Here is a 121,896-nt window from a genome sequence, read left to right as displayed (position 1 = left end):
TGAAACTTCCATTTTTGAAGATTTAACACGTACCCCTTTTCTGCATACATGAACTCGTTCTGATCCAGTATGACTTACTTGCACATATCATAGATTTAATTTCGACAACAGCCCCATGAGACTGTTTTATTACGCTCCCCATTTTCACCTGAGAAATAAAGAGGCACTGAGTGGTAAGGACCTGGCCTGGGTCTACCCAGCTAGAAACTGGCAGATTCAGGCATATTCTGTAGGGATTCAATAAAGGGCTGGCTCCAAGGGGTCTTGACTTTCTGATCATCCTCACAGATCCTTTCCACATTTCTCAATTTTTCTCCTCTAGAATTAAATTCCATTCTGACTGTGATCCCAGCCTCCAGGCTAGTCAGCCTCAATCAAGTAGAAAGAAACACACATCAATACTTCTGAAAATCAGCCTTTTAATCTATTTGAGCCCAACGAGTGGGGAAAGAACTAAATCATTTTCCCCCCTTGAGATTGTTTATAAGAATAATGGGTCAGAGGTGTCTCTTCCATAGGAAACTGACATCCCCATGTCCTCAAGAGTTTGTTTGGTTTTGTTTTTTTTAAAAGCATAAAAGTGGAATTTCAACTCATGTGCATGCCACACATTTCCCCACCCCACCCTGCCCACCCTCTACAGGTGCAGGTATTCACACACCAAAGAGACTCCTTTCGGTAACTGGGGAACAGAATATGGAAAAAAAAAAAATCCATCCAAGTGGCCACAGATACCAGAGATAACCAAATGCAGTTTACACTCACAACATCAGTCAACTCATATGCAGAAGGGGACACTTTTCTAATTGGAATCCAGAGCCAAAAGTTACAAATGGCACAGACTTGAGCTATCCATATAGATAATTTAAAAACATCCACTGGACACTCCCCTTAATTACAAAAGTATGCAAACAATCTTGATATAAATGGAAAACAGGCAGGCAGCTTTCTCCCTGGGACACAAGGGCATACCTAAAATTCCCTGGATGGAATCCAGGCCTGGACCATTGCCGCTCCCTTTCGGGACTAAAGGGGAAGGAAGAGGGTGAGCAGCAGGGGAGGGACCCAGCTTAGGAGCAAGTGGGGAGACCATGGAGCTGCCCTAGGGACCAGAAACATATTGTGTTGGTGTGTGGCCCCTGATGGGGGAACTCAGTGGCGAGTGGGCCACTAGTGAGCTGCAGAGAAGTCTGAATGCTGTGCACCCCTCGGGAGCCTGGAAGATAGCTGTCCAAAGACAGGAGAAGGACTGCTCTGCTTTGCTTCCCCCACCAAAGGCCTTGGGACTGATGGCAACTGTGTGGGAGGCGGTGAGACATGATTATTTTAGTGCTGCGGAGAAGGATGCTTTCTGTCTGGACCTAAGTGCACAAAGCACGTCTGGTGTTCAAAGGATGACTCCCCAGTTAAAACCAGAGCCTCCACCAAGAGATGCTGTTGCCACACAGCACAGGGGCTGAGGCACGTTGGTGGGGGGTTCAGAGAAACAAGGGGGAAGAGAGGAAGGGGAACTCGCCACCTGCCCAGTTTCCAAGGGGCAGACCTGAGTCCACCACTGCTACCCAACAACCGGGCATCTGCTTCTCAGGAGAAAAAGAAATGGGTGGGGGTGAGGGACTTGAGCCCGGTCTCTGGGATGGGCGAGGAGGGATAGAGCAAAAGCGAGGGTTCCATCTACGGCGCCACATCTCAGGGGCTCGCCTGGGAAGTACCATCCTTTGTTGAAGGCGCCGAGTGGAGGCACCTTTGGGCAGTGTGACCCACAGCGGAGAGCCCTGGTCTGTGGGCTGGTTGCCCAGGGGAGAAACCAAGTGATTGGTGCCTCTAAATGGTGGGAGCTTCAAGATTGTCAAAGCCTGGCTGAGAGCTGGTCGACGTGGATCCTGGGCTGTTCCCCTAAGAAGGAAGGGACTGCAGCCCTTCCGGGAGTGGTCCCTGATATCCCCGAACCCACCCTGCCTGACTCTGGTCTTGGGGCTCCCCAGGAAAAGGGCACCACAACTTCAGGCAGTGTAATTCACCTAAAATTAAAGATGGAGAAAAGAGGTAGCTGCAAAACCGTGAGCCACCCCCTACCACCCCCAACCCCCACTTTGGGACGCAGCCAGATCCTGGACCAGATAAGAGGGCAGGAGGAGACAGGGTGCTGGAAGCAGGGCTGGCGGTCTCCCTGGGTCCTCGGCCATTGGGCCGGGTGGGTTGTCAATGCATCTTGCCCAGCTGGATCTTCTTCCAGGCCTCCGAGGCTGTGAAGATACAGGAGTCCAGAATGCCGGCCACAGTGAAGGTCCCACCGATGATGGCACAGATCTGAAAGGGACGGTGGTCAGAGGTCAGTGCTAGATGGAGCCAGGTCAGACCCCTCCCAGATCACGAGACGATGAGCTGTGCAAGTACAGACACTCTAGCAGGGTCTGGAACATATGCAGCTCAAAAAAACCCCACTTATTGGATGATGAATTTAATAATAATAAAAGTAATCATTATCAGCTCCTTTAAATCCCTTAATCACCTTCTGAATGAGGAAGGGGATTATTAGACCCATTTCATAGGTGAGGAAGCCAAGGTTTAGTTAGGTAAGTAAGTTCACACAGTAAATAGCAGAGCTGTGACTTAAACTCAGCTATGTCTTCACCCTCGAGCCTGTGGTTTTAACTTCCACTCTAAACTTACCAGATTTTTACAATCCTGTTTACAGATGAACAAATGGAGGTTCAGAAAGGCGGTGGCACTGGCCCAAGGCCACACAGCCAGGAAGTGGCAATCCTGGGACTTGAACCCAGATCAGACAGGTCCAGGCCTCGTGCTGCCTGTGACGGGGATCTGGGAGGGGCTGAATAGGCAGCACTGGCCTGGATGGACTGGAGTGAGAAATCCCTCACTCTCAGAAGCTTGCACTGTAGCAGGGGGATGGGTAGTAATCACATAATCATAACAACAAATGCAAAATTACAAGCAAGGCAAGTGCTACAGAGCACAGGGGGCCTATGCTGCTACCAGAAAGCTTATGTTAGGGCAGAGTTTCTTATGGCAGTATCTACTTTGGGGACCAGAAAATTCGTTGTCGTGGGAGGGCCGTCCTGTGTGCCGGGGCATGTTGATTAGCAGCCTCTTGGGCCTCCACCCAGGAGGTGCCAGGAGTACCCTTTCCCTCCTGCCGTGACAACCAAAATGTCTCCAAATGCTGTCACATGTCCCCTGGAGGTGAAAACTGCCCCCTAGTGAAGAACTGCTGGAGTAGGGGGGACGATAAGGAATGTCACCTGCTGCATGTCTGTAGCTCATGACTTCCTACATGACGAAACAGAGCTCACATAGCACTTTCTCTGTGCCAGGCAGGGCTTGAGAATCCTCCTCTCTCCCGAATCCCCAGGCCAACCTTAGGAAGTCCTACTCTTATACATATGTGACAGCCAAGGAAACTGAGGCACAGAGACACTGAACCACTTGAATAATGCCACAGTCCTTGGTGGTCGAACCGAGAGTTCAAAACTCTGGAGTCTGTACTCTTAACACGACACTCTGCTGCTTCTCAAGCATGAAGCTTCGCCACCGAACTGAACGACTAACTTCGCTTCGAAGTTGTCGGGACTCCACTTGTGACATACCGAAGTCATGCTATGTTTTACTCAAAATTTTCTGGCCTACCTATCGGTTGCTTTCTGGTTCCATAAAAGAATCAAAGTATAGATGATGGCAGATCAAAGAAGTTCACAGAAGGTTTGAAGGGCAACTTTAAATGTATTCTGCCTCTCGAGTGCATACGTTATGCCGTCCACAAGAACCCCTACGACCTGTCACCCGTGTGCCATGCCTCAGTCATGCACCCGTGTGAGGCCCAGACAAGGAAATCACTTTTCCAAGGTCACACAGCAAGTGCGTGGCAGAGCGACGTCTGTCTGCCTCCAGGGCTCTCACTTCTTCCCCCCCTGCTACAGTGAAGGAGCACTTAGATGACCACAGGATGCAGAGGAAGCCCAGTTGAGCAGTCCCAGAGGGCTCCCGAGACCGCCCCGGAGGCACCACTGGGTGGCCGGCCAGCCGCTGACACTCGACCACTGGAGGACTCTGAGAGACGGCGGTGCCTTAATGGATCCTCGGTGCCCAGCGGAGGAGGCCAGGAGACATAGCGGAGGTGAGAGGGAAGTGCAAATCGAACCAGGGTTTATTTTTAAAATGATATTTCCACGAGATGAGCTAAGCAGAGGCCTGTGAGGCCCGCGACAGACAGAGCAGGGCTGTACGGACGGGCTGTAAGTGAGGCAGCTGACATTCCAGTAATAACAGCCCCCCAGGGAGTGAAGAGGATGGGGGGCACTGGGGGGATTATCATGAAGTGTTCTCAGCAGGCAAGGCCTCTCCCTGCCAGCCTCAGAGCATGACGCAGGGGCACTTCTCAAGGACGATGACGGCAGGGGAGCTGGTTTATTTCGGCAAAGTGGATCAGATGATGGGAGATTTTACACCACAAAATGCTTTTAGAGCTTGGATCAGAGAAGAGGAAATTGTGACTTAAGTGCAATGGAGCAAAAAAAAAAAAAAAAACAACCCACATAGAGACACGCACACCCCACCTCCTATATCTACACACACACACACACACACACACACACACACACACTTTGGAATCCGAGCGTGCCTATGATTCACAAACACCTGGCGCCTAGTCTGAAGCCTCCGTTTCCTGGGCCGGCCAGGAGCCGGAGGAGACAACACATGCATTGAGGTACACAAGAAACACAGCTGCGGGGAAGCGGGGGCCCTGGGGCATGCAAGCCACTAAGCCACTGACCCCATCCGAGTGAGCTGCTGTCAGCCTGAGCCCAAGGAGGCCCTGTAGTGAGCTCCCATGTGCATCTCCAGATACCACCCAGCTCAGCAGCACATCTCCCATTATCCGACATCTGTCGAAGGTGCTGGTCACCGGTCAAATGAGGGGAATTTCCGGCACATTCTGGGGTGGGGCGAGGCACCTCAAAAGCTGAAAGAAACCTAGCAGCCTGCTTGATGCTGCTACGGCCCCTGCTTTCATCATTTTGCCGTCAGCCTGCTCGGCCTTCCTGACACACTCATAATCATAGGTGGTGACTGATGTGAGGTGAAGCAGGGGTCATGAGGATAGGGGTCCTGGGGTGCTCTCAGGCGGTAGTGCTCCCTGGATTCTGACATGTGGGGGGCCACAGAAACCTCCAACACCAGGAGGCGACCACATCCGCACTCTCTAAGGCAGTGCCTGTCATGGCCGCCTTGGGTCCTGAGAAGGCCACAGTTCCTACATCTGAGACAGGGAAATACATGAAGCTACGAGACTGCACCAGGTGGGGTGTCTGTCTTTGGACGTAGGCTGTACACTGGTGATGGCAAGGTAACAGGCTTCACCACATCTGTAGAGCAGATCTCAAGAACAGACTAAGGAAAGGGCTGCTGAAAGGGAGGATGGTGGCCTGGCACCTCGCTGACCCATGGGGATGTGCCAACATGAATACAAATGAATAAAAGTGAAGATAAAGCCAATCATACACCTCCTCACTGGACGTGGCGCAGGGGGCCCTGAGCAGAGTGGTGAGTGAGTGGAGGTGAGTGCTGGGAGGTCTGCCTGGCAGAAAGGGCTCAGCCTTGGGAAGCCGAGTCGTGGTTGTCACTCACTCACTTACTCTAGCCAGGGAGAGACTTTCTGGGTCTCAGCTTTTTTCATCTATGACATGGGGAAACCACCCCTACCCCTGCCAATTGTCCTACTGCGGGAAATGCCTCTGGAGCTCCCAGCACTTAGTAGGTGTTCAGTAAATGATACCTAATCTAATCTTGCAGTTGACCAGAAGGCTCTGACCTTGTTGCTAAGATCTGAGATGTTTCTAAGATCTGAGACCCACTCTAAGAAGAACAATGGGTAAAATACCACTTATTTCCCAGAGCCAGCCTCTGGGTCTCAATTTTCCTTTTTCCACCTGGCTCTTTTAGCTGAGAACAAGCCAATTCATAGAAAGACAGGACAGCAAAGTTGTCCTAGGCACCACATGCAGATTCTTTGCAGCGGCCCAGGTCCCAAGCACTGCAAGGGCCCATTCGGGATAGCTGAGACCTCAACAGGGTATTTCCTCAGCTAAGTGCCAAGAAGTGTTTGTGATGAAGCATATCCCTCGGGGGCAGAGTACCTAGGCCAGAGGTTGTTTCCATTCTTTGGCCAGTCAGGGAGCTCTTCAGTCTCCCCAAGACTCTACCTCAACCCTGAACGCCAAGAAGATATCAGAAGTTCCTGATACAAAGGTACTTCTGGCTGGGACCCCTCCTGTCATGTGCCCTTGTGTCATCCTTACTTCCCATACCTCTGTTTCTTTACTTTAAAAAATGGGAAGGCTAATCCTCAGCCCTCAGGACTGCTGTCAGATTGAATGAGTGTGTCACACACACCGCCGTGAATGCCTGTTCCCTTGCTCCCTCACCCCTGCCATGGTCTTGTATCCTGACCAGGCCCTGAAGCAGGGGGACAAGCTCAGGGGAGGGTGGTGAAGGAGCAGGGCCACTGAGTCAGAAAGGGCCGCCACAGCCAGCACATGCAACCCTACTCTGGTCAGCAGCCCTGGCTCTGGAAATGGAAACAAGGACAATTCGATATCCGGGCCCCGGTGGGCCTGAGAGGAGCGCATTACTTTGCTTTCATCAGAAGTCATCAATAATGCCCCTTTGTTCTTTAGCAGAGACTTCCTGCGGTTCTACCAGCTTCCCAACCTCCTACTATGGCTAGAATGAAGTCAGCTTCTCTACCTACCTTGAAAAGAAGGTGTGTATGTGTGTACATGTGTGTGTGTTTCCCTTACAGTTTAATTGCGACTCTTAATTCCTTATAATATGGAAAGGATGTGTTCCAGCCGCACTGGCTGGAGAGCTGAATCCCTCTGTTGTTCCACCAACACGAATGCTTTCCCAATCCATCGCCCCCCCCGCCCCGTTTACTTTTCCACAGTGGGCAGTGGAGAAGCACGACACACACACACCAACACGGGGGTGGGGGTGAAGCCTGTGGACTCTGGAGTAAACATTCCTGTGGTCAGATCCCAGCCCTGCCACTGTGGCCAGGAAAGCCAGGTCACCCCTCCGAGCCTCAGTTTCTCTCATCTGTAAAATGGGGCCCCCCCTGTGAGGTCCACGATGACCTGTGTCTGGCTGACCGCTGTACCACAAATGCCTGGGAACTGTTCATTCACTGTCCTCAGCCAGGCAGCACTGCTTGAAAAGCTTATGGAAAAGGCACAGTATGAGGAAATAAATAATGAATCGGAGTCCCATCAGATGCCGGTGGCGGCAGACAGACTGGAGCCGCGGATGAGAACACCGAAGCTGTGGCTTCGCAGGGGTGGGGGCTGTTGTGGGAGGGAAGCTGATGATGCCCGGGCCCTGGAAAAGTGGGGGAGGACAGGGTGTGGTGGTCTCCATCCAGTGGCATCACGCCTGCCAGACCCCCCACTCCCACCCTCCGGACAGGAGCCTGCTGGGAGAACTGAGTCCTCTCCCCACCACTCTTACAATGGCTGCAGCTGCAAGACACCCGCTCCCCTCCCCCAAAACCCACCCCGGGTGAGCACCTACTATGTGTCAGGCCTGAGCTGGCACTTTCTTTGGCCTTCTCACTCCATCTGTGCGAGTACTAGGGAAATGGGGTGACCCCCATTTCACAGATGGGGAAGCAGAGGCTCAGAGAGGGACAGACTTATTCAAGGTCACACAGCTACCTAAGACGAGGGTGAGGAGAATCCGGGTCTGGAAGGCTACAAAGGGCCTGCTTTTTTCTGTTAGAGTGCCTGCTTCACCCCCAACCTGAAGGCTCCCCTCAGTCCCTGTCTTCATACACAGATGGCTTCTTTATATTTACTTTCTCAATTCTGTTAGGTTTTACATATCAAATGTCCTGAAGTAAGAGGACCCCATCAACAAAGTTGTGTGGTTGTAAAAATAAGTGTAGTTTGTAAAGGGAGCTCTCTCCATTCATTCCAGTATTCCTTGTATGTCTCAGAATCTGTCTTCGAAAAGCAAGCACTGGGAGTTTCCATTGCAACTGAGAGATCTGTGTGCAGACCCAATTGGAGCAATCTGTCCCTGGTACACAACCTTCTAGAAGATCTAGCTCTGCTCAAACGTCTGGAAAGATTGGAACCAAAGTTTTTTACACATGTCCAGCCCTGAATAACTGAGCTGCTAATGTGGGCTCTGTGTTATAACTCACGTAATAGAAACTGTTGTGGTATGGGGGTGGACGGAGGCGTATACCCCACCATCCATCTGCTCAGTGTTTGATGCCTACTTATCACCTACCTGTGCTGCCCCAGGTCTGGAGACCAGAGATGACTAAGGCCCTGCCCTGTTTTCCTGGAGCTCATGGTCCAGGAAAGAGAGACACACCAAGGGAAGTCTGAGTAGGGGAGATTCGGGTCCAGCTACAAAGCTGGTCTCTTCCCTACTCATACAGCCTTAATGGGGCAAAACCTCCCCAGTTTTGTCTCTTCTCAGTTGTTTTTACTATCTCCCCCACACCCCACCTCCCACCCGAGTACCTGATGCCTTTTGTCTATGGCAAACCCTTGCAGGTGCCCAAATAGATGAGTGAAAGGTAATCAGATCTGGGCAGGAAAATTTGCAAACGACCAGACAACCAGTCTTAGATGGACAGCTGACGTGGGCTGGTTTTTTGTCGTTGCTTTGGTTTTTTTATGGTTTGTGTGTGTGACAGTCATTTTATCACTCATGCTCACAATGTCACCTGGTTTCCTGCTATAACATTTCCTCCCGACTCCCAGCAGGGAGTCACTGTAGCAAATCATCCTGGCGTCCCACCAAGGGCTCCATGGTTTCTGGGGACTCTGTTGCTGGGACATCTTCAAGAGCCTTTATTTTGGAGGATGGAGGCTCCCAAGCTAAGTGGTGGGAATGGGAGTGGGGTGGGGGATGTGACAGAAGCAGGCTCTGGGGTCAAGTCCCAGCCTCGCCATTTAGTCGCTGTGTGACCTTGGATGAGTTTCTTTGCCTCTCTGGACCTCAGTTAATTCATATATAAAACAGGACTGATATCATCTACCTTGGAGGGTTCCTGGAACAGTTAAAGGAGATAATTATAAGATTAATGCTTAATAAGTGTAGCTATACGATCACTTCTTCAAGCAGCTGTCTCTTGTATATTTCGGTGTACCTACATCCAGGCTAGGCCTTGTGCTGGATGCTGGGGACACACAGGGGCATCAGACCTGGAGCTCATCATAATCAGGCCTGGCAATTATCAAGTGCAATCTAAAGTTTGGGGGATTATTTCACGGCAAGGAGCACCTGGAGGGCAGGGATTATGTCTAGTTCAGCTATCCCTGCTGCCCAATGGAAGCATGCCATTACCAGCTGGTACTTTTTGGTGGGCAAAAAGTGTCACTGCCAAACTGGCCCAATGTGGTACTTTCTGACTTCTGGCTGTTCCTCCCTTATGGAATAAAACACACAAGGAGAGTGATGTGACACCGCTGAAGTCATCCAATCTGTCACCACAACCCACTTGAAGGCAATCCCAAAAAAGGGGCTCTGGCAAGTGGCAGGGGCAGGGGACAAATGTGTGTGTGTGGGAGGGGGCACTTTGAAAGGGATCACTTGCATGTTGTTAAATACCATCTGTTTATTCCTTTAGTGGTGGAATTTTCTGGAATAGCACAGAGCGGAAGTCTGAGCAACATGCCCCGGGTGCCTAGAGAGAGAAGCCCCATGCAGCCTGGTGGAGACTTCCGGGAGGAGGGATCCTCCTCTGTTCAGACTCGGGATGTCCAAGTCCTTTGCAGACCATGAGACCCTAGAGGGGCAACCTCGAATAAGCCAGGTACTTGATAGGTACAAATGCGTCAGGGAGGCCCCACCCGCCTCTCCCCTCCACACCCACACCCCCTTGAACGGCACCCCACCTCATTCCAGCCCACCCACAGCTGCCTCCGAAGCCCTGCAGCCGCCACATGACGACATCCTGGCCTCTGGCCTAAGCCCTCTCTTAAACAGCCCCCGTGAGGAGCTATTTGCAGAGGTCCCCATTTGGGTTTGGGGGCTTTGCACACAAGTGTTTGATTTTAAAAAGAGAGAAAGAGAAGTCACAGCAGGTGCCTCCACTTCCATCCTGGCCCCACCCCGCGCTGCCAGGGCTCCTGGGGCTCTTTGTGCTGTGTGTGTCTGCATGCGAGCGTCATCCCCACATCTGCTGTCTCGTCTCGTGACAAGGGCCTTTGAAGCTCCACAATGACGCCATCTGCCAGGGACAGCCGGTTGGCTCACTTGGGGCTGACCCCCACGGTTGCCATGGCAACCATGATGGTGGCCCGGGGCCTTCAGAAACACCACCAGGCTCATGCTGTCAGGAGGTTCCCTCAGCATGGCCCGTGCTCAGGCAGAGGTGGACGGGGCTGAGATGGGGGTGAGGCTGATGCCCAAAGGCAGGAGGAGAAGGAAATGGAGTCATGGAGGTATCTGGCCTCTGGGTTACGAAGGACAGGCTCTTCCCCTGTGACTTCTTGGGACCTCCGGCTCTCAGAAGTCCACCCCCATCAAAAGAGGCCACGTGGCCTTCACAAACATGCCATTGTCGGGCACCTCTGCACATACTATTCCCTGTGCTAAGACCCTCTCTGCTTCACTCACCAGTCTAGAAAATGTCTCTGCATCCTTCAAGACTCATCTCTGGGTTTCCTTCTCCAAATGTGCCAAACCAAAGGCAGCTGTTGCTTACAGTGCCCGGTGCACAGCTCCAGTGGAAGCCCTGCTGGACGGGACTCAGGTCTCTGCGTGCTCACACCTCTTCCCCACCAGCTGAGACCAAATTCAGCTACCTCTGCTGCCCAGCACGGGGCCTGGCACGTGGTAGATTCTCGCAAAAGTTTAGCGAATAAATGAAGTTGCTTCATTTCTCAGCCACTTGCCAAGGGGTTTTCACACTCAGAGCCTCAGCTATGTGGCATATGGGAGCAAATAAGAAGGGGACATGAAGAGCCTTCTCAACCCTACAATGAGACACGGACAAAGGCGGTTTCTCTCTCACTGCCAATGCCGCAGACCCCAGGGCCTCTGAGAAGCGAACACACGGCACAAACACACCGACTTGTGTCTTAGTCTCTGTCTTACTCCGGGTATGTGGTAGGAGCGCTGGGGTAAAACAAACAAACAAACAAACAAAAACCAAAAAGCCCAAACCATTTGGGGTGCTACCCTGTACGGCCTTGGGTAAAATTACTTGCTCACAAGTCCCCTGGCTTTTGGGTCAAAGGGTTTTTGCGTCACCCCCCCAGCGGCTGACCCAATCTACCTGTGTACCAGATAGTGGATAGAGGTCCCCTTGCTGTGCGTCCTCCCGATCTCTATGGTGGCAGGTCTGTAATTTCTGCCAGCCTGATAGGAACAAACTGGGTCTTGTATTTTGAATCAAATTCCTCCAATTTCTAGGGAACTCGGGCATCTTTTCACGGCCAGTATGGTCTCTCCGATGGTCAAGTCCTCACCCATTTTTCTTTTTGGTCGTTTAACTTTTTCTTACTGGTTTGTAGGAATTCTCTCAATATAAATTCTGAAGATTATTCCTTTCTTGTACATGTGACAAATACCTTTTCCCAATCTGTGTCCGGTGTCTTAGCTTTATGGTAGGTGCCCTCTGTTGACCAAAAGTTTCAAATTTGTATGGAGTCAGAGAGTAGCGTAAGTCTGTTGTGAGGCTCATATAAGCACTAGGGTTCTGACACCCTTTGCACCCACATGGCTTTCTATCAGGCAAAGAGCTTCCCTTTGATGATGTCCTTTGAGTCCCATGAGGCCTGTGAGGCAGGCGGAGTAGGGCCTGTTATTGCTATGTAGTGGATCATAAGATGGAGACATTGTTGCGGACATCTGAACTTTTTGCCTCTTAATATCCACCCCTCTGTGTTCTAGTAACTGACCCCTGATTTTTCTCTTGAGGAACCCCACCCCTCACCCCTCACAGTCTTTGTCCTTGTGATCCAGCTGGGGCTGGTCAACTGGGATGCTCCTTTCATTCTCTAGGCCGCGAGGTTGGAATGGGAGCTCAGTGAGGCCAGTGACAGTACTATCCTATCCAGGACTCAGGTCAAATTACTGAGAAGGAGGCACTTTCTCTTAGTAAATTCTTTTTGAAAATGAAGCCAGTATAGAGGAAAACAGGACTAAAAAAATGTCTATTCTGGACAACATTTGTGCCTGGATCTAGCCATGCCTGAGGCTTACCTATATCAAGCCAGCTGGATGTGGGGTTCTGTCTTTTCTGTAACAGAGTTGTGACTAATACAAATCTAGTGAGAGCCAGAAATGAGAGATCCGGGACTAGACCCCCAATCTTGAATCATTTTTAAAAGTATGAAGAGGTACAAAAGCATAAGGACCTTTAAGGCCTCAGTTTCCAAATCTTTGAGGTAGGGATAATCACCCCATCTCCTCCACCTCAGCTGACTCTGGCTTATGAAACATCTCTGGGCCTCCTGGCTGAAGCAGGGTGCTGTAAGCCTGCTGTTCTGCCCCCAAGGACACTTTGAACGGGAGGCCAGGAAATAGCATCCTTGACAGAAATACTCAGCATCAAAGAAAAATGACATCAGCTTGAAGCTGCCCCAAAGAAAATCAGACTTGATGGAGACAATAGCAAAAAAAAAAAAAAAAAAAAAGGAAAAATAAAAAATCAAAGAAAAAAAGAAAAGAGAACAAGCAGGCAGGAAAGAAAGAAGAAACCTGACAGTACCAGTAGCTATAGTTGGAAAATAGACATGGGGAAAAAATGAGTTAAATCTTCACTGTAAAATTTCCACAGAAAAGGATAAACCCTGCTAAACCCATAAAAATAAGACACTGGAGAGAATCACAAACATCTCATTAAGCCCTACAAATATCTGCTTAACAAATTAAATTCATTTAGTGACATTCCTCTTTGGAAAGTATTTTCTTGATGACACGCCGTTGATGTTGACATGATTCTGGTAACATTTCTCAGCATCCTAGGGATCACGACCTCCGTGTACAGCCCGAGATCCTAGCCCTGCGGGCTGCCTCCCCCTCCTTCAAGAACCAGCAGGGGTGCCAGGAGAAGGGGCGCATGGCGGGTGCCCCCCGACTCACCGTGGTGATGAACCTGTACAGAGGCTGCCGTCTCTCTGTGTACTTGACCGTGATGGGGCTAAGGTCATAGCGGAACCAGATGGCAGGGATGATGCGGCCTGTGTGGCTGTAGGCTACGTACTCCTGGGGTGGAGGAGGGGAGAAGGGGGACGTGAGAACCAGACACACAAACCATGGCTCATGGTGGGTGGGGGGTGGATTGCAGAGGGTCCTCTGGCGACCCACAACAAGGGGCCTTCTTCTCTCTCTTGCCTGGAGCCGGACTCCCCCAGTTCCTCTCACCCCTTCCCCTGAAGGCTCTGCTGTCCGCGGCTGGATGGGCAGCATTGCCGGGGACATTTTCAACTCTTTTGGCTGCTTGAACATTGACCATATGACCTGGAAGCAGCACCAGAATTGGAGAGCAGAGATGTAAAAGGACTGGTGTGATCTGGGCTACACCGGAGTAAAGGTCTATTTCCCCCTCTAATTCCTGGCCATGCAAAATCCATTCATTTACTCATTGTTTGCTGAGCACCTCTTGTGGGTGCTGGCTGCTGGGGACCCTGAGGGGAGGGATCTCTGCCCCATCCCCAGAGGGGGGTCACAGTCTGCAGAAGGAAGCAGATGTAGAAGACTATCCACAATACCGCCACATTGTCCATGCCGTGCCACAGAAGCCTGGAGTGCTGTGGGGGCCGGTGACGAATGCCCAACTCTCCCCAGGCTGGCTGGAAGGCTTAGTGAGGAGGGGGCATTCTAGGCCACATGTGACATCCTGAGGGGTGTGTGTGGGGGGGTGTGTGTGTAAGAGAGATGAGTATAAAGGCCATGTGGGGAGTGGGCATCTTCAAAGAAGGAACACACAGAACTGGAAAGACCAAGGGACCCTACCACAAGGCTTCCTGAGACAGCACTTGGCTGGCTGGGATTAAAAGGATGCTAATGAGCTGAATTAACATGTGTCCTCTCTGGTCTGGGCATTTGCTGTCTGGGCTATTCTCACTCATCCACAATAACTGTAGACCAGACTAAACCACAGGGGGTGCCCCCAGTCCCGAATGCTAGGGCCCACGCTCCAATGCTTCTCCAGGGATGATCCAAGACCTACCCGCCCTGATGGACTGCAGCTGGCTCTGACAGGCACGGCCCACTTTTTCCCAGGGCAGGCTGGGGCCAAGGCCGCAGAGAGAGCTGAGCAAGCTGTTCTGGCTGCTGGGTCTTTGCCAAAGCCTCAGGGGAAGGAGCCTTGGGCAAAACAAGATTAGCTTTCTCCAGGGAGACCTGATGGGGCAGGGTGACTGTCTGGGTCAAAGCCCAGAGCGGAGGGATAGAGGAAAATAATGAAAAATAGCAGCGGTAGGTATTTACCCAAAGCCTCCTTTGTGAACAAAGCAGTTTTTAAAACATTGCCTCATTTGATAGTAATCTTATGAGGTGGGAACCATCCTTTTTACCAATGAGTAAACAGAGGCACAAAGTGGTTATGTGACTTGTCCCAGGCCACACAGCTAGCGAGTGCCTGAGCCGGGTCTGCACCAGCAGTCTGCTCCAGCCCCACCTCTTCTGCTTGGATTAAACCCATATCCCAGCCCTTAGATGCAATCAGCACCTGACAGTTACACTGAGATGCCCTTCAAGAGACGGTGAGTAAAAGACACAGCACTCCCTTTGGAAAGTTACACCAGAGCATCAATCAGCACAGGGAGATCTAGGCAGAGGGACCTCAAGTCACCTGAGAGAGAGCAGCTCCCAGCCTGACAGACTCAACGGCCCCAGCTCAGGCTGAGTGGGTGATGTGAGCAAGAGGCCAGGCTCTGGAACCAGAGAAGAACTCGGTTCTAACCCCCACTTGGCCACTTCGTAGCTCTATGACCACCCCTCAGTGCCAAGACAGTGTCACTGTCCCCAAATCTGTAAAATGGGGACAATGACATTCCCAGTCAGAGCTGTCATGACTGAAAAGATGGTAGAGGTAGAGAGCTTAGTATAATATCCAACCCATAGTAAGTGCTCAATTAATGGTATCTACTCTATTATTATTATCAACTGTGCTAAACAACATATCACCTATCAGGGGTTCGGGCAGCTCTAGAACAGGAGGAAAAGGACAGTCCTGGTGATAAAGGGATCCACTGGGGTGTGCCTCAACTAGCGTGTTGCAAGCATTCGTGTCCATTGGCAGGGTCATCTCCCGGGAAGCCAGAGGCCGTCTCAGCTTGAAAGGACTGTTAGTCATCCCATTCCGCGGGCTCTGACCATGCTCTGCTTCCCATCGAGGCCTACCTGCTTCTCCAGGACTTTGAGTATTGGGGTCCTAGGACATTCCTATTAACCAATGGCCATCTGGTGATTTTGGATACAGTGCTTGTACCCCAGGAGCGAGAACATCTGTTGTGTGTTGACGAATCAGGGTCCTGAGTCTGAAGGACTGGGGCCAGATGCAAGGCTCTTTCTCAACAGATCACAACCCATCTCCTGGTTAGACTTCCTCCCCTTGATGCTGAGACTAGCCTCTCATCTTTACCCAGGGACAGAGCCTGGCCAGAGCAGCACCCCAGGAAAGGCTCCCTAAAGAGAACCAGCAGGAATGGCGCTCAGATACTTGTCACTTCTCCTTAGAGCCAGCAGAGGGCGCAATTGCACACAACTGGGCCCACGGACCGCGTACCTTGTTGGCCACCGTGTACTGGTAAGAGTACCGCTGCTTGCCGCTCTTGTCCTCATAAACCGTGGGCACGATCTTCAAGATGTAGTCGTGGGAGGCGAGAGCTGCAGGAAGGACACAGCAGGATGAAGCAGGGGGACAGGCACTGCCCAGCTGGCAGCTCTATGTCATTTCAACCCTAAACCTGCTCGGCGTTGTTGGGAGGCTGTTTCCAAATTTTCATCACCAAACAACCCCTCTTCATTTTCTCTCTTTGGACACCAGGAATTGAGTGACTCTGTCTATCAGGATCTTTATTCCTGCACTGTATAGGATAATAAAATTCTGGAAATGACCCAAATGTCCATCAATAGGGCAAACATTGAAGAGTGGGTACTGGGAGAAGCCACTGTCCAAGCGGTGTTGTTAAGTGAAAAGAACCAAGTTACAGAACGGCGTTAACATGTTTCCATGTACTGGGGGCAGGGAAGACTCACTCTCTCTATATGCATGAATATATAGAATTTTCTGGAAAGATACCCAAGAAACTATTAGCAGTTTTAGCCTCTGGGGAAGAAGGCAGGATTTGATAAAGATCACATTTCATGGTGCACTCCCGGTCCTGTATGAATACTGCTGCTTTTGAAACAAGCTGGGTTTTAAGTTTTAAAAAGAAAGAGCCCACGATGGGGTGCCTGACTGGCTCAGTCGTTAGAACATGCAACTCTTGATCTCCGGGTTGTAAGTTTGAGCCCCACATTGGGTGTAGAACTTACTTAAAAAAAAAAAAATTTTTTTTATTGAAAAAAAAAGAGCCAATGAACCAGAGAAACTGCATTTATGAAGAACTGTTTAATTTCTTTCCTCATTTTCAATTAATGGGAGATCAGTTTTCCCTCCACCTGGCCCTGTCATATTGCACTGTAACTCTTACCCACCATCGCTGGACGGGGGGAGGCTGCAGAGAGCAGGGACCGAGCCTTACTCATCTCTTGTCCCAGAACCTTGCATAGGGCCTGGCACAGAGTGGAAAGTAGCAAGTGCTTACTGAATGAATGAACGGATGGAAGGATGGCTGGTCAGAGGCATGAATGGAAGAATAGATGAATCAGCTTCTGATAAGCATGAGGTAACCGGAATCAGATACTAGGCTGACAGAATGCTGGCCCAAAGCTGCCAAATAGCACCCAGGAAAGGTATGAATTCCCTTGGATCATGCTTCTGGGATGCTAAGAGAAGCTCAGTTATACTTGCCTTCTAAAATGTTGGGTCAGGGATCATGGAGTGAAAACAACACAGAAATTTAGTCTTTTGTGTTCTAATCCTGGTCTACTGGCTGAATCAGTTCTGAGTCCTTGGACTTGCTTGCTGTAAGAGGTTAGGGGATGCAGATGGCATTCATGGCCTCTTCCTGCTAATACTACATCTTTGTAAGGAAAGGGCAGTGCTTCCTGAACTGTCTTGAGACCTGACTCCTCTGAAAACCTCAGAAAAGCCCTGCAGCCTCAGGGAGAAGCCCATGAAGACCCCAACACCCCTCTGCTCAAGCCCGCAGTGGTCTTCGGGTGTCAGGAGCAGGAGAGTCACCCAGGATTTAAAAGGCAGACACTTGGGCCTCACCCCCACTCAATGGTTCCAGAGTGGGGCTCAGAATCTGCATTTTAAACCAGGAGCCCGAAGACCATACTTGAGATACAGTGCTCCAAATGCCCATCGCCCTAGGTTAAACACTTGAGGGAATGAAAGAGTGAAAGCCTTATGAAAATCACACCTGTAGTAGTTCTGTTAAAATTTGTACAAAATACAGATGATCATAAAGAGAAAAAAATAAAAACCACCCACAAATCCACCATCCACAGAAAACCATGGATTCACATTCTTGTGTGTAAACTGCTAGACTTATATTTATACATATATTTATGTTTTCTTAAAATGGCATCATACTGAACCCTTTTCTAAGAACTAAACACCACAGATACCATTTTAGGTCCAAGACACAGAAAGTAATAAGTTCCACTCTGTCTGTTTTATTTGCTGCAGTATCCCCTAGCACAGCGCCTGGCACACAGTAGGTGCTCAATAGATGTCTGCTGCCCGAATGCCAGCGAAGTTCTGACCCATCTGCACGTATCCCACAGCGCAGCCACATAAATGCACTCGACCCACCCCCCGTGGCTAGACACACTGACACTGTTCCTCATTTTCACTGTTATAAACAATGACCTAATGGACATTATTTTCCTAAATCTTTGCACACTCTCTTAATTATTTCCTTAGCTTACTCTTCTATGAGTAGAAACGATGACTCAAAGGCAATGACCATTTTTAAGGCCTTTGATACAATTTGCCAAATGCCCACTAGAGACACCGCGCCTAATTCCACCCACGTGGACTCCTTGTCAGTGGATCCCTCCTCGGGGCTGCTGGCTCCGACCTGATCCAGGCAGGCCCACATACACTTTATGCTCGCAGCCTCCCTCCCTCCTAACATCTTGTTATGGAAAAATTCAAACACATGAAAAAATGGGGACTCCCATAACGAACCCCCCTCCCCACGCCGGTCTCCCATTCCCCAGTTTCAGCCATTAACAACACACGGTCGATTTTGCTTCCTCCCTACCCCATCATTCACCCTACTCTGTTTTATCTGGAAGCAAATCCCAGACATCACATCAATTCATCCAAAAATATTTTAGTTATGTCTCTATAAAAGATAAAGACTCTCAAAAAAAATCAAAACACAACAACCACAATGTCATCATCACCACGGCTAAAACATCCACAGTTACTCCTCAGTATCTGCAAAGAAAGTGGTCTGTGCTGGAAGAAAAATCGGTTACTAGAAGTGGGAGTTCCTTTAGATAAGGTGGTCAGGGAGGGCCTCTTGGAGGTGGTGGCATTTGCACTGAGACCTACATGACAAGCAGCAGCCCTCACTGGGAAGGTCTGGGAGCAGAGGGGGCAGCAAAGGCAAAAAGGCCCAGCAGGGAGGCCAAGCTGGAGGGCTGAGGGAATGAAAGCCAGCCCTACCCTTGGCTGCTTGTTGTCTGATCTAATGCATTTTCTTTCCACGGAAGCCAGCCTGAGATGGCTCTCCTCATGAGCCCTAGAGCAGGCAGGGTTTTCTGCCCAGACGCTCTACTGGTTGACACCGTCTGGGTCCTTCCGAGCTCAGTTCTGTGTCAGTATCCGAGCCAACTGCGAGCGGGTGTGGACCACCGCCTTGGGGCAACGTGGGCCCTTCCACAGAACTATCCCAACATCAACAGGGGAAGGATCATCTCCCTCTGTCAGAATCAGACATCTGCATGAAGACAAGGAGGCCCCGCCGCGTGTTCCTACGCCGCTGGAGGCGGCGCGAACGGGCCCGCACCCAAGGGAAAGCAACGGGACAAGGGAAAGCAAATACCATAAAAATCGCAAGCATTGCCGTGATGGTAAAAGACTAGGAACAGACATTTTCCACGAGACGAGAAGGCCTTAATAAAGCATGTCAGAGTGCTAGATGGGCAGGCACGCCTCCGTCACCACTGGAAACACTGTCCACAAACCGTGGTCACGTAAAAATGCCACGGACAAAAACCAGAAGGTAAACTGTCGTCCACTGGCTTTGAGACGATGACTTCTGCTGATGGCTGAGGGTTCACAGGGACATGGAGAAATGAAAAGTGTGATTTGTTGAGGGTGGGGGATCGCTCATGGAGAGATGTTTTCTTTTGCTTGAATTTCTGACCATCAGAGAGCAGAATGTATTTTAAGAAACAGTGAGAAAACCCTTGTGGATAAAAAAGGTGAGCTCAGGTGAGGAAATAAGGAAAGTTAAGGTCACCTGTGCCGCAGGATCCAGGGGGTGGATCCATTTAAGCAGACAGGTCTCCTGGACCCATTCTGTGCACGCATCCAAGGCCCTGTGTGTGCACACGTGCGTGTGTAGGTGTGCAAAAATTCATTAGATCAGGCCACAGACAGGTGTGCATAGGTGTGTCAGTGTATAAAGACACGGAGCCCTCCTTAGTTGGGACCAAGGTGCCAGAGAGCTGAGCGGGTGGAGGGCTCAGGGAGGGGGCATTCATGGGTGGGAAGGGCTCCAGCCCGAGGAGAGTGTGGGGTTGGGTGGGCGGCCCAGGTGGTCAGACCCGACTGGGCCACCCTCAGCGCTGTTCTCACGGTGCCTGCCGCTGGAACTAGGACGAATTAGGGCTCCGCCATGGCTCCCTGCAGGATCTTAGGTGATTATCTCAACTAAGAACACTTCGGCGGCAGTAGTGATAACAATAATGATGATAATAGCTGGTACTCACTGAGCTCTTATGATGTGCCTGGGGCTGTCAGATCCTTTCCCCAGGGAGGGTGGGGACAAGCCACTCACCTCCCCTTGGCTGTCAGATAGGGCTAATTCCACCTTCCTCACAGGCCCGCTGTGGGAAAGGAGCATTCACAGCTGGGCTTACAGTGAGTGCTTGATACGCGTTCCCTTCTTCTCCCCCTCTCCCTGTTCCCAGTTGAGATATGGGATACGTACGGTTGGAGGTGAGTCTGTCTGCTCCCCCGAGAGCGTTGAAAGCTCCGTGGACATTCTGGACCTGTGGAGAAGCACAGCAAGGGGACTGACCCCAGGATGCCACTTCCTCCGGGCCTGGGCCTGGCCACGCGAGGGGATGGCCAGGTGCAACCTGGTGTAGGGACCTTACCCAGCGTGGTCTATCTCATAGAGAAGCTGTAGGGAGCAAGAGACCGACATAGCCCAGGCCTGGCACGTGGTAGGCACTAGCCTGCTTCCCATCTTGGGCCCCTGTAATACACCACTCTATCCTGCCGTACTCCTAGTCATCTCATTTAGTGCCCCTAATGATGTACTGTTGAGCCCATTTTACAGAAGAGCAAACCAAGGCTTGGAGAAGTGCTGAAGCTTGTCCAGTGTCACACAGCTGATAAATGGCTGAGCCAAGCTCCAAATTCAGGTATCTGACCTCAAGCCTGAGCTCTTTCCATTAAGCCACTTTGGAAGTACAAGTAAAGGTGGATCTGGGTTCCGGCACGTGCCTCCTTAGATCCCCTACAGCCTTCTGAGGCTCCAGGGCTGCTGGCCTCCTACTGTATCTGCTGCAGAGAACATACAGCAGCTGGGAAGAGCCCTCTCCTCATGGCAACTGGCCCCGGAAAGGGCCTGATGTAGAGTGGGGCCGAGGGCCACATCCTCCCTCTTCTCTGAGGATGAGGGGAAACCATGTCAGCTACAGGAAAATCTAAAGCAGGGCAAGGCATGCCTGGTACATGGGGCATGCCACCATGGGTATGATTAACAGGAGCTGCCAAGCTAGTCACCCTGGAGGGCTTCCTGGAAGAAGAGACACACTAAGATCTATAGGAAAGTGGAAAGTTAATCAGGCAAGCAGCATTTGTGAAGCATGACCCCGGAGACCAAGGAATAAACAGAAGCCTGTGTGTCCCCAGGGGAAGGGGGTGAGGTAGGTGGGGACAGGCTCCTGCAGAGAGGGCCACTTCAGGAACAGTGGGAAGGAGCTGGGTGACCTGGTCCTTGATCCCTGTCTCAGGTGGCTGATGTTTATTGAGCACTTAACAGAGCTGCACACTCTTAACAAGCCCAAAGAAAAGGGAAATTTGTCCAATGCTGCCTTAGGGAAGGACAATCTGAACCCAAGAGGATGGTGGTTATGGAGAGGAGAGCTAGAATGTTCCCTCCCATGGTCAATGTGTCATGGTTTTATCTCACATTCATTTGTATGATCATGTGATTAACTTTTCTTTTCCCCTCTAGATTGTACGTTCCACATGGGGAGGGACCATGCTCGTCCTCAGCAATGTGCACAAGGCACATAATGTTCATAGCAGGAGCTCAATAAATATTGGTTGCATGGATGATGGATAATGGATGGGTAGATGGAACCTCAGCTAAGTTTTTGTTTTCATTTAAAGAAATTCCTATTTTGCCCATAATCATGACCCGGCAGAAGGCTGTTTCTGTCTTGTTCAGCCAGCGGCCACATAGCAACACAAGACTGTCCCCTCTCCTCCCCGTCTGTCCCCTTCCTTTCCCCCTGCTGCCCTATCTCCCCTGGCCCTGGCCGCAGCCCTTCCCTCACCTCCAGTCTGGCCTCACGGCCCATCTTCCACATGGCAGGTGGGTGCTCCAACACAGCAACCTGCCCCAGTCAGCCCCACCTGCCCCACCTGCCCGAATCCCTCGCCCCCTGTAGAACTCAGCTCCCTGCTCCCCTTCAGGGACTCTTCTGCACCCTCTCCAACTCTGAGGAGCACTCACTTCCCAGGCCTTGTTATAGAACATCATTCTGGTCATGTGGACATCTGCTGACCCATTTTTTCTAAGAGGAACCTTGAGGGCCTTTTATATGAAAATGACCATCTGCATGTATCATAGAGTTGAAGATGTGTGAGATACCCCTTGCCCATGAGACTTCCCTGTGAGGTTGACCAAATCCTTCTCACCTTTCAGGGGCTGGCTTACATGTCACCTGCGAGGTCACCCTCCTCTGGGAAGCCCTCCCTGACTTCCCAGGCTAGGAGGAACCCTGCCCCTGCTCCCATATCACTGCCCAGAATTCCATGCCTCTCTTGTCCTTAACCCTCCTTGTCCTATATGATCATGCTTATTTATTTGTTCTCTTCTCCTGAGAGCAAGAGTCCTGTATCACTTACCCATCATGTAACCCCAGGGCCTGGCACAGAGCAGAAATTTCAAGGTCTGATGAATCCATGACTGTATGAGGCACAGTAATGGAAACCTGGGGCCAGACATACCTGGTTTCTTATAAGCTGTGTGACCTTGGGCAAGTTACTGAATCCCTCTGAGCCAGTTTCCTCATCAGGAACAACAAATGCCATCCAGCACCCTTAAGGGAGTCTTTGTGAGGATTAAACATGGGGTCACCTGTAACGTTGTTCTCTAGGTAAGAAAGAGCAAGCTTCCGGTGTCCAGAGTTCCCAAGTGGAAGGAGTGTGGCCTGGTACAAAGACTGGGCTTGAATTCTGGCTGTGCAGAGCCGAGTGACTCTGGACAGTCTTCCCCTGGGCACACCGGAGTTCACAGTGACTTTTTTCCCAGGGCTGCGGTGAGGATTTGCCGAGCTGGTGGGTCTAAAGGCAGCTCGGGCACTGCCCAGCGCTTAGTATACGGAGGGCCTGCCGCCCACCACCTGCCTGTGATTTGTCAGCTCCCGTCCCACTGGGGGTGGGGACCACCCCACATTCTGTCTTCTCCATGGCTGCGTGAGCATGGCTGCTTTGTCTTGCAGGGCCTGGTGCAGAGTTAGGTTACAGAGAGCAACAACAGCGGTAAGAGCTCATTTCCTTGACTGCTTACCCTCTGCCCGGCACTGATCTAAGGGCTTTATGTGCAGGAATTCATTTTATCTTCCCTACAAGCCTCTGAGGCAGGTACTATTTACTGTCCCCATTTTACAGACGAGATAACTGAGACACAACTAGTACGTGGACTTGGATCTGGAAAGGCAGGCTGGGGAGCCAACACACGACGACCCCGAGTGGAGAGTTGGGGGGGGGTGGTGAACCCTGTGTGAAGGGAGCCCACAGTCGCAGGGCAGGCTGTGCTTCACCGAGTGTGTAGGCAGGGAGTCTGGCTCACGGCACCCATGGCGGCCAGGCCTTCTCTGTTCCCAAGCCCTGTCTCCAAGAGGAAGAGCTCTGTGGCCTCCCAAGGGACTGGACAGGTGATGACTGGCCCCTCAGGCTGGGCCCAAGGTGCCCACAGGGAGAGCAGCAGAGGTGATGTGGAGTGGAGAGAGGAGGTGTGAGAGTGTGCATGCGCCTGAGGCGCAGTGTGCCCTCCGGAGGGCTCACGGGGGACGTGGTGCCTGAGGTGCGGCCCGAAGCCAGACTCTTGATGCAAACTCAGACTGCAATGGACTGTACCCTCCCCGTGCCTCAACTTCCTCACCTGTAAAATGGAGACAATAAAGTACCCACCTCTTGGGCTGCTAAGAGAGTGAAAGAAGGTCATGCTTATAAAGAATGGTGCTTGGCAGGCCCACGTGAGTGGGGCAGTGCGGGCAGGAGTGTGTATGTGAGCTGTTCCAACGTGGGTGAGTCTGTGCGCGTGCCTGGGTGGTGTGTGTGCGCCGTGTCTGTGCAAGAGTCTGGGTGTGTGTACATTTGGTGTGTGTGTTTAGGGATGGATCTTACGGTATACGTACGAGCACGCGTGTCAGGGTGTACGTCTGAGCGTGTGTCCCATGAGTGTGTGCGAGTCTGAGCAGATGGCTGTGCACATAAATGGCGTAATGGTGTGTGTGCTGTGCTTGCGGGCCTCAGTTCCAGAATCTACCTTCAGGACTACGGGGAGTAGTGGAGAAAAGAGAACATCCAAGCTCCCCTGCCTGCAGCTGGTAGAGAGTAGGTGGTTTGTGTTGGGTTCCCATACATGGCTGCCATGGGTAGGAAGCTGCTGGGCTGGGCCTGCTGGAGGTGGCCCTCTCCATCCTCACCGAGGACTGTCAGGAGGCTTCCTTCACCATGGCACCCCTACTTGGTGGGCGTGGGCACTGGGCTGGAAGGCAGAAGGAGCTGTAGAGGCACCCAGGCTGGACTCCAGCATCAGACAGATCTGCCGGGGGACCCCCAGACAAGTGGCTTCTCTGGGCCCAGCTCCACAGCTCTAAGGCGTGGTGCCCCCTCATACGTCATAAGGCCTCACTGGCATGGAGAAAGTGCTAGCACTTAATACTGGCTCATGAAAAGTGCGTCCCTTTCCCCAGGCTCCAGGTCTCAACCCAAGGGTCCAAGGGCATGGTACTATCAAAACTGCAGGCCTATGCTCCGAAGGAATAATACAGAGGCGCTGTTGGACAGAGACTCAGAGGGGGTGAGCCCTCTAGATGTTATCTTTGTGCCCAGAGAGGACAGAAGGCTCCAGGTGACACAGTCCTGGTGCACCCACTCCCAGCCACGCTACCTGTGTGTACCCTGCTCACCTGTAGTGTGTCCCCAAAGGAGAGCTTGTGGATGACATGGGTCATGTCCGGGTTCTGTGGCTGGGCCGTGGCACTGTGTGTAGACACGTGGAAGTTGCCAGGGACCTGGGGGAGAGATGCAAGTTTCAGGAGTCTAGCTGGCTGCCCCAGAGGTGGGGGGGCAGGTCTTCACCCTGGAGTCAGACAGATCTGGATCGGGATCCCAGCGTGGTCCGAGCCATGGGACTTTGGAGGAGCTACTGCCCTTCTCTGAGCCTCAGGCCACTTGTCTGTAGAATGGGGGCAGGAACAGAAGCTACCCGAGGGGGCTGCTGGGATTATGGGGTGAGAACACAGCTGGGCACCTGGCACAGGCCAGGGCTCGAAATGGCAGCCGCCCACCAGCTACTTCCTGGCTGTTGGCCCCATGGTGGGTTGAACCTTTAGGCCCACGGACCAATGAACCTCCTCAAAATCCAAATCAACACTACTACTCACCCACATTTGCCCCACCACCCCAGACTAGGGGATCCTTGAAGGCAGGACTGTGGTGGCCTCCTCTCCTCCCTGGGTCTCCCTGGATTCTGCTGGAGCATGTCTGTGGCAACAAAAGGCCCCTCCTCTACCAAGCTACTCGGGCCAAACCCTTGGTATCATCTTGGCCCCGTCTTTCCCTCACACCTGACCTCCTGCCCACCAGGAAAGGCCGTCCGCTCCACCCTCATGACGCCTAGCACCTGACCTTCTCAAGCCCCCACTGCTCCCCTGGACTGGACAGTGGGGGCAGCCTCCCCACTGGGCTCCCAGCTTCTGCCCTTGGCACCCCCAGGCCTTTCCCCAACAGCAGCCAGGGAGGTCCTTTAGAACCTAAATCTGATCGTGTCACTCCTCTGCTCACATCCTCCTCTGCGTACTCCCCCTGGCCATGCCAGCCTCCCTGTGACACCGGGAATGGTGCCAGTGTGGGCCTGTGTGCCTGCAACCCCTTCCTGGAACCCTCTTTGACGTGGCTCTCCCTGGTCTCCCTCAGGCCTCTGCTCAGGGAGCCTCCCAACCCCCCTTCCCCAAACCAGCACGGGCCACCTGATCTTTATCTTGTTCTATTCTGCTTCCTCACCGGAGAACGTTGGCTCCACGCTGGTGGGGAGTTGTGTCCGATTTGATCTGCACTCCCCAGACCCTGGCAGATGCCCACAAAATAGGTACTGGATGAATGAACAAAGGATGAATGGCACTAATTCTTAAAATAGCGATTTTGACTTTGACATCTGGTAATTCCCATTTTACAGAAAACTGAGGCTCAGAGTAGTGAAGACATTTGCTAAGGAACATGTCAAGAGCTGTGATTTGAACTCATGGTTGCTGGGACTCTAGACTCGGCACACTAAAGCGGGACATGATACTCCCTCTCACCATGTACCTCAGCAGCCCTGGATTGATGGCCACATGCAGCCATCCCTTGGGACGTGCTGGGTTTGGGAAGATGGCCCAGACAAAAGCCTGGAACAGAAAATGAGACTGCATGACCCACACTGGACCAGAGGGATATATAGACTGTGGGGGCCATGGGGAGAGTCCCCAATTCAGTTGGGAGTGTTCAGAGGGGGCTTCTCAGCAGAAAGGACCCTCTTGTGCTAATGAGTCTGCATTACTTGGGAACAGGGGGGAAAGGCATGTAGGCAGATGGAACAGCATGAACAAGTATGGAGGTCAGAAACTGCCCAGTCCAGTTGGTGGGCATGTGTAAGGAATTAGAAGAATTTGGTACTACTGAACCCGGAATAAAAGAATGGCCTGCAGGGGGTGGTAGCATCCGGAAACAAAGAGGCATTAGAGAGAGATGGGGCTGTTCAGTAAAGGCCCCACATGCCATGCTGAAAAACAGTTTATTTTATTCCAGTTCAACGAAGGTTTGGTAAGCTACATCAAAGGAAGGAATATGGCTTATAGCTTCTGGCTTAGCAGCAGTTCATCAAAGTCTGCTTATTTTGTAAGCATGCCTATTTCAAACACAAAGTTGTGGGCTTCTAGAAATCTTCCCATCTTCACGAGGGCCTGAGCTTTGCGGACTGATGTATAAGGTACCAGGCTGACAGGCATGGCCCGGTCTCAGCTCACAGGTCAGGCTAGAATGGAGTCTGGGATGTGGGCTTCAGGAGCCACATGGTAGAGTAGCAGCTGAGTTCTACACTCCAGTCTGGCCCCGCCCTCCAGGTGGGGTGCCTTGGGCAAGGTCAGTAACCTCTCTGTGCCTCAATTTCCCCACGGGCAAAATGGAGATGATAACCACAAAGGGTTATTAGGAGGATTAAAGGAGGTGAGGAGGGCAAAGCCGATGGTAGCTATTATTGGGTTGGGTTCCTAGGATGAACATGTTCATCATCAGAACAAGGACCCAAGAACAGAAGGACTCTCCCAGAATTCAGAACAGCATGTACACAGGCAGGGCATGGGGAAAAGCCCACTGTATCTCAAAACAATTTCTTAACTTCATTTTTACTTATATAAATAATTAACTATACACACTTGTATTATAAAAAATTCACAGGGACGCCGGGGTGGCTCAGCCAGTTAAGCATCTGCCTCCGGCTCAGGTCACGATCCCAAGGTCCTGGGATTGAGTCCCACATCGGGCTGGCTCCTTGCTCAGTGGGAAGCCTGCTTCTCCCTCTCCCACTCCCCCTGCTTGTGAGTTCTCTCTCTCTCTCTCTGACAAATAAAATCTTAAAAAAAGAAATTCACACGATAAAGTGAGGACTACAGGCCCCATTGTCTATCACCTCCGGAAGTAAGAAGCCAATAGCGTCAGGCATGGGTGCTTTGGAGTTTTCCATGCAGTGACATGGGGCCGCCGGTGGGCAGAGTTCAGAATAGGGTTTGGAGCCTGGGCCTCACGCTCCCAGAGTTAAGTGAGTCAAGGAGGCTGGCTCCCGCGCATCTGCCACCCGCTGCCTCCCCGCGAGGCTGTGACTCAGTGACCCCCCACCCCGACACAAGGAATCCATCACAGGTGGCTGACTCATACCAGCACATGCTGGGCTGCAGAAAGAAAAGACGACGCTTTTAGAGCCTGTGACTTAGGCACCTACGTCAGTGTCTCTGATAGATTTTAGAAACATATAGATGGAGCCAGGCCCCAAACCTGGGCCCATCCTGCCCTCCTCCTGGGGGCTGGGTGATTCAGCGAGCAGTCTGGGCTGCTCGGGGCTGCCAGTGCAGCTTGGAACATGCGACCTTGGACGTCTGACTGCTGGCTGACTTCCTGATGGACAGATAAGGAGGCCATGGGGCACAAGCAGGGCCTTGGGAAGCACAGAGGGCCTGGGGTGGTCCGGGCTGCCGTGGAGGGGGGGCCTTGGAGAGGAGAGGGTGGGGTCTGGGCTTGCAGGGAGCTGGGTGAATTGGCGGTGGGCCCAGGCTGATGCTGGGACAGAAGGGGGTGGGGGCCAGGGGCTAACCTCGCCCATCACCAGAGCACACTGTGGCTGCTGGCTTTCTTGTCGAGCGAGCACCCTCTGTCTGAGAGCTCCTAGGAGGCATGCACCCGGAACAAGGGAAAGTGGGGGTCTCCACTCCCTGCAAGGGGACAAGGGTGGAGGGTGGCCTGAGCTGTGACCTGGAGTGAACAGACACAAGTGGTCATAGCTCACGTGATCGAGATGCTGGCAAGGAGAAGGAACAAGGGGACAGGGGATGGGGAGGGGCGGTGCAAGGGCCTGGTGCCAGGCTGCCTGGGTTCAAATCCTACTTAATTTCTTATGCCTCTGTCTCCTCAGAGCTGTTACGAGGACTAAATAGGTTAATCTGGGAGAGGGCCAGGAGGAACCCAATAGGTGGCTGGCGTGACACTCTCCTAGAATCCCCCACCCTCCCCGACCAGAGAAGACCTGTTTCTTGAACAACATCCATGCACATTTTATGAGCACACTTGTACCCAGGTGACAGTGGGTGCCAGCTGGTGAAATCATGGATGCTCCCACTGATGGGAGATGAGGCAGGCCAGGGAAGGGGCACCGACGCATGTCCCCATTCCCACGGTGTTAAGTGCTTTGTATTTTAATTTGCTCATGTCTTACAACCTGAGAGGACAGTACTAATATCCCCATTTTACAGATGAGGACACTGTGGCTCAGAGAGGCTCAAATGCCCAGAGTCTTTCGCTCAGTGAGCACTGTAGCCAGGGTTCTCGACCACAGCCTATCTGAGGGGAGCTGACTGCCGCCTTGGGCATGTTGGCCAAGGGGAGGAGGGTGTGGTGCTGGGCTATCTCCTGGGTGGTGGTCCTGCTTCTCTTGTGTCCACCCCACGCTGGGAGCCAACAGGGGCCCTTCTTTGCTCATTGTCTGGGGCATAAATATTTGTTTAAGCTGGGTGATCATAGCCCCGAAGGGAGGTCCCCACAATTGGGAGCTGTGTGTGTTTCCTCATCTTCAACCGTCACCCCTCGGACAGGCCTTCCCTTATGCCCCTATCTCAGTGGGGTTCCTCCCTTATTCCCCACCATAACACCCTCTTCATTCTCTTCACGGCTGCTTCATCGAGATTACACATTTGCTTGAGTGTTTAGCTGTGGGTTGGCTATTACCCCACAGTCGACCACAGTGCTGCCAAGGTCAGGGACCATGGCTGTTTCTTTCAGCACTGCGTCCCCGTGCCAAGTGTGGAGCCCCGCACACAGCGACACTCAATAGCGAGATGCGTGAATTCATCAGCAAGGGGCGGGGGACAATGGTCAAAAGAAGTCAAGCAGTGAAGTGGACGGTAGCACACGGGGCATAACAGAGGAGGCAGTCAGAGGAAGGGGAAGGAGGGACTCTGGAGGGACCCACGTCAAGGAGGTCTGTGGATGAGCAGCAGTTCTCTAGGCGTATAGGTGCGGGCAGAGCAAGAGCCTGGGCCCACCGCCAATTCACCCAGCTCCCTGCAAGCCCAGACCCCACCCTCTCCTCTCCAAGGCCCCCCCTCCACGGCAGCCCGGACCCCAGGCCCTCTGTGCTTCCCAAGTCCCTGCTTGTGCGGCAGCCCTGTTCTCTCCCATGTCATTCGCTTTCCCTACAGCTCCCGGGTCAGCAGTCGACCCCGCCCATGCAGCACCAGCCTTCCTCCTTGATTGATATTCTCTTCTAGATTCTAGGGCCCGCCTAGGCCGGGTTCCCTCCTACCTGCCTGGCTGCCCCTTCTCCCACCTTTCATCACCCCCTCATCTCCCTACTCCTCAAAGCTGGAGTGTACCAGAAATCAGTCCTCAAACCACATTTGCATCAAGACGCTGGGTTTCTGGGACACCTGGGTGGCTCCGTCATTAAGCGTCTGCCTTCACCTCAGGTTATGCATGATCTCAGGGTCCTGGGATCAAGCTCCATGTGGGAGCTCTCTGCTCAGCCCCCTCTCCCTCTGCAGCTCCCCCGCTCGTGCTCTCTTGCTCTGCCTCTCTCTCTCAAAATAAATAAATAAAATCTTAAAGGAAAAAAAAAAGACCTTGGGTTCTTACATTTTGGTGCCATGGACCCTTTGCCAACATCATCTATTCACTGAGGACTCCGGCATTCACATTCCAGCTCAGAACACTCTCCTGAACCCCAGAAACACACCTCCAATCCCAAATGAAACACATCCAGAATTGAAGGACTGCTTCCCAGCCCCATCGCCCATAGAATCTATGCTTACCCAAGCCTCTCTATCTAGATAATGGGACCCCCTGGTTGTTCAGACAAAAACTAAGAGGTTGCTTTGATTCCACTCTTGCCCTCACCACCCACATCCAACTGATCAGTAAGTCTTATTGACTCCACATCCCTAATCGGACCACTTCTATCCAACTCCGCTGCACAACCATGGACCATGACCTCTGCTCTTGGCCCCCTCCACTGTGCTCCCCCCACAGCTGTCACGGTGAGCTTTCTGAAGTTTTGCTGTCCAAAAGAACTTTCTCGGATGATAAAAATGGTATAGAGCACTAATATGGTAGCCACTAGTCTCTCTTAATAAAGTCATTGAAATGTGACTAGTGAGACTGAAAGCCTGAATTTTTCATTTTACTTAATTTTAAGGAATTTAAATTTAAATAGCCCACACTGCTAATGGCTACCATATTGGATAGTATAGTTCTAAACCATAAATCTGATTGCATTGCTTCCCCGCTTACAACTCTCACATGGTTTCCCATCACCACCACCATAAAACCTGAATCATGGAGCACAGCACTGACCCTGTGACTTAGTTTAACCCCAAAAATGTGGCACAAGGAACATTCTCTACTTTCACACTTCAGGGAGCCCTGAGCTCTCATGGAAGAAGGCCACTCTGCCAGAAAGAACACACACGGTGGCCACGTGAAGAGGAGAGGCCCTAAGACTACATGGGGAGGGACAGGTCCAGTCACACCAGTGTCACACCTTGCAGCCACCCAGCAGGAACTGTGGGAAGGAGGGCACATGCCCTGTCTAAACAGGCAGACCCTTGGATCCAGATGGCAGCTGCCAATGGGATGTGGGCCCAGGGTGGCTAGAGCCTCTGACTTTGAAAAGCCAGAAATCTGGATTCCCAATCTTTAGATATTGGCTCTGACATGTTTGAAAGCTGGATAGGACAAACGTAACTTGTCTTTGGGCTAGGTGAGGCCAATGAGTTCGCAATGCCTGATTCAGATGCCAGGGACCAGAGGCAGGCTGTTTTGACAGAGGTTACAAGAGGGCAAGCAGAAGCCAGGAGTGGCCAATGGCCCAGTCTGGTGGGACTGGGAAGGCGACCTATGGAACACGGGAGATAGCTGTGTGATCTTGGGCAAGACACTCAACCTCTCTGGGTCTCAGTTTCCTCATCTGTAACATGGTGCCACCTCACGGGGTTCTTGAGAGGCTCCCCTGTGAAAATTCGTAAGAAGAGCTGAAAAGGGTGCGGCACGTGTGGGGCAACCTCTGCCGGTTCCCGCCGGGATTTCCCGGCGCTCCCAAATGCACTTGCTCACATCCTTGGCTCAGGATCTCAAGTTCCTGGTTCTAGCAACAAAACAGCAGTAATGCCTGAGTGGTCCTTTGGAGCCTACCAGGTACTTTCAAACCACCCCGCTCTCCCCACTCTCCCGCTTTCTTCCTCATCACAGCGCCTACGACCCACCTGCTGCAATGTTTCTCAGTTTTTATACTGTCTGTCTCCCCCCGACCAGCACAGAAGCTCCACAAGCACGGGAACTCTGCCCCCTTATTCCACCGATTCCAGTCCATTCCACCTATTCTGGGCGGCCCCAGAGCCGACAGCCCGCCCCAGAACACAGAAAGTGTCTCATAAACGTTTTTTGGATGAATGTGTAATAGCTCATTTCATCCTCATACAGACTTTGTGAACCAGGTGGTATCATTCTATTCTTACCATCATCACACCCTCCCCCTAAAGATGGCTAAGATGGGCGCAGTGACTTGGAGAGTGCTGCTTGGCCAAGAGAAGTAGAGCTGGGACACACATTCAGGGCTGTATATTCCATGGTCTTCTCACCACCCACTGCCTTTCCTGTTGGGAAGAAGAGTAGCCCCTTCCTGAACCAGCCAGCAGGGGCTCCATGCCTCGGGGAACCTGGAACCCCCACCCAGATTCTCAGCAGGAAACACCAGGCATCCTGATGCTTATTAGGCTCTGGCTGCGGGCGGCGGGGAGGCCAAGGGAGTGCACAGCTCTACCATCCGGTTTCTCAGAGGAAGGGGACCAAAGGGACAGGGAGCGGGTCAAAGGGCCCATGCAGGGTCTCCATACCTTGTTGATGCTGAACTGCCCCTCAAAGCGGCAGCCGGCCCCGTTGTTCAGTGGGATCTTCATTGAGTTGTCGATGTGCCCCACCTCGTGCCTGCCCATCTCATCCTGTATGTCAAGCCCGACCACTGCAGGGGGCAAGGAGAGGAGAGAGTCACAAATGCCCAGAGCAGTGGGGGTGGGGCCAGCCCTCTCCTCCCTGGACCCCTGCCCCCTCATCCACTCCATGGGCAGGTGGGCCCCAGGCCATCTAGGAGCTCACTGTCTGGGGCCCAGAGCCAATAGAGGAGGAGGAGAAGGTGATGGCTGGACTAAAAGGGAGCAAGCCCACAAGGTCCCGTCCCTGCCACTGCCTGGGGCTGCAAAGGAAGAGGGGAAAGAGCTGGGGGAGGTAGCAGCTAGTGGGGCTGCAGAGGTGATGACGGCACCTGCTAAATGCAAGGCTACAGGGAGAAGCAGAGGTTTGGGGTTCAAAGGTTGTCTAAATCCTGGCCCTGCCTTTTACCAGCTCTTCAACCCTGGCCAAAGCACATAACCCCTTGATGCCTGTTTCTTTTTCTGGAAAATGGGGGTGATAATAATTAGACCTTCTTTGGAGAATTATGCAGATTAAATAATGAATGTGTGTAGAAAGTGCTTAGAACGGGGTCTGATGCATAGTACATGGCAAGTGCCTAAAGAATGGTGGCATTTAATGTGTCTCAGTCTCTGGATTTGTTGGGCGAACAGGTCCAGGCAGTCATTCATTCGCTTTACTCATCATTCATTCATTCATTCACACCTTCTTTTACCCAATGCCTATTCTGGCAGACCCTGCCCTCCTGGAGCTCGGGCACTTTTCTGGGTTCCTTAGTGCACCGAATGGGAAACCTGGGGCCCGGGAATCCTGGTCCTTGCCTCCAATGTGACTCTCCACCTGTGACTCAGCTTCCCAATCTGTAAAATGGGCAGGCCCACGCCAACTGCATTCCCTGAGAAGGTCTAAGGGGCATGGGTTTGTAAACTATGAAAACGCAGAAGATTCCCTGAAAGAAGCCCTGGAAAGGAGGTTGTAACACAGAGAAAGAATAGCTGGAAGCAATTTTATGTGAGCCAACCCCAAAAGGGAAAAATGGGAACAACTGTATTCCTCAGTGGAGATGGGGAAGCAAGTGAGGCCCCATCCATAGAAGGAAATGTGATGTAGTCATTAAAAATGACGCTCATGGGTCTGTAGTATGTGGGAAATGCTGATGCCGTAATGTTTGATTTAAAAGAAATGCAAACAGGTCCCTGTTTGACTCAGCAGCTCCACCCTTAGGAGCCTGTTCTCCAGACGCACACATGTCCAGACGTGTGTGCAAGGCTGCTCTGGGCAACTTTATTAGAAACTGTGACCCCTGGAGGCAGCCCAGCTGCCTGTCAACAGGGACTGGTCAACGGAACGGCCCCCTCTGGAATGCTGTGCAGCAGGTACACGGAGAGAGCAAAATCTACATGTGGGGCGAGGCGGCTCACAGCAGGCCAGGGACTAAGAGCTTGGGCTCTGGGCCTGCCACCTTCTGTGGTTCCTGGCTCTGCCCCTTCCCAGCTATGGGACCTTGAGCAAGTTACTTAACCTTCCTGTGCCTCAGTTTCCTCCTCTATCTGAAGCTTTCGAGGATTACAAAAATTAAAACAGGACTTACTATGTGCTAGGCACCCTTCTAAGTGCTTTTAATGTAAGAATGCACCATCTGAGCATCCCTGTGGGGAAGATATTATCAGACCCATTCTATATGGGGGGACACAAAGGCACAGAGAGGTTAAGTAACTTGCCTGAGATCTCATAGCTAAGAAACAATGGAGCTTGGATTGGAACCCACAGAGTTTTAATCCAGAGGACATACCCTTTGGTCACTCTGCTAGAGCATCTCTCATCTTAACGCATTAACACAGCCAAAGAATTCAGGACAGAGCCTAGATTGGAGTAGGAGTAGAGTAAATGGCAGTTGTGGTTATCATCTTACTAATATTATGAGTAATATAAGAACAGCTCCAAGATATTAGCAGAAAAAAAACAAGAAACCTCAGAAAGGTCCCATGTAGTTGAGTCCCAATTATGTAAAAAGAAAAAAGCCAAAAAAAAAAAAATCCCCACCTAAACATGGTATGCGTTCACAGACAGAGACAGACAGACAGACAGACAGACACACACACACAGAGGGGTAGGGAAGGAGTCCCAACTATTAGTAGAAGCTTCCTCTGGGGTGGATGGCACCCCAGGGAACACGTATTTCCTTTACTTTTTTCTTTATACATTTTCTTTTGTATTTTGAATATGATTTTTTTTGAAGTAAAAAATATATTCCTGTATTAGTTCACAATAAAATGTTACTTTTTAAAAGCATGCTATGAAATTGCACATATAGCGTGATCTCAGCCGTGTTTAGAAACACACAGAAAGGAAGACCTACGGGATGGAATGGTGTCAAATGTCAAGGGACACTGGGTGGAATTATGGATTTCTTCTCTCTGTTGCTCCGGATTTTCCAAAGGTACAATGATGAGCGTGCATTTTTTTCTCTAATAAAAATGTGAAGTTCCTTTAAAGAGAAGCCAGGGTGCGGGGCTCAAGCGGGAGCCGCCTGGGTTCAGATTATGGCCCTACAGATATGGGGCGCGGTGGGCTGATGCAGCCTGAAGCTTGAGGTTGCCCCGCCACGGCCCATCACTGGGACCGAGCCTGGAACCACATCCCTTCCCTCCCCTGTCCCAATCATCCCAGTCCTCTGGCCTAAGAATTTCCTTGTTCCAGAGACACAACCAACTCCTGAATGAATAGCTGCCAGATGAATTATTTTTCTAAGAGAAAGAGAAAAAATAAAAATAAAACTGACCTATTTCAACAGGTTCCCTGGCTCAGGGCCCACTGTGGATTCAAAATTGTGATGTAATTCTCACCAGAAGCAATAACAGAACTGAATCGCTCCCTACCTCTGTCCGCAGACACACTCGATGTTCTGTCCTTCAGGAGGAAGGGAGTGGGTGGCAGGAGAAGGGCCCGGATCGGGTTACGTGCCAGGCTGGGGCAAAGGGACACTAAAACCGCAGTCCAGGAGGGGACACACAGTCCACTCGATAAGTTTAGGAACCAGTTCATCAGACCCTCCCAGAAACCTCAGGCAATAGACAGCACTAAACCCATTTTTACAGATGAGGAAACAGGCTCAGAGAGGTCATACCTTTGCCAGGGTCACACAGTCTTAGTGGGCAAAAGAGCCAGACTTCCAATGAGTTTTGTTTTATACTAGTAATTCGTTCTCTCAGTTAAAACAAATGAAACAAACAAGAGTATGGAATAAAAAACTAAGTTTCCCGATAGCTGCTAACAGCTCAGAGCTGCATCCTTCTCCAGGTGACTGCTCTTGGCTGGTGGGAGGTCTCCTTGCCTCGAGATGCTTGAGAGGTTATGTGACCCCCTTCCCTGCCCCTCCCCCGCACATCACCCTGCAGCCTTTAGCCAGGGATATGAGTAATAGCCTGGCCCCCCTGTTACTGGGTAGGACAAACTGTGGCATACGCCACAGTGCTCCATGAAATCAGGATGTGATTAGACCTCCCCTGAACATACATCTCTGCTTGTCCTTTCACATCCCCCACACCCTTCCAGTTCCTCCGAGAGCCCTCTCTCAATAACTCACTTGCAGAAAATCTTAGGCTCTGCTTCTTGGGAACCTGACCTGAGAGACAGCCCCCAACACACCAATGTGGCTACTCTCCAGAGGGAATCCCTGTTAGCAATTTCATGGGTTTTGTAATCCAGAAACTCTGCAAATGCATGCACAGTTGATTACATTCTCCCCCCTAAAAAAGAGTAAGGAGAATCTTATGCTACCTGCTATTTGCAGCTTGCCCTGTTTGCTGACTCGTCCTGGTCATCTCGTCATTTCTGCACACCCAGCTCTGCCTAACGGAGGGGTCTTGCTGGAGCAGAGGGCTGTCGGGAATACTCACATTCGCAGTGCAAATTGGGTAAACTGATGTTCAGGCTGACGTCAATTTTGCCCCCACTGTCCTTGTCCGGGTCATCAACGTAGAGCTCATTCACGCTAAGGGAGACAAGTACAGAAGCCTTTGTTGAGATGGGGCACCATCCTAGCTGCAGGGGCCAGCCAGGGGCCATTTCCCTTGGGGACCACTGCTCAAATAACTGGAACTCCCACCTTGGGGAAGCGTGTGCCTGCTCAGGCACAGGGGATCAGGGCTCCCATCTGGAGGGCCCTCTCCAAATGCTGGCTTTACCACTTAGAAGGAGAGGGATACTTTCAGAGTCAGACACATTCAAGTTCCAATCCTGGCTCTGCCACTTTCTATGTGAACTCAGCAGGTAACTTCACCTCTGTGAACTGCCTGTTAAATGGGATACTACCACTCACTATTAATGGGGTGTCTGAACACTTGAGAAATGGGAGTCTTACTAGGCATCAGGGCCTGGCAGCACCAGGCACATGGTGCCTTATTCCCTACTCTCTCTCTTTTTTTTTTTCCTCCCTACTCTCTTGAGCCCCCTCCCACTCAACTGGGAAAGGGGGATTCCCTGGGTGGTCATCCTCAGTGTCCAGCGCTCATAAAGCCCTGGGGCGAGCACCAGGCTGGAGACATGACTAGACTGATATATTAGTGTTTTGTGGCTGCCCCAAATTGTCACAAAGCTGGTGGCTTAAAACAACACACATTTGTTATCTTGCACTCCTGCAACAGGGGTGTAACACGGGTCTGCAGGGCTGTGCTCCTTCTGGAGGTTCCAGGGCAGAATCCATTGTCTTGCCTTTCTCAGCTTCTAGAGGCTGCCTAGGCTCACAGCACCTCCTCCACCTTCAAACACAGTAGAGCCACATGGCATCTTCACTCCTTTCTGACCTCCTAACTCCCTCTTACAGCAACTTTGTCAGTTCACTTTGCCCATCGGAAAACCCAGGGTCATCTCCCTAGTTCAAGATGCTCAACGGAATCCCATTTATAAAATTCCTTTGGCCACGTAAGGTGACACACTCACAGGTCTCAGGGATAGGGACGTGGGCATCTTTGTGAAGAGAGGCCCAGTGTGGGGGCAGGGCGCTCCAGGGACAGCCATGCCACCTTGCTCTCCAGGACAAGGGCACCACACTGGGATCTGTGAGCAACATGAATTTATTCAACAAATACTTCTGGAGTGCCTACTACCTGTCAGGCTTTAAAGACAGTGGGTAACCAGTCAGATGTGATCTCTGCCTTCCTCAACTTTACAGACACTGCTCACCCCCTAAATAGATACCTTCCACCAGCTATGATTGTCGCACTGCCCGAAAGCTGTGGGGTGCCACAGGAGGGACGAACAGGGCCACCGACCTCTGGGAGGGTGGGCCAGAGGGACTTCTCTGAGGAGATGGGAGTTGAGGCTTCAGGGATGAGGAGGCTGTCCTAGCAAAGAGGGAGGGAAATCCCCGGGACAGTGTGCGCAGAGGCCTGGAAGTGGCGGATTTGGGGAACTGAGCGAAGGTCACTGTGGTCGCAGTGTAGAGCAGAGGGAAGTGGGTTGCGTGTTGTAGCTGGAGAATGGATAGGGGCTGTGTCAGGCGGGCTCGGAGGCCCTGGGAAGGCCTTCACCTCCTGAGCGCAGCGGCATGGTCAGGCTTACACTTTAACAAACTGACTACAGGGGCCACTGTCTCTGGGGAGACCACACAGGAGGCTGAGGCAGTGGTGCAGGGGACAGATGGCAGCCTGGACGGGTGTGTGGGGGGGGCTGGACAGGAGGGAGGGATGGAAGATATGGCATGCTAGAGCGGGCAGGACTCGCTGCTGGATGGGGCGTGGGGGTGGGGCGACGGAGGCATGCAGGCGGACTGCTGCGTTCCTTCTGGAACCCTCTGTTGGACTGGGAGCCCCTGGAAGAAGAGCAGTGGGAAGGGAAAGGTGCCGAGTTCCACGTGGCTGTGCTGAGCTCGAAGTGTCTTGGAGATATCCCCGAGGAGCTGCTGAGTAGACACTGGATGGCCGTGTCTGGAGCCCACTCCTGATTCCCAGAGCACTCCCCGTGGGGAGAAGGAACGGAATCTAGAGGCTTGGCCTAGGGAACAGCTATGGGGGCAGCTTGAAGTGGCTGGGCTGTGGCTATTGTAAACATTAACCAGGGTCCTATCCACAGGCTATAGAATAAAGGCTTGCAGCTCTAAGCAATTCAACTCCCAGGAAGCCCTGTAAATAGCCTCATCTTTGGGAAAGAGTGGCCACAGCAAGGGCATTTTTACTCAGACCCTGTCTTTATGCTCCTAGCCCCTAATGTGATGTAACTGATGCTCAATTAAGAAACAGTGGGCTCAAAAAGTCACCTGGGGCTTGTCTGCTCTCTGCCTGAGACCCAGGCTTTCCAGGGCTCATGCTATCTCCCCTGCTCTCGCTCTCAACATCTAAGGTCAAGGGCGTAAAAGGGAGGGAGGGGCGGGCTGGCTCTCTTGAGGCCACACACAGGCTGTGGGGCGGGAAGATAGGAGCCTGTGCTTGGCAGGCTCATAGCATTGGCCCCTATCAGGGAACAAAAAGAACAAATGAGCCAGTGAGAGAGGAGCAAGCAGGACCACAGGAGGTATGCCGGAAGATGAGTATCTCCACAGCCAAATTCTCCTCCTCAGCCTTCAGAGCCCCATTTCTACGCCAGCCAGCCTTGATTTGCAACTCCAAAGGGTTGTTGAGTGATGAGATCGCTGGATGATTAACAGACCGTCATGGAGAGGAGACCCTGCCTTCCCTTCCCAAACAAGGGAGACTCTTCCTTGAAGCTACTCACCTTTCCCACCTGGGAGGCGGGGCCTCAGCACATCACCGAGGGATTGTGGGATGATGTCATCCCCTGGCAATCCTCTGGAGGTGACCTCAGTGTAGAAAGAGGTGAATCCCAGGTATGGCACCAAGGTGAGCTCACCCTCAAGGCCCCAGGGGGCCTCTCTCAGCTCACAGAGCCCAGGCTACCTAGTGCCACGTAGAACAAAGGGGCTGAGGTGCTCGGGAGAGACAGAAAGCCTGCAGAGCTCGGCCGGTCTGGTTACGTAAGGCTAGAACGCGCTGCTCCCAGGTGCCTTCCTAAAGGGCTCTGGGCGGCCAGATAAATGCAGTTCCACCACCTGTGCCGCCTACCCAACGAGGCCCCGCCTGCCACCTTCTGAATGCAAGGCAGATGTTCCAATCCTGTTGGCTTCCTGCTACCCCAGGCCGGCGCTGCAAGCCGGCCCATAGCCCACCTGCAGATGTCTGCCAAGGCTAGCTAACTTTAATGGCTGGGGCTGAAAGGATTTTTTGTTTTTTAAGATTTATTTATTTATTTAAGCGGGAGAGGGGCAGAGGGAGAGAGAGAATCTCAAGCAGACTCCACTGAGCGTGGAGCCTGATACGGGGCTCGATCCCAAGACCCTGAGATCATGACCTGAGCCGAAATCAACAGCTGGATGCTTAGCCAACTGAGCCACCCAGGCACCCCTGGGGCTGAACTGATTTTAAAAGGTGAACGGACAGCCAGAAATCAACCTACCTGGAGGGGCAATAAAAGCTTTTTGTCGATCTACTGCTGTCTCGGGACCCATGGGCCTGATTCCTCCTGTCACTAACAAGGGTGATGAGAAGACCCATGGGGCAGAGGCAGACAGATATGGGCTCACCTCCTGGCTCTGCCTCTAAGAAGCTGGGGAAACTGGGACAAGTTGCTTCACCCCTCTGAGCCTCGGTTTCCTTAACTGTAAAACTGGGAAAGCTTTCTATGAAGTCTGAAGACAGGCAAAATTAATCTATGGTAATAAAAGTCACAATAGTGTGGTGGTGGTGGGAGATGCTGACTGGGACGGGGCACAAGGGAAGCTTCCAGGTGGTGGATAGGTGTTGTCTTGATGGGCTGATGGTGACATGGGTGTAAGCACAGGCAAGCAGTCATCAAGTCTCACCTTTAAGATCTGTGCGCTTTGCTGTCTCTAAGTTACATACACCTCTCAAAAAGAAGGGAAGAAAACCAGGAGGGAGGGAAGGGCGAAGAGGAAGAAAGAAGGAGAAAGAACAAGAAAGGGGTCAGGATTTGGGCTACTTCCCAGGGCTGTGAGCAATAAAGCTGCATGTTGCCCCAGGACAGGGGGGTGTATGTTACTCACTTCTCTGAGGGCCTTGCGCAGGCCTTTCTTGGTAAAGAGCATAAAGCATCATGGTGAAGTCCAGACTCGCAGGGTTCAAGTCCTGGCTCTGCCACCTTCTAGCTGATTGACCTTACGCAAGGGGCTTTGCCTCTACCAGGCTCAGTTTTCCCAGATGTAAAACAGGGACAATCATGGACAGGCATAATCTTAGTCAACTGTAAGTGCTCGATAAGAAAGTGTCCCCTACTTTTATTGTTCTCACAAATATCAGTGTTTTCGGAGTTGGTAATAACAGGTATCCACCTCACAGCACTGTGGTAAGGACTGTGCTGAGGGGCCCACAGCTGGTGTATTAAATCGAGAACATGCCAATTATGACCTGCTGAACGAGGGGGCACAAGCCACCCCCACAGTCTTGCCAGGTAGCTCCCTCAGCATCCGAGCTCCCACTTTGGGGAAGTGAAACCCACAGGGTCATTTTGACTGAAGGCACAGTTTCAATACACCCACACAAAGGAAGAAAGAGTCCCAAGATTTATTACTTACAGATCCCAGGAATGGGGGTGTGTATGCCATGGGCCAGGGGGAGGGCAGGAGCGAGCAGGAGATAAGAGAGCAGGGTAGCGAGCACTTATTACTTATATGATGGTTGGGGCAGAGGTCAGCAACTCTCCTCCCGCCTTAACTCTAAGTAGTTATTTGAAAAGGTGCCCCGGGAAAATAAAAGCGGGCACTCATGGCGGGCATCCTCAACTTGAAAGTCCTTATCTTAGTGTCCAGACTCTGAGTGCGAGTAGGGTTATCATACTGTAAGATGCCTAGGCAGCAACCCAGAAAAACAAAGTTTGTTCTCCTCAAAAGTTGCTTTTCTCATCACAAGGATTAATGTGTTAATGGATGTAAGGTGCTTTATAGCCCCTGGTACATACTAAGGCCCGTATGAAAGGTGGCTTTGCTTATAATTAATCAAAGAAAATATTCCCATTCTGAGCACCCAGCTGGTGCCAAGCACTATGCTGGGGGCTTTCACATGTGATATCTCACTTAATACCTACAGCAAGACAATGTTTAGTAGGGTTACTGTTCTCTTCTCACAAGGATGAAACTGGGCTTAGAGGATGATAGATAAAAGTCATGGGAGCCCACAGCCATGCTCCTTCCACTGCATTAAACTGGATGGGGCAAGGAATCAATGAAAAACTGAGAGGCAAGTGTCCCCAAGCAGACCTGTGATGCAGGTGTCATCATCTTTCTGATAACCTTCAGAAGCCCACCCCATCCCCACCCACGGCCCAAGTACCCACAGGGCATGGAGGTGTAAAGGGGCCCTTCCATCTGTGCCCCACAAGCCTCCCTTGGTCACCTCCATCTGCCACACCCTGTCGGGCTGCCACATCTGACTCCCCAACCGAGTGGGACCAGGGCTCCCCGAGCCAGGAGAACAAAGCATGAGATCACAACTTCTACAGAATGAATGGGGGACGTAAGCAACGTGTGCCGGTGGAGGAGAGGGGGGCGCATTCCAGTTGGGGGACACCACACAGCATCAGGGATTTGGCTGGCTTGCGTGGGGGTCAGTGGGTGGTGGCCATGTAGGGAGAGAATGAGAGGGACTGGGGAGGTGTATGGGTGGGGGGGAGCGAAGGTGGAATGTAACCAAGGGCCCTGAAATTCTAGGCTGAGGTGTGAGTCCGATGACATCTATGGAAAACAATTTTATTTGCTTTTAGAAGAGCACTTGAATAGTTCAGATTCCTGCCCAAAGTCGCTGACCTCTGTGCTTAATAATTTGATTTAATGGAAACTTACACAGCAGTGAGGCCCACAGAGGCTGGAAGGGGAGGGATGTACGTTATGTAAGCAAGCCCTCCAGGACGTTCTTTTAAATCCTGACCATTCCAAGTATAAATAAGTATTCCTACCTATTCCCTACCAGGTGGGGGGCCCAAAAATCCACCGAGTCCTGCCCCCACCCCCTTCTCCACTGCCATCGCCCAGTCTCTTCCCCAGGGCCTTGCCCTCCAGGGTCACCCTGCCCCCAGTTCACCTTCACAAGAGGTGATTGTGCTGCAGCATGAACCTGGTCCAGTCACCCCAAGCTTGGAAGCCTTCAGGCCCACCAGTGCTCCTTCACACGACAATCCTGGGTCTCTCTACCTAGCTCTAGCTCCCAACGCAGGCCTCAGAGTGGGTAACTCGGGCTCTGAGGGAGACGGCCAGGTCCTCCTCCTGGTTAAGCTCCTGGCCTCCCCACTAGGGCCCTGCTATGGAGCATGTAAGTACACAGTTCAAGGTAACCTCCAAGTTCCCACTAGGTGGGCAATGGCTTCCTGGAGTTCTGACTGCCTGCTTGGCCACCTGACCCTGGAAGGGTGTATCCAAGTCTTCCAGTCAAACATTCTGACCAAAAGGCAGCAGCTCCCATGCACCTGGGGACCCAAAATGCTCTGGGCAGAAAAGGGTGGTATGACAGGGCAGGGGTGCTGAGGCTGGGCTCTGGCGTCAGATGGACCTGGGTTTGACTCTGGCTCCACCACTAACTAACCCCATTGTGGCCTGAGCCTCCTGGTGCCTCAGTTTCCCCAGCTGTACAGTGGGGCTAAGGCTAACAGGAGAACCTCCCTCAAGGGATTCTGTGCTGATTAAATGAGATGATCACTGTAAAGTGCTAACCTAGGTGGCTGGCGGGCACACGGTTGCCCATTATAAATTGTAACTAGAAAGTATAACACATGTATTATACTATAAATTATCAGTGGAGAGTTCCAGTTACTACGTTTTCTTATTATAAATCCTCATTGGGTTAATAATTAAGAGCAGCCAAGCCTGGGCAGTCAAAGGCTGGAATGTTTTGCAGCCACGTTGTCTGGGGGGGGGGTGCTGCTCCCCTGGAAACCTGAAGCTGCAGAGCACCCTATGGGGCCACTTTCCCAAGGGTAATTAATGGCCTGTCTAAAGCCCAGGTTAGAATCCAACCACACAAACAAACAGGCCTCCTTTCCCCACCGGGCTGGGCCAGAATAGTGTCTTATGTCACTGATAACCGCAGGTCGGGGTTGGAGCAATGTTGATCCTACCAGCAGTGACCTCATTTCCTTGGGATACGATCTCATGGGGCGGGGGGGCTGACCCACTGTGGTCACAAAACTGCCAGGGAGGGCCAGCCATCCATTAAAGAATAATTGTGACCTTCATTTCTTCCCAAAGTGGCAGGCCTTCCCAGGGATCAGAGAAGCTTCTGATAGCAGGAAGACCAGAACAATCCTTTTTCCTCTGGATTTTTCTGTGGAGTCCTCAGTCCTCACCCCTACAGACTCCTTTTGGGCACTCCTACACCGTGGTCATGTGGCAGCGGGGGGAGAGGGGGCATTAGGGTCCCTGCATCATGACAGATGGGGCTTCTGGCCCCTGGGCTCCAGACACACAGGTCTCTCTTCTCATTCCTGCCTCCCTCCCTCCCTCCAGCCACTCACATTGCAAATGAAGAGCCTAGCAGAGGACAAAAGGTAAACACACCGCTCACAGCCCTACAGTCTGATTACTCCACTCATCCCTCATCTTTCTTCCTCTCCAGGGAGATGCTGGGACCAGAGTGTCCAGGATGCCCCAGGAGTCAGGAAGGGGAAATCCTGGAGCAGGGCAGAAGGCAGAGCAGCAGGAACACACTGTGCTCTTGGGCAAGGAGTGAGCCCTGTCCTGGCTAAACAGAACAAGCTGTCCAGGCTTGCCCGAGTGGCCCCTAACACAGCCGGTGGCGCCCCAGCTGCTCCGGACGCAAGCTCTGACGTCACAACTTACCTGTCTGGGGCCCACTGGCTCAGCACCCTACCTCACCATGGGCTGAGCTGACAAACAGCTAAATAAGCTGCCCCTCACAACGTCAGCAGGAGGGGAAGGAGGCTGTTCTCAGCTCAGGGGAGGGGACGAGAAAATTAACATTCATGGAATGTTCATTAAATGGCACGTGCTGGGTGGCCTTACCTTTTTAGCATTAGATGGGAAATAAATATGAAATGAATAAATGCGTGAAGAGCTACAGATCCATGGATATTGAAGTATATCAGGTGCTCCATTAAGTACCTTCCTGGTAAATAATCTTATTTAAACCTCACCGAATATCACATACCTTCTCTGTCTCCTGCCCTGTGTTTTTTTTTCTTTTCTTCAGAGCCTTTTTCACTAATTGATATAGTCTAGTTCTGTTCACGTGTTCATGGTTTGTGTCCACTGTTGGCATTTTCAGCTCCTCTGAGCATGGAACCACACAGCAATGAATGAGGCAGACCTGGTTTCTGACTTCTGGGAGCTCAGAACCAAGAATGAGTCCCATTAATACACAACAGTGTGCAGGACCTGGTCCAACCTGGTCCTACCGACTCCATATTCTACCTTCCCCACTTGCTCACTTTGCTCCAAAGCCACACCAGCTCTTTATCTGCTCTGCACACACACCAGCTAATGCCTGCCTCAGGGCCTTCACACTTCCTAGCGGCCCTGTTTGGAATATATCAAGCCTCCTCGGTGCCTGGGACACAGTTGGGGCTCCTTCCTTGCTGTCACACGTGTACCCCACTCACCTTGCTCAGAACGTGAGGGGGCTGTGCAGCAGCCGCCTCCCCCATCAGAGAATGGGGTGCAGCCTGGGAAGACCAGCAGGTGTATGGCACACAGTAGGTCTTAATATCTTGCTGCTGTCCCTGTTTCCAACTCCGACTCATGATGGGGTGACCCCTGAGACATCCAGTGGCCCAAATATGCACAGAGCCACCCCCCATTAGGACTGAGTGGGACAAAGAACCTTCTCTGACCCCTGCATGGTCAGGGGGGCACATGTCTTGGGAAGCAGACAAACCTCCCCAGACCTGGAAGCTTTGACTCTGGTGTACCCTCCTTTGTTTGGCCAGCAATACTGAGAGCCAGAGAGGTTTGGCAACCTGCCCAGGGTCACATAGCAAAGTGGTAATCAAGCAGAAGCCTGGCCCTGGGTCTCCCGATGCCTTGTCCAGAGCTCTTTCCACCACTCCATGAGACCCCCTGGGCTTTGGTGCCATCAGGGTTAAGAATAGGATCAGAGGGACAGGGAAGGCAAACTGTCCCAAACCAGCGGAGGGCAGGAATGACATGATTTGGCTGGCGGGTGGTGGTGGGGAACAGATAAGACCGACACACCTGTGGGTTCAGGAGACTGGCGGACCTCGGGAGCCCCCTCCTCAGTGTATGAGCATGGGCAAGTCCCTCCACCTCTCTGAGCCTCAGTTCTCCTCCTCTGTAAGGAGGTAAGTACACCCCAGGGCTGTCTGAGGATTAAAGGTGGTAACACTTCCGCAGCTACGAGGCCTGTCTTGGGCTAAGCAACTATGTTTTTCGTTTCCTATTGTCTTGTGGCTGAGAGGGAGGCAAAGGAAACCAAGAAATTCCATGAGCGAGAAAGAAAATTCCCGTGTTGGAGAGGGGAGTGGGTGGCCAGGGCCCAGCCCCATGATGACTTTCTGGGTTGTAAACACAGGAATGAAGAGGCTTGGAAGCCTTGAGCCAGTGGCCAAGGCAGGAAGCTCTGGGGTCTAATTCCACCTCAGGGCAGCCGATGAGGCCGTGACTGAATAATCCCAATGGCATTTGTGTTACACATACCCCAGAGCATTTACTAGGTTATCTGGGCAAAGGATGATTCTAGAAATCGGGTATCGATTCACAATGCGTCAAGCACTGCCAGGAAGCCCATGCTGATTCCTCACGGAGTGTGGGCCTCCGAGCAGGGAAGGGGGCTTAGTTGTGGGGGATGGGTTCTGATGTCAGCAGCCCCGCCCCCCTTGGCTAGGAAGCTGCACCCGTTTCTCTGAACTCCTCCAGCTTTCACATCAAATGACCCTGAGATGATTCAGAGGGAAAAAAGCCCACTGGCCAAACAAAAGGGACAGCAGAGACGGGTCCATGATTTCTGTTCATCTGAGTACCCAGGAGGCCCCCCCCCCCCCACAGAACAGAACCCGAATGTTCTCTTTGGCTTCAACAAAACAGTGTTTGCTTTTGCTCTAACTTCAAAACCCTTTTAAGAAATAGAGGAGTGATGGATGCCACGGGCTTGGAAATGAGAGAGTTGGAAGGTTCAGAGGTCTCTCTCCTTTTTAAAGCCCCTCCTTCCTCTCATCTGGGGTCACAGAAAGCTCTAGAATGCCCCCTGAGGGGGCATGGAACTTACACTTCCGTCGTTATGAATCCGGTGAGCTCCGAGAGGAAGAGGAAGAGGATGAAGAGGCAGCAGCAGATAGAGACTGGAAGGAACAACACAGAGACACACCATTAAGGGTAGAGGGCGCTGGCTGAGGGGGGCTGGTCCTTCCCCACCCCTCCCCTCCCTTCCCCCTGCCCTCTGAGGAAAGCTGCTTAGGGGGAGGGGGAGAGACGCCCCACTGACACTCCAAAGCCCCTTGTTAGTCAAAGCAGCCCTGTTCCCAGAAAGCTAGACTGTCTCTGGTACTGAGCTGACCCTCCTGTGGGGACTGACCCCCGTAGGTAGGCAGGTCCTCAGGGCGGCCAGCCTGGCTTCCTTCCACACGAGCATATTAATGCAGAGGTCAGTCAACAACAGAGGTTGTAAATTGGTGGCCCACAAATGTATTCTGTTCAGCAAAAGTGGTATGGATTTTAAAATCCGGAGATGACACTGAACAATATGATTTCACATAAAAGTCCAGATTTCTGGCTGCTCCACCACACTCAAGCCCTTGTTCCCACATGGGGTCTGAGCTGGCCAGTTTGCCACAGGCCCCACCACTCCCTCTTGTCTCCCTGATTCGCAAGCTGAGGCCACCTGTCTGTCACTGTTTATTGTCACCCCCAGCTGTATCATCAACACTGTGCCCATGTCCTCATCAGAGCTCAGAAAATGAGGATCACTGAGCACTTGTGCTTCAAGAGAAGAGACAATTCTTTATGGAAGGAATTCTTTATACAAGTCTGAAATGCAGGGAGAGTGGAACAAAGCTCCAGAGTTGGCCCACATCACTCATACTTATCTCGTCTGCTGAGCTCCTGACAAGGATGAAATCTGTGACCCCTGGAGCCACAACTGGGGGCAAGACATAACCAGTGTCCCAGGATCTGGCCCTCAGCTGCAGCCCCATCTCCTTATACTCTCCCAACATCTAACACCCAGCCACACTGAGCCACATGCCATTCTGTAGATATGTGTCTTATTGCTGTTCCTTTGTTCCTATAGTTCCTGCCCCTCCTCATCCTCCCTCCTCTTTCCCCTCTCCCTCCCCTTCATCCTCCTTTCTGCCAGGTGAACTCCTTCCTGTCCTCCCAGGCCAAGGCCCAGCTCAAATATCTCTTCTGGTGGGAAGCTCCCCTCACCCCAAGAGGTGGAGCTGGTCCCTCTTTCCTCTGTGTTCCCAGCATCTATTCTCATACTTTCCACATTTTATTGGCTATTTGTGGTTGCTTTCTCTCACTAAGCTGATATCCCTGTAGGCAGAGACCCCACAGCTCCAGTGCCTGGCCCGGAGCTGGGCACACAGGAGGGAGTAACAGACAAGGAGGCACCCCCAAGAGTACAGAATGAGGGCTGAGCACGCCTAGTCTGGCTTATCACAGAGGTGTGCCGTGGGCAAGGGCTTACAAAGTATGGCCCACGGCTCACCTGCTGTGGGTCTCTGAGTAAGTTACTTACCTCTCCCTGCCTCCATTTCCTCATCTGTTAAATGGCAACATGCCCTGTGGGGCTGCTCTGAGAATTTCCACCACATAGAGACTGGGCTTGAAACAGTGCCTGGCAGGTAATAAAGGCTCGAGCATTCACTCATTATTAGGACTTTTCATCAGGGAGACCCTGGAGGGTTTGGGAAAGGTGACTGACAAATGGGGTGACCCGCAGTTTCCTGCAAAGAAAAAAAAGTTCCTGGTCCCACTTGCTGATTCTGCTACCTTCTTGATGGCCTGCTCCTGGACTGGCTGAGCACTGTGATAAATGCTAAAACCAGTCATCGTCCATCCATCCATCCATCCACCCACCTACCTACCTTAAAATGAACAAAGATGAATTCCGAGTGAAGAAGGAAGAGAGTAAGAGTTTGCTGGGCTCCTACTACGTGCCCTGCCGTGGGAGCATGAACAGCCACCCTGACATCTCACACTCTCGCCTGACGGGGGCACACGGCCCTGTGAAGTGTGTAGAAATGGCGGCTCAGAGAGGAAGAGACCAGGTCCGGGAACACACTGGAAGGCAGGTGGGGGGACAGGCCTGGAACCTGTGAATTCTAGAGGCAATGCCCTAAGAAAAGAAACTCCAAAATCTAGGACTCCCAAGTGAAGAGCAAGACAGGGACATCCCCAGAGTTCCAACCACACATCTAAAACCAGACCAACCTACAGGATCCTAGAATGACTCTCCAATTCTCCAAACACTGAAAAAGCTATATGGGGCAGTATTAAAGGGTTTTACTTTGTTTTTTTTTCCTTTTCATAAGAGGTAACACATACACATGATAAGAAAAATAATCAAGCTGCTTAAAAAGGCAGAGGGTGTTGAGTCTCTTTCTCACTCCTGATCTGCAGCCCCCTGCCCAGAGGTATCAGCATTATGGTCTTGCATCCTTCCACAGGCATTAAGCATAGACGTATACATCCTTTTTTCCTCCAAGAAAACAACAGCATAACATATACAACCTTTTCAACCATGCTTTGCTCACTTGGCAACCTATGTCTAAATACATGCCGCATGAGTTTATACGGAGGGGCCGTGTTTGCTTGCTTGCTTTTGTGGCATAGAAACGAATTTCAGCTGTCTTCTCCAGCAGCTGGACCAACGCGCTGCACTCCTGCAGCCACCCGTCCTAACTTCCCGGCTCATGTCTTTCTCTTTCTCACCCGCAAACTGCAGCTAGGATACATAGGAAAGAATCCCCCCACCAGGCAAAACATCCTTCACCTGGAATCTTCCAGGATCACATAGCACTGGCATTTCAGAACCATTTTCACCCCTCCCAAACCACGCTCAAGCCCCAGCAACCCACTGGATGCTGTAATGAAAGGCCCAAAATAGGGAGGTATTTCTGAAGGTCAATGTTGACCTAGACCAAGCCAAGTCTTCTAACTGCCTTCCTTCCCCCAAGCCTGCAAAAGGGCCCCAAACCTCTAACTCAGTCCAGATTGGAGGATAGAGGGACAGGGATTGGAAGGCTCCTTTCTGAAATCTGTGTGCTCTGTCCAAGGCCTGGATGAAGCCTGGTCAACCCAGCAGGTGGACACAGTAAGCACTGAGTCTGCTCAGCTGAAACCCACTGTCCAATAGCCCTGATCACAGACACTCTGTGACTGCTCACCCTACAAGTACCCCATACTAAGAGGACAGAGACAATGTCTCAGTACCACAGTGGCCCCAGGGCCTAGCACAGTGTCTGGCTCAGAGAAGGTACAAAATGAATATTTGTTGAATGAATGAATGAATGAATGAAAAACATAAAAGGCAGGTAGGAGGTATTTCAACCAGAAAGGCCTTTCTGATACTGAAGGCTTGATGAGGGTTTTCCATCCATGTTTGGGCAAGAAGCTAAGGCTCTCCGATACCAGACTTCTTCTGAAACAGACTCAGGCAGTGGACCATAGGACTGTGACCCCTAGAGAACACGTGCGAGTGGGAAACCCGGTGCAGTCCACAAAAGGGACACTGGACCCAGGACCCAACATCCAAGACTCTGGGAAGTCAAGGAATTTGTCCAAGGCCAAAGGGCCTCTTAAGTGAAGGAGGCAGAATTCAAACCATGATCTGTGATTGTCCAGTGCCCTTGTTGTTTCCTTCAGTTATTAATAGCACAATCGCAACGTAATGAGACAGGATGGTTTTGTGTCTGCTGCCCTGCTAAGCCGTGCGTTCCTCAAGGACAAAGACCGAAGCCCATTCATCAACACGATCCTGGGACTTGGCACGGGACCTGGCCCCAGGACCTAGTTAATAAATATTTGTTCACTAAATGGTAGCTAAGGGCTGGCTTCCCATGCCTCACGCCTTTTTCCTCTTGTGTAAAGGAGTTTGCTGTCTTGCATGCGGTGGCTGGGACTGCAAATCAGACCACATCCCTGGAGGGCCATCTGGCAGTACCTTCTAAATTTTACAATACACATGCCCTTTGACCCAGTAATTCCTCTTCTAGGAAAGCTACCTTACAGAAATAACCATACAAGGATATAAAAATATATGGACAAGGATGTTTGCAATAGCAATAAATCGGAATCAAGAATGTCCACCCCAGGAGACTGGTTACATAAACCGTGGGTTGCCCAGATGATGGCAACTGTGGGTTGCCAGACACAGCGGGAGGGTGGAATGTAGTGGGCCGTTTATGTGCCAGTATGAAAGGTATCCAGGATATATCAGTTGGAAAAAAGGCAGGGAAGAGTGGTGTGCACGGTATGCTCCCTTCTCTGCTTATGACAACAATATCGGTATATTCAAGCGTGCATCTATTTTTTAAAACTTCCAGGAGGATACAGACCTGTCACATATACTTGATAAGGGTGAGACCACAGAGACCATGAAGCAGAGGTCTGAACTGATGGCTGGTGGCAGGGAGGGGACAGGACACCTCACTTAAATTTTTGTGACCAGGCTCATAAACTAGTAGAACAGATAGATGAACACGCCCCTTGCCTCTGATGTGCCTTGAATATCCTCTTCGTGGGGGGACGCAGGCACCAAGCGTCACAGCATCTACTGTCACGGACCTTCACAGGCTGGGGGCTCCAGGAGGTCAGTGACAAGAGGAGGGTAGTCCAAGCACTGATGACTTTGCACATATCCCACACTTGACAGGTGGGAACTCATTTATTCCCCGGATCAGAAAACTGGGAATCAGAGAGAGGTGAAGTGACTTGCCCAAGGTCACCAACCACTAGATGGGAGAATGAACCCAGCTCTGCAAGACCTGAAGCCTGTAGGACATGCATCCTGTTACCTGGCTGCTCTGTTCCCTTCCCCAGCAATGTGGAGATCCAGGGCTGCAGAAGGCACCCACAATATCAATGAGGGAGGGCCGGGCAGGCCCAGTTGGGGTCATCCCCAAGGTCATCCCCCTACCTGACAATGGCCCACCCTGGGAGGCAGCAGTGGGTTCCAACCTGACTGCCCAGCCCCAGAGCCCTGCTCAGGGGACAGTCCACGGGGAGGATCCCTCCCCCACACCAAGCACTGGAGAGGCCAGCAGGGGGTCAGGCGGGGGGTGCAGGAGGCATATGAAACCGCAGACAAGTCACTTCACCTCTCTGGACCCATTTTCTCATCTAGAATATGAGGTTATGAAGTATTCCTGCTTGCATGGCACTTTTAGTTTGTTTTTAATAAACTTCTCATTGTTGAGTAATACTAGATGCACAGATAGACAGAGAGTTCTCATATGCCCTTCATCCAGCTTCTCCTTATGTTAACATCTTATATAACCATGGTACGGTTGTCAAAATGAAGAAATTAACACTGTACAATACCATTAACTAAGCTACAGACTTCACTCAGATTTCACCAGTTTCCCCATTAATGCTCATTTGCTGTTCCTCGACATGACCTGGGATCCCACTTTGCATTTAGTCATCCTGTGTCCTTAGTCTTGAATCCACTGACAGTTCCTCATTCTTCCTTTGGTTTTCAAGACCTTGTCACTTTTGAAGAGTATTGGCAGATGTCTCTAGAATGTCCCCCAACCTGGGACTGGCTGACGTTTTCCCATGATTGGACAGGTCTGTCCTTTTTTGGGACGATCCCTTGGAGGGGAGGTGCCCTTCCCATTCCATCCCATCAGGGGTGCGTGACGTCCACAAGACTTCTTGCTGGTTGACGTCAACCTTTATCACTTGGTTGAGGTGCTGTCTCTGGGTAGCTCCACAGGAAAGTTACTCTCTCCTTTCCATTCTCTGCTCTTTGCAAGTGTTTCGCTGAGTCCAGCCCATTCTCCAGGAGAGGAGAATGAAGCTTGACCTCCTGGAGGGGGACTTATTCAGATACATTATTTGGAATTCTTCTGTAAGGAAGTGTCACCCCTTCTCTCCCATTTATTTACATCCGTACAGACTCATGTTCCTTTTTGGTAATTCTTCAGCACATGAGGCAATTGTGCCGTGATCTGTTACTCAGATCGCCCCAGTGTTGGTCTTTGGCCCCCTTCATGGTGCTCCTGTTTCCTGCTGATGCATCTCCAGCCTTCTCTTTCCTCTGGAGCTTCTTTGCTTTTTGGCCCAAGCTTGATCCACACTTATTCTGTGCTCTTCCTGCCCCAGCCCTGGAAACAGCTATTTCTTCAAGGAGCCTTAGGTCCTTTTACTGAAGACTGGCATTTAGAAACCAAAATCTGGGGTGCCTGGGTGGCTCAGTTGGTTAAGCGACTGCCTTCGGCTCAGGTCATGATCCTGGAGTCCCTGGATCGAGTCCCGCATCGGGCTCCCTACTTGGCAGGGAATTTGCTTCTCCCTCTGACCCTCCCCCACTCTCATGTGCTCTCTCTCATTCTCTCTCTCAAATAAATAAATAAAATCTTTAAAAAAAAAAAAAAGAAACCAAAATCTGGTGCAATTATTATTATTATTTAATGATTAAAAACATGCTTATGTCAAAAATTCCAGTAGTCTAAAAGGTATGAGGGCAAAAGTAAGTCTCCCTCAACCCCTGAGCCCCCGTCTCCCCTCCCAGGGGCAATTACTATTGATGATTCCAGGTGTATCCTTCCAGAAACAGACGATGCCTATACCTTGCAGGGTCATGGTGTGGACAGATGAGGAACTATATGAAGGGCTGGTAAGATGCCCATCCTTTCTCCTCTCCTTCTTTCCTCTCTGGTTCAGCAGCTCTGCTCGGGGAGAGCAGGCCCAGGTATGGCATGGGGGGAGGGGCGGGGGGCAACGGCAAGAAGGACACTACTCACTAATGGCCCCGGTGTATGTCGGCTGCGTGAGGTCCTTGGGCACCTTCCTGTAGATGTCAAACCTGCAGAGAGCAAAGGGGACAGGGGTGAGGTGGGTACAAGGGTGCGGGTCTCAGGCAGCAGGGGAGATGGTGTCAGCCAGCATGCCACCTGGTGCGCGAGCCACAGTTCTTCCCAGAACCAGCTTCTCCCACTCTTTCAGGCCACCTCCTCCAGGAGGCCCGCCGGACCCCCCTCTGAGGGGACCCTGCCCTCAGGGTAGTACTGCTAGTACTTTCTCACAACACTTAGAACTACCTGAGACGACCGTTTGGTTACGTTTCTGGGTTGGTCTCTGCCCCCCCCATCACAATGGAACCGCCACAAGGGCAGGGACCTTGTCAGGTTTTGTCCTCTGCCATGTCCCCAGACCCTAGCATGGGCCTGGGGCGTAGCAGACACTCAGTAAGCACTTGTGGAACAAACAGAACCCACGTCTTGGGCTTCGCTAACAATGAGGAAATAGGGAAACGCAGTCTTTCCTGAGTTCCATGACGGCACTGCATTCTTGCCCGGAGTCACCTCTCCTCCCCCTCTTCCCTTTCCTGCCTCCCCTTCCCCCTCCTGTTTCCACTACCCCCTGCCCCAGCTCCTGCAGCCTGCCTGTGGGGATTCTCAACTCCAAGGCATGAAGTTAACGTAAAATCCTGCCTGAGGCCCACAGGCTCGGCGTTCGCTTGCCAAGGCTCTGGCTCCGTCAGACAGGGGTTTCCTCCCTACACACGGAGCAGATGCCTTTCTCTCCTATGGGCCCCACCAGAGCAAATGAGGGTATGGGGGTGGCAGAAGATTTGGGGGCTTGGGAGGCAGACAGACATGGCATCATTCTGGCCAGCTATTTAATTAAGAGTTCAGGCCTTGGAAGCAGACCACCCTGGGTTCAAATCTTGGGCTGGTCTTCCTTGCTGTGTGACTTTAGGCAAATGGCTTCACTGCTCTGAGCCTCAGTTTCCTTGTTCGTGGCTACTAATACCAGGCCCTGCCAGGTCACTGAGAGGAGTATGGAAATGAATGCCTGTAGTGGATTTACACAGCATTCACAGAGGAGGCTCCTCGCACACTTGGCTTCCTTCCTGTCACTTGAACCTGAGCAGACACTTCTCACCAAGCAGAGCTCTATCACCAGAGCGCTAAGTCCACACCGTGCTCCCCAGCTCTCCAGCAGGACTTGGCATGGTGAAGCCGCCGGCCGCTCCAGCTCTCAGGGGTGACCAGTTGGCACGTGGTTCCCCTTCGGTGATTGGGAAAAGCTGTCAGCACCCCGCTAACCTCACTGCGATGACTTGGAATCTTGCGAAAGATCTGATATTTGCCTACCGTGCACTCACTCTAATTGCACGTGAAACGTGCTGGGTTTCCTAACACCTCAGGGGAGAAGATATTCCTGGGGCTGCCAAGTTAAAAGGCAACACTTTCCCTCCTGCCTGCTCAGCTACCAGTCATCTGTTCTTGGGCCCCTGAGGGGCACTAGAAACGGGCTGGGAGTGTGGTCGAGAGGGAGGGGTCCACATGACTCAATTATCCAGACCTACTCATCTCCCCTATTCTGAAACACTGACCCCTTTCGCTGTGAGAGGCATATGAGAGGTAAGAACATGTACGAACTGTGGAATTAGCCCACCTGGGCTCAAACATGACTCCACACTGTGCGACCCTGGGCACGTCACTGACATAACCGTTCTGTGCCTCAGTTCCTCTGGCTGTAAAATGGGGGCAACAATACTATCTCACAGCATAGCCATTAGGACCAAGTGGCTTCATGCATATAAAGCACTTAGGACCATGCCTGGCTCCCAGGAAGTACTATAAGAATATTTGCAGTTACTATTATTAATATTCATCTGACTAACATTTATGAACACCTACTATGTGCTAGGTCCTCTTTTAGGCACTAGGAACACAGGTATAAAAATTGGCCCTTGGCCCCACGTGCCTATAGTTTAGCAACAGAGACAGACAAGGCAATGGGAAGAGGATGCCGTGGTGCTCCCTCATGGGGTTTGCTGAAGGTGCCGGAGGAACCCAGGAAGTGCACCTGGGGTAATCCACGAAGCTTCTGGCAGCAGGTGATGTCTGAACAGAGCAGGAGGCTTGGAGGAAGGGTGGGTGGAGCCATAAAGTAGCTCAGGTAGAGAGAACAGCAAGAGCAGAGGCCAAGAAAGAGGACTGAGCTTGGCGTGCTGGAGCACGGAGCTGACAGGCACTCAGTGCTAGGACAGGTGGGAGGGCCGGGCACCAGAGAGGCGGGAGGGGCTTACAATCCAGCTTCCCCGTCCAGTTAATATCAGGTCACCAGCCAGGGACCACAGGCCGAAACTGGGCCTCATAGTTTAAAAGCTATAAACCATTATTCCAAGACTGGGAGTTTCACGGGAAGTCAGAGGCTGCTCAGGGTGGGGAGGTGGGGGTAGCTGGGGGCAGAGGTTAGAGCCTAGTGAGGGTGAAGAGGGGAGAGATGGGAGAGTGATACACGGGTGGGGGGGGGACACACTAAATGAATATGTAAATACAGTGAGGATAATGGGGGCCAGGTGCCTCACTGTTGGGGAAGGGAGGTATACATGGAGAGAAACATAGAATAAACTGTGGTGCTAGAGTGGACATGGAGGTTTCACTGTGAATTCATGATTTTCAACAGATACAAATATAGAAATACACGTCATATTCACATAGATTTCCTAGCTCATTCCATGAGAGGGTCCAGGAACAGTGACAGCCAGATAGCAAAGAGGGCATCTGATACTCAAATGTTGGCTTTTTTTTTTTTTTAATTTTATTATGTTATGTTAGTCACCACACAATACAAATGTTGGCTTCTAAATATCATTCTTTACTCGGAGAAAAGGCTGGTTCCAGGACTAGGCAGGGAAAAAACAAGATGAACTTGGAGCACCTTCTTATGTCAGAAAGCAAGAAAGTGTTCAAAGAATGATGGGGACACTGGCCAAAGAAAGGACAATGTGAGCATTAAAATCAATAATCATAGGAATAGATTATAACCCATTGAATAAAATAGGAAACCACAAATCTATATAAAGAAATGAATAAATCAAAAGTATGATGAGGAACAGGATATTTCTTCAAAGTACCTCCCCACAAAATCCTTTTTAATTACAAAGGGAAAAAGAGTAACTTTACAGTTGAGAAACTTGACATCATCTTAACCAAGTGACCAAAATGAGTGTCACCAATAAGGAGACATATCATGTGCCTCCTGATCTGACATACTGGGGAAGGCACACCATAAAGTCCTGTGGGGGATCTTGCTCAGAATGTAAAACCTTAAATGAATCATGAGAAAGCAACACACAAATCCAAACTGAGGGCTCATGAGTGGCCGGTACTTGTCAAAAGTATCAATGTCATGGGGGCAAGTAAAGGCTAAAGAACTTTCAGAGATTGGAGGAGACTAAAGAGACATGACAACTAAATCATGCAGGATATCCTGGATGAGAAAAAGGACATCAGTGGGACAATGGCTGGGATCCGAATAGGATCCATGTATCAATTAATACCTCTGTATAGTGTTGTTTTCCTGGTTTTGATAGTGGTATTTTGGTTATGTAAGATGGTAGGTAACTTTTGGGGAAGCGTGGGTAAAGGGCATATGGGAAGTCTTTGCATTAGTTTTGCAAATTCTTTTGTAAGCCGGAAATTATGGCAAAATAAAAAGTTAAAAAAATGTGTTTAATTTAATGGAATTTAAGAAAAACAATTTAAGGGGGAGATTTCACATAAAAATCCCACACAGCTGCTTTCTTCACACATACTGGATCCCTGCAGGCATCTGATTTTGAGGGGCTGGCTTAACAAATGTTTGCTGGGTGTCAAGAGTATGTCTTTGTTGGGGGTGGGAAGAGTGGGGGGAAGGCTGAGTGAACAAAGGTCTAAGAGAGGAGGATAGACTTGGGCCAAACTATTGGAGGCAACGGTGATCAAAGGAAAGAGGTGCTTTGGAGAGAATCACTGATGTGAAACCAAGATCACTGCCCAGCTTGTGCTGGGTACTTTTACACACACATATTCACATTTAATTCTTATGATAACCCTGGCAGACACGGATATCCCACTTTTCCAAGAAGACTAAGGCTAAGCTATAAGCCACTTGTTCAAGGTCACCAAGCCCGTGACCAGTACAGCTGGGAATCAAACCCAAATCTGAGTCATAGGCCATGGTCCTTCCACTGCCCTGTATACTTGTGGGAATCAGTATAGAGCTCACCCATTGGTAAGTTAAAGTCTCAAGGTTTTGCTTACTTTTCCACAGATGCTGCCCTAGAGCAGGTGGGAATCTCCTGGAAGACATGGACCAGCTCAAAATACATTAATTTATTCAACAGATACTTACTAAGCACTTGCTGGCCATATTCTAGGTGTAGGAAAATGGAAGTAGTCAAGGTAGACATGGGTCCTACCTTCATGAAGTTGCCAGTCTAGTAATGCTTTTGACTCCTTGAGAAGGGCCACCTAAACAGAATGTTCTCTAATAACTACCCCATTCCCACACCACAAATCTAAACTGGGGAGTGGTGGTGGGGTAAAGGGAGAGCTGAAAAAGACCCTGGGTACAGAGCTGACCACAAGCCAAGTGAGTCAGCAGTGAATGTCACTAAGAAAACGGGCCACAGGAAGGCTGGTGAGAACCCAGCATGTGACAGACTGGGAAGTGAGCCGTCCTCTCTGACTTACATTAGTCAGTCCCTCGTTGTGGTGATGTGGTGATGCGATTAGCTGTGGCCACCCAATGTCAAGAGAATACGGAGGAAAGGGTAAAGAGAGTGGAGGAGGGGGAAACGGATTCTTACTGTATATCTAGTGTGTGCTCAGCTCATGCTATGCCTTTGACTGGCATGTTCTCACTCAATTCTCTTGGCCAACCTTCAAGTTAGGGATTTTTAGCCCATTTTATAGATGAGGCTCAGAGAGGCTGGCGGTTTAGCTAAACTCACACACCTGTGAAGTGCCACAGCTAGGAATCTGAATCCAGGCCTAATTCATGTTCTTGCTGCTTTTCCCAACAATGTGGGGACAAACCAAGACCATTTCAGTGGAAAATACATCTTAGGAAAAAAGGTTAAAGAACTGGAATTGCTTAGCCTCTAACAGAGAAAGCGAAAAGATGGATTCTTTATTGTTGTCAAACAAAAAACACTTTTCCTGCCCTCCCCCTAGACTGTAATTTTCCCAAAGACAGGACCTGGGCCCTCTTGCTGCCCAGCCCTGCCCAACCCAGGCCCTTGGGGAATTACCTCAATGAATGCATCTGTACAAAGATAAGACCCACTGGCTGGTCTTAACAAGATTAAGACGAAATGGATAGTGGGGAAGCTGGGGCTTCAGGGGTTCCTTGTACTGGATATTGAGAAATTTTCACTTTGAAAGGGGGGGGGGCAAAGTGGGCTTGACTCAAAGTAAGAGAACCATCAGCTGGACTTAAGGAAGACTGACTGATCTGGATGCCAAGCGCCAGGAGAACGGGAGCCAGTGACTGGAGCTAGGAGGGCAAGAGGTTTATCACATGCTAGGACAGGATGCAAACACAGAGACCCCACAGGGGCCTTCTGCCTTCAACACTGTCCACTGTCAGGTCTAGAAGGTACTCTAAGATCACTATATCCAACCCATTCATTTTACAGATGAGAAAATGAAAGCCCCAAGAAGAGGAGTGACTTACCCAGTTCAAGGTATCATTAAACTCAAAATATTTAAAACAGAAACAAGCCAATAAAAAGCTTATTAAATCCTTGTTATCTCTTATGCTCTTGAAAAGCCATATGCTGGTGGTTCTCAACCAGGGGCAATTTTGCGCCTCCCCCCCCACCCCACCCCACCCCCTGCTGCCCCAAGACATTTGGTTGTCACACTGGGGAGTAGGGGGTGTTCCTAGTACCTAGCAGGTTGAGGCCAGGAATGCTAATACAACCGACAATCCTACAGTGCATGGGACAGTCCCCCACAACAAAGGATTACTGGCCCCAAATGTCCGGAGATCTTAAGTTGAGAAACTGTGTTGTATGCAGAGCAAAACTTCACATGTGGGAAGCTCATTTTCCCACTGAGTCTGTGTTCTGTCTGAAAGGCAGCCAGTTGCCTCTGCTCCCGCTGGGTGAAGTCATGGCCACGGCCTCAATTGCCCCCACGGAGACCAGGAATCTGGATTAAGCAGCTTTTCCCTCTCCCTTTTGCTCTGTGCCTGAGAAGGAAGAGCTCACTTGGAGAGACCTGGGCAAAGGAACCCACAGAGAAAAAAAGTCTACCTGGACTTGTGGCTTACTATCATGGTCCAATAGGTACCAGCGTCACTATTTTAATCAAACATGCTGAATCTATGCCTCTAACTCATTTTACCTTAAGATAAAACATACATCGACATTAGTACTAGAAGTCGATGAAAATATAGGATTTACTTAACAGAAATTCACTTTACATGCCATATCTAGCCTACTGAGTGAGGAATGGCTACATGACCGCACCCAAAATAAACACGCATAAGTCTTCTTCTGCTCCCAAGCAAGGAAATTGCCGCTGGAAATCTCTGACTAATGGATTTCTTCTGTAATTTCTTTTCATAGCAGAATGCCTCAGCTTTGCTATTTTAACTTTTGCTGCTCGGGACCTCACTTCTCCCCTGCTCCTGCAGATGAATCTCAGATCACTCTGTGGCTCGCCATATGTGGGTGGCTACCAGGCAGGCACTCGTGATGTCACTGTTTCCAAGGCTTAATGAAATTAGATGCCATTTAGGAGCAAGTCATTGGAAGTGGTGGGTCATTCGTCCCAAAAATAGTCAGCAAGGCTTTTTGTTGGTGCTTTGGCCTGGTCACCCCTGCCCACCAGCCTGTCAGAGCCTTCGGTGCCAAGAACCAGGGAGTTAGGTGAAAAGTGTGCCTGTTTGCTCACTTGTCATTTCTTCCACCTTACTGAGAACTACCGGGGTGTGTGTGTATGTGTGTGTGTGCGCATGTGCGTGCACATGCATGTGCATGCCGGAGGGCACAGAGAGGTAAATGAACACATCGGAAACAAGCATGGGCACAGAAAGAACCAGTTCTTCTCTGGTTCTGGAAAGAACCAAGCACCCGTTCTACCGAGCCCTGGAATCACTCTCACAGCCCCCCGAATCCTGTCCTTGACATTCAAACCGCTAATGTGAGCCTACACCAATCTTCCCTCTGTCAAAAGAAAGGAAAAAAAGTCTGTCTCCCTCTCTAGCCCAGAGAGAGGAGCTCAGAGGGTGAATAATGACTATGACACCTACACCACGGCTGCCCCGCACTGTGAGTGACGACCGTGCACCCAGCCGTGGACTCAGACTTGACATTCATTAGCACACATCCTTTTTACAACCTGTGCAGTAGATATCATCCTTCCTCCTATTTCACTTGCCCAGGACGCAGGCGCAGGATTCAAACACCTGCAGTCTAGCTTCAGGACAGATGCTCTAACCACTGTCCCACATGCCTACGTGAAACAGGGACACAGGCCAGGAGCTGGAGGAGTGGAGGTCTGGGTGGTGACCCTCTGTGCACACAGCATTACCACATGCATAGTTTTCTCTCTCCAGCCATCCCCCAGGGTTCTCTCTCTAAATCTTGGTGCCTATGTGGAGGTCTCGATCAATAGGGTGTTCTCCCAGCTCCAACTGCCTCCACTGTGACCTTTCCCATCCCAGAATACCTTCTCTGACCACAAAGTCCTGGTCTTTCCCCTCTCCTCCTTCCCACAGAAGCCACCAAGTCTGGCCAAAGAGGAAGAAGAGCTTCTAGAAGGCCCCTCCTGAGGCAGCCTCCCCGACCTCCCCAGGCTCTGTGGACATATACATTCCCGGCACGGCCCCAAGATGGCTGTAGAATCCTCCATTCCTACTGGACTGAGACGCGTCAGATCTGTTCCTCAATCTCCTGTGGATTGTGCAGGGCTTCGCCCATTAATGGCATTCAGCAAATTCCAGATGAAAATACAAAATGACATATGTGCAGGCTATTCATCACAGCACCGGTTGTAATAGCAAACTGGGTACCATCTAAATGTCCATCCAAGGGGACCAGTTAATAAACTATAGACCATCCGTAAAGTGGAGGAAGATACAGCTATAAAGGGGAATGAGGAAGGTCTCTATACAGTAACAGAAAAAAAGCAAACTGTGGAACACTGACTTCTGTTAAATTTTATGCCTATGTTTTGTGGGGAGGGTAGTGATAAAAATAATTACACCCTTGCTTACATCTTCAAATTTGTGAGGTAATAGCCACAGATATAATTTGTAATAGCCACAGTCGCCCATCAATGGACACATGGATAGATAAATTATGGCATATCCATACAATGGACTACTACTCAGCAATAAAAAGCAATGAAGTAGTGACGTGAGCAACAACATGGATGATTCTTAAAATAATTATGCCGAATGAAAGACAAACTAGGGTACATGTGGTATGATTCCATCTACATAAAATTCTCAACAGTGTTTTATGGTTTTCAGTACATGGGTCTTGAACTTCTTTTGTCAAATTTATCCCTAAATATTTAATATTTTTTATGCATCTCCTAAAAATAAAAGTAACCATTTGTGTTAGCTTTTGGTTACACCTTCTACTGCTTCTTTTTGAAGATATAAAATTTTAGACAAGTACAAACTAGTCTAGAGTGACCGCAGGTTGTTAGTTGCCCAGGGAGAAAGGAAGAGAGGGACATGCAGAAACTTTAAGGGGTGATGGATACGTTCACTATGGTGATTGTGACGATGGTTTCATGGATGTATACATGTTAAATTTCTCAAACTGCACCCTTTATTTATGGGAAGTTTATTGTATGTCAATTATACCTAAGTAAAGCATCATTAAAAAAATTTTTAATGATGGCCGTAGCTAAAACACATCAAACACATTAAGCAATCTACGAGTTCATAACGACACTTCAGAAAACAAAAAAACCCTCTTCAGACACCTTTGGAGATATACTAGGCCACCAACTCATTATTCTGAAAACCAGAAAATAAAGGGAAAGCACTTATTCTCACATTTTTTTTTTGCATACAAATACATTTCTAAGTAACCAAATAGTTGATGAAGGCAAAGTTCTATTTTATAGAATTCCACAGAATAATGTGGGGAGACCAATAGAATTTGAAAAATCATCCCTGTGTATCCTTTGATAAAACACTGGATCTTAGCAATGATCAGAAACTTAATAATAGATGGACCAGGCTACAGCCACCTGAACCCAATGATCAACCTTAGTATCTTAAAGAGAAGACAACGGGTTATTTGGTACCTTTCAATGCAATGCAATTGGAAGTACACAGCACACTTCTTAATACCTGGCCTAGAATAACTTCACATTTCACCTTCCATTTAATCCTTATCCCACAGCAGTCTGGCCTCTGACAGCAGCCTCCCCTCCAGTCTCTCTTCCTGCTCTAGCTAAGATCACCCAAGAGTTACTAAGGGCCAGATGCCATTGGCTCTCCTCGGTATGCCTCTGCACTGAACCTGCTAACCGTCCGTTCCTTCCTGGATTTCTCTTGCCTGTCTAATGTTCCATGGTATTCTCACCTCTCTGCTACCCTCTCTGTCTGCTCCTTTTCCTCCTGCTATCCCTGACATCCAGGTGTGCGCCCAGGGGTCAGTGATTAGGGCGCTTCTCTTGTAGCTCCCACAGCCAATTCATCCATGCCTTAATTTACTGTGCCAAGTTCCAGAGAGACAGGAGGAAGTCAACAAGACAGATGTGGTCCCTGTCCTCGCAGAGCTCACATGGTAATGCCCAAGGAGCTTCCTCATGCCCAGGCGCATCCCGCCTGCCCCTCACACTTGATATGTCCAGAATAAATCTCAACAGCTTCTCAAACAAAACCTTTTCTTAGGATCCCAGAAGGAACCTCAGGGATTGTGGAATCCAAACTCATGCAGCTTCAGATAGTTACAATAAAACAGAAAGGGCAGGTATTCTGTGTTAAGGGACAGGGCCCCCCGACTCTTTTCAAGTCACCGTCTTTGTTCTCTTGGGGTTTCCAGATGCCTGAGCAGTGGTGAGGTGCGCTGTGCCGTGTTGGCTGTGGGGGCACGCTGCTGAGCAATACAGTAAAACCGGCTAATCAGGAAGATGACTAAGATATTCTCCAAGAGTGTTTTAGATGGTCTATCAGAAAAACGGGAGAGGCCTTGCTGGGCCGGACAATACACTTTACCTGTTACCTGGACCTGAGCCAGTCGGGGGAGAACAAAGCTCACACACAGCAGTGGGGGTGGGGGGGAGGGGAACTAGTCTAATAGCTCTAAATCCTAACACGATCTGTTCCTTGAGAAATCAAGCAAGCTTGCTCCTATCTCAGGCCCTTTGCCCTTGCCATTCTCTGTATCTGGAATGTTCTTCCCTCAGATGTCTACATGCTTGCTGCCTCACTTCACGTTAGTCTATATTCAGATGTCACCTCCTTGGAGAGGCCTGTCCTGGCCACTAACTAAAACACCCCTCTCCATCTCCTTGCTCTACGGGTTTTTTCTTCGTAGCACTTAAGATCACTGCCCGATCTTATGCTGTTATGTGCATTTGTTGATTGCCTGATTCTGCCATTAGCATGTAAGTTACAGGAGAGCAGGAACTGTGTCTGCCTTTGAGTTCCACTATATCCCTAGAGCCTAGAAAAGTGCCGGGCACACAGTAGGTCCATAGAAATACTTGTGGATTAGATGAAGGAGGCAGCTTTTCTCCAAGTGTGGTCCTTGCACTACTGCCTCAGAATCTGCCAGGGAGCTGATTAAATTTGCAGCTTCCAGGGCCCCACTGTGGAATGAACTAAACCAGCATAGGGGTGGGGAGGGCGGGCATTTGAGAAAAAAGTGCACTTCAGGAGATGCTGTGCATGCTAGAATTGCTAGGGTATCAGCTGTGTGTTGATTTCCAACTTCAAATTTGTTTCCTAAGACTTTCAGCATGTACCCACCTGAGTTACCACAGGTCAACAGAGGGATGGGAAAAGGGACTGGCATTTCCTGGGCTCCTACCCTTTGGGCCAAGCCCCACTTAGTACACTTGACCTACCCTATCCCACTGAATCCTCCCTACCACCCATGAGATGCCATCAACAAATGTGTAAACCGAGGCTCAGAGAGGCTGAGCCACTTGCCTATGTTCACACAACCAGCGAGAGGCAGAGTTAGGCTGGAACCCTGGTCAGCCTGACCCAGAGGCTGACCCTCACCCTGACCCTCTTTGGCCTCCCAAAAACTCTGCACTAGGCCCTGAGGCCCTTGGCTGTCCACGCTCAGCATTGCCCTCCTGTGCCTGCACGGAGTCTGGCACCCACAGCGGGCTGTGGGCACTTGGTAAGCGAGTAAAGGAGGAAGGGTCCCATGGAGCTTTGGAACTGTGGTGTGGTGTCACCCTCAGGCCCTGGCAGAGCACCGCTGAATGGGGGCCCCCTCACCCCTGTTGGCAAACCCCCCCCCCCACGCTGCAAGAGCTCGATGCGCTCACGCTCTCACAGGAGGAAAGGCCTGGTATCGGAGCCTCAGGACGTCAGGCAGCTGGGGCTTGGCTGGGAGTCAGGCTTCCCACTGTCAAGGCCACCAGGAACACAGGCCAGGGGACAGCAAGGGCCCCAAAGTGTTTCCAAATCACTGGAAACAGGACGCAGCCGCCAGCCCCACACCAGGACACAACATCATCCTGAGAGTGGAAGCTATAAATGGAAATGTATTCTTAGAGGGGCAGAACATGAGTGGGGGTTTTTCAGAAATGACCCATCATCGGATAAAAATACAGACGGCATTTAAATGCTGAGCAGCACGAGCTATTCCGGGGACTGGGTTCTCATCCCTGCGGCTCCCAGCCAGGGCACGGCCTTCAACAGAGATTTAAAAGGAAGAAACCACTGGGGCCAGTGGTTTTAAGTTTTGGAGCAGAATATTTGGGAGAAAGATATCTGTGGAAGGTACCCTCTTTGGGGAGAGCCCAAATGTCACTTGACCTCTATCTGCACCTGCCCATAATTCAGTTTTACTCTGCACTATGAGACTACCTTTTGGACAACATTCTCAGCTACCTTAAGAAGTGAGGGCTGAGTTCTGGCGAGGCCTGGGGATAAAAGCCCTTAGATAGGATCAAGATTTTAAAAGGTTGGCAGGTCAAAGAAAGCAGAATGAAGAAAAACCTGGAGGTGGATCCGATGTCATGGAAAGGGGAAAGAGAGAATTAATATTAAGTAAGCCAGCCTCTGTGCTCGTGACAGCTCATTGAATCCCCAAGACTCTCCAAGATACCAAAACGAGATTCAGCCCTTTTTTTTACAGAAAAGGAAACTAAGGCTCAGAAAAGACTGTGTAGAGTCGGTGACTCTCGGGCTGAGACCCTGAGCCTAAAAAGACAAGCAGATATGAGGCTGAGAAAAAGGGCAGAAGGGTGTGTCTCAGGGAGAGCAACAGCTCCTGCTAAGGTTCGTCGCTCCAGAAGCCCAAAGTCACTCAACTGGCATGTGGTGAAGCTGGGACGTGTACCCACACGAAGGTACTGTGCCAGGCTGGGAAGCAGCGGTGTGCTTTAGAAAGCGAGGCCTGGCTCACAAATTAAAAGATGAAATTTTTCAGACAATCCCATGGAAAAATACATGAGGAAAGGGGTCAAAGTGCCCTCCTTGATGACCATTTTCATTTGGGCACATCTCCGTACTTTTCAGTTGTTTCATAATAAACAAGTTATAAATTAAAAAGTAAAGACAGATAGGGTCTTTAGGAGAACTGTCCCTATCTGTACATTACCTGCCCTCCCTCCCTCCCACCCACCTCACGGCCCCACCAACACTCTGCTCCAGAGAGGCCCATTCTGTCCCAGCTCCGTTCATTTACATGCACTGTGCCCTCTGTTTGCATCACCTCTTCTCTCTCCTCCTCCACCAGCTCATTCTTTCTGTCATGATTGAGTACCTATTGTATACCAAACACTTCCAGGTGCTAGGAATACAACAGTGGTCAGACACAAAACTGCCTGCCTTTGCCTAGCTTACATCCTAGTAGAAGAGACAAATAATAAATGAACTAATATGTCAATGCCGATATTATGAAGAAAAATAAACCAAGCTAGGAGACAAAGTATAATATAAGTGCTGTTTTAGATGGGGTGGGGGGGATGGCTATCAGAGAAGCACCATCTAACAAAGTGACATGCAAATGAAGATCTGAATGAAGTGAGATAGCAGCCACGTGGATATCCAGAGAAGAACAATCCAGGCAGAACTGAGAGCAAGTGCAAAGGCCCTGAGGCAGGAAGCATATTTGGCAGGCTCCTGGAACAGTAAGGAGGCTGACATAGCTGGAGTGGGAGGAGACGTCAGAGGACCCAGTAATTCTTTCTTTCTTTTTTTTTTATTTTTAAAGATTTTATTTGACAGAGAGAGACACAGCGAGAGAAGGAACACAAGCAGGGGGAGCGGGAGAGGGAGAAGCAGGCTTCCCGCCGAGCAGGGAGCCCGATGCGGGACTCGTTCCCAGGACCCTGAGATCATGACCTGAGCCGAAGGCAGAAGCTTAACAATTGAGCCACCCAGGCGTCCCAACCCAGTAATTCTTTAAAACTCAGCTCACACATCCCTTTCTTCGAGAATCCATCTCTAATTATCCCCAGGCTGGCTGAGGCACCACCTTCTGGGCTGCCCACAGCCCCTGAGCTTCACTCTGTCATCATAAGGCACATGGTATGTTGTTACTACACATGTGTGAACTGTAATCATGAATGAACGGCGCAACCCACTCCATCTCATTAATACTATTTGTGTTTTCCCCTAGAAGTTGTGAACTTGCCCAGGGCAGGAACTGGCCTTACGCATCTTGGGTTCCCTAGCACCTGGCACTGCACTCTTAAGTAGGGAGCATGCATCATCTTTAAGTAACAAGAGGCCCACTGGGCCACAGAAGACTGGGTCTTTCGCAGGCAAAGAGCTCACCTGAGATGTGCAGGTGAGTACCCTTTGAAAGCCATGGGCTTCCTAACCACCCACCAGCAATGAGACTTCAGAGGGGAGGCCTACAGGAGGCAGGGGTGAGTGACAGAGGGAAGGAGGGGAAGGAGATCTCCTCCCCACCCCATACTGTCAACATCTGCCTCATCCCTGCTTTCCTCAACAGTCCACAGCTTATCTAAGCCTTTGCTTTAAGGAAAGCCCACATGGGAAAATAAAAATATAAAACCACTAGGGAGTGACTATTCATAGATAGAAAATACCCTTTCCCTCTGAAAAAGATTCTAGGAAACATCAAGTTTCCCAAATGACTTAGTGGGCCCAGGCACGGATCACCTACTGCTCACATCACCAAATGAGAGACAACCAGGCATCATGCATCTCTGTAGGAAGTACACTCCGAGGTAGAAAAATGCCTACTGGGGCACCTGGGTGGTTCAGTTGGTAAGCGTCTGCCTTCGGCTCAGGTCATGATCCCAGGGTCCGGGGATAGAGCCCCGCATCGGGCTCCCTGTTCCATGGAAAGCCTGCTTCTCCCTCTCCCACTCCCTCTGCTTGTGTTCCCTCTCTTGCTGTGTCTCTCTCTGTCAAATAAATAAATAAAATCTTAAAAAAAAAAGAAAAAAAAATGCCTACTGAGGCGAGGTAGATACTAAAAATGAGAGAAGTCGGCTGGCTGGGGCCTGTGGCAAATTGAAGGGGCCAAAGCCCAGCTTAAGGGAGCAGACACCGGAAACTAATATTACACTGTATGTTAACTAACTGGAATTTAAATAACAACTTGAAACTATAAAAAATTAAATAAAATTTAAAAAATAAAGGGAGCACAAAGCCCCCAGCTTGGCCCTTGGCTGAAACAAGGAGCCCTGGAGTGGCCAAAAATCAGGAAAAAAAAAAAACAAAAAAACAGGAATCTTGGGTCCTATGTGAAATCACTAATTTAAAAATGATGGCAATGAGTTTTTTTGTTTTTTTTTTTTTAAATAAAACAATAATACTTCTGTGGCTCCGATTTGGCCTGGGGACAATCAAATTTGTGAGCTTGGGCTTAAATGTTGAGTTTTTTAAATCAGAATAGGCAGTACAACTATGAAGACAGGAGAGGGCAAAGAGATCTAAATGTTCTAGCGCTAGAAGGGAACTGAGATCACGGAGTCCCCGTTTGGCCAAGAAGGTTCGTCTCTGGGATCAATTCCAGGCTGCCCAGCTATGAAGGCTGAGAAGGATTAGCAGTGTCTGCCAAGGCAATGGGGACACTAGTGACAAGCTTCCTGGGTATTTGGCAAGGCTAATTTAGTCCAGATCCATTTTAAAGGCAGAAAAACTGAGGTCACATGTGGGAACTATGTGTGCGTCCCAGCAGAGCTATTCCCACCACACCCAGATGCCCCCAAAATCTTTAGGCTTTTGGAACGGTTATCTACCAAAGACTCATCTTAGAGACAAGTCATCTTTAAACTGACAAAGCAAATCAATAAGAAAATTAGATTTTTACAGTGATTCATTTTGCCCATGGTTTCCTAGGGACGGAAAATTTCTAAACCACGAAGGGGGTCTGAGCCCTGACAGAACCACGTGAGGATGCTGTGCGTGGCACGCACACTGTCCTGGTCAAGGGTCTTGAGCTGGCCGAGGGGCCTGGCACCGGAGGGAGCCTGGGCCCACTGGAGGGCCACAGCCTGCCTTCAGCTCTCCTCCCTCCCACTCAGTGTGAGTCAGGGCTCTTGACTTCAGTGTGCTGGCGGCAGAGTCTTCAGTTTTACTTGGCTCCTGAGCAAAATGTACTTTTCCAAAGGCCATTGATTCAACTCAGCCTGAATTTTGCAATGCCTGGCAATCGCCAGGCCAGCCTCCTCTGAGCACATGCTGTCCCAGGGAATGGGACCAAAGAATGTGGTTATCACCTCCCCTTACCTTCTCCTTCCTTCTCCCCAAATGGGAGCATCAGTCCATCCCCTGGCAGAGTCCACGGGCATGCCTGACATCCCTCTGGCCTCCCTTGGTTACCCAATTGCACCATTCCCTCCCTCTGGCTCCCCACGCCATGCATGCTCCTGGATTCAATGTCAAACCCACCTGACAGCAGGCCTGGACGAACACCTGGAAAAGACTAGCCCGCAGATAATCTAGCCAGGGCAGCCCCCACGTCCTGCACGGCCACACACTTCCCCGTTACATCCCTGCTGGGGCATGTGGGAAGAACGCAGGTCAAGGGGCAGGCTGGTGGCAGCCCAAGCAGTAACGAGTACCTTGTGTACCTGTCTGCTTTTTAAAAATAGACTGTTATTTACAGCAGTTTTAGACTTCACCAGCAAAGCTGAGTGGAAGGTAGAGATTTCCCATACAACCCCTGCTCCCCACACACGCAGGCTCCCCCAGAACCAGCATCTCCCCCCACCCCCAGAGCAGGACACTTGTTACGCTGGATGAACCTGCAGTGACACATCATTATCGCCCAGAGTCCACAGTCTAGCCTCCATCAGGGGTCACTCTTGGTGTGGTGCTGTTGTACAGAACATGGGATTGGACACATGTATAATGACATTTTTATAGTTTACGTGGATAATGACATCATTACAGTTTCATACCGACTAGTTTCACTGCCCTGAAAATCCTGTTTTCTGCCTATTCTTTCCTCCCCCCTTGGCAATGATCTCTTTACTCTCTCCAGAATGTGTTTACCTTTTCCAGAATGTCCTATGGTTGGAGTTATACAGTAGGCAGCCTTTTCAGATTGGCTTCTTTCACTTAGTAATATGCATTTAAGGTTCCTCTGTGGCTTCTCATGGCTTAGTAGTTCAGCTCTTTCCAGCACCGAGCAAATCTCAGTGTCTGGATGTCAAAGTGTACCTGGTTTTTCAAACCCCAAGGTGTGGATCGGCAGGGCGAGGGGCACAACTGTCTCATGCACTAGCTGCATGCCTTTGGACAAACTTTTCTCTGAACTCCCAGTGTTTGTCATTTGTAAACTGGGGATAGAAATGCCGATAACCTCATGGAGTGAGGATTGCATGTGGAAGCGCATGCTGGGCGCTGATTACAGTTCACAGCACAGAGCAAGCATGTGACAGACGTTAGCTGCAATTGTCACCATCACGGGCACTGTGGCTGTCACTAGCATTCATGGGCTTACTCCCGCCTTCTCTGCAGAGCAGCACGGAACGAAGTGGAGACAGCCTGGGCTTTGGGCTCACAAAGACAACCTGGGCTGGAGTTCAAATCCTGACTGTGCTCAGGCAACTGGCTAGACCTCTCTGTGCCTCAGTTTACTCATCTGTAAAGTGGGGCTGGGGTGGGGATTACACCCCCCTCCTAGGGCGAGGAGACCAGTAAGTGGAATGCAGAAAGAGCCCTTGGGACCAAAGAGGCACCCACAAAAGCTTAGCTCCCAGCTATGACGGAGAGGTCCTCAGTGTTTCCTATGAACGGCCCTGCTGAGCGCACCATGCAGGCAAGGTAAACAGTGGGTGTATTTGAGGATGGGGTTGAAAACTTGCTGGTTAGTACCAGGGCCAGGAAGCGTGTCTACAAAGCCAAATGAGTGTGAGCAAAAACGAGTGCTGTCCTCCCTAGCCAGTCCCCAGGGGATGTCAACCCGGAGCGGCCCAGGAACTCCTCTGCAGCCGACTAAGGCCTGGCTAGCCGTCTCCTGAGTGTCAGATGACAGCAGAGGGCTGCAACACAGAGGCAGGGACCAAGGGCAGCTTGCGGTTGTGGAACTAGGGACACAGGGAAAAGTTACAGGACACCACCAATCACACAGCTCAAATGTGCCCACCATCGAGTTCCACAGAACTGCTGGGCCTGAATAGGAACTCGGGTGTTCTCCCACGACACCATCTTGGCCTTTCACCCAAACAGGACCCGCCAACCTGGGAGGCCCCCTGCCCCACCTGTACCCAGAATGGACGGTGGTGTGTCACACCCTGCCATTCAGTGCCAGTGACCCCAGGAGGGTGGCACTGTCAGGATCCCCACTTTCCAGATGAGGAAGGTTAAGGCGGTCCAAGGTGGCATTGCGAGGGAGCCTTGGAGCTGGGACTCCAACTTTTGACTTTCAGATCCCCCACAGCTGGGCGTCAAGCCTGGAGTTGGCAGAGACTCCACTCAAAGGCCTCCCTGTGGATGGTTTTCCACCCCTCTGCATCAGCATTGGGGCCCACTCATTCATTCAGCATCTGTCCCACGGATATCACTGGCATTGATTCTGTTCTGGATGCTGGGCTAGGTCCCTGAGATACAACATGTGCCAAACAAAGGTAGTCCCTGCCTGCCTGGAGCTAAAGTCAAGAAAACCTCCATAACAGATGTGTAGTCAGAGAAGGTGAGCGGCCAGAAGGAATGGCTTGCACACTTTCTGCCTTCTGAGGAATTGAGGCTGGTGAGTATATAGGTCATGGTGGGTCTGGAGAGGGCCTTTCTGGCTGGGAGTCCCAGCTCTGCCACTTGCTAGCTGTAGCCTTAGGGAAGTTACTTCAATGCCAGGTGCCTCAGTTTCCCAGTCTGTCAAACAGTGCCCATCTCACTGGGTTGCTCTGAGAGAGTCCATGTGTCAGAACGTGGGAAGTGCTTACTTGGCATGGTGCCTGGCCCCATGAATGAGGGCTCACCACCCTACCCGTCACTGGCTGGAGGGTATGGGATACAGAGCACCACAAGCATTTTCTTCTCCTCAAAGGAGAACCTTGTTCTCCCCAACAAGTCCCTCTGAGAACTGCCTTGGCAGGGATGGCACCAGTGGGCCCAGAAAATCAGGTCAGAAAGAGGGGCACGCAAGCTCCCCATAGGTCCAAGATGAGACAGACACAGGGGCCTCAGGGACCCCCAGGTGAGAGCTGCTTCACACAGGTGGGAGTGTCTTCCCTGCACACCCACCTCCCACCCCCCAGACTTCCAACCCCTTTGCTCTCTTCCTGCTTCTCCCCAACTGGCCTTTCCTTCTGGACTCCGCTCCAACTCTCTGGACCTCAGTAGCACAGAGCTGAGGTTCCCAATTCCAGAAAGACCTGGAACACTAGAAGAATAAGTTTAGTCTGGGCTCAGTAATAAAAAAAAAAAAAAAGCACAAACACACACAAATTAAGGATCCATGAAGAATTCATACACAGGCAATAAAAATCTAACACACACAGGAAGGATCAATAGCATACTCAGGAGAGCAGTTATATTGGGATGGCTGTCGGGATGCATCAAAGATGGAAATCTGAAGAGAAAAGGAATATGGGGGCCTAAGTTTGTTTCTTACAGTGGCGGGGGGGGGGGGATTGGATTAATCTCTATGCTATATGTCTAAAATATTCTATGAAGAATTTTTAAGAAGCTTAAAAGTACCAAAAAGTAATTAGACACTACAAAACAGAAAAGAATGAATTGAAGATACATGCCAAGTGGGTAAGTCCTACAGACGTCACGCTGAATGAAAGTAGACGCCCACACATCACATATAATTCCATTTACGTGCCATGAGGAAGAGGCAAAACTAACCAGTGATGAGGGAAGTCAGAAGAAGGGCCCCCTCTTGGTGGGGGGAGTACTGACTCGGAAGGGGCACAAGGGAGCCTTCTGAGGTACTGGGAAGGTTCTGGGTCCTGGTCTGGGGGTAGTCCTGTGGCTGTGTGTACACAAAGAGCCATCAAACCGTATGCTCAAGATGAGAGCATTTTACAGTGAGCTATGCTATACCTCAACTTAAAAATTAATTAAAGATTTTAAAAGAAAAAATATCTAACCATTGGCCAGGTTTCCAAACCTTTTGCACTGGCTCAGGATAACAGTCAAGAGGCTGTTTTTGAATTTCTTTCTCTATCAGCTTGACATCTGATTCCCTCATTGTGTATCTATTGGCATCTCCTCTGGGAACAATCTCGAGCGAGGTGTAATGGCAGATACACAGGGGAAGGGTTCCATGTCCCAGACACATGCACAAATGTCAGGCTGACCAAGAGGCGAATCCTGGCTCTGCCCTTACTTGCGGTGTGCCCTGGGCTAGGTGATGCCCTCTCTGAGATCTGGTGACCTAAGGTGCAAAATGTGGTCAAGATTAAAGACGACAGTGTTCACCACTGTGCCTCACACATATCAGGTGACCCCTCCCCCATAATGGGACCCATGAGTACGGTTCATGCTTTAACCATCTAGAGCAATGTTTTACCACCTGTATGTTACGGCTGATTTGTGTGTTGAAAAATCAATTTAGTGGATTGCAGCCAGCATTAAAAAAAATTAGATTACAACAGAATAGAAACTACCTGTTTGCATTGCCTATAATAAAAGGAAGCGTTGTTCTATTGAGTTCCTATACATTATACACTGGGCTGCAATACACAATGCAGTTCTTACAGAGGGTGAATGTCAAAAGCACTTAAAAGCCCTGTTCCACTGAACGCTACACAGCCCCGTGACAAGGCAGGTACCAGCTCGGGGCAACAAAGCCCAGTTCTTAGAATTGTGCAGGAACAATAGTGCACTTGGAGAATAATTCCACTACCTCCAGGAAGCCACGTTTCTTTTTTTAAGGTTCCAAGTGCCCCGAAGTTGAGGGGAGATCGGGTACAGCTGCCTAGAGGAAGCAGCTTCGGGCCTATGACTTACACAGGCAGGCCTGAGCGACTGGGCTTGGAGAAAGGGGTGGGCCAGGCCCCAGGAGGCCTGACAATGTGGCCAGCTGTGCCCCTCGGGAAGGAGCCAGGTGGCTCTGGGGCAGCTTCACAGCGGTCCTGAATAAGACGGTTCTAGGTGGAACCCAGACTGGGGTTGTGACAAACAGCAGGAATCCCCTGGAGAGGGAGTTACTCCTATTCCACTTCTCTTTCAAGTCTCTTGGATGAGTTTATTTTTTTTATTTTTTAAAGATTTTATTTATTTATTTATTTGAGAGAAAGAGAGAGCACAAGCAGGGGGAACGGCAGGCAGAGGGAGAAGCAGGCTTCCAGCTGAGCAGGGAGCCCCATCTGGGGCTCGATCCCAGGACCCTGGGATCACGATCTGAGCCGAAGGCAGACACTTAACCGACTGAGCCACCCAGGTGCCCCTCTTGAACAAGTTTAGAAGTCTCATTTAGGTAGGTCTTTTAACACCTAATAATCTCACTTTTTGATAAAGAGAAGAGCAGGCCTTGGAACCTTCTATCAGCAATGGCCGTGATGTAGAACTTTCTTGACACTGCTTTGGATTTTATGGATACCTTGGATTCACAGTGGGTGACACTGGTTTTCCATTTCACAGGGATGAGGTAACATATTTTTTAAAAAACTCTCTATTCAAGTTTTTTACAGTAGGTCCATTTTAAAAAAAAGTTTATAAAGTTTATAATAGTAAAGGCAAAGGTAGATATGGCAAAGAGTGTAAAAGTGGCCCAGGAGTAGTTGCGGTTTGGCAAACGCTGCTAAGGACTCCCTGAACCTGAGGCCAGGGAGTCCCACCTCAGCTCTGCACATCCTGACAGCAGTGAGTGTCATCAAAGGACATGCTCCCTGCTAAGAGGTGACGGAGCTCAAGAGGGGAGAAATGGACCCGTTTTAGGAAGGGCATTCTCAAGGCCACCGGCCAACCAACCGTGGAGAGTTCTTCGTGGAAACATGGAACCAGGATTTTACCATTGCCAGGTGTGCTTTCAAACTCCCGTCACCATCAACGGGTCTTTCCGCAAACACGCACTCGCTTGTGTGGTCCTGACGCCACAGTGAAGCCTCCGCTTACGTTTGCCTCTCCTGCACTTCACCCTTCCCCTTCAGCTCATGCCATCCTTCTAAGCTTTTCATTTCCAGATCATTTCAATCTCACAGAGGAGTGGCACAAATAGTGCAGAAAGTTCCCTCTGTACACCCTTCACCCAGCTTCCCCCAATGGGAACACCTTCCAGAACCCTAGAACACCACAGAAAAATTCTCAAAACAGGAAATGAACTTTGGAACAAGACTCTCGAGTACATCGCAAACCATCAGGATTTCACCCATTTTTCTGGCCTCGGATCCAATCCAGGGCCCCACGCTGCACCTAGCTGCTGTGTCCTCGCGGCCTGCTCCACTGTGTGGCAGCTGCAGGTCCTCCCTCATCAGTCACAACTGTGACACTTCTGAAGAGTGTGTCAGGGATTTTGTAGAACCTCTCTCAAATGAGGTTTGTCTGATGTTCTCCGGTGCTTTCAGCCAGGCTGTGCATTTCTGGGAAGAATCCCACCACGATGCAGCCCTTGCCAGTGTACCGCGTCAGGGCGCGTGATGTCCATGTCTTATGACCAGCCATGTTGGGCTTGAGCACTTCGCTAAGGTGGGATCTGCCAGGGGTCCCCGCTGTAAGGAACTGTGTTCCCCTTTGTGATTACTAAATATTTGGGGGAAATACGCTGAGCCTATCTAAATATTTTATTTCTGCTTAAGCTTTTACCCACTAATTTTAGCACGCAGATTTTAACTGTACCAATTATTGCCATGGTGTTCCTTTCTTTCTTTTTTTTTTAAAATGTATTTTGAGAGAGAGCACACGAGCAGGGGGAGGAACAGAGGGAAAGGGAGAGAGAGAATCTTCAGCAGACTCTACACTCAGTGTGGAGCCCAACGAGAGGTTTGATCCCACAACTATGAGATCATGACCTGAGCCGAAATCAAGAATCAGACGCTTACCCACCCAGGCACCCCATATTACCATGGTGTTTTAATGGTGATTTTCAAATTCTGTCATTCTTTCTACATTCATTAATTGGAATACCTGTGCCTTTTTTTTTTTTTTTTTTTTTGGTTTTAAAAATACAAGTCCTCAGCAGAAAATTTACAAACTTTCTAGTGGCCAAGCTGGCCTTGAGATAAACCATCTCTTCCTACATATCTGCTGATGAACAGTCCACTGCACCCTAACACCTTTCCTATTTTTTTCTCTTTTCTTCTTTCCTTCCCTCACCTCATCCTGCCTTACCCATCACCTTGATTTTAAGAGCTGCTGAGCACCAGGCTAGCCCAGCAGTGCCAAAACAGCTCTGCTGTGTACACTGAGTTTAAACTAGGCTGGTAATTCACACCTGGGCCTAACACTTGCTCTGTGTATCAATCCTAAGAAACTATGATGTGCCAGGCACTAAATATACTCTCATCTTTACACCAACTTTAGTACGTCAGTAGGATGCTTCCCATTTTACAGATCAGTAGGCCGAGGCTGATTCATTTAGCCAACAACTATTTAGGGTTCACAGTGCCAGCCTCCACTACTGGTGCTGGGGACATGGGGGTGAACACGATAGGCAAGGCCTGTGCATTGAGGAACTTACATTTCCATGGAGAGGACAGACACATTTTTTGAACAGCAAAAAGGGGATGTGATTGTTTTGAAGTGTGCCAAGAACAACGAAGAAGCACCCACAATGATCCAATAGAATGTGACAGGGGACACTTCCAGCCGAGTGGTTAGGGCAGGTCCCTCCAAGCAGAGACCTGAAGGGGAGGGAAGGAGCACACCATGCCGACAGCCTGGGAAGGGCACTCCAAGCAAAGGCTCTGAGGTGGAAGGTGAAGTCAACTTGGTTAAGGAGCCACAGTGGCCACCAGGGCTTGAAGCACAGGGAGGGGAAGGTGGCCTAGGATGAGGTCATCAGGGGTGGGGGTGGGGGATGGATCACACAGGGCCCTGCAGGCTGGGGAGAGGACTCTGGACTGTTCTCCACGGTGGATCTGAAGCACAGTACTGAGTGCCCAGGAGGGCGGACCAGGTTTCACCCAGAGTGACCCCGGTGGTCAACAACAGAGCCAGGCTCCAGCCGAGGCTGGCCTAGTCCACGTCCGCCCCAGCCAGGCCCCTTCCTCCTCCACACAGCACCGGCCCAGGCCCTTGGGCCGAGCTCCAAACACCGTGGGACTCAGGGTCTGGCTTTGGAATATGTTTTTGTGCTCACAAAGAAACACAGGTGTGGCTAATGCCCTGGACTTCTTCCTCACACGAGATCACTCTGCATCTCCTGCTCCGGAAAGACCGGAGGCTGGGACCCATGCTCGGCAACCAGCCCAAGGCCTGCTCCCCCCGAGGCGCCTGCAGGCCTCGATTCTGCCACACACACCTCAGAGCACCCCTTCCCAGTACTGAGATCTGCATGCGCTCCTTCCACTTCTTCATCTAGCAAGCTCACGGTCACACCGTATGGTGCTGTAGTGAAGGGCACAGACTTGGGAGCCAGAGTGCCTGGGTTCAAATCCTGGCTCTGCCACTGGCCGGGTGACCCTGGGCAAGTGAGCTCCTGAGGGCCGCGCAGGGGCGGCTGTGAGGATGGAATGAGTTCATCGGCTCGAGAAGGCAGAGTGGCGTGGGTGCCCTGAGAATGCTGCTCCGGCGTTGCTTATCACCCTGATCACACACCCCCACCCCCGCCCTCCTCTGCCCCCACTCCCCCCACCCCACCCACCGTGGGAGGATTGAGCCTTATATACTCGGGAGCTCACGGGCTCACCTGTCCCTCCCCTCCCTAGCTTGGGGCCTGGCACTGAATAAACGCTGTTTGTTGAAAGAATGAATAAATAACGAACAAACATGTATGAGTATGGGATGGGTAAATATACGTCAAAGGTAAGATTAAAAGCTTATAATTATTCAGGACAAATACTTTCAACAGAAGTGCCTCTGGCAGAGTCATGTGATTAAGACAAGGCCTGTAGGCACGGGGGGGGGGGGGGGGGGGAGAAAAGCAACAGAGATAACCCGGCCAACATATAATCAAGAACCCCAAAGAACAGACTTTGGAATTTGGAGGTAGAGAAACCTGGCTTCCCAATCCTGGAGCCACCACCTACTGGCTGTGCTGTGGCCTCGGCAAGGCCACCCTGGACAGATGGGCAGGCTGCCCCCCGCACAGGTCACCTGACTGGGGCAGACAGCAAGGGCCGGACACGAGTCCCCACTCAGCTGAAGGAGGTGTGGGGGCTGCACAGGGCTCCCGGAACCCCGAAGAAGGGAAGTTTTCTAAGCGGTTCCCACAGAGGTGGCAGAGAAGTGACCCAAAGCTCTGAGCAGCCCCGACCAGCTCCCTGAGCCTCAGTTCTAGCCCGCAAAGTGGGGCCAATGACCGCAGCTACGCCTCTCCTACGGGCAGGCGGATGGTGCTGTTGGCACCATGATACTTAACTTTCACCCCTTTTATGCCCGGCGCTTACAGCAATGCCTGGCACAGGGTAGGCACTCGGTGCATCTGCCCAGTGAATTACTGGGCTAGCGTCGTCAACAGGCACCTCCCCTGGCCTTCCCTGACAGGCAGCCTGTAAGTCAGGTCCTGCTGTGGGCTCAGAGGCAGGCGGGACCTTGAACTGTAGTAAACTCTCACACCCTTCAGTCTAGGAGAAAACAGAAAACAGAAAGGGCATGGGGTGGGGGTGGTAATTTGGGGCCAGAATGCAGCCTTTTTCAGTCAGCTGGAAAAAGCGATAAGGAGGCATCCGTGGGAACCATGGGAATTGGGGGTGGGGGAGGAACGGGCCCCATTCACACAGAGCACGAAGGTTATGGCCCCGGCGGAATGCGGGCTGGGTGTGGGGCTGGGCCTGGGAGCAAAGTTCCTGAATGACCGGCTGGCCGGGCAGGGGCCTCAGTCCCCTCTTGGGAACCTGAACAGCCAAGAGCAGTGTTTCATCAAAACAGGAAAAATCATAGAGGAAAAATGCACATGTAAGGGGACTGGTATTTACAGGGAACAGCCTTGCCTCCACCCAAGGTCTGAAAGGATGGACTGGGGGAGGGGACACCGGGGGGGGGGGGGGGCATGCAGCGGGGCAGAGCCCTCCCCAGGAAGGCCGCCTGCTGTACACCTGGGCCAGAGGGATCCTGGAAGTCTGAAGGGGAGCCTGGACCAGGTGGTGTATGAAGGAGGCAACGTGAACCTCAGAAGTCACGCCCTCATAGCATGTTCCTCCAACCACAGGCCTCGTGGGCTACCTACAGAGCTTCCGACTGGGTGTGACCCATCCACAGAGCTTCAGGATCACAGGGGGCTCGCCCTGCTGTTACCTACAGGGCAGGGGAGCTCGGACTTTGGCTCAAAACACAATGGGCTAGGTAGGAGCCTCGGGATGTGGGGCAGGTCCCTCACAAATGCTTAACCCTGTTTTCTTTCTTTGGACAGCAGGGCACTCCCACCCCTGTCTGCAGAGCGCTGGGAAGGTTAGCTGAGATTATGAACTTGGACCTGCTGGGTACGCCAGAAGGCTCTAAATAAAAACCCTTTTCCTGGGTTCACGGGAGCGGCCAACCTTATAATCCTCGTGGACACGTGGTAGCTGGCGATTCATCAAAGGCTCCTCCGTCCTCCCCCAAGCTTCTGGGACACACAACCCTGGTGTCTGTAACTTTCCTGCATATCAACACAAGGATTCTGGCCTTGAGGACCCCAGCTGAGTGGCTCCTCCAATGGGAGATTCAAGAAGCCCCGGGCTGTGTGATGGTACAGAGCACCACCCCCCTCACCTGAACGCTGCAGAAGGGCCTTAACCGGCTCCGCTCCTCCCCTTCAGTCCAGGGTGAGCTTTTCACGAAGATCTTAAACTCCTTCATAGGCCGAAGGTGCCTTAGGATAAAGGATAGATTCCTAACCATTCCCTACGAGGCCCTCATGGCCTGCCTCAGCTGACACCTCCAGCCCAGCTCTCCTCGGCCCTACTTCCACCTGCCACAGCATCCTCTCTGCCTCCAGCCTGTGCCCAGGCTGCGCCTTTCACCTGGGCCTCCCTCCCTTTCAACCCTAAGCATCTTTCAAAGAGCCACTCAGTCACTGCAGTGAGGAGGTTTCCTTGATCCCTAGAAGACTCAGGTCCTAGAGCCCTCTGTGTTCTCCTACGCAGCCCTCATATCAGCTGAGAACTACAAATTTAATTGGGTGTTTGACTTCACCGTTGAAACCAAAGACTCCATGATGGCAGGGGCTACATCCCTCTTGTTCACCACTGGACCCCTAGTGCTGAGTGCAATGACCAGCATGAATATGTGCAAATAAACGAGAGAATGAATGAATAAATGAATGGTCAAACAAACAGCCTTGGGGGATGAAAAGTGAAAAGGGAAGTAAAGCAGGAAGCAGATGGGGAGACCTAGATTTGATTATTCCTACTCTAGGAACTCTAGTGGAAGGTGGAAGACAAGAACATGGGGAGGAAGCCGAGTCATGTGTAAGAGAGCATGGTTGCCTTGGGTGCTGGGGGTACACAGGACCCCAGGAGGAGGGGGTCATTGACCTGGGGGCCATGGAGGAGCACTTGCTGACAATTCACGTCCGTGATCTCATTCTGCCTCACGCAATACTGAGGTGGGGTGCTATTATTAGCCCATTGTTACAGATGAGGAAACTGAGTCCCAGGGGGATGAAGGACCCGCCTGAGGTCCCACAGCTGAGAGGGGGTGGGGCCAGGGAAGTGACTGTTCACACAAGGCAGTGAGTTCTAGATGTAAGCGGGAAAAGTCTCTTACGCAGGGCATCTCTGCAAAAAAGTGAAACAAATTTATTAGCATCTCCCTGAAACTGCTGGAACAGAAATGCTTACACTTGTAGTAAGTCAGCGTGGTAAGCGAGAATGAATTGGATTGTTCCAGGCTTATCAACAGAGAACCTACTCTAGCCAAGTCCAATGCCAAACGTCTCACCTGCATCAGCCCCTGTGATCCTCAGAATGGCCCCATGAAGCTGGCACTAGCATTGGGCCCATTTTGCAGATGAAGACATGAAGCTGAAAGAAGTTCCTGTTACTCCTACTTTAAAATGTCTAAAACATCGAGAGTATTCTCTTCTCTATATTATTTTAATGAACTTCAAATACGTCAACATGTTCTTAATATCTACGAGTGGCCTTGGGGCCCCAGTGCTATTTTCCAAAAAGCTTTTCAACTCCCCGACTGTGAATTCCCTGCAGTGGGGTTTTCAGGGGCCCCAACCCTTGGCCACAATTCCAATGCTGCCTGTATGCCTGCAGTGTGCTTTAGGCATTTCGTACGCATGAATTCAGTCTCAGGTTGGCCTCCATGAGAGTGTGAATAATGAGCAGTCATCCCATCAGAGAGAACACTCACTCGACATCCCTGGGAAATATACAAACCCATGCCAATAGGCTTTCAGTTCCCCTTCATCCATGCCCTAGGGAGTTCTTACATTCACTTGATCCCTTTTTTTGTCCTAAACACTGCCCTTCCTCAAGAACCTGCTATGGCTCCCCACTGCCTGATGCAAAAATGTGCAGACCCTGGGCCAGGTCCACAAACTGTTGTTACCCCCACTCTTTCTGACACCACTCTCCCTGTCTCCCAATCTGTTATCAGGCTGCAGAGCCCCTCGGCTAGAATGCCATCCCTTGCCCTTCACTGATCGACCCTGGCTCATCTTTCAAGTGTCCCTCCTCCAGGAAGCCCCCAAATTCACTCCCCACTTGTGCATGTTCTGCCATCTGCTTCTTTTCTGGTCAAGCATTATCACCTATGTGGCCTCCACTCCTCTCCAGCCTGTGTGTGAACAGACCCCACCTTCCCAACAGGACTCCGCTTCTTACGAGCAGCGCTCAGTTCCGCCCGCCTGGGCTAGCACTCCAGTCTTGTCTGAGCCTCTCCAGTCTGGCTGCTAACCCAGCTTCACCATCAGTCCAGCCAGCCTCTCACAGAAACGACACACGGCCCACCCCCAGGGACATGGTGGCGGGGGGAGGTCACTGATAAGGCACCTGCCTTTTCTCCGGCCTCAAGTACCGTCAAGTTGCCTCCTGCCAACAGGCCACGAACTAAGTCACAGGTCCATTGTCCTTTTTTTTTAATTGAATAGGATGTGACTTACAATTTAATAAGTGACATTTGATTAGTTGAAGGTCAACATTTTCCAAACATCAAGTCCATGTGGAAAATATGAATCAAAGCAGCTTCTTGGCAGAGAGACTAAACACCACAAGAGCCAGCAGAGGCTTGCCTGGCCCTGCCGGGCCGCACCGTACCCCACCTCTACAGCACAGCCCTGCACGCTGCCACACCACGAATCGAACTTGGCTCCCCTGCTCAAACCCGTCCTCACTGCGCTGAGGGTCAAGGGCACTCTCATCATGCCCCAGATGCATTCTCCGGTTCGCTGTGTGCTGACACTTCACTCCTGCCCCTGCCTCTGCGCAGGACTGGACCCCTCGTCCTGGCATCCACCTGGCTCTGCTCATCACTAAGGTCTCAGGGGTGACACCGTGGGGAGGCCCTCCTCCAGCCCTGCAAAAAGTTCGATCAGAATCCCCAGAGTTCCCTGGACGTTCTCGCTCAGAAAACTCTTGCTCATTTAATTGTCCATCTTCCCCATTGGAACGGAAGCTCCATGAGAGCAGGTACCACGTCGGTGGCGTTTAGCTTCAAACCCCAGCTCCAGCACAGAGGGGGGCACACAGCAGGTGCTCAACAGATAACAACAGTTCATGAATGAGTGAACAAAGGAGCAAACAAGGTGCTAGCGGGGACGGAGACCATCTCACCGGAAGTGCTGGGCGGAACAGCTGGCCCAGCCAAGCTGCCAGCCAAGGGGCATGGGGGCCTATCCAGGGACATGTTCCCTGGATCCAGATCAGGTACAAGAGGCAGGTGAGTGTGCTTCCTCTCCTGTCCCCACTGCCCTCCTGGAAACCAGCAACCCCATCCCTGCCCAGCCCACTGGTGTTCAGAGAACACCACTCAGCGGACAGCGTCGGGGAGTAGGGTGACCTGTAACACTCGATGCATTATACATACAGATAGCATTTTTGTTTCTTTCTTTTCTTCCTTCCTTTTTTTTTTTTAAGATTTATTTATTTATTTGAGAGAGACAGTATCCAAGCAGACTCTTGCTGAGCACAGAGCCCAACATGGGGCTGGATCTCATGACCCCATGAGATCAGGACCGGAGCCAAAACCAAGAGTCAGACGCTCAACCGGCTGAGCCACCCAGGCACCCCTTTTGTTTCTTAAACTGCTTTTGTAACAAATCTCATATGGAATAATAACAACAAATGTGTATTCACTGGACCCTAAGAGTGCTACACGCCTGCTTCTAGAATTTTCACATTACTAGAAGTTCACTATTGCTCTCCCCACCTCACAGCTGAGGAAATTGAATCAATCCCAGAAAGGTGCCATGATTGGCCAGACTGAGCAAACAACAGGGCCAGAGCCTGAAGTTCCTGCTTGGGGTTCCACTCTCCTGATCATTACAGTGCTCCCAGAGAGGGTGTTTAAAATACAGAGGCCAGGGCCCTGATGCCCCACATCACAAACTCCAGGTGGGGCCATGGGAATCTGCATTTGAACCAGCAAATTGCCCTTAGCCAGCCAGGCAGACTGTAACCCCCTGGGCCTCAATTTTCCCATCTGTGAAATGGGCAACTCCTTCCCTACAGGGCTGCTATGGGGGACCAAGTGAGGGAAATGCTTCGAGTGTGTTCTAAAGCCAGCGGAGAGGTCCCTGGCAGGAGGTTCCCCTGAGGAAGCAGCAGACCCAGGAGTCACTCACAAGTCACTGACCTTTGTGGGTCCAGCTCACTTGCTAGACATTCCTACATATCATAGCTCCTGTGCAATATCTTTCCCTCAACAAGAGCTCATGGCAAACCAGTTAAGCCTGGTGAGAGGGCAGACACCAAGTCCACATCCCATGTCCCCACACTTGGGAGCCCTACACTGTGACACCAGCTGGGGCAATGATGACTACCCCTGGGCCTTCGGCAAAGACGTGAACACATTTTCACACACGTACACACTCACACACATGCTACACTCACACACACATATAAGTACACACAGGTGCTTTTCTGACAAACAGGGGTGGCTCTCCCCAGAGCTCCTCTCCGTTGGCCAAACCCGCGTACCCTCTCTTCTCTGGGCTGCCAATATGCTCATGTAAAGATTCCAAAATGGCAGTTCCAACGCTGCCACCCACAGGGCCAGAGGCCGATGTGGTAGCCTGTATCAGGTTCAAATACCTATGCAAACTCAAAAATAATCCCAGCCATATGTACTGGGCCCTTCCAATGGCAGGGTGCCATGCTGGGCAACTTCCCATCATTATGTCATTGAAGTGCTCCTGTCCCCCAGGAAGAAGGTCCCGCCCCTATCCCCACGGATGATGTGGGTAAGGCGCTGAGAAATCAGAGAGCCTGCAAGTAGCAGAGCTGTCATTCAAACACAGCTGGGATTCGAACTCTGCTCACTTACTATTCGACACATTTTTTTAGTGTGCCCAGTACTGTCCTAGGCCTAGGGGACCCAGCAGTGACCAAGGCAGAGCAAGGCACCGGCAGCCTGGTGGGAGACTCAGAGACCAAGCTCTTAATCCTGGTCTCTGCTGTATCCCAAAGGCCACTGGCTCCTTCCAAGGGAGACCTCCCTGCCTGGGTCCTTGGTGTCCACTGTGGGCATGAGGCCCACAGGAAGACCCTGTGAGGTGGTAGGTGACATTGGCCTGCAGAAACCAGGTCCTGCAAGCTAATCTACCGACACAGGGTACCTGGGCAGAATGCACCAGCGTTTTGAAAAATTAAAAGCTACCTCTGGGCCTCACTCTCCTCCACTCTACTCCTTCCCCATGGAGTGTCCTTAATAGAATCTTTAAGCATTCTGTTCAAAATGGAGTCATGAGACATGCAGAACTGCCCCCCTCCAGCAATGATGACAATACACCTGATTCTTTGGCAATTTTCTTTTAGCAGGAATAGACTCAATTATACTAGTCTCTGTTTGGGATTTCCAGACACAGGCTGATCTCTCCAAGAACATTCCCAGACCATCTCTTAAAGAAGATGTTAGACAAATCTCCTATTTGGGGATGGGATTATTCTACTGACATGTAGAATGCTTACCATGTGTCAGGGCACACATATGAACAACCCACTATTCTCATTTTGCAAATGAGGAAAGTGAGGCACAGAGAGGTTTAGTAACTTGCCCAAAGTCACAGAGCTGGCAAGTGGAACACTTGAGCCCAGGCAGTCTTTGACAGGAATCTGGACTCCTAACCTCCATTAGGTCAAACCAACTTGGCTTCTTTACAAGAGTGTCTTCACATTTCAGAGAGGTTCGCAGGATGCCTGAAGCCCCTAACCCAACTCACCTCCCTGCCTGGCCCATGCACCTCCCCACCCGCTTATGGTCCCAGGGCTCTGCCCAGCCCAGCTCAGCCTGTGGCCTGTTTCCTCTCAGACCTGCCTGTGCCCAGAAGCTGGCCTATTAAGAACTAGGATGCAGGTCTTATAAATGAAGGGGAGACAGCTGGGGACCAGGCAACAGGGAGTGGGGGAGCATGTGGCCACTCCTTAGTGATAGCTACGTCTGCCACCTGGCCAGGGAGCCCAGAGGGCCCCATTTGTCAGGAGGCAATGGTAATCGATTTTTATGTGAAATCTAACTTGAAAGTGCTGGCATTTAATTCAATTTGCTTAAAAGAATGTGAGGATGAAATAATATCTGTGATGGAGCAGAATTCAACCCCCAGTGCTACCGGTTTAGTCTCTGCGTTAACAGATCAAGCCTGTCAGGAAGTTTCATAAATAGGGGAAGGAAAGTAGAGGGGCCATGATGCAGAACTGGGACCTCCTCTGCTCCAGGAGCTGTGCGAGGTTCTCTCCTTAACTCGACTCAGCAACCCTAGGGTTGGTGGTGGTGGTGGGCGGGGGGGGCGGGGGGGTGTCAGGATTCATGTCCCCATTTGTAGACCAGAAAACCGAAGCAGAGAGGTGAGGTGAGCTGGCCAAGGACGCAGCACGGGTGGATGCGCCAGGACCCAAGCCCAGCTGTCCCAGGTGCAGCATGCAACAGCAGCTCTAGAAGACGCCTGGGTCCTGGGTGGCTGACTCGTCATGCTCCAGTGAGTGCGGGGCAGGCGGCGGCCAGTACGGCCCCAACCAACTGCAAGGGGCCTGACCCAGGGCGCGGTGGAGATGGGTGGGTGAACCCTCTCATAGCTCCTTTGACTCAGGGTTAGCTCAGCTCTGACAAACCACCTGGCTTTGAGTGTGACCCAGTTTTATAGCTTGAGCAACCAAAGCGGAGTTGGGGAAAGTCAGGCAGGTCTGAGAGCGAAACCAGCCCCCTACCACCTGGCTTGCGGGGTGAACTTGGGTGGAACCCCTCAGCTCTCAGAACCTCAGGTCCCCCCCCTCCCCAGCTCCAAAAACTAGTGGCTGGCTCCATCCACCTTGAGGCCCTCCCAGCTCCCATATTTATGGGTTCTAATTAGCCCAGAACCTTAACACGCACCAACACTGGGGCACATCACTCTACCTCAATTGCCTCCACCTGCAAAATGGGGAAGTAAAAGCCCCCACCGCATGGGTTCGTTGTGAGAAGTGAGTAAGATGACATATTTGCAGCATGTAGCACTGGGCCCAATGCCCAGGCGACGCTCAATAAACATTTACTTCCACTATCACCCCCACCCCCCAACTGTCTAGCACCTGCAACTTCTCACTTCCCTCCTTCCAGAAATATCTGACTGCAGAGAACAGCTTCAGGTCTAGTTCTCTGTACCAGGGACACAGAGGGGTCAAAACCCACAGCTCTGTCATTGGGAAGGATCTGAGCACCTAACTAGCACTCCCCAAGCAAGATGCAAATGCCTCCCTCAACAAACTAAACAAGGATGGGGTTTGAGTTCAGGAAAGCCGTGCGCCTGAGGTCCCTTTCCAGCTGCACGAACCCTCTGAACCTCAGTGTCCTCATCTACAGAGAAAACAATCATCCCCAGACCACACTTCATCTCCTAAGGGCTTTCTAAACTCTTAAGTCCCACAGAACACTTTCATGATCATTGTTAATTAAGTTAATTCAGATTTGTGCTCAGCTCTAGGATTACATTTGAATCATAACGGTAAAGACTTCAGACCTCAGGCTTTTGCCAGCCTACCTGACCCTAAGAATCACTGAGGACACTCTGAAAATGTAGAATCCTAGGCCCATTCTGGACCAGACAGAGCCGTGGGGCGGTGGGTGAATGTGGTGGGACACAGGGCCCAGGTGATTAGAGAAACCTGCCCATTCCAGATTGAACAGAATTGATCAACTGAAACTGAAAAATGAGCAAGCTGAGCTTCCAAGGTCAGGTATCTAACAGAAAGCATCACTTTCTGGAGGTCAGAAAGTCGTGAGTTTAGGGGCTGGCTCTGTTACTTTGCTAGTTGTATGAATTTGGGACCAGCCCTCAACCGCTCTGAGCCTATTTGTTCAAAATAGGAACAATTAGGCCTAACCCTTAGGCTGGGGTGAGCGTGGAATGTGAGGTGTCCTCTCCTTCCCAACTTCCCGACATCAGATTCTGGGGGCTATTGTGCCATTTCAAGCAAGTGAAGTCAGTGAGGATGGGGGCGGGTACCCAGTGGCGTCCCATTTGGACAGGCAGCCAGCCGCCCATTCCCACTTTGGGCAGGGCCTGAGTAATGTCTGATTTCCCAAGTCCTCAGGACAAAGTCAGTAGGAAACATTTTCCATTCTCACTGCTAGAGAAATAAATCCTTTCAGATGTACTTACACCCTTGGGAGAAAACTAGAAACATTTCCAAACACAGAGATATGGCAACAAAGCACCTAATCTCGGTGGAGTTGGAGCTCTCTGCCAGGTGCTGGGGGGAGGGGGGTCTCCCCTTGTTTGGGGTTCTGAGCTGCTTCGTGGAAGGTGTGAGGCGAGGAGAGCATGGGTCCCGCATCCCCAGGCTGGGGATCTGACTCTAGCTGGACTGGCCCCTTCCTCTCTGTCTCTCGCCGTCCTTCATTTGATAAATATTTTCTGAGCACCTGCTGTGTGCTGACACTGGTCTCAGCACCAGGACCCAGTGATGGGCAAACAGATTTGGTCCCTGCTCTCAGGAGCTGAGACTCCATCGCACAGAATGTTAAATGGCAAAGGCCACACCGCAGTTGTGCTGAGTGATCTGAAGGCCGTGCCCAGGTCTGATAAAAAGGTTCATTCAGCCAGGGAAGGGGTGAGGGGAGACCCAAATCAGACTGAAGAGGCAGTCTGGGAGGATCTTTTTGGAGGAAGAGTACCAGATGGCCGTGCTGATCCAGTTATTTCCTCTGCCACAAACTCTTTACCACCCCATCCACTTTTCCTGCCTTCTCAGTCCGTACTACAATGAAAAATAACCTTTTACGCCATTGTTTGCTCACCATTGTCAGCCCATATTTATCCCCCACTAGCCTGGAAGCATCATGAAGGTAAAGACAAAGTCAGTCTTGTTTTCCCTGGAATCCTCCCCAGTAAATCTTTTTTTTTTTTTTTTTTAAGAATTTTTATTTACTTATTTGACACAGAGAGAGAGCACAAGCAGGGGGAGCGGCAGAGGGAGAAGCAGGCTTCCGGCTGAGCAGGGAGCCCGATGCGGGGCTCCATCCCAGGACCCTGGGACCATGACCTGAGCCAAAGGCAGTCACTTAACCGACTGAGCCACCCAGGCGCCCCCTCCCCAATAAATCTTTAAATGAATGATGAATGAATGAATGAATGAACAAACCCCACTTCCCTGGGCCTCCACCTCCTCACCTCCACTATGGGAATAACAATACCTTTTGGCCAGCTGCCTGGGACTCCCAGGGCACACTGCCTGTTTTCAGTGGGCGGGGCTTGGTGCTGCCTGAGGAGGTGGGACATGGTGGGGGTAGGGGAATTAGGAGAGGAAGCTGACACCCTGACTCTGTGAACAGATCACTGGAGGACTCGGCCCCAGTCCAAAGGATAAAACAATGTCAAAAAGGCATGAATGGATAAAGAAGATGTGGTCCATATATACAATGGAATATTACTCAGCCATCAGAAAGGATGAATACCCAACTTTTACATCAACATGGATGGGACTGGAGGAGATTATGCTAAGTGAAATAAGTCAAGCAGAGAAAGTCAATTATCATATGGTTTCACTGATTTGTGGAACATAAGGAATAGCATGGAGGACATTAGGAGAAGGAAGGGAAAAATGAAGGGGGGGGAATTGGAGGGGGAGATGAACCATGAGAGACTATGGACTCTGAGAAACAAACAGGGTTCTAGAGGGGAGGGGGGAGGGGGGATTGGTTAGCCCAGTGATGGGTACTAAGGAGGGCACGTACTGCATGGAGCACTGGGTGTTATACGAAAACAATGAATCGTGGATCACCATACCAAAAACTAATGATATATTTTATGGTGACTAACATAATAAATTAAAAAAAAAAGGCATGACAGGGCACAGGGGGAGCCCTCCCTTGAACAGCGTGCAGCTAAACAGTCCCCCAGGTACTAGTACCAACTAATGCTGTCACCAGACACATTTATGTCACCCACTGGGCCAGTGAGTGGGTGACAAGTTCCCAAACAGGCCCAGGACCGCCTTCTGATTTTCTGGCTCCTCAAAGCAGGCCTGGGAGGCTGGCATTCCTCTGCAAACACAGCCACATGCACCAGGCAGGTGATGGGTGCCAGGGACAGAGAGATGGGAGAGCAGCATGAATACACAGGCCCTGGCCCCATGTAGTCACACCTACAGGAGGAAGCCTTCCCCAACCAAAGACAGCAGTCAGGGACAGTGGAAAGAAGGGGCACTCAAGTCTGCTGCATGGCCCTCCGAGTGGGGGCGGGGGGGTTGGGGGGTTGGAGAGTGTCATGTCCTGCCCTGGGCCTCAGTTTCCCTTGGCCAAGTGACACTCTTAATTCCTCCCTCGCAGATCAAGGTGCAAACTGTAAAGTGCTAAGTGCTACGAGGTGAAGCAGTGAATCTCATCCACCTCTCCCTGCACCCAGTTTTGGATTTGTACATATCGTGTGCAAGCTGTCCCCGAAGCCAGCATTTCCCGAAGCGTGGCACCCGGGCCACTGGTGTGACCCAGGCTGATTTCAGGTAATATGCGGATGTGGTGCTTAAGTGGCTTTAGGTTGCACAGTGTGGTTAATCCCCGCTGAATTCTCATTTGAACATTCTGAGAACATCAAAGAAGTCTCAGGCAGTGCTGCTCCCTCGTCAACCTCTCATCTTTCTGACACTGGCCAATATCCATCCCCCCCACCTTTTTTTAACAGACTCAACAACTTTGGCAGGCCCCAGCTAGCTAGAACGGAACAACCCTGCAATTACTGGTATCTATTTCTGGCAGGTGATACCGCTTTGCCATTTTCAAAGATGTTATAAAGCGACCTTTCATAAATAAAAATATGGTTAAAAAAGCTGAATACTTTAAAGAAAAATGACTAATAATACATGTTGTTTAGGAATATGCCCCCAGTTTACGGAGCTGGTGCCAGAATGGTGGAAGGCTGAAAAGTACTGAACGCAGTTACCACCTCTGCCAGCGACAGGCACATCTAAGTCCCTCCTGTTCTCCTCCTGGCACTAGGCCTGCCTGGGCCTCCTGGCCGCTCCCACAGCTGGGTGGGAGCGGGTCCCCAGGTCAGGACAGAAGTGATGGCGCCGAATCCACACCTTCCACCGAGCCCTCCACATCCTCCCCTCTCTCCCCACTGCCAGGCCTGGGAGAGGACCCAACACACCCTCAGGGAGGACAGAGCCACAAGATGGAAGGAACCTGGGTCTCTGGGTACTTGTGAGGGGCAGAGCACCCCCAGCCACCCTGGGACTTATTACATGAGTGAGAAATGAACTTCTGTTGCATGGCATCACTGTGACTTTCAGGTGTGCTATGGAAATTCGCTGACTTAGGCTGATATAAAGGAGGCATCTCTAGTCCAATTTCCTGCCAACCTGGAATTCTGTGACAGTCTGGATTTCCTTGTTTTTTGTAACAAATAATTACTGAGTACCGAACAGATGCCAGGCAGCCTGAAGGGCTTTACGAAGACAAGCTCAATTAGCCCTCATGACAATCCTGGGAGCCAGGCACTACTGATGACTTGGCTCGGCTTGCAAGGAGGCAAATGAGGCTCAGGGGTGTGAAGCATCTTGGCCAAAGTCAAACGTGTGGGAAGCAATGCAGCTGAAACTTGAAGCCAGGGCTGCTGGAGATGGACAAAGCCCTTCCCCCGCCACAATGCCATGCGCCTCTGCTGAGCACATCACCCGGGGACTGCCATGCCCTATGTGCCAGGCCCTGGGCTGGGTCCTGCAGGAGGGAGCACACGGGTGACACGGCCACAGCCTGGAGTCCTTGCGGCCAGACAGGAAGGGAGCAAGGGAGGGACGGAGCACAGAGACGGATGGAGAGAGGAGGGGCTAGCACAGTCAGGGAGAGCATCGCCACTCAGGAAGAACAGGAAAGGCTTCATGGAGAAGGGGGTGCTTAAGGCTGGCTGAGAATGCTGGGTAAGATTTCAGCTCGTGGCAACAAATAGGGAGATGCCATCTGATCCAAGTCAACAGCCAGCTCCTGGATCCATGGGAATTGGCTCAGGATAGGCCCACCACCCTGTCTACTGTAGGGGGCCTAAAGGACTGTGGGACAAACCTTTAAAACACCTCTCTGCACTGGATGAAATACTCCCAGTCCTTTCAAGGTTTCTCTTACAGGCCTCACTCTCCTACAAGCCTCCTTCTCAGCTCTTCTTTCAAAGAGCCCGGGGTATAATGGAAAGAGTGTGGATGGCAGTGTCAGACTACTCCAAGCTGTGATGATACCTCCTACCCCCTCCACTGAGCTAGGTGGTTCCCGCTGCAGTGCCCTTCCCTACAGGACGACAACTGCACAGTGAGGAAGGTGGGGAGAAAGACAGCTGGTCAAGAGGGGTAATATGGCGGCAGCCCGGCCATGCTGCCGGAGCCAGCTGAAGGTGAACGCCACCAGGGACATCATGTGGTACCCCTGACAGGATGCACTGAGAAAGGCACTCCACCCACACCCCAGCCTAATCTTAAGAAAACATCAGACAAATCCAGACTGGAGGCCATTCTTGAGGACACCTGGACAGTGCTCCTCAAGGCTGCCAAGGTCATGAAAAACAAGAAGGACTGAGGAATTGTCCCCAACCACAGGGGATTGGGGAGACATGACCACTGTTTGCAGTGTAGGATCTTGGATCGAACCCTGGAGCAGTAAAAGGGCATGAGTGGAAAACAGGTGAAATCCAAATAAAGTTTGGATTTTAGTTAACAATAATGTACCAATATCAATTTTTTAGCTGTGACAGATGTGGCAATGCTTGGTGTGAACCCTGGAGAAAGCCAGATGGGGGTAACTGTACTATCTTTACAACTTTTCTGTAAATCTAAATTATTCCAAAATAAAAAGTGTATTTAATGAAAAAGAGTGAGAGAGAAAGAGAAGCAAATGCCAGAACACAAACAAGTCTCATGAGTTTGGGGGCTGGGGAGGGGGGGATTTCTGTTTGGCCCAGTGCTATATATCCCCCAGCTTCTAGAACTGAGCCTGGCACACAGTAGGGCCCCAATAAATATGTTCAATGAACAGTTGGCCCCACCACTGCAGCCCACTCCTGCCTGCTGACGGGGGCTCCAGAGACCAGCCCCGCCTGCTCCCCACTAGAAGGGCTGCACCCCTCTGTGTGGCTCCCTAGCAGGGGCTTCCTGCCCACAGATGTGCATGGCGACAGGAAATGACCACCCAGGCCTGGCCCCCTCTACAGTGACCCAGAATCCCTCCAAGGCTTCCAGAGAAACAAACTGTAAACACAACTAACAGGGGGCAGGTAACATCGGCCACAGCAACTTCTTGCTAGACATGTCTCCAAAGGCAAGGGAAGCAAGGGCAAAAATGAACTACTGGGATTTCATCAAGATAAAGCTTTTGCACAGGAAAGGAAACAGTCAACAAAATCAAAAGACAACCAAAAATATGGGAGAAGATATTTGCAAATGACATATCAGATAAAGGGCTAGTAGTATCCAAAATCTATAAAAAAACTTACCAAACGCAACACTCAAAAAAACCAAATAATCCAGTCAAGAAATGGGCAGCAGACATGAATGGGCATTTCTCCAAAGAAGACATCCAAATGGCCAACAGACACATGAAAAAATGCTCAGCATCACTCGGCATCAGGGAGATACAAATCAAAACCACAATGAGATACCACCTCACGCCAGTCAGAATGGCTAAAATTAACAAGTCAGGAAACGACAGATGTTGGCGAGGATGTGGAGAAAGGGGAACCCTCCTACACTGTTGGTGGGAATGCAAGCTGGTGCAGCCACCCTGGAAAACAGTATGGAGAGTCCTCAAAAAGTTGAAAATAGAGCTACCCTATGACCCAGCAATTGTACTACTGGGTATTTACCCCAAAGATACAAATGTACTGATCCAAAGGGGCACGTGCACCCCAATGTTTATAGCAGCAATGTCCACAGTAGCCAAACTGTGGAAAGAGCCCAGATGTCCTTCAACAGATGAATGGATAAAGAAGATGTGGTATATATATATACAAGGGAATACTACTCAGCCATCAAAAAAATGCAACCTTGCCATTTGCAACGACGTGGATGGAATCAGAGGGTATTATGCTAAGCGAAATAAGTCAATCAGAGAAAGACAATTATCATATGATCTCACTCATATGTGGAATTTAAGAAACAAAACAGAGGAGCGTAGGGGAAAGGAGGGAGAAATAAAACAAGACAAAATCAGAGAGGGAGACAAACCATAAGAGACTCTTAATCATAGGAAACAAACTGAGGGTTGCTGGAGGGGAGGGGGTGAGGGGATGGGGTAACTGGGTGATGGACATTGGGGAGGGCACGTGATGTAATGAGCACTGAGTGTTAGATAAGACTGATGACTCACTGAACTCTACCTCTGAAACTAATAATACACCGTATGTTAATTAACTGAATTAAAAAAAAAAAAAAAGGGATGGCAGGTAACATCAGGCATGTCCAAGGCGATAACACTTGCCTCTAGGGCACGTGAGTATGGTTAAGAAAGTCAGCTCTGGCTTCACAGGTGAGCCCTCAAGTCTCAGCTGTGTTACCCGAAGTTTGTGCGACCTTGGCCAAGTCCTGTCCCTTCTTTCTGCCCAGCATCCTCACCAGACAAACAGGAATAATAAATAGCTCTTACCCAATATGCGGATCAACCGAGGGAATCCAAGGAAGGCTTTTAGCCAGGCACTTGCCAAATGGCACCTATTGTGGGCACTGCTATTATCACAACACAGCCCTGAAGGTCAACTGCAAGATACACCCTGGAGGTTGTTGGTATTAAACGGTCTGGAGCAAGGGAGTGTCACTCAAGTTGAGCTCTGGCCAGCCCTGGGACTGCTGAAGAGGAAGGCTGGGTCCAGTGGCAGGGCTGGCCGGGCCGTCCCAGCACCAGCCGGAGGAGGGAAGCCCCACGCCCCAAGGCTGCCTCTGCCCAAGCCCACAGATCCCTCACTTCTCTGCCTTGGGCTCCAAGCCCAGCAGACCACCTCTAACAGTCCTGGGGCTGTCCACCCAGCCAGCACGTGGTCACGCTGGTACGTGTGACACACAGGCTGCCTGCTGTCAGCACGGGCCACTGTCAGCCCCAGGAAGGCACTGGTTTGGCCCAGTATCATGTTCAACAAAAACAAAATTGGAAATGATTCCTAACCATTTTCACACAACTTAGAAGATTTTCATCATTTCCTGAGAAATTGGGAAATCTGAGGAGCAACAAATCACAGAGCCGCATTGGAGCTGCCCCTTCCCGATGGAGTGTCGCTCTCCCATGGGCCACAGCCCGCACCCAATCACCCACCAAGGCACCTGCCTGGGCCCTGGGGGCCTCACAGCACGTGACCGACTGCTTACTCTCTCACCACAGAGCTATATATAGACGTTTCTCCCAAGAAGACATACAAATAGCCAACACGTCCACGAAAAGCTGTTCAGCGTCACTGGTCATCAGGCAAATGCAAATCAAAACCACAATGAGATAGCACCTCACACGTGGTAGGATGGCCACTGTCAAACAAAAGTGTTGGTGAGGATATGGAGAAAGAGGAACGCTCGTGCACTGCTGGTGGGAACGCAAACTGGTGCAGCCACTCCAGGAAACAGTACGGACGCTCCTCAGAAAGTTTAAAATAGGAACACCCTATGACCCAATAATCCTGCAACTGGGTATTTACCCAAAAGAACTGAAAGGATCTTGAAGAGATAACTGCACCCCCATGCTCAGTACAGCATTAATCACGATAGCCAAGATGCGGAGACAACCTAAAAGTCCATGGACAGATGAACGGAGTGAGAAAATGCGGTATAGACGTACCGTGGAGTACTACTCAGCCTTAAAAAAGAAAATCCTGCCACATGCAACAAGATGGATGAACCTTGAGGGTGTTACGCTAAGTGTAACAGGCCAGTCAGAGAAGGACAGATACTGTATGATACCCACTTATGTGAGGTATCTGACACAATTAAACTTGTAGAAATAGAGAGTAGAATGGTGGGTGCTGGGGAGAGCTCTTCGAGGGGTATAAAGTTCCAGTCATACAAGATGAGTAATGTCTAGAGATCTGCCGTACAACTGATAGTTAACACTACTGCATGCTTAAAAATTTGTTGAGAGGGTAGATCTCATGTTAAGCGTTCTTACCACAATTTTTAAAAAACTGAATTAGTAGTGTGACCCACACAGTGAGAGCATGAGAGTTTCTTATGGTGATAGAACTGTTCTGTATCTACATGGGGGTGGGGGTGGTTCTACGAGAGAATGTCTTGAATTTCATAGAGGAGTACACCAAAAGTCAATTTTTGTATGATTAATTTAAAAAAGAAACTAAAGAAAATAAATTACTAATAATTGTCTACCGTGTGGGGTCTGGGTGGCTTTTAAATCCAATGACATGCCCAACACAGCGCTCTACCCATCACAAGCTGAGGAACCGTCAGGCATTCCTAGTAAGATGAGTATTGCCTCCTTTCCTCCTCCAAAGAGATTCCAGCCCCGGACTGGAATGCAAGAAAGAAAAGCGAACGCCGTGGAGGGGTTCCTGCCACAGCACCAGGACTCAAAGTTTCAGGTACCTGTGACTGTACTTTGGTTTTGAAACAGCCAGGCTTCTCATCTCCAATAGGGTTTCTACCTTTTGGAGAAACAGAACATTTAATCCATTTCAAAGGGATCTCGCTTCCTGTCCAGCTGTGCTGCCCAGTGGGTTACAGGAGGAAGGGGCTCCAGGGGGAGGATTACGCTGGCAGGTGTATACCAGTCCCCAGGGCCCCTTCATGCACGAGCTGTGCGATCTATCATCTCTGAGGTCGATTTCCCTGGATGTAAAACAGGAACAATAACGGCCACTCAGGGTGAGGAGATTTGTAAATCACCTCTGTATCCCCTAGCTCTCGCTCGGCAGGACAGGGAACCCCGAGTTTCTCCTGCCTCTCCCAAGGGCCAAGACTTATAAAAACAAATACATCTAGTGTTAGAGGGTTTTTTTTTTCCTGTCCCATACTTTTCCTGCATATATAACCAATGCAATTAAGTTAACAGACCTGAATGTTAAAGTTGACAACAGACAATTAGGCTAATTACTACTCCTTTAAGGATCAATTAGGGCTGTTTCCCACACTATATTCTGAGAAATGGTACTGGGCGTCTTGTGAACAACAGGGTGGCTTCGACAATCAGTTTGGCAAAAGCTGGGCTGAACCAAGTGACTCGGCTTCCTCTCATGCAGGACTTCTCAGTGCCTTTAGAAAGGGACACACGTGTTGTGAATCTCAAAGGGGGGGACGCCGTATGCAGCACAGAATGAGAGATGCTGTGTCAAGTCAGCCATACAGAGCAGGGCTTTGGCAACCTTCCCCCACATCCAAATCACGTGGAGAGCTTATTAAACCACAGATTCAGCTTCCGGGTGGGCACTGAGATTCTGCATTTCCCAAGGGCTCCCAGTGATGCTGAAGCTGCTGGTCTGGGACCACACTCTGAAGAGCAAGGACATCAGTGGAAAGTAAGACCACTTATCGACCACTTGACCGGTGAGGAACAGTCCCAGAGTAGGGAAGTGGCTTGCTGAAGGTCACACAGGAGTGACAGATGGGACCAGACTCCAGTCCCAGCCTTCCCTCCAAGTACCTACTCACCACCTGGCTGCCCTAGAGCTCTCAGCCCTGCTTCCTATTGGTTCTCCCGATTTTGAGCAACCTTCTCAGTCTCTGTCATGCATTGGAGTCATGTGAGGGCCTTTAAAAAAACACTGATACCTGGCCCTCCACCCTGAGAGCCTGATTATTAGGTCTGGCGTGTAGCCTGAGTTGGGAGACTTTTAAGCTCCTCCAGTGATTCTAACGCACAGCTAGTGTTGAGGACACCGACGCAGAGGTGGTGGGTGAGCCTCCCCCCAAATGCCCTCCTCACACCCTCGTAGCAGCAAGTCCAAAATAAAACATGAAAAGATGGTCAATAGGAAACGGCACTTGACAAGGCCACAGCTGGCTAAAGCCCTGTCTCAAGATATGAGGTATCACAGTCAGGAATCCAAACTGCCTTGAGAGGAGAGATTTCCATCTCATTCCATGTCCAGATGAGCAGGTAAACATATGTTCTAGGCTTTAAAGCCCCAGTGGCCAATGTAGGAAAACCCTGGATCCTCCAGAGTGAGATGCTCTAAGTTAGTGTGAGACTGTTAGTGGGCGTCTTTAAAGACAATTTCTGAATCAGGTGTCAGGCCAAATGAGGCTGGTTAAAAAAAGGCAAAAAAAAGCTGATGACTTTGAGCTTCTTAATGACCGCTATAGGGAAAGAATTAGAGATGAGAAAGCCAATGAATCCAATTAGAGGTGATTCCCATTCTCTCTGAACTTGGTGAATGGAAAGGGAAAAGCTTTAGAGATGAGCCTACAGCCGACAAGTGGGGCTCTGGAGCCAGACGGCAGCATTTCAAGCCCAGCACCTTCTGCTGACCCACATTGCTCCTGCACCTCAACTGGCTTATCTGTAAAGTGGGACAACAACAGTGTGTTGTAGGCATACTGTGGGATTACATGAGTTGATGTACGTAAGACCCTTACAACACTGTCAGGCACCAGGAAGGGCTCAATAAACACAAAATACTGGCTTCATCTTCACATCATTTTTCCTCTGGTCTAATCTTCATCTCCCTTTTGCCCTCATTTTTAAGCCCATTTATGTTTTTTAAAAATTGTTGTAAAGTAGGGGTGCCTGGGTGGTTCAGTCAGTTAAGTGTCCGACTCTTGGTTTTAGCTCAGATTGTGATCTTAGGGTTGTGGGATCGAGCCCCACATCAGGCTCTGCGCTCAGAGTGGAGTCTGCTTAAGTTTCTCTCTCCTTATTGGAAAGTGCTAGAAAGAGGGAGAAAGGGGAGAGAGAGGGAGGAAGGGAGGATATGGATGAAGTGGGAGTTATTTAAATTTTGGAAATTCGGACTGCAGTCATAATACGCACCGGCCCTCTAATATAGCCGGGGGAAAAGGCTATTTTGACGTAGCTGCTTTTCCTACTGAAGACTTGAGTTACGGTTAAATAAACAATGCTCTGCAAAAAAAAAAGTCTCTCTCTCCTTCTCCCTCTGCCCCTCCCCCATACACTCTCGCTCTCTCTACCTCTCTCACAAATAAACAAATAAACCTTTTTAAAAAAATTATTGTAAAGTTATGTGTTTCTGTCAGCTTCCCCAAGCTCCTTCTGGAATAAGGCAGGGTAGAAATACAGACACTCATGTTAGCTAACTGCTGAGTGTTAACTATGTGCTCAGAGCCCCCTGCAGGGGCTGGGGCTTAGCTGGGCACAGGGAGTGAGGGGGGGCTCTGGGTCTGCAGGGCCCCCCTCAGACAAAGGCACATGAGGAGCTGAGGAATTCATACTTGATCCTCAGAGCAATGGACCCTGCTTGAAGGTTGAAACCAGGACATTAGAAAATCAGGTTAACTGTGGAAAGCTTTACTATGAAAACAAAACAAAACAAAACGAAAAAACCAGGTCAACTTTGGAAAGCTCACTCAGGGTTCTCTCAAGAAGGTCTGGGGTCTCCTGGAGGAAGGCCAGGGTGAGAAGCAATGGAGGCTGAACCAAGGCACTGCTGCAGGGCCGACATCATGGGCGTCTGACCTACACACTCAGGACCCCCCGCTCCGGGGGTCTATGTTTATTTTACTGCTCTGCTATCATGGTCCTGGAATCCGCAATACTTTTCCAACAAGGGGTTCTGCATTTTCATTTTGCACTGGGCCCCACAAATTACAGAGCTGACCCTACCCGGCAGGGACACCTCTCTTGCTCCTACATCTACCCTACCAGGTGAGGCAGTGAAGGTTACCACTTGTCTTTAAAATGAAGAACCCAAGGCCCCGAGAAGGTAAACTAACTGTCCCATGGCTTGGCTGGTCAGTGACAGGGCAGCAGCAAACCCAGGACTTAGGGGTTCAATTCGGGGGCCTCCACTGCGGGAAAGCGGGCCATCTCTGCCCCTCTGAAAGCTGTGTTCAGGCTCCTCTGGGCCTGGGCTGCAGGAACTGTCCCCCACCCCTACCCCAGGCTGAGTGGGAGGTAGATGCTGCCGACCCCTGCCAGCCGGAACTGGGTACGGTCAGAGCCAACACCCACGGATCTGGGTCCCAAGGCCAGTTCCACAACAGCAACTGGCCAGCGATTAATGAAACAATTCAACGGAGCAAAGCAAACACAAGTAATCTTTGCAGTCCCAGGATCCCGCCTCCTCCAACCCCCAAAAACAACTGAGAGAGCAAATTCAAGGAAGGAAGGGGGAAAATTCTCCACCAATAGCTGAAAATCTGCCCAGTAAAGAAGAGTTGGCATTATCAAATCACACCATGCCTTTGGCTTCCGTAACAGACCCTGAGAGGCATTTCCAAGAGCAAGTTTGGCCCAGGTGCTGTTCTAGGCACTGGAGTTACAGCAGAGAATAAAACAGATAAAAATCTTTGCCCTAGGGAGCTCACGATTTAATGGGAGGGAGAAAGAATAAGCATAATAATCAAGTGACTTACATAGTGTTAGGAAATACAGGTGCTTACATGAAATAACACAAATAATGAAAATAGTGGCCAAAATTTATTGGGTGCTTACTGTGTCTAAATGCTTTACACACATTGACTTGTTTAATCCTCTCAACAATGGGTACCGTTCTCATGCCCATTTCACAGACAGGAGAACGCACAGAAGGTAAGCTGCACAAGGTCCCGTAGGCACTAAGAAAAAAAAGGAGTATCGATAAGAAAGGGCAAGAGATTGCTATCCACCCCCCACCCCCAACACACACACACCTCCTCCTGATTCTGGCTCGTTGTAAGGCAAGCAAAACAGGCAGGAAGCCTGGTTTTCTTCCAGGCCTCCAACTGGGAGAGGGGGGGTCCAATCACAGTATGCCCCTCTCCCTTCCCCCACAGTTCTTAAGAGATCTGACAGGGTTGGGACTCTCGAAGCACTCCCTTTTCTCCCAGAGCTAGAGCTTTGGAGCTAACAGCCCCAAGTTCAAATCCCAGCTCCACCAGCTCACCAGTATATGACCCTGGGCAAATAACTTCTACTTAGCAGCCTCCCGTTCCTTTGATTTAAAATGAAGATGAAAACTCCCTCCCGCAGGTGACAAGGGAACAGACTTCAAGTCTGCACCTCGCAGTGCATGCACCGGGGTAGATGTCCTCCTCCCTTCTCTTCAGTGCTGAGAGGGCAGGGCTACACAGCCCCAGCTCGGTACTGTGGGCCACGTGGCAGAGGGCTGAGCACGGTAAACATTTGATGAATGAACACCGAAGAGGAAGAAGGTGTGTGGGATGGGGGAACCTTCCTTAGAAACTGAGTCCTGGAGTTAACAGATCTTAAAAAGTGTGGGTTACTAGGCGCAAATGGCTCATCCTCCAAAGCGCAAATGCCAAGTGGTGAAATCTAGTCTCACTGTTCTGTGGTAAGCCCAAGCCCTCAAGAAAATTTATTAAAACAATACCTCATTAGGCTGGTGCCCCCATAGCACCAGGGCACTCCAAACCTCCAACTCAAGGGGCACCAGGTCAGAAGCTGTACATGACCTAGACCCTGGCCCACCCCCAGTCTAGGTCCCGTGAGGTCCAGGGCAAGACCCTCAGCCTGGAGCCTCATCTTCCTCCAAAGTGGTTGGTTGCAGAGCGAAAGGATTAAATGACCCAAAGTGGCGGTTTTCCCCAACAAAGTCAAAATCACTGGAACCTACTAAATCACAAGGGCATGGGGGTGGGGCAGTCAGGAATCTTTAGTATCAGCCTGGGTAAGGGGAGGCTTTGTGGAACCAGGAACCCACGTGCCAACCACAGCTCTCGAGGCCCGAGGCTGTCAGTGTAAGGACTGCCCCTGATTCCATCCAAGGAGCTTTCCTCCTTTGGAACTGCCCTGGATCTGCAAGCATGTGTCTGAGACCCTGGTGTCGGCCTCTGGGCTTCATGGAAGGGGCAGGAAGCTGGCAGATGTTTGCAGATGGCATTGGTGCCCAGGAAAGGCTGGAGTGCCCCATCAGCCAGTGCGTGGGGGTCACTGCCAGGCTTTTCTGCTTGGGAAGGCTGTAACTTTACCCTGACTTCACTCTCACCTGTGCAGAGGGACGGGGCAGGTGAGGAGGAAGAGTTCCCTCCTGTGAGGGAAGCATCAGAACCCAATTTGTGGATGAAGAAATGGCCTCATGGAGAAGCTCCTCATCTACTGATGTCCTACTTCTGAGCTCTAAATCCTACAATGCTTCTCCTGCATCCAATCCTCACAGGTGAGGACCTTATTTCAGCTCCAACCTGCAGGTAGTGATTTTTAGAGATACTGAGAAGGTTCAGATACTTGCCCAAGTCATCCTGTCACACAGCTGAGGGCAGGTCTGAACCTAGAGCCTTCACCCCTAATTTCTAGAAGATACCGAGCTGCTCAGTGGAGGGAGCAGAGCCAGGATTCTAATCCAGCCCTTCCCCACACTGAAGCCCTGCTATTTTCCTGGCCAGACCCCCACAGTGTGGCTGCCTCAGGCAGGGCATCCCCTGAGGCTCCATACTGCAAAGAAGTCTGGCAGAGACCCCTTCTCAGGCAGGCTTTCTGAAGGCCTAGCGCAGCACAACGTGGACCATGAGGCAGCTGGACCCCACAAAGGACCCATTGTAGTGACTGCAGAAAGCCACGGCCAGACCAGGCTGGGCCCTCTGGGGAGCCCTGTCCATGGCTCCTGGCCTCCTCCCCTTCCCATGGTGCCCCCATACCCAGAGAACAGGACCGGGACTGGCAGAGGCCTCCTGTTCTGCCTAGGCTGGGGCAGTCTCAGCCTATGGAAACCTAAAACCCTCCAGCTGCTGCCAGGCAGTCATGGGGCTGCAGACCCCTGCGGATCCCTGGGGGCTCACTGGAGGTCGGATGCACCTGTCAGCAGGGGTGGGGTCCACGAAATGAGGCTCCAGAGATGGCAGGGGGTAGGAGGGATGGCTCGTTTGGTCCCAGCTGGGAAAGTGAGTTATCTGTTTCCCAGACTGGGGTAGGGTGGGGAGGAGGGACCGCAGGAGATGCGGGTTTGCGTGGTGTTGGGGCAGGCTGGGGAGGGGGCTCGGTGGAGGGAAGGGGTGGGGCGGACAGGAGGTGGGTGGCTTTGCCTCCCGCTGCACGAGGGGGCCCTCCGAGGTTCCGGCTTTGTGTGCAGCAGGGGCCCCGCCCCAGGTCCCCGTGGGCCTGCAGGAGGCATGCACAGGGCTGCGGGGCCGCTTCTGCGTGCCGGGCAAGAGGAGTCCGCGGCGTGCCCGGGCACCCACTGTGTCCGCGGTCGCCACACTCACCTCCTGAAGTCAAAGGGCATCGTGCCGCCGCCGCCGGGGATGGGAGCGCTGCAGGCCAGGTGCGCTGCGGCGCCGCGTGGGTCCCAGCCCGCTGCCAACGCCTCCTCCGGCCGCCCCGCCCCCGCCGGCCGCCCACCGCCCCCGACACCCGCCGCTCGCCTCCCGCCGCCGGGAAGTGACGCTCCGCGCAGCCCATTGGGCGCTGCCCGCCCGCCCCCGGCCTCCTCTTCCGCCACCCGGTTAAAGGGGCCCGCGGGCCGGGAGGGTGAGGGGCGGGCCTTTGGAGTCGAGGCTGGAGGGGGGAGGGCAGGGAGCTCCCAAAGACGCGTGCGTTCCTTCGAAGCGCCCCTCTGCGTTTTCCTCCACTTTCTCTCTGTGGCCTTGGGCAAACCTCAGCCTCTCAGAGCTCTTTTGCTTTTGTAAAACAGATTCCTTGAGTTGTGAGGATTAAATGAATGAATGATCCAGATTTGAGTCGCGCACAGCGTCTAGCTCTGAGAAGGGAGGAGGTCAGGCAGTCCTAGACTTATAAAGTGGACTCACCATTTCCCTGCTATGCCTCTCTGGGAAAGACACTTGGCACCTCTGAGCCCCCACTGCTTTCCACGTCTGCACAAAGAGGCTGATGACATTTAAAGGGCTTTTTCCTGGGGGTTGGATGAGAAAGTTGGGAGACTGGCTTAGTGTAGTGCCTGGCACCCTGTAAGGGCACAATCACCCAAAGTGATTGCGGTGGACCAGATAGCTGCCTCTGCTTCCATCTTCCACTTAATGGTTCATTTGAATGGTTGTCATTGAGACCTGGCTGTGAGCCAGGTCCCTACAGGGCATGCGGGTTGTCTCAGGCAGATTGCAACCTGCTCTATGACTTGGCCCCGCACAGACCTCTCTGAGCCTCAGCTTCATCCTGCAAAATTCACAGGTAATCGGTATCTCCCACCAGGATGGGTGGATTAGAGGAGATGGTAGATGAGGTAACACAAGATTGGCATAAAGGAAACTAATTCTGAACTTCCCCTGGGGTTCTGTTGCTGGCCCCACCTCCAAGGTTTCCCTCACAGGGCTTGAAAAATCCCAGGGGAGGCAGGTGGAGGCTCATGTTCTAAAAGCAGGGCCAGAGGGCGGTTTCCTCATCTATAAGTAGAGGTAAATCATGGTACCTGTTCCTCTGGGAGGATTCAGAATACACAGAGCCAGCACTGGGTCTGGCGGGGTGGGGCCAATGAACCAAAATCTTCCCCTGGAGATAGATACACCATGGCCTGACCAGTTGCCTCTCCCTCCTTCTGACCTCCAGCAATACCTTTTCTTTCATTCATTCATTCATGCATTCATTCATTCATTCATTCATTCAACAAGTGGCCTGGTACTTTGGAGAGACAGAGGAAATCAGCCTGAACTGGAAGTCTGGGATAGCAAGAAGGGTGTAAGGGCCTTGTGTGGCCTGCCACCAGGCCCAAACCACTATTTGTTGGCCCTGTGCAGGAAGGGAGTCATGCAGTGGTGGGCTTTTGACCACATGTCCTCCCTCATCAAACTGTGGCCCACAGTCTATCTGGTGGTAGTCCACAAGCCAGATGCTTGGGCATCATGGGGCAAATTCTAGGTCCCAGTCCTATTGAATCAGGTGTGCATTTAGCATGATCGCCAAGAGATTTGTTGGCACATTTAAGTTTGAGAGGCACTGCTATAAAGGACCTTGCTCCTGGAAGCAGACAGGGGTGGGGTTTGCCTTGTCTATTCCTTTGCCTGGAGCACTTTCTTCTTTGTCTTCCACCCTGCTGTACGGGCAGAGACTGTACCTGTCCCCCAATATCTATTCTCCCTTCCTTTGTAACTGTTAACCGTGTGAACAGCGCCCAGACTCTGGAGCCACACCACATGGGGTCATGTTCCAGCTTGTCCACTTAGTGACTTGTTTTACATTTACATCTCAGTTTCCCCATTTGTAAAATGGGGGCAAGAGTAGTACCTTCCTCACAGATCTGTCGTGAGGATGAAATGAGCTGATGCGTGTCAAGGACTTAGGAAAGTGCTTGGCACACAGTCATGCACGATAGGGTTGACTCTCATTGCTATTTTTGCATGGTGATGGAGCTCTAGTGTTTGGCTGGGCATATGGGTGCTCAGAATGAAAGTTGCATTTTTCAGCTTCCCTTGCAGCTAGGTGTGGTCATGTGACTAAGTTTTGGTCATTGAGATGTAAGGGGAAACATCTTGTGGCAGCTTTAGGGATAGATGGTATATACTACCCTCTGCCTCTGTGTCCCTTTCTCCATATGGCTGCCCAGAATGTGGATGCCACCATCTTGGACCACCTGGTGAAGGTCATGCAGAGCAGAGCAACAAGGTAGAAGGAACCTGGATCCCTGTCATTGAGTGGCACAGTCCCTGTCCTCAAACACCTTCCCAGACTTCTAAGCAAGAGAGAAATAAACATCTCTCTTGTTTAAGCTACCTTTATTTTGAATTTTCTGGCACTTGCTCCTGAACCTAATGCTAATACACTTGTACAGACTAATTACTCGACAGCTCAAATCTGACGTGCAGAATTGGCCAGGACCCCCAATATATGTTTGCATGGCACCTGTAGTTTTCCTTGGGAGACCATGTCACAATTTGTGATTAGATTATTGTTAATTGGCTAACATCTACCTCTCCATCTGCCTGGAGGCTCTCCAGGGAGGATGGATGTCTGTTTGCTCACTCTCGTATTCCAGCATCCAACCAGAGGCTGCACGTGGCAGAAGTGCAATGACTCTGTGTCGAAGGCTGGATTGGGCTTCCCAGGGAAGTAGGCCTTCCCACCGAACACAGGGTGGGGAGGGGACCATATCCATAAGGATATCTGTGGGGACTGTTGGGGTCGTGAAGCAGACCAGGTTGCCAGGCCCAGGTGATCTATCCACCCAAAAGACAGTGGGAGATAGGACCGAGGAAATCAGATTATGTGCTGCAGGATGTGGGAAAGTTCTGGATCTCTTTGACCAATGGAGTGACTTCATTAAAGTTGAGTTTTAGGATTACTAATCTTGTAGGACCCTATGGTAGCCAGCCTTCAATGATCCTCATCTGATGTTCCCATGCCCTTGTGTAATCCTCCCACAACAAACAGGACTGACTTGGGTAACCAACAGGACATTGCAGAAATGACAGTGTATGACTCCTGAGCCAAAGTCACAAAGGGCATTGAGGCTTCCACTTAGGCTCTCCTGAATCACTTATTCTGGAGGAAGCCAACTTCTATGTCACAAAGATACTCAAGCCCCATTATAGAGGGGCCGGTGCCGCCGGGAACTGAGGCCTTCCATCAACAGCCATGTGAGTGAGCCATCCTGGAAGGGGAACCTGAGCCCCAGTCAACTCTTCAAAGCTGCAGTTCTGGCCCACAGCTTAACTACAGCCTCACGAAAGACCCTGAGCCAGAACCACCTTGCCAAGCTGCCTCTGAATTTCTGGCCCTTAGAAACTGTGTGAGATGATCAATGTTTATTTTAAGCCCCAAAGTTGTGGGTAATCAGTTACACAGTGGTGCAATGAATATAGGGCTCTATGCCCGTTTGTTTTTCTATCAGTACCTTCTCCGGCCTTCCTCCACCTCACCCCCAACTGGCCACGCAGACAGTACCTTAGATGAGTGACCTGGCCACATTGCTTAACTAGATGGGTGTCTGAGTATGAAATGAAGGATAATAATACCTTATCTGTGGCAGGAAGCCTCTAAAATTGCCACCCTAATCAATCCACCTCCTGGTATTCATACCCTTGTGTAATCCTCTTCGTTAGAGTATAAACTGGACTTACTGATTCACTTCTAAAGAACAGAATATGGCAGAAGACATGGCATATTACTCCTAAGACTAAGTTATAAAGAGATCGTGGCTTCTGCCTGGGGCCCTCTTGCTGTCATTCACACGGGCGAGCCAGCTGCCATGTTGTGAGGCAGCCCTGTGGAGAGGCCCGCGGGAGTTAGCCAGTGTGTGAGAGGCCCGTGTGAATCTCCTGAGGCCTGACCACAGCCCTGTGAATGAGCTTGGAAATGGATCCTGCAGCCTCAGCTGAGCCTAGAGGCGACTGTGGTCCTGGTGGACAGCTTCATTGCCACCTCATGAGAGACCTTGACCCAGCAGCAACCAGCTGAGCTCTGTGTGGATCCTGGGAGATAACAAATGTTTGCTGCTTTAAGCCACTAAGTTTGGGGTGATTTATTATACAGCGTAACAAGTACGTGGTCCTAAAAGCGTGCTGTAAAGAGGGAGTAACATGTCCTAGCACATCGCAGATGCTAATTAAATGCTTGCTAAATGAATCAACCAATAAGCAAATGAATGTTCGATAACATAGAATGTTCCCTGCTTCCAAGTGCTCACTTGCCTCCACCCCTTCTGCCAAACAGGTCACCAAAAGGTGCTTTAAGCAGGGGAATGGCTGTGTCAGATTTCCTTTTCTGTAATGGGAGACTGGTTTGTGTTCCACAGGTGTGGCTGATTCAGCTGTGGTTGGTCTGGATGAAGAGAGATTAAGAAATAATAATCTTTTGTCAGCTCCGAGAGGTCTTGAGGGTAACTTAGGCCTCTGAACAAACAACTCTTCTTTCTTGCTCTATTCAAGTTTACTCACCAACTAGAAGACATTCATTCATTATGAGTTATTCACTGAACCCTTGATGACAGGACTTCTGGATGAACATGACACATCCCTCCTTTCAAGAAGCCAGGAAGGAGGTGAACAACAGTGTGGTACCACTATAAACAACCAGGGTCAGGGCACTAATTCCTTGTGCGAATGCAGCTTCTTGTGGTAAGTGCCATGGTATGGGCAACACCAGAGGTCCTGGGAGTCCAAGGAGGGGTCCCCCATTGCTCCCATAGGGATGAATTGGTCTGAACTCTTTCAGTTGAAGGTGAAAGAAATCATCTTAAATCAATGCACACTGTCTCGGTGGGGGAAGTGGCGGGGGGGGGGGGGAGTCCAGAGGTAGATTTGGGTTTCAGGCACAGTTGGATCTAGGCACATCACATCAGGAATCTCTCTCTCTCTCCATCCTAGGCTCATCTTTTTTCTTCCGATTTCATTTCAAGGCAGGCTTGCCCTTTGTGGTGGCAAAATATCTGACTGTTGGTCCAGGCTGATGTTTTCCCTCTCAGCAACGTCAGCAGAGATGATGACCCACTTTGCGGATACCTCCAGCAAAGTCTCCTGGGCTGACCCACAAGGGCCTGGCTTAGGTCTCGGCCCTGACCAGCGGCTCCAGGAGAATGGAGTGTGCTGAACACCAGCCTCTAGTGCCTGGAGTGGAATCAGACTCATCCTATGCACACAGATTCAGATGAGAGAAAGGTGGCTTCCTAATGAAATGTCAGAGCAGCATTGCCATAGATGGGAAGGATGCTGGGAGGCTAAATCATCAGGTATCTTCTATAGGGATCAGGGAATGTTAGTTGGACAAGTTCATTCATGCAGGGGGTGAGGGGATATATCTCTACCCCCAGCACTAACTTCTGTATCCTACACAGGGCACATTTGGTGGGAGGATACATGGTTGCTGTGCGCTCCATGTTTCCATTTTATATTAAGTGCTCAGGGGTTCCCCACAGCTATGCAGGAAACTTCTTCGTCACCAGCCCCTGGCAGATAATGTTCTAGCATCTTCAATGCACATGAGGAAATCTCAACTCTTTGGATTCTCTTTTTCTGAGCCCCATCTTCTTCTTTTTTCATGAGTCTTCACTCTGTCTCTGAATCCAGATAAATCTAGGTGGGTCTAATTTCTCATGCAAGGTGCAGTGCCATTCAGTCTTGCCTCTTTCTTGAGATCCACTTGCCTGACCTTTTTCTCCTTGGCACATTAACTGTTCACTGAACTCCTGATCTGTGAGGCTCATGACCCAGTGTGCTTTTTATCGTGCCGGCCTGTGTTTCAATCCTGGCTCCTCCATTCTCCGGGCTGTGCGACCCTGGGCAAGTTACAGATCCACTCTGTGCCGCAGTTTGCTCATTGGGGAACTGGGTTAGTAATGCTCCTATCATATTCAAATGCCTTGATACAGGGCCAGCACTTAACACAGAATCAGGCACATTTTATGTTAATAAAATTGCAGTTTGCCCACACCCTGCCACTCTGAGAATTCTAGGGAGGGCGAATGCAAAAGTAGTGGCGTTTGGTCCATGCGGGAAGGGAGCCTTTGTCTCACGCAGATAGTAGACCTCGGGTCAGCCTAGGGTGCGGCAGTTCATCCACACTTTTTTTTTTTTAAGATTTTATTTATTTATTTGAGAGAGAGAGAGAGAATGAGAGAACAAGCAGGGGGAGGGGCTGAGGGAGAGGGAGAAGCAGACTCCCCACTGAGCAGGGAGCCCGATGTGGGGCTCTATCCCAGGACCCTGGGATCATGACCTGAGCTGAAGGCAGACGCTTAACCAACTGAGCCACCCAGGTGCCCTCATCCACACTTTTCAAGAGCTGTGAAGGTCACCTGTTTGAGGTCTCCTCCAGACAGTGCTAACTTCTACCTCCAGCAGTGGTCTTCAAGAGCCGCGTGACTCAGGGCCACCTGCTTACTTTCTTTATCTCTTTCTGACCCGGAGCTCACCTGGACCCTTTCCTACATTGTCTGTGGTATGGCTTAGGGCGGGGTGGGGCCTGCATTAGCTGGAGACTCAGCTGTGCCCCCATCCCCATGGGTTTCTCCCTCCATTCCTGCTCTTTGGCTGGACCTGGGGAGCCTGGGGAGGCCTTTGTGTGGCCCAAGCATGAGTGTGTGTCACAGTGTGTGGGTGTCACCATGTGTTGGCAGTGCTGACGTCCAGCCTGGGGCAGGTAGGTCTGTTCCCCTGATGACTGTGCCATGCTTCCTCAGGGTGAGCTGGTGACTGGCAGAGTGTCAAACCAGCCTTGACTCTGAGGAGGAAATAGAATAGGGAGGCCCAGGTGTGGCTCCACGTAACTGAAGTCCCTTCAGCTCCCTGAACCTCCACCTCTTTCCGTGTAAATTGGGGATCTTTGAGGAGTGGAGGTCATTCGCTCATTCATTCACAAGTCGATGATACATCAGCAAGCAGAACAGAAACTCCCTGCACACACAAGTGTTCAGCGCCCCATAAGTAGTGATAAATAGACAAAAGCCCCCAATAATAATATGTCCTAGGTGTCCCCAGCCAGATCCACACATTTTCTAAGATGCCTGCAAACAGAGAAAGTCCAAATGAAAACTTAGCTCACTGTGACCCCAAGAGTTACCTGACAAGAGATGAGGTCAAAGGTGGAAGAGAAAGCTCTGGGGTCAGAGAGCAGAATCCTAGGCCTAGCTCAGTTGGTTTCTGGCTGCATTGCCTTGGGGTTATCTCCTTCCCTACTACAGCCTTAATTTCCTCCTCCGCAAAATGGACGTGACACCCAGGTCATGGGGTAGTTGGGAGGGTCAAGTGTTTATCCTGTGGTCATATTGGAGCCCCCACTACTTTCAGTCTAGTTCTACCTGGATCTCAAGTCCCATCCCCTCTCTAGTCTCATGGCCACATCAGTGAAGTGAGGAGATCTGTGGGAACAGCCAAGGTCTCTCCTTGCTCTGTGAGTTTATTCTTTTTTTTTTTTTTTTCATTTTTTTCTCCTTTTCAAAACAAGTACATTCTTAGCAGTCCCTAGATGTGGTTTCCTACTAAGTTAAATTCAAGAAATCCTTACTGAGCCCCCAGGAAATGTTTGGATATTAGGAGTATAGATGTCAGCTGGACCTTCCTCTCCAGAAGAGTCACCCCCTCAAATGACCTCTTTTTGCCCTGCCCAACCCCCACCCCAAGTCATCTATTCATCAAGAACTCTAATCTGGCCTAAATCAGAGTTATTAAAATAGAATTAGCTTTTGTGATTTCTTTTGTTTTCATGAACTAATTAATTAAAGGAATAGTAATTACTTAATTTAAAAAGTAACATTTGAAAAAAGATATTCAAACAGGAAAAAGAGTCCACAGTGGAGAGTGAAGTCTCTCTTGTCCCCCCACATCCCAGCAGAGGCGACCACTGCTGAAAGTTTTCTTTACTGGACTGGGCTTTTTGATAGCTGGTGGTGACCCCAGCCTTTCTTTGGGAAGAAAATGGACACAGACATCTCTCAGCTTTCCCAGCCAAAAACTTTGAGGCCAAGAAGGAGGAGCAAGAGTGGGAGCTTCCCAAGGAGCTGAGGGTCCACCAAAAGGCCAGAGGGATGGCAGTGCCCTCAGGGACCCTGCTGAGGACCAAGTTCATTCCTTTAGGCAGCCTCCAGGGGAGGTCTTAGGGTCAGAGGTTGGCCAAGGAGACCTTTAACCCACTTCCAAGATACCCACTAACCCTGTCAGGAAAGGTCTTCTACAGATATTTGTTGAGTGACTGTGACAGGCCTCCAACTAGGGTTTGAATTAGGGTGAATTAGGAAATCGAACTGGAAAGACCCCGAATCTCACTATGATAGCAAGCAAAAGGGAGAGAACATTGAGTGAAAATCTACTCTCTGTCAAGGGCATTTGTCAGGCTGTTTTATTTATTTTTTAAAAGATTTTATTTATTTATTTGACAGAGAGAGAGAACGGGCAGGGGGAGTGGCAGGCAGAGGGAGAGGGAGAAGCAGGCTCCCCCCGCCCCGAGCAAGGAGCCCGATGCGGGCTCGATCCCAGGACCCTGGGAGCATGACCTGAGCCGAAGGCAGACGCTTAACTGACTGAGCCACCCAGGCGCCCCTGTCAGGCTATTTTAAAATTAATTTTTTAAAAATATACAAATAGTGTAGGAATACATTTTCCATGTAAAAACAAAAACTTGACAGATAAGGTGAAGCCCCCCCTTTGATCTCTAGCTCCAGTCTTGGTTTCCTTCTGCCTCTCCAGAGGTAACCTCTCTTTCAATTTCGTGTGAATCCTTCCAATGTTTTTCTCTGCATTTTTCATACATATATGTGTTCTTTCTCTTTTTCCTTTAAGATTAATGGTATCATACGTATTATTCTGCCATTTAATCTTTGGATCAATGATATATCTGAGAGATTTTTTTTTTCAGGTGAATACAGATCTACACAAGAGCTCATGGTGCTTCACCGGGTGCTCACATTAGCCCCATTACAGATGATCACATAGTGGCTCAGAGGACAGAAGTGACTCACCACAGCTGGTGAATAGTGGAGCAGGATTCAGACATGGACTTGTTTTTCCAAATTTGGACTCTACCTGCCCTTTACCTAATCTGCCTGTGGTTTATACCCTAAATTTCCTTTGGCTTATGACATCATCAAATGGGCCATTTAAAGGAAATTGATCATAAGGCATGGGACAAATTGGACACCTGTCTTCCCTGTTAAAATGCCTCCATGGTTGCCCAGTACCCAGGGGCTGGGTCTACGTCCCCCAACCTGGTAAGAAAAGATCTTCGACACAGGGCTCCTTATAAATTCTCCAGCCTCCTCTGGTCAATGCTCCATGCAGAAGTGTTCTCCAGCACCTCCAAACAGTTAACTCAATTCTGGCACTATCTACCTAGAGATAGCATCACATCTCACAGGTTAAGGACTCAGCCCTAGAAGACTGCCCCACTGCAGATGCCATTCTCAAGTCTGGGTTGTCGTCTGTGCTTCTGAGTGGCTATAAGTGAGAGGTTCCTGAGACCTCCTCCTTGGGTTGAATTAATTTGCTAGATCAGTTCCCAGAACTCAGACATTTCTTTATGTTTAGCAGTTTATTATAAAGAATATTATAAAGGTACTGACGAACAGGCAGATGAAGTACATAGGGTGAGGTGTGTAGGAAGGGGTGAGGAGCTGCCACTCTCCCAGCACCTCCACGTGTTTCCCAACATGGAAGCTCTCCAAAGCCCGTGCTTTGGGGTTTTTATGGAGGTTTCATTACACAGGCATGACTGATCAAATCATTGCTATTGGTGATTGAACTCAATCTCCAGGTCCTCTCCCCTTCCTGAAGGTGGTGGAGGGGGCTAAATTACAACCCTCCAATCAATCTTGTGTTTGGTTCCCCTGGCACCAGCCCCACCCATCTTTAGGGGCTTTCCAAAAGTCACCTCGGTAACATACACTCAGGTGTTGTTGAAAGGGGCTCACTGTGAATAATGAAAGACAACTTTATCATGCTTATCATTTAGGAAATCTTAAGTGTTTTATTTTTTTATTTTTTTTAAAGATTTATTTATTTATTTTAGGAGAGAGAGAGAGTGAGAGAGAGAGAGCATGCATGTGAGTGGGGGAAGGGGCAGGGGCAGAGGGAGGGAAAGAATCTTAAGCAGGCTCCACACTGAGCACGGAATTGATCCCATGACCCTGAGATCATGACCTGAGCTGAAATCAAGAATCAGACGCTTAACCGACTGAGCCACACAGGCATCCCATTTCCAACCCATTCTAACTGCCATTAAATCTGCTTCCCACTCTTGAGGGTGTGGGTCCTTGAAGTGAGGGTCTCTGTCTCATTCATCCGTATCTCCAGGCTCCAGACAAATCCTGCACTCAAGGTGGGGGCTGCCTACATGTTTGTGAAGTACAGGCATGCCTCAGAACAGTGAACAATGGAGTCTGTTGTCTTGTGTTGAGCTTTCAGTGATGATATGAGAGAGAGGAGGTACATAATGACAGTATAGAAAGAAAAACCCAAGATCTCTTGAATTAAATTTACCCAAATGGCAGTCATGCTATCCAGATATGTGGTGACTGTTGAATCATATTTTCTTCGAACCATCTTCTAGCTCAACTATTTCTCTTAGCTCTGTGATGTTCCTCTTTTTCTTCTTTTTCATCTGGTCTTTAAGGCTGCTGAAAGGGGATGCGTGCCAAAGTTTTCATCTGAAACCAACGCTGACAAGGACTGGTTGAGCCTCGTGGCTTCATCTCTTTGGTTATGTCCCTTGTTTCAAAAGGGCATTAAAACCCTCTGCCCACTCTTGAGACCAGCAGGGATTTCCTGAGAAGAGGGACTGGGGAGTTTGCCTTTGAAGGAACCATTCCCCTCCTCGAGATTGCAGTGAAAACTCATTATCTCTTAATTAGCATTTTGCCTCTTGCCTCAACATTTTAATGTCAACCTTCTGTTCCTACTAGAATTAAGGGAAGCCCAAAGCTTTCACCCATTTCCCCTCACTTCCTTTTTCTCTGAACAAATCTGAGGGAAAAATCTCTCTTCAATCCTTTTTTTCTAAATATAATTTAATGCTTATTTCAATATAGAAGTATCAAAGAATATTTTAAAAAATACAGGAAAATAGAAAGTAAAAGGGCCCTACTTCTGAGACACAATCACATGTAGAGTTCTTCCACTCTTTTTTCTATGTGTAGGTTTTTTAAAATTATGCAATACTGTATATACACACCAAAAGACTATATAATACAGATGCATTACTTAAAGAATTATAGAGTAAATATCCATGTATCCATCACCCAGCTTAACAAACCACCAGATACCTTAGAAATCCCCACGTGCCCCTCCCTCACAATCCACCCAGAGGTAGACACCATCTTGAGTTTTGTGTGAGTCATTGCTTTTCTTTATAGTTTTACTCTCTGTATATTGTGTCCCCAAACAAAGCCATGCTTTTGATTATATAATTGGAGTGTATTATTTTGCAACTTGCCCCTTTCATTTATTACGTTTGTGAGATTCATCCATGTTGATGTCAGCAGGTGTAGACCATCCATTTTCATCGCTCTGTAATAGCACACTGTATGTGTATGCTGTCCTCCGATTTATTCATCCATTCTCTTGCTGATGGACATGTGGATGATTTCCAGGACTTTTTTCATCTTTAAAACATTTTTTAGTTAAACAAAATGATTAAGGATCTATTTTTATTGTGATAAATAGATATAAACATAAAATTTACCATTTTTAAGTGTCCAGTTCAGTGGTATTAAGTACATTCACCTTGTGCAACCATCACTGCCATCCGTCTCCAGAACTTTTTTCCTCTTTCCAGGCTGAAACACTGTGCCAGTTAAACAATACCTTCCATTCTCTCCCCACCCCAACCCTTGACAACCACCATTCTGATTTCTGCTGCTATAAATTTGGCTACTTTGGGTACCTCATTTAAGTAGAAAGTCTTTGTGTTTTTGTGACTGGCTTATTTCACTTACCATTATGTCCTCAAGTTTCATTCATATTGAAGCATGTGTTGGAATTTCCTTCCTTTTTAAAGAGAAATAATATTCCATTGTATGTATATACCACCTTTTGTTTATCCATTCATGTGTTGGTGGATTCTTGGGTTGTTTCAACCTTTTGGCTCTAATGCTGCTATGAACCTGGGTGTACAAATATCTGTTCAAGACCCTACTTTCAATTCTTTCAGGTATGTATCTAAAAGTGGAATTGTTGGATCATATGGTTATTCTATTTTTCATTTTCGAGGAACTGCCATATTGTTTTCCACAGCAGCTGCACCATTTTACATTCTTACCAGCAGTGCTCAAGGGTTCCAATTTCTCCACGTGCTCATCAACACTTAATATTTTTTGGTTTTGGGTTTTTTTTTTTTTTTTTTGGTGTTTTAATAATAGCCATCCTAATGTGTATGTGAAGTAGTTTCACGATTTTTTTAAACAAAACAGTTGTGGCTATTCTAATATATATACCCTGCTGCACATGTGTAAGAGTTTTTCTACTGATATAATTAAGAATGGAATTTCTGGGTCATAAGATATGTGTGTGTTATTTTTCAGTGTGGCATCCCAATGTACATTGTTGTTCTGTGAAAATGACCTCCAAAGGAGCTGTAAGACCCAAGAAAAAAGCTGACAAGTCCAGCTTGATGAGAAGTGGTTTATTAAGGGGACTTACAGACAGAAAGATGCCTTGGGCATGTCTTGGGCAGCCGCAGGATGAGTAGATCTCTGTGACCCCACCTGTGTAAGACCTGCTTTTACAACTTAGAGGCTGGGGAGTACAGTGCTGGCAATCCTGTCTCCAGAGCTGATCAAGGATGTTATGCCCCAAGGGTGTATTTAAGGGTGTGGTTAGACAAAAAGAAAGAATGTGGGGGTCGGGGGACTGTGCTCAAGAAGGCTTCAGGTCATAGAGTGGTCATCATGGCAGATTTGTCCAAGATGGCATCAGTATGGCTTACATACCTGTTGTCATCAAGAGTAAGTGATCCTTCTAGCTGCTCAATATCCTAACACTATTGTCACAGCTACAATTTTCACTGGTTTGGTGGGTGTGAAACGACAATGTGGTTTTATTTTGCATCTTTATGAGTAATAAGAGGATTAAGCATCTTGTCATAGGTTTCTTGGTCATATTTATTTCCTCTTATGTAGAATATTTGTTTAAGTCTTTTGCTCATTTTCCTATTATATTGTCTCAGTTTTATGAATGTGTAGGACTTTATTTTGAATACTAATCATTTATTGACTATACATTACAGATACCTTCTTCAAATGTATCATTTGTCATTTCATCTCTTTTGCTGTCTTTTGATGAACAGAAATTATTTTAATCTAGTTGGATGTATTGATCTTTTTCTTTGTGGTTTCACTTTCTGTATTTTGCTTAAGAAGTCGGTCTCTCCCTGAGATCATAAAGACATTCTTTATCTTAGTCTAAGAGCTTTTTTCTCCCACCTTTATTGAGATATAATTGATAATGTTGGATAAGTTTAAGGTGTATGATGTGATGATTTGACACACATACATATTGTGAAATGATTATCACAATAAGGTTAGTTAATGCATCCATCACTTCACATAGTTACCATTTGTGTGTGTGTGTGGGGGGGGCAAGGACATTCAAGATCTACTCTGTTAGCAAATTTCAAGTGTACAATGCAGTACTGTAAATATAGTCACCATGCTGCACATTAGATCTTCAGAACTAATTTATCTCATAACTGAAGTTTGTACCATTTTTAAAAAGATTTATTTATTTATTTGAGAGAGAAAGAGCATGCAAGCATGCGAGTGAGGGGAGGGGTAGAGGGAAAAGGAAAAAGAGAATCTTCAGCAGACTCCCCACTGAACGTAGAGCCCAATGTGGGGCTCAATTTCATGACCCTGAGATCATGACCTGAGCCAAAACCAAAAGTCAGACACCTTACAAATTGAGCCACCCAGGTGCCCCTGAAGTTTGTACCTTTTGATCAATATGTCCCCATTTCCTCCACTCCCAGCCATTGGTAACCACAATCTACACTTTGTTTCTATGAGTTCAATTTTTTTAGATTCCATATACAAATGAGATCACACAGTATTCTTTCTCTGTCTGACTTACTTCACTTAGCATAATCCCTTCAAGTCCATCCATGTTGTCACAAGTGGCAGGATTTCCTTCTTTTTTATGGCCTATAATTCTTGTAAGAGTTGTTTTTTTTTTTAAAGATTTTATTTATTCATTTGAGAGAGAATGAGATAGAGAGAGCATGAGAGGGGGGAGGGTCAGAGGGAGAAGCAGACTCCCTGCTGAGCAGGGAGCCCGATGCGGGACTTGATCCTGGGACTCCAGGATCATGACCTGAGCCGAAGGCAGTCGCTTAACCAACTGAGCCACCCAGGCACCCTCTTGTAAGAGTTTTAAGGTTTTTCTTTCATATTTAAGCCCTTGACCCACTTGGAATTGATTTTTCGTGTGCTAAGGGGTATTGTTTTCCCCATTTGGAGAGCCAATTTTCCCAGTCTTATTTATGGAATAGCTAGTTCCTTACCTCATTGTTCTTCAGGGCATTCTCCATCAGAAATCAGGTTTTCTAATACATCTGGATCCTTCTATTAGGACCTTTTATTCTATTTCATTAATATATTTGTCAATCCCTGTACCAATTTCATACTGTTGAAAATGTGTTTGCTTTATCATATATTTTGATATATGGTATGCTAATTCCCTGCCCAGAATTCTACTTTGGGAGTGTCTTAACCTTTCTTGGCCCTTTGCCCTTCCATATAAACTGAAGATTCAGCTTGCCGGGTTATGAGAAAAACTGAGTTGGGCTTTTGATTAAAATAGTGTTAGGACACTTTAAGGAGAATTGCCCTCCTATCCATGAACACGGTATGCATCTTCATGTATTTAGGTTTTCTTCAATGTCATTTAATAAAATGTTGTAATTTTCCTAAAAAGGTCTTGACAACGTATGTTAGGTACCTTAAATTTGTGGTTGCTTTTGTAAATAGTATCTTGAGTCCATGTACTTCTAAGACATACTTGTAGTTACACTATATATAAGGTGCTTTTTTTACTTATGTCATATTACGTCACCTTTTCATAGGCTTACTGAATATCAGTGGGGAGGAGTGACTATCTTGCTATTACTGGACATCTCAGACTTCTGGTTTTCATTTTGCTCAAGTCTCATTAGATATTTAGTCTTCTCTTAGAACTTGGAGTTTGGGGTCTGACCACCTTTAATCACAAACCTTGTTCTCCCTCACCCTAGCCCATATCCTTCACCTCGGTGCACCTGTGTTCTTCATCTCTAAAATGGAAATGGTGATGATAACTCCTTTATGGGCTGATTGTGATGATTTAATGAGATAATAAAGTAAATTGCCTAGCATGGAGCCTGGCGCATAGTAAGAGCTCAGTGAAAGTTAGCTATCATTATTTCTTGACACAAACTTTTTACTTCACTTCTGATTTGCTGGGTATTGCTATTTCTAGCTAAAATCAAGGTTTGAAAAATTGGACAACAAAAATCAAGATTTCTATTTTCCATTTCACCATCTCTTTCTCTCACATTATTCCTCCTCCTGCCACTCTGCTCCCCATCCCCCACCCCTATCCCCTGGTTAAATCTAGATGATCAGTGTTGGACAGTGTTGTCACCTAGATTCTCTAGGTGACAACAGAGTGGCAAATGAGGACACCTTCTCCTTTACTCCAGGCCAGCTCTTGAATCTGTCCCCACTTTCCCAGTCACTGCCTGAGTACAGGTTTCATGGCCATTGCCTGGTCTCCCTGCCTCTTGCCTCTCCCTATCTTGCCACCTGAGCAAGACTTCCCACATCTCAACTCCACCATCTGGTAGTGCCACCCCTGTTTAGAGCCGTCCATGTCTCCCCACCACCCTCAGCATGAAGCCCACACTCAGTAGTCTACTTTTCAAGGCCCTGCATGATCTGGCCTCCACCTAATTGCCATCACTGACCAAATTCCTATTCAGTCTCTTACACATGTTGGTGATCTGTGATACAAAATTGCTGGATAAGAATCATTCTTTCATTTTTTTTTTTAAAGATTGTATTTATTCATTTGAGAGAGAGAGAGAGATCACAAGAGAGCACAAGCCAGGGGGAGGAGCAGAGGGAGAGGGAGAAGCAGACTCCCTGCTGAGCAGGGAGCCTGACATGGGGCTTGATCCCAGGACGCCGAGATCATGACCTAAGCTGAAGGCAGACGCTTAACCTACTGAGCCACCCAGGTGCCCCTCATTCTTCCATTTTATAAATGAGGACACTGATGCTCATATTGGTGCAATGACTCTTCAGAGACTCACACTTAGAAGTACAGACACAGGATTTTAATCCCAGTCTCTGGCTCCCCAGCCAGCTTTATGTCCACTTACCTTGGCTCTCTGATCAACAAATGAAATCTTAGCTTAAGCCAGTTTAACATGTAAATGACCCTGGGAACACACCAATTTGAGCTCATTCACACTGCTTCTTGCAGAGGTGACTAAGAGGCTCTGAAATGGGCTTAATGGGCCAGGGAGAGAGTAAATGTCAAAATAGTAGCTTGAGGTAAAAGAGAAAGTGTGCCCGCTGGCCCTTTTCATCTCAGGCTGAGCTCCAGGTGGGGGGTGAGCTAAGCACGGGGCAGGGAGTGGTGATGTGGCTAATGGGAGGGACAGGGCAGGGAGGGTGGATGAGGTAAAGGCTGAGGATGACATAAGAGGTGATAAAGGAAGTGATTATGACCAGGAAATAAGTGTGCTGAAACCACCCTAGGAGGATCATCAAAATATTCCTGGCATCGATTGACATTTAAAAAATAGTAACAATTATATTTAAAAATCTTTGTGCCACTCATTGCCTGGCCACTCAATCATTCCAATAACCCTGAAAATGGTTATGACTATTCCCATTTAACAGAGAAGGAAATTGAAGCTGAGAGAGCTAAGTGAGTTTGCTCAAGGCTCTCAGCTAAGAAGTGACAAAATCCAAAATGTGCTATAGATCTGCCTGGTGCCCCAGCCTTCCCTCTTCACAGTGCCCTCCACCCATGTCCATTCTGCAGTCATCTTGTTCCTCTGAATGTGGCTGAGTAATTTGGGGGCCATGTAAAGATCATAAATGTTCTGCTAGATGTAAAATGTTCCAACAATAAGGAAGAATTGAAGAGAAAGACACTGGTAATCCTGCTGTTGGGTGGATGTAATATTGACATGTCCTCACATTTTGGGGGCCCCCAGGACCTGTGCATTTCCTGTTTAATATTCCCTAGTCCATTCCCAGAGCCTACATAGGCCTCTTTGCAGGCGCTACCTAGCAAGGGTAGACCAAAGATCTGCTTTTGGCTGTGAGGGAGTTGGCAGAGCAAATGTGGACTGGGCTGTCCCCACACGGCTGCCCAGAGGCTGGATCCAGGACAGGAAGGGAAGGAGAGGGTAGGCAGTGGTCACAGGCCTCCTTTTGCTCTCTTTCTCTAGGCCCCTGCAATGTTAGAGACAGGCCTCGTGGGGATATCATTATTTATTCATTTATTTTTATTTTATTTTATTTTTTTTTTTAAAAGATTTACTTATTTATTTGTGAGAGAGAGAGAGCGAGAGTGGGAGGAGGGGTAGAGGGAGAGAGAGCATCAAGCAGACTCCTCCGCTGAGCGTGGAGCCCAACGTGGGGCTCGATCCAACAACCCTGAGATCACGACCTGAGCCGAAACCAAGAGTCGGACGCTCAACTGCCTGAGCCACCCAGGCGTCCTCATTATTATTTTTTTTAATATAAAATTAATGTACATGCAAAGAAGAAATTAATTGTTCAAAAGGGTATAAATTGGCATGCCAAAGCTTTGGGGTCCCTCCAGAAGTAATCACTGGAAGGAGTTTCTCGTGAGTACAGGCAAGACCCAGGACACTGAAGGACAGCAGTGCCCCAGCTGCTTGTGTTGACACATGATCAGTTCCCTTAGCTTTGGTCTTGCCAAGTGGGAAATGGCAGGAAGAGAAAGGAGAGGAAGCCTGGGTGCCTGGAGAGCAGGGAGGAGCGTTCACAGTTGTGGCTGCCAGTGGAGAGCTGGGAAGAGGTGGAGAGGGGCTTTGGGAAGGGAGCAGGGCTACTTAAGTGGAGTTTTCAGAAGCCTCCAGAGCTTCTGGATGACTTCTGGGCTTACAGACCCAGGTGCTATTCTGTCACCGTGCTTGGTGACATGACCTCTGGACTCCCCAGCCCCCTGGGCTATCTTCTGTCTGGCCCCTCTCTGTCCCCCCTTACCACAGAGGCCTGCTTCTTCCTCTGCCTCCCTGGGGGCTCCTGACCCAAGCACCTGGCACACATATGGGTGCAGAGGGATAGAGTGAGTGGCAGAAGGACGATTACCTGGGGGTGGGCGGGGGGGGGGGGCCCACACCTACTGCACGATTTGGTCGAAGACGGCTCTTTTCCTGATGCAATCATGAAAGAAATTCTCTATTCATGAAGGAATGGAGAAACAGATGAGCAATTAAATGCCTGAGTCCAGAGTAATGATGATTAAGGAATGTTGGGAAAGGACATTATTACAAGGCTCTGAAAGCATTTGAAAGCTCTCAGAGTTCAGGAGAGTGGTTTGGGCGGGCAGACCCGACTGTTATCAGAAGATGCCAGGCCCCTCATTCCTACCCTGTTAGGTCACTGTGAGCCAAGAGCAAGGCCAGGTGTCATCATTTGCACCCCACCGTAGCTCACGCCCCTTTAAGA

General features: G+C 50.1%; 1 protein-coding gene across 2 annotated transcripts; it reads right to left on the bottom strand.

Moving 5' to 3' along the window:
• Window positions 1-399: 399 nt before the first annotated feature.
• Window positions 400-103,169, bottom strand: ERGIC1 (endoplasmic reticulum-golgi intermediate compartment 1). Of its 2 annotated transcripts, XM_032403723.1 has the most exons (10): window positions 103,043-103,169; window positions 53,462-53,523; window positions 46,756-46,828; window positions 36,418-36,512; window positions 32,446-32,570; window positions 24,721-24,825; window positions 20,274-20,334; window positions 15,776-15,876; window positions 13,126-13,248; window positions 400-2,310 (listed from the first exon to the last, which is right to left on the bottom strand). In XM_032403723.1, exons 1-10 carry the CDS (start codon window positions 103,060-103,062, stop codon window positions 2,203-2,205), a joined length of 873 nt encoding a protein of 290 aa, XP_032259614.1. In that variant the 5' UTR covers window positions 103,063-103,169; the 3' UTR covers window positions 400-2,202. The 2 variants fall into 2 exon arrangements, with proteins under 2 accessions (XP_032259614.1, XP_032259615.1); XM_032403724.1 differs by lacking the exon at window positions 24,721-24,825.
• Between the last annotated feature and the right edge of the window lie 18,727 nt (window positions 103,170-121,896).

The sequence above is a fragment of the Phoca vitulina genome, unplaced genomic scaffold (genome assembly GCF_004348235.1).
Source record: "Phoca vitulina isolate PV1807 unplaced genomic scaffold, GSC_HSeal_1.0 scaffold6, whole genome shotgun sequence".
Lineage (NCBI taxonomy): Eukaryota > Metazoa > Chordata > Mammalia > Carnivora > Phocidae > Phoca > Phoca vitulina.
Note: the sequence above shows the minus strand (reverse complement) of the source record. Positions and strands in the feature narration are given on the sequence as shown.

Coding starts and splice junctions, on each gene's coding strand:
- ERGIC1 (XM_032403723.1), bottom strand. CDS start 103,062: ATGCCCTTTGACTTCAGGAG. Junction 46,829..53,461: donor GACATACACCGGGGCCATTA/GTGAGTAGTGTC, acceptor TGTTCCTTCCAG/TCTCTATCTGCTGCTGCCTC. Junction 15,877..20,273: donor AGACAGACTCACCTCCAACC/GTACGTATCCCA, acceptor TCCTTCCTGCAG/CTCTCGCCTCCCACGACTAC.